Source organism: Hyperolius riggenbachi, chromosome 10 (genome assembly GCF_040937935.1).
Source record: "Hyperolius riggenbachi isolate aHypRig1 chromosome 10, aHypRig1.pri, whole genome shotgun sequence".
In the NCBI taxonomy this organism is placed as follows: domain Eukaryota; kingdom Metazoa; phylum Chordata; class Amphibia; order Anura; family Hyperoliidae; genus Hyperolius; species Hyperolius riggenbachi.
In genome coordinates this window covers 254,975,051-255,119,229 of record NC_090655.1, presented here as the reverse complement: position 1 = coordinate 255,119,229, position 144,179 = coordinate 254,975,051, and the positions used below count along the sequence as shown (strand labels likewise).

The 144,179-nt window shown below is 46.0% G+C and overlaps 1 protein-coding gene across 1 annotated transcript; it reads left to right on the top strand.

Moving 5' to 3' along the window:
- Positions 1 to 41,156: 41,156 nt before the first annotated feature.
- On the top strand, positions 41,157 to 141,860 carry LOC137535288 (zinc finger protein 420-like). Its single transcript, XM_068257110.1, has 7 exons — positions 41,157 to 41,233; positions 43,187 to 43,306; positions 57,001 to 57,135; positions 57,221 to 57,344; positions 59,146 to 59,243; positions 101,979 to 102,936; positions 139,279 to 141,860. Exons 1-7 carry the CDS (start codon positions 41,219 to 41,221, stop codon positions 141,069 to 141,071), a joined length of 3,243 nt encoding a protein of 1,080 aa, XP_068113211.1. The 5' UTR covers positions 41,157 to 41,218; the 3' UTR covers positions 141,072 to 141,860.
- Positions 141,861 to 144,179: the final 2,319 nt, after the last annotated feature.

The window sequence follows — 144,179 nt, the reverse complement described above, 5'->3', positions numbered from 1 at the left end:
ATATTACGCAAACAAGCATACTTATTAGTGAGGGACAACTCGGGACTAGCCTCCCTGCCACTTTTTCCCCTACCCCTTCTAACTGTGACCCAACTAGCGGCTGCCTCTGCCTCTTGGTCCGGCTGTACTCCACCCTCCTCATTTTCAACGGTTCCATCCAGTGTCTGGATCGTGAGATCCAAGCTCTTCTCCATGTTGTGTATGCGTCTCAGTGTTGCGAGATGCTTATTTAGCTCTGCGACTTCCGCCTCTAACTGAGCAACACGCACACACCCAGGGCAACAGTAATCACCCTTAATCCGCTGATCAAGGCATGCATACATGTATGACTTCAGATTCTCTGCATGACTTACACCGGACAGCATACAAGTGATTGATTGTGGACAATGAAAACACAAGTCTGAGTGTTCCAAACACTTTATTGAAACAAATGTCTTCACACATTAGACACATTAACCCCCGGTGGTATGATTATTTCCGGATTTAGGGTCTTTTTAAAATATTTCAGACCCTAAAATCAGGAAAAAAATCATGCTGCCAGAATGCCTGCAGCAGCCCCTGCTCTCACTCACCTATCTGGGCTGCAGCGCTGCAATTTTACCTCCGTCCTCTGTGTGGCGCTGTAACTCCATGGTGAGATTGATGACGGCGATTTCACCAGAGTGATTCAGAGCCCCGTAGGACAGGAAGGAGACTGGCTACTGATGTCTGGATCCCCCCCGGGCAGTGAGTAAAAATGCCTGCTGCACGCTATACTCTGCATAGAGCTCCTGGCAGCTAGCCCGAGTGTAGCTCAAAATTACCGCCAGGGAGGTTAAAGTGGGATGAAACTCCATATTAACTGAAAAACAAAAAGCACCCAATGAGAATGACTTATTTAGTGTACCAATCCTGTTGTGTTTAGTGTTCACTGTCACATTTAGGAGAAATGTGATATGAGAAAAAGGAAATAATAACTCTGCTGGTTTCCATCTTTACTGTTTCCCTGAGATGCCAAAAGTGACGTCACTTCTGCTTTTTTCTTCTTTTTTTAACCCAGCTCAGTGTTCATTTGCCTTTCCTACTGCCACAGCTTACTGTCTCTCCCACAGCAAGCATCACCTAGACAACAGGCTTACATGGCTGTGTATACCAGCGGTTCTCAAACCTCTCTGGGTGAGGGGACCCTGATGCCATTTTTACAAGGCACCCCTCGAAAAAAAAAAATCACAATATTGTTATGACCTGACAGTAGTTAGTACTTGTACTGTTATAGGTTACAGCGCCTCGAAACTTACATTGTGAGCTCCTCTGAGGATATTCAGTGACATGACTATGTATTCTGTAAAATGCTCCAGAAGATGTCCGTACTAAAATACACAGTTGTCACCATTAGTGACCTATTACGCAGAACAATCACTGGGAAATAGAGATGGCTCGGACCTCCAATTTTCGGTTCGCGAACCTTGAACGCGAACCTTCCCAAAAAGTTTGGTTTGCGCAAACTTTTTGAACCGCAATAGACTTTAATGGGGAGGCGAACTTTGAAAACTAGAAACATTTATGCTGGCCACAAAAGTGATGGAAAAGATGTTTCAAGGGATCTAACACCTGGAGGGGGGCATGGCGGAGTGGAATACACAGCAGAAGTCCCGCGGAAAAATCCGGATTTGACGCACAGCAGCGGTTTAAGGGCAGAAATCACATTGCATGCTAAATTGGAGGCCTAAAGTGCTTTCAAACATCTTGCATGTGTATACATCAATCAGGGAGTGTAATTAGTGTACTGCTTCACACTGACAGACCAAACTCACTGTGTAACGCACCGCAAACCGCTGTTTGTGTAGTGACAGCCATGCTGGACTGCTGCGCACCATGGCCAGAGTGCAGGCGATACCGGTTTTCAAGGTCATATGGTCGCCGGGCTGAGGTGCTCAATGACAGAACAACAGTGACTGTCCAGCTGATCAAATTTGGTCTGTCCACAATAAAGCAACGACCTTATTAACTTGGGTGTGCCCCCCCCCCCCTCCCCCGAGACACTCATATAGCCGGCGGTCATTGCTTCATTGTGATACGCAAGCCCCTTCACCGTAGCAAGGTAACGATCACGAAGGGGAATTGACACATGTACATGTCTTTTGTTTTGTTGTTGCAGCCGCAGTGCAGTCAGCAAAATTAGGCAGGCATGTACACGCACCAGTTTTTCCCCAGGACTTTTGGCATCTTATCCCACTCCGCCATGCCCCCCTCCAGGTGTTAGACCCCTTGAAACATCTTTTCCATCACTTTTGTGGCCAGCATAAATGTTTCTAGTTTTCAAAGTGCGCCTCCCTATTGAAGTCGATTGCGGTTTGCGAAACTTCACGCGAATCGAACGTTTGTCGAAGGTTCGCGAACCTAAAATTGGAGGTTCGGGCCATCTCTAGCTGCTAGCAGCGACCTTAAAAATTCAGAAATCTGCCTGGAGTCCTGGACCCTGTTGGTGGTGGCGGAGAAGGCAGTCAAGCGGCCTGCGGGCAGAGATGCTGTGTGGGGAGCAACTTAGTCTTGGGGCAGGCAGTCAGAGATGCTGTGTGTGAGGACTCTTTCGGACAGGCCTGACCATGCTTTGCAGACCACGTGGTCAGATGGACCCTTGACCCAACGATGTGTGCCAGAGATGACACCACTTGCCTTTCAACATCACGGTACAGTTTGGGTATCGCCTTTTTTGAGAATTAATTGTGGCCTGGTATCTTCCACTGCGGTGTGTGGCTTCGCTGAGAGAACAGCCGGGTGCTCACTGCTCACCAAAACGAGCCGGGTGGAGCACCTGGCTAAAAGAGCCTGGGGAGAGCACTGCTCATGGGGAAGGAACTGCCCAGACAGAGCAGAAAAAATATCATTCAAATAAAAAACTAGCACAGTAATGTTTAACAATTTATTTTTTTTAATACATTTTGTATTTCTTAGTACAGTACTTATAAACGTAAAAAGTGTAGCAATTAGTCAACCTTTGTAGATGGTCAGGGCTGAGGTTTGCTCTGTTCTTTACACATATGTAGTAAGTGGAAATGCCACATCCTTGCCTGAGATGGTGTCAGAGCAGAAACATTATCATTGAAACTAGAATTATTTCACTTTTTATTTTTTTTATAAATAAATTTGTATCTCTTACTTTGTTATAGATAACAAATCCATCCATAACCATAAATAACTTTCCCTGAAACTTATCAAAGCCGATACTACACTTGATCTAAGCCAAAAAAGCCGAGAAGCGTTCCATTGCTTGCAAGTCTCCACTGCGGGGCTCTGCATTGGATTTGGGTGACACCACCCCCACCACGAGTGGCAAGCAGGCCTGCTGCTGCCAGCCGGACACCTGACTTTGTTTACTTTCTTGTAAATTATCAATTTAAAGTATTTTATTACCTTGAAAATTTTTATTTTTTATAACTAAATTTGTATTTCTAAAGGTGGCCACTAACTGTCCAATGTCTAGTGAAAAATCGTTCGAGCGATCAGAAATTCTGATCGGACGAAAAATCGTTCACTACGCCATCAACTAACCAATCATTGCTTCCTATCTATCACAACCACCAAGAAAATCCAAATTTTCGTTCGACGAAAATTCATTCGGGCGACATTTTTTTCACTCGTTCATAATCGATTGTGTCCACCAATGGAGATTATTTACAACCAATCCGATCAGAATTTCTGATCGCTCAAACGATTTTTCGCTAGAAATTGGACCGTTAGTGGCCAGCTTTACTCTGCAACTGATCAATTTTAGGAATGCAATGTGATTTCTGCCCTTTAGGGATTGTAACCCTTTATAGTCACGTGGAGTGGATACACAGTGCTTCCTACAGTCCATGTACGCATGGAATCGTCACAGAGCACATTTACTCCATAGGATTCTGGTAATTATATTTTCCTATGGAAACATTTTTCTTCACCATATTCAAGATTCAAGAACTTTATTTCATTGTGTAACACAACGAAATTACTTTTCATGACAACCCCACGGTGCATATAGGGAACATAGTGACCGTAACAAACGTAGAAAGAGAAGAAATTTTACAAGTATGCCAGGTATTACAGATATTTAAACAATTTGCACACAGTGTTAATTATTTCAGAGAGGATTCAGAGTTTATCAAGTTTATGGCGGATGGGAAAAAGCTGTTTTTCAGTCTGTTTGTGTGTGTGTGTGGATTGATCTAAAACGTTTACCTGATGGAAGGAGCTCAAACAAGGAATTTCCAGGGTGAGTGTTGTCCTTGATAATGTTTTTGGCCCTTCTCACGCTGCGAGTATTATACAAGAGTTCCAGTGATGGTAGTTATGTGCTGGCAATGGCTTCTGCTGTTTTAACAACTCGCTGCAGGGCTTCTCTAATAGCCTTGGTGCAGCTGTTGTACCAGGCCATCATGCAATTAGTCAGAACACTTTCTATAGTGCATCTGTAGAAATTAACCAGCAGCTTCTGTGAGAGGTTAGCGCTCCTTAGTTTTCTCAAAAAGAAGAGGCGTTGTTCTGCTTTGCCAGTTAGAGCTAAAGCATTGTCAGCCCAGAGAAGAAAGAACTTGTAAAAACAAAACAGAGGACACCGAGAGCCCAATAGTGCAATATTGTCTGGTAAGCTCAATATATAAAATAATGTCAAAGGTTCTTATACTCACAAAGGTGGGTTACCATCAGGCAACCACTTGACAGGCAGGTGGGGAGTATTAGTACCTGACCCCACTCAGGTATAAAAGTCGCTCTCTGTAGATAGAAAAATGGGGAAAGAACCCCTCCACCAGGGGTGGACTTAATAGTGCTGTAATATGTACGAACAGAGGCGCCAAGCAGAGTAAAACAATGTTCTAAAAACGATAAAAAGAGGGAAGTCGAGGTGGACTTACCTCCCTCTGGTAGTGGACATATACTCAAATGCAGAGTAAAAATATATATACAATTTATTCACCACTCCATAAAATCGCAACGCGTTTCGCGGTCAACAGTCCCGATTCATCAGGCAGTATAGGAGCATAAAAAACTGGTTCAGGTCCATAAAGCGTGTGAGCGCCTCTGTCTCTGTCTTCACAGAGGCGCTCACACGCTTTATGGACCTGAACCAGTTTTTTATGCTCCTATACTGCCTGATGAAGCGGGACTGTTGACCGCGAAACGCGTTGCGATTTTATGGAGTGGTGAATAAATTGTATATATATTTTTACTCTGCATTTGAGTATATGTCCACTACCAGAGGGAGGTAAGTCCACCTCGACTTCCCTCTTTTTATCGTTTTTAGAACATTGTTTTACTCTGCTTGGTGCCTCTGTTCGTACATATTACAGCATTGTCAGCCCAGGACAGGTTCTCTGCGATGGCGACTCCCAAAAATCTGAAGCTGGAAACTCTCTCCACAGCCTCTGCATTGATCATTAGTGGTAGGTGAGTGGTCTTTTTGGTGGTCCCAAAGTCCAGAATAATTTCCTTGATCTTCTTTGTATTTAATAACAGTGTCACGCTGGTGTGTGACGAGATACGTACAGATAATACACAATTATAGTATCGTCTAGGTTGGTCAAACTTGTGCACAAGTATATGTCGAGGTACAGAGTCATTAAACAAAATCGTAGTCAAATTCAAGCAGGGTCATACACGTGTATCAGATGTCAGTCGTATTGCAAGGATCAGACAGTAACAGAGTCAGGAACAGGCCGAGTCGGTAACGTAAATCAGATGGCTAAGGTACAGAAGGATCTGACTAAAGCAGGGTCAAAGGCAGACAAAGGTCGGTACACAGATAAATATATTACGAATGAATTACAATATTATATTATAATAATAATCAAATACGAAAATAACAAATGACTGACTAACTGGAGTACATATATATTGTACGTCTACACAATATATAAATGTAGCTCAGAGAAGCTAGGCCAAGAACCAGTGAACTGATTAGTATCAAGGCCAGTGAGCAACTGAAGGTTTCGGCCTTAAACACAGATTGCAATTCCCCTGAAACCACTCCCACAGTGATGTCACATTAGTCGGCTGTGAACTCCCGCTGCTTGCCCGGGCCATGCCGGAGACGCCGCGTCTCCGAACACTCATTACTAGGTTTATCAGGAAATTTCAGATGAAAGTCGCGGACTAATAAATTAGCATGGACTTGACGGGCTGGAACCCACCATCTCTCCTCAGGACCATATCCCTTCCAGTCCACCAAATACTGTAGAGAGTCACGAACCTTTCTAGAATCTAAAATTTTCTCAACTTCGTATTCAGTTTCTCCATCGACCTCAAATGGAGGAGGAGGAGGAGTGGAAGGTAAAATAGTGTTAGCAGCTGGTTTCAGGAGAGACACATGGAAGGACTTGACTCCTTTAATAGACTGAGGGAGTGTCACCCTATAATAAACTACATCATTGATCTTCTCCTGAATGGGGTAGGGACCAATAAACCTAGGACTCAGCTTAGCAGAAGGCTGGGGTAAAGGAATATTGCAGGTAGACACCCATACCATATACCCTGGGGAAGAATCAGAATCAGAATATATTTCGCCAAGTACAACGGTGGATTGTACCCGGAATTGGTTTTGGCGCATACAGGGTCGTTGATGAAAACAAGGAAAGAGCACGATTAAGCATGGTACATACATAGACATGGGACAAGCATACATAGGACAACATTACAGCTTGTGCGTACAGTTGAGCGGAGTGTCATATACAGTTAAGCATGGTACATACGTATAAACAATAAAAGCAAAATAAAAAGCAAAAACAGAGAACATTACAGCATACACGTACAGTTAACGTAATACAAACAAAGCAAAAACATACACTGATAGCAGGAACAGAAAAGAGTGGGACTGGAGGAGCAGCCTGAGAGCTGATCTGAGCGCTGCCATTTTCGGCACTGGACGCTACACAGCGACACGCTCCCAACAAGACAGGTGCTCCGATTGTCCACGAAAAGTAGAGAGGAAACTGAGGGGAATTATGATAGAGGCGGACAGCAGAGTGTCCTGGTAAAGAGTGGAGAGGGATAGCTACAGAGAAAAAGAGGAAAGAAGGAGAGAGAGCTAAAGCTGCAGATTGAACAGATTAAAACACCTCTGGTACAGTCCGACAATCAGTCACCGTGTGCTTGAGCCATGCTTAAGCAAAGACCTGGCTTGCTGCTCAACCAAGGTCCAGAGTCCATATGCTGGTGGTTGCAGGCAGAGGGGGCCCAGTGGTGAGGAAGAGGCAGGGCAAATCAATGCAGTGCCTGGGCATGTGATGGTTGCTCCACATGGATGCGGCAGCTGCTCAGCTGATCAGGCCCAGGCTGGTCAGGGCAGCAGCTATGTGCCCCCTGGATTGGTGTGGTCTCCCCTGCAGTTTGAACAGATGGGGAGGCATCCTGAAAGTGCCCGAGGTGGCTTCCAGGCGGCGGTGGTGAATGGCAGGGCGAAGCAGGGCAGTGCCTTGGCCCCTGGTACTCCACGTGGGTGGCGGTGGCCGCTTCAGCTGATAGGCCCTGTGGTGTCCTGGCAGTCGCGTGACTGCGTGCTCAGAGGGAGCAGTTCACCGACGGGGATGCGGCTCTGGTGTGTGGCTGCGGGGCTGCAGCAGCTGATGGGCTCACAGTGAGCAAAGGGGACAATGGAGGGGGACGGGGACGGCCCCCCCCCCCCCTGACGGCAGCCAATACACTGGCTGTCCCCGCAATCTACGGTGCACCCGGAGAGGGGGCACCCCTCATGCGGCGTCCTGGTTTCCTGGCAACCGGTGAGGCGGCCCGACTCATCTGCCTGCCCGGAATGCCGAAATCGGGCTGGTGGAGACACAGCGCGTCCTCCTCACTAACGGGTCCCGGCGGACGGAGGAATGGTCCATGTGCTAGAGAGCACACACCTGGGTCAGTTCCTCGGTGGCCCGAACAGCCGATGCCAGCCATGCTGTGCTCGTCTGTGACCTCTGCATCTCCCCCAGGTGGATGGAGGATGTCGGTGAGAGCAGGAGGGAAGAATTTAAAGGGAAAAAAAGAAAGAAGACCGGAGCCCTGTGGCCGTGGCGTCCGCACTCGGCGCCATCTTGGATTCAAATCAAACTCGGGTAAGCGTTGGGCATCAGCATAGTCTGTCTGACGGGACACGGCATTCTTCAGATTTTGCTGTACCTAAGGCCAAATTTGCTGAATATGAGAGCTCCAATCCTCTAGAGCTGGAAAAGAGGAAGGAGAGGATGGAAAACGAGTAAATTTTGGGTTCTGACCTGTCATTATCCAAAATGGTGATAATTTGGTAGAAGTGTTGGGTAAATTATTAAAGGCAAATTCAGCAAAAGGCAAGTAATCTAACCATGTTTCCTGACAGTCTGAGACAAAACATCGTAGGTACTGCACAATATTTTCAGGGATACCATGCAATTGGAATACATGTATAATGAACAACTTGGCCAATTCCTGAGCTGAAGGTAGTCCGGGAAGTGGCACAAAGTGTGCCATCTTACTGAAGCGGTCTACAATGACCCAAATTACTCTTTTTGTGTCCAGAGGGAGGCAAATCCACCACAAAATCTATAGACAAGTGAGACCAGGGTCTAGAAGGAGCAGGCAGAGGCATAAGATATCAATAAATAAGAGAGCGATGGTGCCTCATAAATTGGTTAATATACCCTGCACAATATAGGGTGGGGCCAACCTAAACATTGAAGATGAATTAATTGTAGCAAAAATCAAAGGTCATCAGGCCACCATAATTATACCAATATCAAAAATGCGTTTATTACAATATATAAATTCATACAAAGCACAATCCCCTAGATATAGCCCATTGATAAGTAAGGATCCCTCCCCATATTAAAAACCAGAGAACCATGCGGAGCATAGGTTATGCATGAGTTGTGCAGTGCCTGCAACCTAGATAGTACATCAATCACTGGCCTAGGCCTATACGACTATATATACCACCACAGTCGCCTGCGCATACATCCACCTTTCATTCTGCCACAAAGTCTCAAATTATATTTTCGGGGCCCCCCCTCTCTCTCCCTTTACGTGAGGATAAGGATATCCATATGCAGATAACAAGTTCCAGTTATAACAGCCAAAGGCTTCCAGATATCTTGTCACATCATTGCCTTAAGCATAGTATGTTTAAGCAATTATGGATGGGTCTCACCCGTGGAGAAGTCCCCTCTGTGTAACAAACAGTGCCGCTCACTCCTCAAGAATGTTGTGGCGATCCGGAGGCCATGCGCATGGTGGTCCCGGTGTCCCTGCAGGCTGCCGGTATAGATGTTTCCACCTCGTGTTATTTCCAAACACGCTAGATACGCTGGTCCTGTGTACGGGGTTGATGCGGCCGCCGGAGGCGACGTCACTATGCACGCAACCACTCAGCCAACCAGAACTCCGCCCACCGACACGTTTCACGCCCACATAGGGCGTTTCATCAGGGTGTGGCCTATACGGCCATTGCAGTCTCTTAAGAGCAATCCCATAGCCCCTCCTGCTATGTAACCACGGTAACCAGTAAACTTTCACCTGTTGATTTGCACAGAGGCTATATTGGGTCATAAATATAAAGAAAACAATGTCAATTGTTCCACGCATCGCTTCCAAATGGATTTATAAGTTCTCTCAGGTAGATACCATCGCTGCTATATACATATTTCAACAAATAGTCCAAACAGACCAAAAGTCCAGTACTTCTTGTGGGGTGAGTAAGGCACCGTAGAAAAATCCAATTCTTCCTGTGGCATAATATAAATCATGCACTGCGGTACCATTCATACTGCATGCATTACCCTCATAGTACAAATGAAATATAGCATACAGGGGGTATATTTAGATTTACTAATTTAGGAACTATCTATATCTATTATGTTTTAGGAATGGAGAGAGGTCTAGCTCAGCATTGAGACCAAAGGGGGCAACTGTACCTAGCTTAAAAATCCACATTGCCTCCTTACAATAAAGAACCTCATCAAAATCCCCCCTCCTCCCAGAAATTTTGAGACCATACAGCCCCTTTACTAAGGTCCCTTTTAAAGAGTTGTTATGATATTCCCTATAGTGTTCATATATTATGCCTGTAGCTTTGCCTCCTGTTATTTTTCCAAAATGCTCTAATACTCGATCTTTCAAACTTCTTTTTGTTTTTCCCACGTACATGAGTTTACATGGACATTGAATTGAGTATATTACTCTATTGGTCTCACAATTGATAAAGGACCTAATAGTAAATTCATCCCTTCCATCACTACTATAAAAGACATTAGTGCGTTCAACATAGGGGCATAATTTACATTTGGAGCATTTATACATTCCGACTGGTCTCCTACGGTCCAACCAAGTTGAGGGATTCCTCTGAATCTCACTATGTACCAAGAAGTCCCTCAAGTTGGGTGCCCTTCTGGCAGTAATAAGAGGACATGGCCCTACAATTTTAGCAACCTCCTGGTCAGCAGTCAAGATAGGCCAAGATTTAGTAAGTAACTCCCTCAGGTCATCCCAATGGGATCCGAAACCGGTTATGAGCCGCGTATGTCCCTCCCCCTCCGCACTTCGCGGCACCCCCCCGGGGGCCAACAATTCCTGTCGGTCCTTATCCCATGCCTTTTTAAGCGCCTTGCGCAATACTGAGTGTGAGTACCCTCTGTCCCGGTATCGCTGGTACATCAGACGGGACTCCTTTTTGAAGTCTTCGTCTCTACCACAGTTCCTACGTAGACGGAGGAACTGACCATAAGGGATACCTCTTTTCGGGGATACCGGATGGTGGCTTGCGGCATGTAGAAGTGTGTTGCCTGCCGTAGGTTTGTGAAAAGACGTGGTCACAACCGCATCACCTTCCACTCTCAACATGAGATCCAGGAAGGAAATTTCCATACCAGAGGTATATGTTAGTTTGATATTCCTGTTGTTCTGATTTAGCTTGGCCACGAATTCACCAAGTTGCACAGCTGTTCCTGTCCATGCCATCAAGACATCATCCAGGTATTAGAGGCATAAGATAACCTCGAGGGGCACACCAAGAGGCTTTGCTTCTTGCACAAGTTGTACATGCTGCCACAAAAGCCTTACAATCCTTTCTGAGAGAAGGCCACCACACATGTCCAGAAAACAGCTCCAAAGATTTATTCTCACCTGGATGACCTGCCAGTTTGCTATCATGAAATAGCTGTAAGACCTGAAGACGAAGCTGTAGGGCAAAGTACTCTACCCCAGGCGGTTTATCAATAGGAGTATCAACTTGATATGACTGTAGTAATGCATGAACGTCAGGAAATTCATTGGTCTGAAGTGCAGCGATTACTCGGCTAGGATGTAAGATATTTTCAGGTGGAGTGGGTGAAAAGCAGTTGGTTTCACAGTTCCTGGATAAGGCATCAGCCTTTACATTCTTAGAGCCTGGCTTGTATGTAATTATGAAACTGAAATGTGAAAAGAACATAGTCCATTGTGCCTGCCTGGGATTCAATCTCTTAGCTTGCTCTATATATTCCAGGTTCTTATGGTCAGTATACACGGTAATACGATGTAATGCTCCCTCCAACTAGTGCCTCCACTCTTCGAATGCCATTTTTACTGCTAACAGTTCCCGGTTACCTATATCATAATTTCTCTCGGCTGCAGAGAACTTTTTAGAGAGAAACACACATGGATGTAGGCGCTCAGGCTGACCAGAAAATTGAGATAAGACTGCTCCTACTCCTACCTCAGACGCATCGACTTGAACAATAAACGGTAAAGTGACATCAGGGTGAATCAGAATGGGGGCTGAACAGAATGCATTTTTAATTCAGAGAAGGCCTCACAAGCTTTAATAGGCCAGTTTACAGGATCAGCGTCTTTTTTCGTCAAGTCGGTAATGGGTGCTACCAGTGTGGAAAAATATTTTATGAACTTGCGATAATAGTTAACAAACCCCAAAAATCGCTGAATAGCTTTTAACCCCTTAGGCTGAGGCCACTCAAGCACTGCAGAAAGTTTCTTAGGGTCCATGGGAAGACCTGAGTCACAGATTATGTAGCCGAGAAACGGAACCTGCGTCACCTCAGACAAACATTTCTCTAATTTTGCAAATAGAGAATTCTCTCTCAATTCCTGTAATATGTATCTCACGTGTTCACAATGTTCCGGTAATGAGCCAGAATAAATAAGGATGTCATCCAAGTAAATGACCACAAATTTACCTAAAACATCCCTAAAAACATTGTTTACAAAGTCCTGGAAGACGGCCGGGGCATTACACAGACTGAAAGGCATAACAAGATATTCGTAGTGCCCATCTTGAGTATTAAAGGCCATCTTCCATTCATCTCCCTGACGAATACGTATTAAATTGTAGGCCCCCCGTAAGTCTAGTTTAGAAAAGATCTTGGCCCCCGAGACTTGAGAAAAAAAGGTCATCAATCAAAGGCAATGGGTAACAATTTTTTACTGTCATTTTATTAAGACCCCGATAATCAATACAAGGACGAAGACCCCTGTCTTTTTTTTTCCACAAAAAAGAAACCTGCCCCTGCAGGAGATATAGACGGTCTGATAAAGCCTTTTTCAAAATTTCCCTAAATATACTCTTTCATGACCAGTTTCTCGGGACCAGTTAAATTGTATAATTGACTCCTGGGAGGCATAGTACCAGGCAACAATTCTATCGGACAGTCATACGGCCTGTGTGGAGGTAATTTATCTGCAGACTGTGCGGAGAATACATCAGAAAATGCAGTGTAAGGTGATGGGACCTCGTTACACTTTATCTGTAGACTTGATAGCAATAGTCCCTTGACACAATTCTCTTGACAGTGAAATGACCACGAGGTGAGCTGTCCAGAATCCCCCTTAATCCCAGGGTTGTAGAGCTGTAGCCATGGCAACCCCAGAACCAAGGGAATGGAGGGCATTCTTAGAACAAAAAACTGAATTTATTCAAAATGCATAGCACCTATCTGCAGTGAGACTTCCGGAGTAATAGCAACAGTTTTTTTGGCCTGTAAGGGAGTATCATCAATAGCTGTGACAAACATTTTGTTCTGCAAGGGTTTAACCGGAATACCAAGCTCAGTGGCGAAAACTGAATCAATAAAGTTACCTGCAGCACTGGACTCTAAAAAAGCCTGACAATGTAGAGACCTATCGTTCCATGTTATTATGGTAGCAGGTACCTGTAATTTTCTACTCTTGAGGGAAGAAGACTGACGACCCAAGTGAAGTCCCCTTTCTTCACTTAAGTGCTGGAGTTTTCCAGAAGCCTCTTTGCAGAACAAGTATGAACAAAATGCCCCTTTTCCCCACAGTACATACAAAGACCCTCTTTCTTCCTTATAAGTTTCTCTGCAGGAGAAATCGCTACAGAGGAAGCACTAGACTGTTTACTGGTGGTGGTCACAGTATTACAAGTCTTCCCCTGACGTCTGTATCTCAAACGTCTGTCAACTCTTATGGCCATGGATATAGCATCCTCTAAAGATTTGGTTCAGGATGACTCACCAACATGTCATTTACTGAGTCAGACAAGCCAAATATAAATTGATCCATAAGGGCTGTACCACCCCAGTTAACAGAGACAGACACCTTCCTGAACTCTGCCGCATAATCTTCCACAGTATGTTGGCCCTGCCTGAGATCTCTCAATTTGCGAGTGGCTGTGGCTGTAATATCAGGGTCTGCATATATTATGGCCATAGCCTTGAAAAAAATATCAATTGATGATAATGCCTCATGCCCAGGTTCCAGGCCATAGGCCCATGTCTGAGAGTCACCCCGTAACAAAGTTTTAACAAGAGAAATCTTCTGAGATTCAGTCCCAGACAAGCTAGCCCGTACTTCAAAATAAGACATACAACGATTTTGAAAGTTATGAAAATCTGAACGTAGACCTGAAAACTTTTCTGGTAACGGCATTTTAGGTTCAGTAACAGTTATGTTAGGAGCAATAGGAGCCGGCTGCGTGTTATTTGCATTGACAGAGGCACTTAACTGAGCAACGGAGTTGGTTAACTTAGTCAACTGAATTTGCTGAGTTGCCACCTCCTCAGTGAGTTGATTGATGGCTCCTGCTAATGAGACAATCTGCCTTTGCAGCTCTTCCATTTTAGTATGGGCCTTGATAATGTCACGCTGGTGTGTGACGAGATACGTACAGATAATACACACTAATAATATCATCTAGGTTGGTCAACAGGGATGCTCGGGTAGTACTTTTTAAAGCCCAAATGGATTCGGATCCGGGTACCCAGATATCTGGATCCGATTCGGATATCCGGACCTGACCTTTCGGATATCCGCGTGAACGCGGATATACCCGACTGCATTATCCGCGGATACCCGACCTATTCGGGTATCTGGATAGAAAAACCGGAAGTGCCCTTTAAATAGCTTTAAAAAGGGTTTTTAGGGTAAATGATGCATGTAGCATCATGTTTTTTTTAAAGGGAAACACTAATTTATTATGTGGTGGACATAAAATTAAAAACAAAAAGCCTGTAAATTATTAACATCAGGATAGGTTCCAGACCACGGTCGATGGTCGTGCACCCCACATTGTGTCCAAAGTCCAATCGCACAACTGGGACATGACAGTTTTCAGCCCAGACACCTCCAAAAAATGACACCGCAATTGTGTTTTGGGTTGAATATAGGTGGTGGTATCATCAGCAGTGGCCTGTGGCACCGTGGCGGTGGGAGCCAGCACCAGCTTGCTTCAGCCTCTTGAACTCCTCATGCTCAACAACATGTTTTTTGGCCAGATGGGTGATGAAGCTGGAGGTGCCATACTTGTAGGGGTCACAACCTCTGCTCATCTGTAGTTTGCACACATTGCATATGGCAATGATGTCACCAGATGATGTGGGGTACTTTTACTTTAATAAAATCGGTGTTGGACTTTAAATCAAATCAGCATGGAGTGACAGGCCGCAGAGTAGAGGACAGACAGTGCACACTACCTGTCTAACTGTCACACTGACAATGCTCAGCACAGCAGCACTGCAGTAATCTGTAGTAAGCTAACACAGTACTACTCTCTAACAACTAACTGCAGTACTAACTATATAATACAATAACACAGTAATTCTATTCCCCAACCTATACTGTCCTGCTGGCCTGCACAGCACACACAGACACAGACAGGACCTAAATGAGTGAATGAAAACAAACAATTACAAGCTATCTAGCTAAAAAAACAATAGAACAATAGTGTAGTGAAGGTGTTTAGCACTCAAAGCTTTAGGTTTATCACTGTATACAGGCAGCACTTGCTAAGCCAACAGCACTGGAGCAAGTCTGTCAGTGACCAGCCAGCCACACATGCAAGGACGATCTGTCTCATCTTGCCAGCCCTCCTTATTATACAGGGGGGCTGGCCAGGGTTCCCTTCTGTGATTGGGTGCTAGGGCTTAGTCTGGGAGCCCTCTGATTGGCTCAATGAGGTCAGGGGGTGGGCTGGCCAGAGTTCCCCTCTGTGATTGGTTGCTAGGGCTTCTGCTGGGAGCCCTCTGATTGGCTCAATGACATCATCTCCTTAGTTACAGTACCCGGGCGGATATCCGCCGGATATCCGCGGGTATCCGGATTATGTGGCCAGATATCCGCATAGAGCTATCCGGATTTGGGCCCAGGTATCCGGAATCCGGATCCGACCAGATAGCGGAAAAATGGTCGGATACTCGGGTTACCCGGGTATCTGGGATCTGGATGAGCATCCCTGTCAATGGTCAAACTTGTGCACAAGAATATGTCGAGGTACAGGGAGTCGTTAAACAAAATCATAGTCAAATTCAAGCAGGGTCATACACGTGTATCAGATGTCAGTCATATTGCAAGAAACAGACAGTAACAGAGTCAGGAACAGGCCGAGTCGGTAACGTAAATCAGATGGCTAAGGTACAGAAGGATCAGACTAGAGCGGGGTCAAAGGCAGGCAAACATCGGTACACAGATAAATATACAATTGATGTTAAGTTCAATAATATCAGGAGGATATTACGAATGAATTACAATAGTAATAATAATCAAATACGAAAATAACAAACAACTGACTAATGGAGTACATATATATTGTGCGTCTACACAATATATAAATGTAGCTCAGAGAAGCTAGCTAGGCCAAGAACCAGTGAACTGATTAGTATCAAGGCCAGTGAGCAACTGAAGGTTCCGGACTTAAAAACAGATTGAAATTCCCCTGAAACCACTCCCACAGTGATGTCACATTAGTGATATCACTGCTGATGTCACTAGATCCTCCTCCTAAACCTATAAGGCTTATCAGTGTCCGCATGGACGCGTTTGGTCGCACTGCGCGCGCCGGAACTCACCGCCGGAGGGAAGCTGGGGAGCCCGCTAGAAGAAGTCGGCAGCGAAGTCCCGCCGCTCGCCCGGACCATGCCGGAGACGCCATGGGACCTGCCACTGGAAGGTAAGAATGTTACAAACAGATTGTTAATGTTGCACCATGCAGTCAGGTTCCTAACTTCTTCTCTGTATGCTGCTTCCTCATTGTCTGATATAAGCCAAATGACAGTCGCATCATCTGCAAACTTAACAATCATGTTTGAGGTATGGATAGGCTGGCAGTCAAGGGTGAAAAGTGCATAGAGGAGAGGGCTTAATACGCAGCCCTGTGGCACGCCGGTGCTCAGGGTAAGGGTGGAGGATATCTGTTGGTATGTTAATTTATTCACCATATTGGTTACTTTTTGTACTTGGTCTGGATTATTTCACAAAGGAGGTTCGTGCAGTGCATGATGTTTATACTGTGCTTTATATTATCTATGTTGGTCAGCTGTTTCTATACTGCCCTGACTACAGGGGTCCAACCTTGGGTGAGGACCTTACTGTATACAGTGTAAAGGTCCATGATGCCCTCATTTGGTCCTATGGACCTTGCCTACTTGCTGACACCGATACACTGTGGTACTTTTATATATAGGTACCCTTCTGGCCTTTCATATTAGGTGGTTCACTTTTGGGATTTGAGCTTTTATGCACTTTTGTTTATTATGGTATTGACCTCTACTGTAAAGGTGTCTTGGGTCACTTGGGTTTATACTGGTGTAACTATTGTAGCGGTTTCCCCTAGCAACGGGGATGGGAAAGTTCATAGACGAGACAGCAGGCTTCCAATTTTGTAAAAGTCAGGCTCCTGCCTGGTTTATTTTTGAAAATAAACAGTTGCCAGAAAATACAAACAGCAAAACAAAAACCTTGCTCGGCTGAGCAACTACCTGTCTCACTTTTAGTCCCTAACTGACTACACATAAACAGGGTTTCAATAAGACAGTCCAGCAAATGGCAACTTACATTTAGACATGCAAAGATTAGTTTTTCCTCCATGCGTGAGAGCTCTGTTCCCTCCAGAGTTTAGGAACCAAGTGAGCTCCTTCCTGGTCAGCCTGGCTGACTTTTATACAGCACCTGTGCTCCACCCTGCACAGGTGTAAAACCCGGGCTGGGCCAGATGGCCAGGGAACCCACCCACTCTCCCCTGGCCAACTCCAGGACCCTAAACCGGTTCTTGAAAGAGCCTATTTTACTCATGCAGTTTTTTTTTTTTTTTCCTGGAGCTTTATCTAACCCAATACCTCAAACGAGGTGGCACATATATTCCATCCACAACCTTCTCTTGCAGGGCAACTGACACCCTATCACATATCCCCCCCCTCTGTTCGAACCCGTGGGGTCGGACACTGTTTGCGACCATACAGTGTGTCCTTGATAAGGCATCCGCATTACCTTGCAATTTCCCTGCACGATGTTCAATGATGAAAGTGAAATTCTGAAGGGATAGGAACCATCTGGTAACCCTAGCATTTCTTTCTTTGGCCTGGGACATCCAGGTCAGGGGTGAGTGATCAGTGATGAGCCTGAACTTCCGCCCTAACAGATAGTATCGTAGAGATTCCAGTGCCCATTTAATCGCCAAACACTCTCGCTCCACGATGCTATAGTTCTTCTCAGCAGGTGTCAACTTTCGGCTCAAATAAACCACTGGGTGCTCCTCACCTCTGACCAACTGTGACAGGACCGCCCCCAAGCCCACACTTGAAGCATCCGTTTGCACTATAAACTGGCTTTTAAAATTTGGGGCGATTAACACCGGTTGATTACAAAGAGCTAATTTCAGCTCTTGAAATGCTCTTTCCGCTTCAGGATTCCATTTCCCCATTACTGACTCCTTCCCTTTTGTTAAGTCTGTTAATGGGGCTGCTGTAGTGGCAAAATTCGGGATAAACTTCCGATAGTACCCTATCATGCCAAGAAACGTCCTCACCTGTTTTTTTGTGGTTGGCCTAGGCCAGTCTTTGATAGCTTCCACTTTGTTTAGCTGTGGCTTTATGAGACCCCGCCCAATTATGTGTCCAAGGTAACGGGCCTCCTCTAATCCTATCGTGCATTTCTTTGGGTTGGCGGTTAACCCTGCCTGTCTTATTGAATTTACCACCGCCTGAAGTTTATGGAGATGACTTTCCCAGTCCATGCTAAACACGACCACATCATCCAAATATGCTGCTGCAAAATGCTGATGTGGGCGCAATATCTTATCCATCATACGCTGAAATGTTGCAGGGGCTCCCTGCAATCCAAAGGGCATGCGTATATACTGGAATAGGCCATAAGGGGTGGAGAACGCAGTCTTCTCTCTAGCATTATTTGTTAACGGGACCTGCCAGTAACCCCTAGTAAGATCCAGAGTTGTAATATATCTTGCTGGTCCTAATCTCTCAGTCAGCTCATCAATTCTCGGCATCGGGTAGGCATCGAATTTTGACACTGCATTTAACTTACGGAAATCATTACAAAATCTCAGGGACCCATCTGGTTTTGGGACTAAAACAATGGGGCTACTCCACTCACTCGTAGACCTTTCAATGACTCCCAATTCTAGCATTTTTTCAACCTCTTTTTTTACAGCCTGCCTGCGAGCTTCTGGAATTCTATAGGGCTTTAGGCGGACGCGAACTTTGTCATCCGTAATAATGTCATGTTTGATAATGGAGGTACAACCTGGTAACTCTGAAAACACATCGGCATTCCTTTGTAAAAATTCTCTGACCTCCTGCTTTTGGACGCTGGACAGTGAATCTGCAATTTTTACCTCTCGCACCCCCTCCTGGATGGTGGAATGCACCTGCACAGTGGCTGACATAACCTCTCTATCTTTCCACGGCTTTATCAGATTGACATGGTAAATTTGCTCTTTCTTTCGTTTATCTGGCTGGTAAACTTTATAGTTAACTTCACTCACTTTCTCGCCAATTTCATACGGCCCCTGCCACTTTGCCAAGAATTTGCTTTCCACAGTGGGAATCAAGACCAACACACGATCCCCAGGGTTGAAAGACCTCACCTTGGCTGATCGGTTGTAAACCCGACTTTGGGCTTCTTGTGCTCGTTGCATGTGTTCCCGAACGACTGGCATAACAGCAGAGATCCTATCTTGCATGCTAGATACGTGTTCAATTACGCTCTTGTGGGGAGTGGATTCTTGTTCCCACGATTCTTTCGCAATGTCAAGAAGTCCCCGAGGACGTCTCCCGTACACTAGTTCAAACAGAGAAAACCCCGTAGAGGACTGGGGAACTTCTCTAACCGCAAACATGAGATATGGTAGAAGACAGTCCCAATCTCTACCATCTTTTTCTACAACTTTCTTTAACATCCCTTTTAGAGTCTTGTTAAATCGCTCCACCAGCCCATCGGTCTGTGGATGGTAGACCGATGTGCGGAGCTGCTTTATTCCCAGAAGTCTGCACAACTCCTTCATGATTTTTGACATAAAGGGGGTTCCCTGATCCGTGAGGATCTCCTTTGGTATACCAGTGCGGGAGAACACATGCATTAACTCTTTTGCAATGGTCTTAGAGGCCATGTTTCTTAACGGTATTGCCTCAGGGTAGCGTGTAGCGTAATCTAAGATCACAAGAATGTATTGGTGACCCCTGGCTGACTTACCAAGGGGCCCAACCAGATCCATTGCCATCCGCTCAAAAGGTATATCAATAATAGGCAAGGGAACCAGGGGGCCTCGGAAGTGAGCCATCGGGGCCGTCAATTGGCAGTCTGGGCAAGATTCACAAAATCTCTTTACATCGGCAAAGACACCTGGCCAATAGAACCTCTGTAAGACCCGTTGCTGAGTCTTCTCGGCCCCGAGGTGACCCCCCAGGACATGCTTATGGGCTAGGTCTAACACCGTTTTGCGAAAGGGTTGGGGCACTACCAACTGCTCGACCAGGCTTTCTCTCTCCTGGTTCATTCGGTACAATAGGTCATTTACCACCACAAAATGAGGAAATGCATTTTCCGTCTCAGACCCCTGAGGTGTACCATCAATCATAATGACATTTTCCCAGGCCCTAGTCAGGGTGGGATCCCTCAGCTGGGCTGTCCCAAAGTTATCTCTGGAGACCTCCAAATCCCGCATCGCAGGCTCTATGGAAGGCTCCAGAGGAACTTCGGGTTCACCTGCAAACACAGTCAAGGGAGAAATATCAGCTTCATTGCCATTGGCACCCAGATTACTCAAAATCTCCCTGGGTACCCCATTTTCAGGGGTACAGTTCTCTGAGTCCTTGTTAGGAGATGAAGTTCGGGGTTCTTTACCCCTCCATAATTCCCAGAAATGTGGAAAGTCTCTTCCCAGAATTACGCTATGCAACAGCACTGAGGACACACCCACCTCATGGCAAACAGTTCCACAATCAGTTTCAAAAGTCACAAAAGCAGTGGGATAACTTTTAGAGTCACCATGTATGCAAATGACCCCAATGCGGGGTTCATTAAGCTGATCAGAGTTCACCAGTTTAGCATGCACTAGAGTCACTAAACTGCCTGAATCTAGCAACGCATGAACAAATCTTCCATTAATTTTCACAACTGACATGTGTAAGTCAGTATCAACAGTACATACCGGCCGGGCGAAGAGGGACATCTTTCGAGCGTAGTCACACTCCATAGCCTCCGCAGGTAAGGGACACCGAGCCGCAATATGACCCCATTCATTGCATCTCCAACACTGTATGAGGTTGCGTACTCCCGAGGGAAAGTTTGTACTGCCTTTAATTTCATCTTTGGGTTTCTCACCATACTTTCTGTCACCTCCGGGTTCCCGGGGAGCAGCCCTCCTTCCACCAGCTAGGTGAGGGACTCGCCTCTGCAGGGTAGCCTCCTTTGCTGGAGACCAGGCTAGGAAATCCTCCGCAGCAATGAAGCGCTCAATCATCTCGACCAGGTCGTTGGCTGACGTTGGATCGGCATGGCTCACCCACTTACGCAGTTTAGGAGGCAGAGATCTGAGGAACTGATCCATAGTGACCCTCTCCACGATCTGGGCAGGTGTAAGGGTCTCGGGCTGTAACCACTTTTTCACCAGATAAACCAGGTCATGCATCTGTGATCGTGGTGACACTTCAGGGCGGTAAGTCCACTTATGCACATGCTGGGCCCGTACAGCGGGAGTGACGCCCAGTCGGCGAAGTATCTCTGCTTTTAGTTTCTCATAACTTTTAGCATCCTCTGGGGCCAAGTCAAAGTATGCTTTCTGAGAGTCCCCACTTAGGAAAGGCGCCATCAGTCCGGCCCACTCAGCTGTAGGCCAGGCCTCCCTCTCTGCAGTCCGTTCAAAGGTATGGAGGAAGGCCTCCACATCATCGTGTGGTGTCATCTTTTGAAGAAAGTGGCTGGCTCGAATGGATCCCGTGTTGCTGCGAGAATCCGGGTTCCCCTCCCTGGTGCGTTGTGCCAACTGCTGCACCACCTCTGTAAGGGTTTTACGATCCTCTTCCACAGCTGTGGCCACGTCAGATAGTTGTGCGGCCAACAGTCGGTTAGCCTCTTGCTGGGCTTCATTAGCCTGTTGCTGTGCTGCGACCGACTGCAACAACTGGGCGTTGGTCTCTCTCTGGCCTGCATTAGCCTGTTGCTGTGCTGCGTTAGCGATCAACAGTTGTTTGAGAACGTCCTCCATGTCTGAGGATCAAAAATTTTTCAGCCTCCTCTTAAGTTTGAAAATTGGAGCCTTTCCCCTTTAAGACTTGGCTGCAGTACTTGCTGTCTCGCTTGCCTGCATCCTCCACCAATTGTAGCGGTTTCCCCTAGCAACGGGGATGGGAAAGTTCATAGACGAGACAGCAGGCTTCCAATTTTGTAAAAGTCAGGCTCCTGCCTGGTTTATTTTTGAAAATAAACAGTTGCCAGAAAATACAAACAGCAAAACAAAAACCTTGCTCGGCTGAGCAACTACCTGTCTCACTTTTAGTCCCTAACTGACTACACATAAACAGGGTTTCAATAAGACAGTCCAGCAAATGGCAACTTACATTTAGACATGCAAAGATTAGTTTTTCCTCCATGCGTGAGAGCTCTGTTCCCTCCAGAGTTTAGGAACCAAGTGAGCTCCTTCCTGGTCAGCCTGGCTGACTTTTATACAGCACCTGTGCTCCACCCTGCACAGGTGTAAAACCCGGGCTGGGCCAGATGGCCAGGGAACCCACCCACTCTCCCCTGGCCAACTCCAGGACCCTAAACCGGCTCTTGAAAGAGCCTATTTTACTCATGCAGTTTTTTTTTTTTTTTCCCTGGAGCTTTATCTAACCCAATACCTCAAACGAGGTGGCACATATATTCCATCCACAACCTTCTCTTGCAAGGCAACTGACACCCTATCACACTATGCATGGGCAGTGGTATACTATCCCTATACACATAAGTTTGTGTGATATTCTGGTTGATTTTTCTTCATATATTTATACTTTTACACATTGCGGCTGATTTTGTCTGTGGCCTACAGTTGGTAAGATAAATATTTATATTTAAATCTGCACTGGCCATTTATCCTGACATGCGCATAGGTCTCTAATGGTATGTATATGACTCATATGGTCTATAATGTATGTTTTTTAACAGATGTTTGTATATGGTGTGCCTCTGAGTAAGTGGCTTTTGGCTGTGGAACATGTGACATGCAGTCTTTTTATGTGAATTGGAACTCTGAATCTGTATCCATACATCTTGTCTGCAATTTGAAGATACTGTGAACAAAGAATAAATAGAGAATATTGGTTCATAGAAAACTCCATCATTTGCCATTTTGTTGAAATTGTCTACTTCCGCGCACGCCGTCGTCTCACTTCCACAGCCAGGAGCATTCAGCACCTGTGCAGTACTACTGCACAGGTGTAGAACGCTTCCAGCCATGGGAACGCACGCAGCCGCACTGTGCATGCGCTGACTGGCCGAATTTACAGGAGCCCTTACAGAGGATCCAGAAGATGGAGGATGGCGGCAAGGGAGCGATCAGCACAAGGAGGCTGGAGGAAGCTCCAGGTATGTATACATCTTTTTCTGTCCCCGTCTCAGGTACACTTGAAGCAAGCTATCTAGTAGGGGACATGTCACAGCTGCCATAAGAGCTCAGGCTTGGAAATTATTGGGTGAGAGGTTGTATATACCCCACAGCTCAGGAAGCAGGTCTTACAGTAGCTGAGGCTCTTGCTATTTTTCAATACTATAACTGGTTACCATGGCTTTGCCTCCATTAAATAACAGATCTTATGGTGCTATCACAAAGCTCTGCATGAGCTATCCCCTCCATACATTTCCTTATTAATTTCCAGATATCATCCCTCCCATAACCTCCACTCCTCCCAAGAGACCCTCTTGTTGTCCAGCTTGGTCACCTCCTCTCATTCTCGCATCCAGGACTTCTCACGCGTCACCTCTACTTTGGAACTCTTTCCCACAGCATGTACATCATGCTCCAAGCTTGGAAATTTAGAAACGTTCCCTCAAGGCACACTTATTAAGACAAGCTTTTCATTTACTATAGCTATTTTCAAGCTTACTGCCTCATCTGCTAACCCTTTGCCTACTTCCCCAGTGTCTCCACCCCACTACCCTCTAGATTGTAAGCTTGCAAGGGCAGAGACCTCATTCAAATAATACCATGTAGGCTGTACAGATCCTGTTGTTGCTTCACCATCCCTAAGTCAGCCATCGCTTGATCACAGGACATTGCTGTATGGCTGGTAAGCGTTCAGACAAGTGTCCAGCAAAACCTGCTTTGGTTGACGAAATGCCTACTAAGCGTGAAATGTGTAGCTGGGAGGAGCTTTGCACGATCTGCATGCTGTTATGTGGTGAGTTACATCACGCTATCCCTGCGGTCCACATCTCAGGCGGCTGGGGAAAAAAAACATGTTAGCTCAGCCTCACGTCTCCTCTCGCATTGGAGAGCTGGAACCAAGCGGGTTTGGATGCACACTTGTCTGAATGCTCACCAGCCATACAGCAATGTCCTGTTATCAAGTGGTGGCTGACTCAGGGGCAGTGAAGCAACAACAGGCTCTGTACAGACTACATGGTATGATCTGAATGAGCGCATTGACTATGAATTGCAATGTACAGTATGGTTCAGTCTATGGCACATGATGCAGTATAAGGGGAACTGCTGCTTAGCTGGATAAAGTCCCTATTGATGGACATAGCATGTTTTGCCAGTCTGCTTCTTGGCTTTGCACATCAAATGTCGTCTGTCATCAAATTTCAACACAGTACTGTGGCCCTATAGAGCTGTACAGCATTAGCATCTCTGCTTTGCAGAAACTTTCCAGTGACCGGTCACTATCTTTTGTATGACTGTGGGAGTGAGTGGAATGAGCCGGCTGTTATGTGCAATATAAGCTCTGCTTTTTTGCTTGTATGTTTTTAATTGGTTTTAGTCACTCTATTGTGTATCAATGAAGATAATGAGTTCATTACCCTTTATACCAGTTGTGCAATTGCATATTTTTCTTGGATTAGTAAATCGGTTGTGTATGTGCACAAATGTGATGATTAAATATAGAGAGTGCTGAGTATATCTTCCCAGCGCATGTAACAAACTCATTTGTGATGATACCACTTGCAGTTATTTCTGCATGTAGTTCTGTTGCATTGTAAATCTCACCTGCTCCAGCTGCACCGCCTCCTGGTCTCCTCCGTAGGTGTAGTTACTGGGAGAACTATAATAACTTGTGATAATGAGGGCATTTAGTGGCCCTAGACTGAGGCATTGGATGCCCCCCAGGCTTCATTGCATTTGTGGAATGATGGATAGAGGGAGCAGGAGCTCATTTTTTGCTGACACTCCCAGGCTGCCATTGTGTATGGTTGGTGTGAATATTGGCAGAGCCTTCTCCGGGCGCATCAATAGGACACACATTCATTCATGATATATAAAGTCAGATACACTTAAATATTACAGGTAAACAACCTCAGGTTAATTGTAACGATTAGGTGTTGCAACTCAGATGTCTGATTATTGTGTGATCTGCAGAATCACCAATAATACAGACTCTATACCTGATTATGTGGTGATCTGCAGTATCACCAATAATGCAAGTATAGAATGCAGATATATAAAGGTGTATGGTGTTTGGTGCACAGTAGAATAAATAGATAGATCTCACCAGAGGAGCTGGCGAGCACTATCCGCCACAACAAGGCTAGGCCTCACCAGAGGAGCTGGTGGGCACTATCTGTAATAAACGCTAGACCTCACCAGAGGAGCTGGTGGGTACTTTCAGAAGAGCACCTCACCAGTGGCGAGGGCCCACTGGTGAGTAGAGAGGTCAGACCAGAGGCGGCCTTTGGGGGTGGCAAGTGGGGCGATCGCCCCAGGCCCCGCATGTCATGCCCGCCATCCAATGCTCATTTTGGTGGTGGTGAAGGAAAGGTCTACAGAAGTCTAGCTGTTTGTGTTCTGAGCAGTGTGTCATTTACAAATACTCAGATTTTCCTATTTTGTTTTACACACCTTATATTTTGCACCAACCCCCCTTTTTTTGCTCAGGTTTTCATCTTCAGCATGCTTTACTGTACTATGCCGTTTGCATTTTTGTAATTAATTTTTGCACTGACCTGAAGCTTGCCAAATGTCAGATTAAGGTAATGTGCTAGAGCCTCAGCCTGAGGGCCCCAGGGGCATTTAGGTCAGTCAAGCATGGACTGGAGCTAGAGGGGGCTCATGCTGGAGATTCCAGACTGGCTGGGGATTGGTGCTAGGTCTCATGGGGAGCTAGGGATAGGTAGAGGCTGGCTGGGGAGCTAGGGATAGGTACAGTTTGATTACATTAAATATTTTAATTGTTCCTATATAGGTTGGCTTAGGGGCCTTTAACAAGTTTTTAAACAATAATAAGGTATACTGCTTTAGAGGTGGACAAGCCCGTGACTGTGGCGGTACGGTACATGGCCTTCACTTATGGCTCTAGGCCCTGCATATGACACTCTCCCCAGGCCCCGCATACTCTAAGGCCGCCTCTGGGTCAGACAGGCAAGGTTCGGCAACTGAGAGGCAGATACAGTACAGAATCGTTAGGCAGAAGAATAGTAGATAGTCAGGCAGGGGTTCAGCAACAAGATCAGGTGGGCAGAAGTACAGAAACGATAAGCAATAGCAAGGTCAGAGTATAGCCAGAATCATACACAGGTAATCAATAATACAATATAATAATAGTCCTAGTCTTGTGTGAAATCCCTGGTTTCCTCCCAGATCAAAGCACACCGGATACTAGTCTAAGGTCTGAGCGCTAACACGAGTGTATTCGCAACAGCAGACAAGTTGCCAATGATCAGTGAAGGCTTAAGAAGCCGAGGAGAGCTCACAGCCGCGCCCCCCATCAATCAGCCAATCCGAGCGGCGAGTCACCACTGACGTCAGCTGACCGGCAGGTCAGCTGACGCGCCTTCTTCCAGCATAAAGGTCCTGTCTCCGCGCGCGCGATACAGCGACCCTATGAGCAAGAGACAGTACCATTCCCGGTGTGCTAGACGCCGACGGAACAGATGAGGCCTGTGAACAGGGAACAAAGGCGGCTGCGGGTATACCCTGCATGTCCGCAGCCACCATATTTGCAGATGTTACGGTACTCCCCCCCCCCCCCCCCTCTAGGGGTGGACTCCAGACACGATTCATCTTGAGTGTCAAGACACCAATCATGGGACTTCTCCCCCAGTTTATCTGCCCCGGCGAACTCAGGGAGGGAGGGAGAGGGATGTCCCTGAACAAGTGAACCAAAACAAAGGATAGAGGAAGATCTGTACTCTCTTGACCTAGCTGGCAGAGCCCAAATTATATCCCCTGGAATGAACTGCCATTCCTCAGACTGTCTTTTGTTGTCTAATAAAGAAGAACTTATCAGTGAAGTCTGTTCAACCCGAAAATCAACAGCTGCAAGAACAATTTTTTCGGGAAGAATGCCAACTGGAGTGGCAGGCTGCACTGACTCAGGCTCAAAGCATCTAGACAATGCGTCTGCTTTCGTGTTTTTGCTACCTGGCCTGTAGGTAATAATAAACCTGAAACGCGTGAAAAAAACCGACCACCGAGCCTGTCTAGGGGTAAGACGTTTGGCACTCTCAATATACTCTAAGTTTTTATGGTCCATATATACCGTTATAGTGTGCTCAACCCCCTCCAGCCAATGTCGCCATTCCTCAAATGCGAGCTTAATGGCTAATAACTCGCGATTCCCAATGTCATAATTTTTCTCAGCGGGGGAGAATTTCCTAGAAAAGTAAGCGCACGGATGCAACCTACCTTGCAGGCCAGAATGCTGGGATAACACAGCCCCTACTCCAATCTCTGAAGCATCCACTTCAACAATACAGGGAAGGGACACATCCACATGTCTCAAGATGGGGGCAGCACAAAACAACTGCTTGAGAGATGAGAAGGTGGCTTGTGCCTCTGACAACCAGTTGTAAGTGTCTGCCCCCCTCTTGGTAAGTTCCGTAAGAGGTGAGACTACAGAAGAAAAGCCTTTTATAAATCTCCTGTAGTAATTGGCGAAGCCAAGAAATCGCTGGAGTGCCTTCAACCCCACAGGCTGAGGCCACTCCAGTACAGCAGATACCTTCTTGGGGTCCATGGATAGACCTGCAGTGGAGATCACATACCCCAAGAAAGGAATCTCCGAAACCTCAAAGAGGCATTTTTCTATCTTGGCGTACAAGGAGTTCTGCCATAACTTCCTCAAGACATATCTAACATGCTTTCTGTGTTCGGCCAAAGTAGGGGAAAAAATGAGGATATCATCCAAATGAGGATGAATTTTCCCAAAACCTCTCTGAACACCTTATTAATCAGCTCTTGGAAGACGGCGGGTGCATTGCACAACCCGAAGGGCATAACGAGGTACTCGTAATGCCCGTCGGGCGTGTTAAACGCCATCTTCCACTCGTCACACTCCCTTATACGGATCAGGTTGTATGCCCCCCTGAGATCAAGTTTGCTAAACACACCAGTCTCAGTAACCTGAGAGAATAAATCGTCGATCAGGGGTAGAGGATAACGATTTTTTACTGTAATCTTATTCAAACCCCTATAATCGATACACGGCCTGAGGCCACTGTCCTTTTTTTTTACAAAGAAGAAACCTGCCCCGGCCGGGGACCTAGAAGGGTGGATGAAACCTTTGGCCAAATTGTCAGTGATATATTCCTGCATAGCAAGCTTTTCAGGCCCAGACAAATTATACAGATGGCCCCTAGGGGGCATCCAACCTGATCTTAAATCTATGGGGCAATCAAAGCTTCGATGGGGTGCAAGCTTGTCTGCAGCCCGGGGACAGAATACATCTGCGAAATCAGAATACTGACTAGGCAAACCCTCCACCTGGACTTCCGTGGCGCATACCGTGACTTTCCCCAAACAATGTTGCTGACAAAAAGAGGACCAACTTAGTAATTGTCTGGAACTCCAGTCAATCCGAGGGGAAAGCTTCTGAAGCCAGGGCATACCAAGGATCACCGAGGAGGTTGCCATTTTGAGAACAAGAAACTGTATTTGTTCTCAATGGAGAACCCCAATCTGACATAACAATACAGGAGTCTGCGAGAGGGATCGTTTTCCCTGTAGTGGTGAGTTATCCACTGCAGTAAGAACGAACTGATGTCCCAATGACTGGAGAGGAAGGCCGAGCTGAACTGCAAAATCATAATCCATAAAGTTTGCTGCTGAACCCGAGTCTATGAATGCCTGTGTATCCTGGACCTGATCTCCCCAGGTAATAGTGCATGGAAGGAGTAATCAACTATCTCCTATCGGGACAGCTGAGTCGCCCACCGTGGTACCACCCACCACAAGAGAGCGATATAAAATGTCTGTCTCCTTGAGACAATCTTGAACCATATGATCTGTCTCAGGCGTCGGGGAACAGGATCTCAAACAAGATCTCCCATCTCCCTCAGATTCGGGAAACTCGAAGTAATCGCTTTGTCCCGAGTCATCCTGAGAAAGCGAAGGAACCACCCCAGCTTTCCTAATGATCTTAGCCCGAGTCCGTCTTCAATGTCGAACTCGGCGGTCGATCTTAATTGCCAAAGATATCGCCTCGTCAAGGGACCTAGGTTCAGGGTGACCTAACAACAAATCGGCCACAGCGTCAGACAATTCCCATAAAAAACAATCAAGTAAAGCATGCTGCCCCCATCTGGTCGTCACTGCCCACCTTCTAAACTCTGCTGTGTACATCTCTACAGTGTTATGACTCTGTCTGAGGGTCTTAAGCTTCCTCTCTGACGTTATTGCTAAATCGGGATCATCGTATATAACTGCCATAGCCTCATGGTTATCTGGGAGAGAATAGGCCCATGACTGTGAGTCTCCTGATAATAAAGTCTTTATTAAAACGACCCTCTGGCTTTCAGACCCTGATGCCGTAGGACATAATTCAAAATATGAAAGGCATCGATTTTTAAAATTCCGAAAATCGGCCCTATGCCCAGAAAACCTTTCTGGAAGAGGTAGTCTGGGTTCTAGAACAAGAGGGGATGACACTGGTGTAGCATGTGTTGGAATGTTTTGTAGGGCCTCAGATAGTTGGTAAATCTGAGTCTGTTGAGTGCTAACTGTGAGAGACAGTTGATCAACAGCCGTAATCAATACGTCTTCCACATGACTAGCCAATGTATCCATGGTTTTATCTGGTCTGCTGTTCTGTAACGATTGGGTGTTGCAACTCAGACGTCTGATTATTGTGTGATCTGCAGAATTACCAATAATACAGACTCTATACCTGATTATTGTAACAGTTGGGTGCTGCAACTCAGATGTCTGATTATTTGGTGATCTGCAGAATCACCAATAATACCAGTATAGCTTCAAGGATGATAGGATGATATGAGTGTAATGCTTGGTGCAACCGTAACTTATAATAATAGTAGTAAGGCCTCACCAGAGGGGCTGGTAAGGCATTATCAGTAAACCAACTGTACAGCTTTGAACAGACCTTCCCAGAGGACTGGAGAAGGTACCAACAGAGAGAATACAGAAATAGTACTGCAGGGCTCTGCCAGGGGAGCTGGCAAGAGACAAGTAGCAATCAGACAGATAATAACACAGACCTTTTCTAGAGGGCCTGGAAGGTCTACTAGGAGAATAATGAATAAAGAACGAGTGCTCATCAGTGGAGCTGATGAGCCTCAGAAACCAATCAGGCTAGGCCCCTTCAGAGGTGCTGGCTGGCACTAGCTGAAACTAATAAAGGCTAGGCCCCTTCAGAGGTGCTGGCTGGCACTAGCTGAAACTAATAAAGGCTAGGCCCCTTCACAGGTGCTGGCTGGCACTAGCTACAAGGCACTACTAAATACGGCCAGACCTCTGAGGGTTCTGGAACGTACTAACAGATACGGTACTGTATAGTTTGGCTAGACCTTCCCAGAGAAGCTGGCAAGGTACTATAATAGAGAACAGTAACTAATAATTTGGCAAGACCTCACCAGAGGGGCTGATGAGGTCCTATCAGTACGTACAGAAGTACAAGCCCCAGCAAGCTGGGGGATGCAGATACTGAGGAGATAGAATCTCCAGAGGAGTGGGTGATTAAGAGTGTACTGCAGCCTAGAGGACACCTGAGGAGCAGGTGCCACAAACAATACTGCATTTACTGATCACCTGAAGAACAGGCGATTAAGGCAGTACTGCAGCCTAGAGGACACCTGAGGAGCAGGTGCCACAAACAATACTGTATTTACTGATCAACTGAAGAGCAGGCGATTAAGGCTGTACTGCAGCCTAGAGGACACCTGAGGAGCAGGTGCCACAAACAATACTGCATTTACTGATCAACTGAAGAGCAGACGATTAATGCTGTACTGCAGCCTAGCAGAACAACTCCACCAGAGGAGCTGGTGAAGCTAACACCTCACCAGTGGCGAGTAGAATGGTCAGGCGTGCAAGGGTTGGCAGCAGAGAGGACAGTATCAGAGCAGAATAGTAAGGCAGAAGAGTAATCGGTAATCAGGCAGAGGTTCAGCAACTTTAAGGCAGATAGACAGAAGTACAGAATCAGTAAGCGAGATCAGAGTCAGAGTTTAGCCAGAGTCATACACAGGTAATCAACAACAATAGTAATAATATAATAGTCTAGGTGTGAAGTCCTTGGTTTCAACACCTGGGATCTAGCCTAAGGTCTGAGCGCTAACACAATATGTTGTCACGACAGCAGACAGTGTTTAAATGAAGCCCGGAGGCTTAAGAAGCAGAGGAGACCTCACTGGCACGCCCCCTGCAGCCAACCAATTCGGGGCGCCGTGGGTCTCCTCTGACGTCAGCTGACCAGTAGGTCAGCTGACGAACCTCTTCCTCGCATAAAGGTCCTGTCTGTGCGCGCGCGCACGACAGCGACCTTGTGGAAAAAAGAGAGCCCCGTCCTCAGCGTCCTAGACGCCAGAGGGACGGGCAGGGAAGCAGAGTCAGCCGCGGCGGCGGTGCTGTCCGCCGCGGCTGTACTTGTTACAATTATGTGGTGATCTGCAGTATCACCAATAATGCAAGTATAGAATGCAGATATATAAAGGTGTATGGTGTTTGGTGCACAGTAGAATAAATAGATAGATCTCACCAGAGGAGCTGGCGAGCACTATCCGCCACAACAAGGCTAGGCCTCACCAGAGGAGCTGGTGGGCACTATCTGTAATAAACGCTAGACCTCACCAGAGGAGCTGGTGGGTACTTGGTGAGTAGAGAGGTCAGACAGGCAAGGTTCGGCAACTGAGAGGCAGATACAGTACAGAATCGTTAGGCAGAAGAATAGTAGATAGTCAGGCAGGGGTTCAGCAACAAGATCAGATGGGCAGAAGTACAGAAACGATAAGCAATAGCAAGGTCAGAGTATAGCCAGAATCATACACAGGTAATCAGTAATACAATATATTAATAGTCCTAGTTTTGTGTGAAATCCCTGGTTTCCTCCCAGATACACCGGATACTAGTCTAAGGTCTGAGCGCTAACACGAGTGTATTCGCAACAGCAGACAAGTTGCAAATGATCAGTGAAGGCTTAAGAAGCCGAGGAGAGCTCACAGCCGCGCGTGAGTCACCTTTGACGTCAGCCGACCGGCAGGTCAGCTGACACACCTTCTTCCAGCATAAACGCCCTGTCTCCGCACGCGCCCGCGCGATACAGCGACCCTATGAGCACGAGACAATACCGTTCCCGGCGTGCTAGATGCCGACGGAACGGATGAGGCCTGTGAGCAGGGAACAAAGGCGGTTGCGGGTATACACTGCGTGTCCGCAGCCGCCATATTTGCAGATGTTACATTAATATAGATTACAGACCAGGTAATAGTTTCTATTATACTAGATACTAGATAATAGGTTGGCCCTGTCTTAGGCCTTGCTGGTGGATAATATAAGGCACTGTGATAAATGGCGGTTGCGACCATGCTAATGCATTTATGAGTTCAGATCTAGACCTATGACTGTTATGACTTATAGGGCTCACAAAGCGGTGCTAACCCAGTTAGAGACTTTAGGTAGAGTGACCAGACGTCCCGGATTGCCCGGGACACGTCCCGGATTCGGGGTCCGCTGTCCCAGGCTTAATGAGGTCCCGGGAAACGTCCCGCTTTCAGCAGCGGGACGTCCCGGCCTCGGGACTCTGGCCACTCTCTCCTCAATGAACTGGCAGCGGCGTCTATAGACGCCGTGCCACTTCATTGCCTGCAGCCCCGCTCCAGCCTCCTCTTCCGGTGTCTGTTTCCGACACTGGCAGGCGAGCAGGGCTACGGCAAGATGGCTGCCGAAGCCCTGTACTGGAGACCTATTTGTGTCTCTAGTACAGGGCTTCGGGCGCCATCTTGCCGTAGCCCTGCTCTGCCAGGCTGTCAGCGCGGGAGAGAAGAGCAGGAGGAACAAGACGGTCCCGGGACGGAGCAGCGCGCCAGAGGCCGGACACTTCTGCCAGGTGAGTAAATGCTTTCTTTTCCAGGTGAAATGTTTGCCCGCATTGTTTCTTTTCTAGCGAAATGTTTGCCCGCATTGCGTTTCTTTTCTAGCGAAATGTTTGCCCGCATTGTTTCTTTTCTAGCGAAATGTTTGCCCGCATTGTTTCTTTTCTAGCGAAATGTTTGCCCGCATTGTTTCTTTTCTGGTGAAATGTTTGCCCGCATTGTTTCTTTTCTAGCGAAATGTTTGCCCGCATTGCGTTTCTTTTCTAGCGAAATGTTTGCCCGCATTGTTTCTTTTCTAGCGAAATGTTTGCCCGCATTGTTTCTTTTCTGGTGAAATGTTTGCCCGCATTGTTTCTTTTCTAGCGAAATGTTTGCCCGCAGTGCGTTTCTTTTCTGGTGAAATGTTTGCCCGCATTGTTTCTTTTCTAGCGAAATGTTTGCCCGCAGTGCGTTTCTTTTCTGGTGAAATGTTTGCCCGCATTGCGTTTATTTTGTACCGACATGTTGCCCGCATTGCGTTTATTTTGTACTGACATGTTGCCCGCATTGCGGTTATTTTGTACTGACATGTTGCCTATTGCGTTTATTTTCTGGTGTCCGGGGTAACTGTTACTACATTTATTATTTAATGGTCATAGATGGCTATGTTTGCTGCTTTGTGGTTACGGTATACTATTAGCATCACACAGTTTCTGCACACCCATGATGCAAAGTCTCGTTTGTCCACATCATGGCGTAAACACTGCTTTCTTATGCCTCGCTGTTACATCATTACGTTAGCTCCGCCCATACAATGTCATGGCCACGCCCATTTTTTTCGGCGCGGCAACCCCCCCAGTCTTCGCCGCTGCGCGCTCAGTCCTCCCCACTTTTTGACGCCACGCCCCCCTCCCCGTCCCAGGTTGGACCCACAAAAATATGGTCACTCTACTTTAGGCATGATAACCATTGCACCACGCTGGTGAAAAGCCAGTTTAGTTTAGGCGTGATAAGTTTAGGCGTGATAAGTTTAGATAAGTTTAGTTCGCTTGCAAAGTCCCGCACGCAAAGCAGCGCCATTAAACTTTATGCGAAGAGCACCAGACTTTGCTAGCGCAAAATTTTTGATCAGCTGTGCACTGCGGTGCTAATCCAGTTGGTGCTTAAACTTATCACGCCTAAACTTATCACGCCTAAACTTATCATGCCTAAACTTATCACACCTAAACTTATCATACCTAAACTTATCATGCCTAAACTGAGTTTAGGCATGATAAAGGGCTTTTCACCAGCGTGCTAACTGTTAGCACCGCTTTGTGAATCAGGCCCATAGTGTCACTGTGACTTAAAGTTTATAGTATTTTATATTCTCTTTGCTGTTCCTTTATACCTATGGCATTAATGATATTTGCCCAGTAGGGGTCACTATAAGCTATGAAGCTTCTTCCAGCCCCCTGAAGTCCTCCTGGCCCCTCGCCGTCATCCCACACTCCGTCGTTCCTCTGGTGTCCCCTCCAATGCTGGATGTGCAGCCCTGTGCCGCGTGTGTCCTCTATCACGTTCCTGTGGTGGGGAGTGTAAGCAAAAATTGCTATTGTGAATGCACAAGAGTGTGAAAGAGGAAGCGCACGGTTCATGCCATGCATGCGCAGTGGCTGTTAGTTGAAGTATATAGTATATTGTGTTTCCCCAGCTGTGTGCATCCTCAATCGCACTGCCACCAGGGCCGGTCCTGGACTTTCTGCTGCCTGAGGCAAAAATCGTGAAGGCGCCCCCCCCTCCGGCCGACCGCCGCCGCGCCCCCCCCCCCCCCCCCAGCATAAAAATACAAAAATACGGGGACTGCAGCACAAGTAACTATTTTTGATTGGTGTATTTCATTTTTGTGGACTAAGCACAGCTATTACTGTATATATAAATGATTTATGATGACCATTTCATGAAAAATAGAACATTTTATCATATTGTCTATTTTAATTACAGTTTAAATTCATTAGGAGTGGGAGTCAGAGTATTTTTTCCCGACTCCAGGTACCCAAAATTGCTCCAACTCCAACTCCACAGCCCTGATGAAATTACTCACATTAAAGGGGAACTGAAGAGAGAGGTATATGGAGGCTGTCATGTTTATTTCCTTTTAGACAATACCAGTTGCCTGGCAGCCCTGCTGATCCTCTGCCTCTAATACTATTAGCCATAGCCCCTGAACAAGCATGCAGCAGATCAGGTGTTTCAGTGATTCAGACTTATAAGTCTGATCTGACAAGACTAGCTGCATGCTTGTTTCTGGTTTTAATCAGATACTACTGCAGAGAAATAGACCAGCAGGGCTGCCAGGCAACTGGTATTGATTAAAAGGAAATAAACATGACAGCCTCCATATACCTCTCTCTTCAGTTCCCCTTTAAGGACCATTTCATTTAGTAATTCTGCACACAAGTGAAATGCTGTCATCTGGCATGGCATTAACCCCTGCAGAGTGACAAAGGCCTATGTTGCAGAAATTGTAGGCCCTACTCTGTTTGGGGTTCAATGTGGATGTACCATCCTGCGGTTCCCTTCACACTGGATCTGCTGGTGTGTGTCTCTGCCTCCATGCTCTGCTTGTTCTCCCTCCTGTCTATCTTAGCGGAATTAAGCCTGATACATACTTTCAATTATGATTGACCAATTTTACCACCTGCCTCCATGTAGTATAAGGGATACCTACATAATCTGCTCATAGTCTTCAATATCTGTTGCCCCTCATACTACATGCAGGTGGTAAAATTGGTCAGTGATTGGCCAATCATAATTGAAAGTGTGTACCAGGCTTTATGACACTAAACCCCTAATCTAAGTAGGTGCTATGTAAGCATAAGTGCAGTCGCAGGTAGCAACCTGTGCTAAGATGAGCTGGTGCGGTGAAAATGCTGCTGCAAGATCGCTGCAAAAGTGTCAGTGCATGGAATAAAGTGCAGAAGTGAAAGTGTAGAAATCCTTACCCATGTGTAAGTCAGGAGGGCAGGAGACAGCCAAATCAAAGCCCAAAAAATAAATAACAGCAACAGGATGATATATACTCCCCTGCAATGCAGGGCCCAGCCTGTATATGCAGCCTGGCAGGGGCGTAACTAGAACTCTCTGGGCCCCCCTGCAAAACATATTTGATACAGAGAGGGATAGAAAGCTACATGGGGGGAGAAGATGTGACAGAGAGGGAGAGACAGTGACATTGTGAGTAGTGAGCAAGAATGAGCGTTTAAATTTGGAACAGCATTCCTAATGCTTTGGATCAGATTCTGAATCATTCATTACTTATTTGGATCACAGCAGGGATTGTTAACTCACCCTCATTGCTCCTTCTGCCTGCTGCGCACCACATTGCGTTCCAGCTCTCTGACACTTCCTTCTTTTGGCTGGGATGGAGGAAGAATCCGGGAGCTGCCTGGAACTCAACGCAGGGCACAGCGGGCAGAGGCAGCAAAATGGGTGAGTTAAAACCCTCTGCTGCTGTCCGAATATGTAAAGATTCAGATTCTAAGCATTCAGAACGCTGTACGCTTATAATCATTCCCAGTAGTAACAGAAAAGGGGGGGGGGGGGGGACAGCCATGGGGATGTACCAAACTCATAGACAAACACATGGTAAGGGGGAAAGGCACAGAGAAACATACAGACACACGTAAAAGGATTAAGAGATACACGTGAAAGAGAAAAACATACAGAGTTGTCAGCTTTGTGGAAGGAGAGACAGAACTCACAGGCAAGTTGCAGGAAGCTACATAGCTCAACTACACCGAGAGTTAACTTTACTTATACCATATATTCCCTTCCTGCTGGTGGGGGGAGGAGAGAGGGCCTGCAGTCTGGCCAGCTTAATTACCTGCTTCCTGGGAATGAAGTGTGGAGCACACAGCGGCAGCACAGAAGTTATGGTCAAGAAAGGTCAGAGGTGAGCTGAGTGATCAGCACTGATCACTCATTGGCATACTCACAGCTCACAGCTCTCCCGGGACTTCTCTCCTCGCTCTGCTGCTAGCTGCCGAAGCACACAGTGCAGCTGATTTCCAGAGACCTGCGTCATCTTGCTCTGCCTGCAATCACCGGTAGATGCTGAGCAGCAGCAGGAATTCCCCACACATCGGCACTGCACACCAAGGTCGCCGGCAGTAGGTAGACAGCGGAGGCAGAGCTCGGAGTCCAGCATGGTGAGTGGGCCGCGGGCGGCAGGTCATGTGGCAGGGCTGACTCCCACTTCCAGTCCTGTATTCTGCCTGGCGCCCACCATCAAGCAGGCAGGGGCAGCGACAGCGTGCAGCCTCACAGTCACAGAAGCCTGCTAGTAGGCGGCAGAGGCAGAGCTCGGAGCCCGGCATGGTGGGTGGGCCGCGGGCAGCACGTCATGTGGCAGGGCTGGCGTGCACTGTGCACCGGGTCAGTCAGTCACTCACGATTGATGAGTCTTTGGCGCAGACTTCACTGCAGTCAGAGTCTGCAGCCAAATTGAGGCCATCAAGCGGGCCGGGTAACCAGCACACACTCCATTCTGAGCAGTCTCTCCAGAAGGCGGCAAACCAGGCCAGTCAATTCCTCTTTATGGCTCCTGGTGCCGCCCCTCCACTTCCTGCCGCCTGAGGAACCCGCCTCACCCCGCCTCATGAGCGGGCCGGCCCTGACTGCCACAGCCAGGAGCGTTCTGTGCAGGCAATGGTAGAAATTTTTGCTTACTGCACAAGTGCAGAGTGCTCCCAACCACAGGAGCATGATAGAGGATGCACGCAGCTTGTGGCCGCACATCCAGCATTGAAGGGGTACACAGGAGGAACAGCGGAGTGCAGGATGACTGCGAAAGACTATAAAGACTTCAGGGGGATGGAAGGAGCTTAAGGTAAGTAATTGGGCAACAGTAAAGGGAATATAAAAATACTATATACTTTGCAGTGGCACTATGAGTGATTACGGAGGGGGGCAGCAGAGGAATGGCTGAGCATGAGATGACGGTGAGGAAGCAAGAGGACTTCAGGGGGTGAAAGTCCCAGGTAAGTAAATGGGCGTTTTGTTTTATTTTAGGTTCACTTTAAGTGTAAGTGTACATTTATATTCTGTTTCAAGGGTGTTTATTAATATAAAAACTCAAGAACAGGAATATTTCACTTCATAGAAAATTTCCCCACGCAGGAGGAGTGGCTTAAAGCAAACCTGTACTGAGTAAAATTATTTAAAATAAACACATGAAGAAACTTCAAATGAACATTACATAGTTACCTCGCCATCAGTTCCTCTCAGAAGCTCACCATTTTCTTCTAACAATGATCCCTTCCAGTTCTGACAACATTTTGTCAGAACTGAAATATATCAGTTGCTGTCAGTTATATATCAGTTGCTGTCAGTTTCAGTTGAGAGTAAAAATTGATGTGTCCATGCTTCCCTATGGCTCAAGTGGGCGATGTTACAGTTTAACAGTGTGCTGACCAGAAAGCTGTTATGGTGTAATGGCCATTTTCAAAATGGAGGACAGAGAATTCCATTGGTCACAGTGGACAAACAGGACGCAGGAGAGGAGAAAGAGATTGAGGAGTAGACTACACAGGAGGTAAGTATGACCTGTGTATGGTTATTTTGACTTTTAATTTTCAGATCGGGTTTTCTTTAAGGAACATCATCAATGGAACAAAAAGTATGAAACACTCCAGAAACATGATAATAGAACACATTTTGAATTTTATGAATTTAAAGGTGTGTGTGTGGGGGGGGGGGGGGGGGGGGAGAGATGAGGTAGGGAGGGGGAAAATTATGGAAGGATACAGGAATGTGAGACCCAGGAGTGCAATGCACAACATGCCAATGGGTCTCAGGTAAAGGAAGAGGGGAAGGGATGGGGGTGGAAGGTTTTCCCAAATATATATAAGCAGGTATACAATTTACCCAAAAATAAAGATGTGAGGTAGCAGGGTCCCAGATAGTCCAGACAGCTCCTGCTTCCATGTTGTGCCAGAGGTAATCTATTTAAAAGGAGTGGAGGACATAATTTAAGCCATTGTTGTCCTGCCATTCAATCCAGTCGTTACATGTTTTAAAAAAGTTTGGCATTTTATCCTGAATTTTGGCAATAATATGCTCAGAGAGCATGGTTGAATTGAGATCCAAAAATACACAATCAGAGGATAAAGTGGCGGACTTCCATCTAGAAGCTAAGTGACATTTCCCAAGTGCAAATGTATATTGAAACAATCTATGCATGGGATGTTTAAACTTTGAGGGTTTGTTACCAAACAAGACGACTGTTGGGTCTATAGGGATTGAGACTTTAGTAATAAGGCATAACTTAGTCCAGATGTCATTCCAAAATGATTGAGCTATTGGACAAGTCCACCATGTGTGCCAGAGATCCCCCCTGATCTTGCAGCCCCTAAAACAAAGGGCTGAAACTGACCTATCAAAATCATGAATTCTGGCTGGGGTCATATAATATCTATGGAGGAGCTTAAGTGAGTATTCAATAGATGAGTAGTATGAGCTGTTTTTCAGCAGAGAGGTACAGCAATGTGTCCATCTGCTGGCAGATAATTCCATATTCATATCAGTTTCCTATTTACATTGAAAATTAAATTTTATATCTGGAGGAACCTGTGTAAAAGTATCATATAAATCCGAGATCAGACCCCTCTCAAGTGCAGAGTCTTTGCATCTGACCTCGAAAGCCAGGTACGAGGTAACGGAATTAGTTGGGTTCAGTGATCTGAGAAATTTAAAGGCTTGTTGTGAGACTCTATAAATTTCACTTGGAGGGGGGTGATGTTCAGTCAAAAATTGGCGGATAGGGATTAATTTGTATGCACTTATGAAAATACCCATCCTCGTAAGACCCTTATCAATCCACCATTTGAACAGGTTTATTTGATGACCAGGCGGGAAATCCGGATTACCAAGTATTTCTGTCAAGTGGGTGACAGGTGATTGTAAACCATAAAGGAATCTGGCTTTTTGCCAAATAGTGAGAGAGTGAGCAGTGATAGGTGAGGATTTTTTAATAGATGGGAGTGCAATTTTTCGAGCCCACATTACTCCGGGCAGGGTAAGAGTTCCCCTCTTACCCTGCCCGGAGTAATGTGATTGCCCATCAACTGTGATTCTAATTGAACCCAGAGAGGTGTATGGGATTTCGCATTTATTGCGGCTAACTCGGCAATCTGTGCTGCTTTGTAGTAGGTGGGCAGGTTAAGTCCTCCCAGATGCTTTTTCCTGGAAAGGGCGACTATTTATTTTGGCTCTGCGGTTTTGCCAGACAATTTATGTATTTTGGTTTGGAGATCCTTGAATGCTTTAAGTTTGATTGGAAGAGGGTCCTGAAAAGGTATAATATCCTTGGCAAGAGGGTCCTTTTGATAGAGTTCACCCTTCCTAGCAAAGACAAAGGATAAGAGGACCAAGTTTGGACATCATTAGTCAATTTATGAGTTCTGGGTCACCATGAGCTTGCTGGTTAGTCTGTACCTCTCGGTTTACAAGCCCTACTCCATAGAGCCAAATTAATCCATGCCATGCACTGATGAGGATCAAACAATCCGAAACAGTCTGTATGCATGTTGGATTATTATGGCTCTGTACAATTTAACAAGCTGACACATCATTGCATTCCAGCGGTTCTGGAGGTGTGTTTAGCTTCTAAGGGTACAATGGTTAATTTGCATATATTCAGCAGTGGTGCTCTGGGAGACATCTCAAGCTCACTCCAACCTGAATTATCGCAAATTCTTTCTGTTTTAGGAAAGCAATTTTTTGTTTTTCTTAACATCTTAGTAAGGGGGCTTTTAGGACCATTGTAGTCCCTTACACACTCCAATGAGTTCTGGGTCACCATGAGCTTGCTGGTTAGTCTATTAGTCAATTTATGATAGATTCTGAGTGCAGGTGATTCCAAAAAGAGAGGATGCAGTTAGCCTATTTACCACAAGATGGCGATCTCCCCTCTTCTAGGTGGAACGCATAGTAAGGAAGAAATTAAACAAAAGATAGGAAATGATGTAACAAAGACAGGAAGTGATATCACAGCAGGAGGAGAAGTAGCAGGAAAAGGAGAGGAGATATGTCGTTGGAAGAGGTAATTGTGTGATTGTTGTTATATATTGAGCAGAGCAGAGGTCGGGGTGGGCATACTTTGTTACAGAGGAGGTCACAGTACACCTGTCACTATACTGATCATCCCCCTTGAACTAACTGCCATATAAGAGACTTTTATATAACTGCTGTAACGTGGTCCCCCTACATGTGCCATACATTATGGTTGGAATCTTGGTGCTGGTCTATTTTAGGGGACTCAGCAGGAAACCTCATAGGGAAATTCTGCTAACGTGATTGGGTGGACGGCATCTTCTCAAACTGCTAGATTTCAGATAGACTGTAGCAAACACACTATTCGGCCAATCACAACGCTTCCTGCTGTAGATGGTGCTGTAATTAGAGAACCGTTCCCTATGAGGTTTCCTGCTGGGTCCCCTAAATTAGACTAGTGGTGCCCGTTCCCCCTGTGTCCCCAGCATTGCCATTATCCTCCAGTATGCAATGCCCCCCACCCCAGTAATGCCATTTATTTCCTAGTATAGCCATGTCCCCCATGTGTCCCCAGCATTGCCATTATGCCCCAGTATGTAATGCCCCCCAACCCTAGTAATTATTATTATTTAGTATTGATGTAGCGCCAACATCTTCCACAGTGCTGTACAGAGTATATTGTCTAGTCCAGTGGTCCTCAAACTACGGCCCGAATACGGCCCCCAAGGCTTTTTCACTGGCCCCTAAAGACACAATGTATACCTTATAGATGTGGCCTATTGCACCTGTAATCATCGGCCCCCCACATATAGAATAACAGTGCTGGCACCACCCATCCCCATACTGTAGAAGCCAGCAGGCAGTCATCCGCTGGCTCCCAATCCAATTCTGCATCAGGTGACACTGCTGCCCAACTAGACGTCAGTTTTTCACCCGGGTATGCTTCACTGTCTGGTGCACAAAGACGTTCCTTCAGGCGTCACATGACTGAATGGCTGCTGCTGGGAGTTCTCCAGGCATGATTGGGGGCAGAATCAATACCTAGATTCAATGTAATGTTTTTCAACATCATTTTATGTATGTTCTGCCCCCCCCCCCCCCCCAGCAGCCTGAAGTATACTGACCCGGCCCATGACCGAAAAAGTTTGGGAACCCCTGGTCTAGTCACTTAACAGTCCCTCGGAGGTGCTCTTTATCTAATCCCTACCATAGTCATATGTCTATGTATGTATCATATAGTGTATGTCTAGGGCCAATATAGGGGGAAGCCAATTAACTTATCTGTATGTTTTTGGTATGTGGGAGGAAACTGGAGTGCCCAGAGGAAACCCACACAGACAGGGGAGAACATACAAACTCCTTGCAGATGTTGCCCAGGCTGGGTTTAGAACCTGGGACCCATCACTGCAAGGGAAGAGTGCTAACCACTACGCCACTGTCCTGCCCACAGTAATGCCATTACATCCCCAGTATAGCCATATCCCCCTGTGCCCCCCCCCCCCCAGCATTGCCATTATACTTCAATATGTATTGCCCCCTCTCCATCCATTTCTTTCCCAGTATAGCCATGTCCACCCCCAGTACTTCTTTCTTCCCCCGCCTCCATAATACGAGGTAAGAGTTACATTGCTTTATAGCTAGCTGTCACAGTGGGCTCCAGTCCTCTGCTCCTATTATCCTCCCTGCCTCTTCTCTCTTCATATCCTTATCCATCTACCACTACCAGCACTGCTGTAACATCACAGGAATGGTAACAGTGGGAGGTGGATGTGAGGAGAGAGGTCCAGCCGAGAGGAGGCAGAGGGAGGACAGGACTGCAGCACGCTGTGAGTATAGGGCACAGGTAGCTATAAACCAACTTATTATGCTTTCCTTTAATACTCTGCATGGCCCTACCACCCACAAGTGACAGCAATGGGGGTGCTGGGGGATCTTGTATTGGTAGTTTTACCACTGACAACTATACAGCCTAGATTATCCTTTCCTTATGATCTATCAAAAGGCAGCAGCATCCTGTATGGATCACATGACCACATCACTGAGGATGGATGAGGACCAGAGTTACATGACTGAGTGGATATTCAGCCTCACCCTGGAGATCATCTATCTGCTGACTGGAGAGGTGAGGAGGATTCTGGATGTCTCTTATCTCTATTAATAAAACACACAGCCTGTTCTGGGCCAAAGCAGGGAATGCATTAGCCCCGAGGGTGCACCCATGACCCCTCCCTTTGAGAGACACCCTTGCCTGGCTGGTACAGAGTCGAGAGTAGAGCTTGTAGTGTTGCTCCTCATCCCACTGGGAGCTCTGCGATGTCACAGGCTTGCAGCAGCTTCTCTCTTTCTCCCTTTTTTGGCGTCTCTCATTAGTTTCATCACTAGAGGGAGACAAGGAGATGCTGTGAGCCTGACACAGCTGAGTTCCCGGTGCAGTGATGTAAGTAGACAGCATTAGAGGCTCTGCTCACAACTCTGCATGCTGGGAGGGCCTGCTCAGTTTAAGGGGTGGCCTAATACTTTGGCTGATCTGGCTACCTAAACTAGGGAGGGAGGCTACCATATACTGGGCACAGTTTAGGGGACACTGAAAATCTGGTGCACGCTATGGAGACACTGGTAAGCTGGAAGACACCATGGGAATGCTGGGACACACTATAAGGAGGCTGGGAAGCTGGGACACACTATAAGGCGGCTGGGAATCTTGAAATGCACTATGGGGCCACTGGGAAGCTGGGACACTATGAGAGACACTGGGAAGCTGGGACACACTATGAGGGGCACTGGGATGCTGGGGTACACTATGAGGGGCACTGGGAAGCTGGGACGCACTATGAGGACACTGGGAAGCTGGGGCACACTATGAGGACACTGGGAAGCTGGGGCACACTATGATGGGCACTAGGAAGCTGGGACACACTATGAGGGGCACTGGGAAGCTGGGACACACGATGAGGGGCACTGGGAAGCTGGGAAACACTATGAGGGGCACTGGGAAGCTGGGGCACACTATGAGGACACTGGGAAGCTGGGACACACTATGAGGGGCACTGGGAAGCTAAGGCACACTATGAGAGGCACTGGAAATCTGAGACACAACTATGAGGGGCACTGGGAAGCTAAGGCACATTATGGGGACACTGGGAAGCTGGGGCACACTATGAGGGGCACTGGGAAGCTGCAGCACACTATGAGGGGCACTGGGAAACTAAGGCACATTATGGGGACGCTGAGGCACTCTGTGAGGGATACTGGGAAGCTGGGGCACACTATGAGGGACGCTGGGAAACACTATGAAGGGCACTGGGAAGCTGTGGTGTACTTTGAGGGGCACTGGAAGGTGGGACATACTGTGAGGGCACAGTGAAACTGGGTTGCACTATGGGAACACTGGGAAGCTGGGGCACATTATGAGGACACTGGGAAGCTGAGGCACGCTAGGAGGGGCACTGGGAAGCTAGGACACACTATGAGGACACTGGGAAGCTGGGACACACTATGAGGGGCACTGGGAAGCTGGGGCACACTGAGGGACACTGGGAAGCTGGGTTGCACTATGAGGGGCACTGGGAAGTTGGGGAGCACTATGAGGGGCATTGGGAAGCTGGGGCACACTATGAGGACACTGGGAAGCTGGGGCACACTATGAGGACACTGGGAAGCTGGGGCACACTATGAGGACACTGGGAAGCTGGGGCACACTATGAGGGGCACTGGGAAGCTGGGACACACTATGAGGGGCACTGAGAAGCTGGGGCACACTATGAGGGACACTGGGAAGCTGGGGCGCACTATGAGGGACACTGGGAAGCTGGGGCACACTATGAGGGGCACTAGGAAGCTGGGACACACTGAGGGACACTGGGAAGCTGGGGCACACTATGAGGGGCACTGGGAAGTTGGGGCACACTGTGGGGACACTGGGGAGCACTATGAGGGACATTGGGAAGCTGGGGAGCACTATGAGGGGCATTGTGAAGCTGGGTTGCACTATGAGGGGCACTGGAAAGTTGGGGCACACTGTGGGGACACTGGGGAGCACTATGAGGGACATTGGGAAGCTGGGGCACACTATGAGGGACACTGTGAAGCTGGGTTGCACTATGAGGGACACTGGGAAGCTGGGGCACACTATGAGGGGCACTGGGAAGCTGGGGCACACTATGAGGGACACTGGGAAGCTGGGGCATACTATGAGGGGCACTGGGAAGCTGGGGCACACTATGAGGGGCACTGGGAAGCTGGGGCACACTATGAGGGGCACTGGGAAGCTGGGGCACACTATGAGGACACTGGGAAGCTGGGGCACACTATGAGGACACTGGGAAGCTGGGGCACACTATAAGGGGCACTGGAAGGTGGGACATACTGTGAGGGCACAGTGAAACTGGGTTGCACTATGGGAACACTGGGAAGCTGGGGCACACTATGAGGGACACTGGGAAGCTGGGGCACACTATGAGGGACACTGGGAAGCTGGGGCACACTATGAGGGACACTGGGAAGCTGGGGCACACTATGAGGGACACTGGGAAGCTGGGGCACACTATGAGACACACTGGGAAGCTGGGGCACACTATGAGGGACACTGGGAAGCTGGGGCACACTATGAGGGACACTGGGAAGCTGGGGCACACTATGAGGGACACTGGGAAGCTGGGGCACACTATGAGGGGCACTGGGAAGCTGGGACACACTATGAGGACACTGGGAAGCTGGGGCACACTATGAGGACACTGGGAAGCTGGGGCACACTGAGGGGCACTGAGATGCTGGGGCACACTATGAGGGACACTGGGAAGCTGGGTTGCACTATGAGGGGCACTGGGAAGTTGGGGCACACTGTGGGGACACTGGGGAGCACTATGAGGGACACTGGGAAGCTGGGGAGCACTATGAGGGACACTGGGAAGCTGGGGAGCACTATGAGGGGCATTGGGAAGCTGGGGTGCACTATGAGGGGCACTGGGAAGCTGGGGCACACTATGAGGACACTGGGAAGCTGGGGCACACTATGAGGACACTGGGAAGCTGGGGCACACTGAGGGGCACTGAGATGCTGGGGCACACTATGAGGGACACTGGGAAGCTGGGTTGCACTATGAGGGGCACTGGGAAGTTGGGGCACACTGTGGGGACACTGGGGAGCACTATGAGGGACACTGGGAAGCTGGGGAGCACTATGAGGGACACTGGGAAGCTGGGGAGCACTATGAGGGGCATTGGGAAGCTGGGGTGCACTATGAGGGGCACTGGGAAGCTGGGGCACACTATGAGGGACACTGGGAAGCTGGGGAGCACTATGAGGGACACTGGGAAGCTGGGGAGCACTATGAGGGACACTGGGAAGCTGGGGAGCACTATGAGGGGCATTGGGAAGCTGGGGAGCACTATGAGGGGCACTGGGAAGCTGGGGTGCACTATGAGGGAGACTGGGAAGCTGGGGTACACTATGAGGGGCACTGGGAAGCTGGGGCACACTATGAGGGACACTGGGAAGCTGGGGAGCACTATGAGGGACACTGGGGAGCTCTATGAGGGGCATTGGGAAGCTGGGGAGCACTATGAGGGGCACTGGGAAGCTGGGGTGCACTATGAGGGGCACTGGGATGCTGGGACGCACTATGAGGGACACTGGGAAGCTGGGGCACACTATGAGGGACACTGGGAAGCTGGGGCACACTATGAGGGGCACTGGGAAGCTGGGTTGCACTATGAGGGGCACGGGGAAGCTGAAGCACACTGTGGGAACACTGGGAAGCTGGGGGGCACTATGAGGGACACTGGAAAGTTGGGGCACACTATTAAGGGCACTGGGAAGCTGGGGCACACTATGAGGGCACTGAGAAGTTGGGGCACACTGTGGGGACACTGGGAAGCTGGGGGGCACTATGGGAATACTGGGAAGTTAAGACCCACTATGGGGACACTGGGATAGGCCTGAACGATAAATCGTTTCGGTATCGAAATCGCGATCACGGAAACAGCGATTCCACGATCATCATAGCGGCGAATTTGTCCCCCTCTGCAGGCAGCCCCCTCTCCCGCTGTGCACAGCTCGCCGCTCCGTGCAGCGGCGGCTCAGCCGGTGTTACTCGCAGGTCCCTTTCGGCGATGGAGGCGGCTCACTCTCTCCCAACTTCCGTTCCTGCAGCCTATGAGATGATCGGGCAGCAGACTCCGCCAACAGTCTCTCGCTCTTGCGGCGGCTCACTCCTCCCAGCGTCTCCATGTCATTGGCTTGGCGGATGGCAGACTCCGCCCACAGGCTCTCAATCACGCGTAGCTCAGCCTCCCGAGTCCACATCGCTAGCTGGCCTGGCAGCCTGTCAATCAACTTTTTTGCACTGCTTCCACTTCCTGTGCACAGCGTGTCAGCGTGATAATGCTGATGACTGTGCTGTGACTGACTGTGGCAACCTAGTATTCTGCACGGCTGTTTGCAGTGGGGTACTGTGAATGTGAAATTGAGGCAATCTATTCTGCATAGCTGTTTGCTGCAGTCGGGCACAGTAAATTTGTGCAAAGGCATAATTGTGTTTGCAGGAAAGGCTAGGCTTAAAGGAGAACTGTAGTGAGAGGTATATGGAGGCTGCCATATTTATTTCCTTTTAAGCAATACCAGTTGCCTGGCTATTCAGCTAATCCTCTGCCTCTAATACTTTCAGCCATAGGCCCTGAACAAGCATGCAGCAGATCAGGTGTTTCTGACAAATTTAGACAGATATGACAAGATTAGCTGCATGCTTGTTTCTGGTGTGATTCAGACACTTCTTTAGGCAAATAGACCATCAGGGCTGCCAGGCAACTGGTATTGCTTAAAAGGAAATAAATATGGCAGCCTCCATATCCCTCTCACTACAGTTCTCCTTTAATAAACTGGCCAAAGCAAAGCTTGATTGACAGGCCTGCAGAGACTCTCATAAAGCAAAGGAAGGACTCTGCTCACACACAAACTGATCCTAGCTGTGAAATTACAAGCTGTTTGAAGAAAATCGTAAATCGAATCGAAATCTCAATTTCTGACAGAAATTGTGTGATTCACTCTTCCTAAAATCGTTCATGTCTACACTGGGACACAGTTTAGGGGACACTGGGAAGCTCAGATACACTATGGGGGACATTAGAAAGCTGGGACACACTATTAGGAGGCTGGGACACAGTATGGGGACACTAGAATGCTGGGACACACTATTAGGAGGCTGGGACACAGTATGGGGACACTAGAATGCTGGGACACACTATTAGGAGGCTGGGACACAGTATGGGGACACTAGAATGCTGGGACACACTATTAGGAGGCTGGGAGACAGTATGGGGACACTAGAATGCTGGGACACACTATTAGGAGGCTGGGACACAGTATGGGGACACTAGAATGCTGGGACACACTATTAGGAGGCTGGGACACAGTATGGGGACACTAGAATGCTGGGACACACTATTAGGAGGCTGGGACACAGTATGGGGACACTAGAATGCTGGGACACACTATTAGGAGGCTGGGAGACAGTATGGGGACACTAGAATGCTGGGACACACTATTAGGAGGCTGGGACACAGTATGGGGACACTAGAATGCTGGGACACACTATTAGGAGGCTGGGACACAGTATGGGGACACTAGAATGCTGGGACACACTATTAGGAGGCTGGGACACAGTATGGGGACACTAGAATGCTGGGACACACTATTAGGAGGCTGGGAGACAGTATGGGGACACTAGAATGCTGGGACACACTATTAGGAGGCTGGGGCACAGTATGGGGACACTAGAATGCTGCTGGGGTGGATTTAAGTCCTGGAAGGTGGGGGTTGGTGATATTAATCTCCAATGTGTAAATGTTCTCTAATACACAGAAAAAGCCCCCCTTGCTGCTGCTTCCTTCAGCTGATCTGATTATCTAACTTTGGTAGGTGCTGCCTAACACAGGGGGCACATCTGGCTAGTTAAACTGAACAGGGGCAAGAGGGGCCCTGCCATATGCTGGGGGGCTTCATCTGGCTAACTTGTGGAGGGTGGCTACCTGGTACTGGGGGGCTGATCAGGCTATCTAACTTGGGGAGGGGGGGGATGCCTAATACTGGGGCTGATCTGGTAATCCAAATACAAAAATGTTTATTGGCAGGACCAAATACACTTAGCATGGCCAAAGGAAAACAATAACATTAGCATGGGAGGGGTGTTGTGGTATTAAGGGAAGGGTATAGGGGTTTGGGGTATACAGTCCATAAGGGTGTGGAGAATATCAGGGACAGTATAGGGGGTTAGGATATATAGCCTATAGGGGTAAGGAGGTAATAGGAGGCAATATAAGGAGTATACTGTCTGTGGGGTATCATGTTCCTCACAGTGGGTGGCAGGTAGCGACATATTGGGCCACTATTTGCACAGTTGTTTCCTCTTCCCCAGTTGGATGTAGATGTTCCTCATCTGAGGAGGTGAAATCCAGGATGTGGGTGGAGAGTCTCTGGAAGTGGGCGGTCCTCACAGGTGCATATTTGCTGCAGGGTAGCAGGAAGTGGTCCTCATCCTCCAGGGCCCCCTGGTCACACTGCCTGCACAGTCTCTCCTCCCGAGGCTTCCATATCTGTCTGTGCCACCCTGTCTCTATCTCCAGGCTGTGGGTGCTCAGACGGTACAAGCTCAGGATCTGTCTGTCTTTGGGGTGGTGTAGCCTCTCTCATTGTGTACTCCCTCTGCAGTGATTGGTAGACAAAGAGTTTCTAGGAGTTCTTTGTCACTCCTCCATTCCTCCAGATATTGCACCTTGTAGCTTTCTATAGTCCCTTTTATTTGGACTTTTGTCAGACTGTGTTGGTGGTTTTGGCTGGGCTGATGCTTTGCAGTGTTGCCAACTCATCCCTTTAATTACTGACACATCTAAGTTATACAGGTTCTGGGGCTACTTACACATAATCAGTGCCTTAACTGCATCTACCTAGCCACGAAACCTGTATAATTCATATGTGTCAGTAATTAAAGGGATGAGTTGGCAACACTGATGCTTTGCTTCAGAGCGCATGGTATGGTCTTGGCCCTCTGGCTCAGCGAGGCAAGGGTGAGTGCCAGGGCTGCTGCTCTGCATGTGCGCCCAGATGAGAGCGCCCTCTGCTGCATAGTCAGCCACAGTGGGAATCTGCCTAGCTCTGCCTGGCAGGCTGAGTTCGAAGTGCAAGGATGGACTTGGAGAAGATACTTTGAGAACTCTAGATGGAAGACTTCTGTTGGGCTGGAGTCCCATTTTGATTGGTCAGGGTAGGTGACCGGCCCCCATACCTCACTGCCATAGAGCAATAGAGCGTCTGCTACGATTTTCTAGGTCATCGACTTTGCTTTTAAGTGCTCCTATTTGCTCACTGTTGCTCTGAAGTATTTCCTCAAAACCCCCCGCCCACTCTTCAAATTTTTTTGTGTCTGACTCTACCTCTTCAACCCTTGCAGTAAGGTCTTGTATTGCATCTTTTATAGGCTTAATCTCTGCAATTATTTCCTTCATATAGTCTTTTAAGGAGGTCTGTATATTTAAGACAAAGTCTGAAAGCATTTTAGACCTCATTTCTTCCATTGAGGGACGCAAACTGATTAGATCACTTTAACTGCCTGTTCTGTATCTTCCAGTTACAGCAGAGAACCCCAGTTCTGTTAAAGTTTTGCTTCCAGTGGTTTTATTCCTGTATCTGGTATGGTTTGCCATTGTTTACAATGATCTCGCAGTATATGTATTAAACCAATAATACCAATCAGCGTCATAATATGCACACAGCAGAGGCAACACCTGACCACCACTTATGATAGTTATCAAGGAAAAAAAAAAAAAAGAGTATGTAATGCAATATTAAGTGATAAGCAACAGGTGGTAATGGCAAAACCAGAGTAAAATAACGCACAAGTAGCAAACTAGCAGTGTCTCAAAATATCTCAACAATCGGTATATCAGTTCGCCAGTATATGTTGGTAAACACTATCTTACTCAGAAGTCACACCAGGTATTTCAGGTGGTCACTTAACACAGCTAACGACCTGATAAGGCTCGTACACCCGTCTGACGGAAGGCAACGACGGGTCCATCGGCACCTCCCGCTGGGCGGGTTTTCAGCAGACAGTACAGCGTGTGTACAGTCTGTCGCCGGACTGATAAGGCTGTTTATGAACGATCTGCTGGGTGGATCGCTCAGAAACAGCCTTATCAGTCCTCCGACAGACTGTACACACGATGTACTGTCTGCTGAAAACCTGCCCAGCGGGAGGTGCCGACGGACCCGTCGTTGCCTTCCGTCAGACGTGTGTACGAGCCTATAGTCTAAGCGGGAGGCGATACGTTTTTGGCAAACAAAATTTCATATAACAGATTTTCAGAACATACAGCAGATATTGTAACGAGTTATCAAAAAGATGTTTGAAAGAAATGCGAGAACAGGGACAGCCAAAGACACAGTTTGGAAGGTGGACGTGAGGAGCCAGCATGAAGAGTTAGAGACACACTAAGAACCCGCTATGCAGAATATGCATCAAACATGATTATACATGCAAATTATACATGAATGGGGAGCAGGCAGATCAAATCGATCAGGTGGAATCTTATACACAAGGGTCGTACACTTAGGCAGGGAACACACTTGTCTTTTAGTTTTCTGCGCCCATTTTTCTGCATACTTTTTCTGCACACCAGTTGTGTTTCTATGCAGGAAAACGCATGCGTTTTTTCACAGCAGCTGATGTAATTTATAGAGAAAACTGACAAAATGTGCAGAGTCATCATGTAGAATGTCAGTTTTTTTTCTGCATGCCACGGAATATCTTGGCGCTTTATAAATCAATAATAATAATTAAGTGTGAACTAGTCCATTGATTAACCTGTGTTCTCAGTTTTTCTGTGCAGAAAACAGTCAAGTGTGTTCCCTGCCTTAACCTCTCCCTACCTAAACAGCGGACGCCGCTCCGCATCATTACACTCTGCTGAACGGATTGCCCAAGTTACCCAGCTCACCTGGCCAGCATTACAGATCCACCCAGCCAAACACAGCAAAGATGCCTCTCAGCACCTCCAACACCTCTTCATGGGCACCCCTTAATCTCCCAGGGGCCGCACGGCACAAACACACAGTGTCCGCAGCGCCAGGCGTTGTTCAGAGCACCCCTCAAACACACCCCACAGCACTCCCCAGTAGCCCTGAACGATTTTAGGGAAATATTGAATTGCACGATTTCTGTCATTGGATTCACGATTTTCAATACGCAATGATGGATCAGCACACTGTTGGTGAGTATGAGTTCCCCCAGTATAGGTAGCCACGTATAAGTGCCCCCAGTATAGTTTAGCCAGCTATAGGTGCCACAGGACAGGTTAGCCAGTGTATAGGCGCCACAGGATAGGTTAGCCAGTGTATAGGTGCCACAGGATAGGTTAGCCAGTGTATAGGTGCCACAGGACAGGTTAGCCAGTGTATAGGCGCCACAGGACAGGTTAGCCAGTGTATAGGTGCCACAGGATAGGTTAGCCAGTGTATAGGTGCCACAGGATATGTTAGCCAGTGTATAGGTGCCACAGGACAGGTTAGCCAGTGTATAGGTGCCACAGGACAGGTTAGCCAGTGTATAGGCGCCACATGATAGGTTAGTCAGTCTATAGGTGCCACAGGATAGGTTAGCCAGTGTATAGGTGCCACAGGATAGGTTAGCCAGTGTATAGGTGCCACGGAATAGGGTAGCCAGTGTATAGGTGCCACAGGACAGTTTAACCAGTGTATAGGTGCCACAGTATAGGTTAGCCAGTGTATAGGCACCACAGTATAGGTTAGCCAGTGTATAGGTGCCACAGGACAGGTTAGCCAGTGTATAGGTGCCACAGTACAGGTTAGCCAGTGTATAGGTGCCACAGGATAGGTTAGCCAGTGTATAGGTGCCACAGGATAGGTTAGCCAGTGTATAGGTGCCACAGGACATGTTAGCCAGTGTATAGGTGCCACAGGATAGGTTAGCCAATTTATAGGTGCCACAGGACAGGTTATCCATTGTATAGGTTCCACAGTTCATGTTAGCCAGTGTATAGGTGCCGCCGTCTCCAGATCCCCCACGCCGCTGCTGTTACCTGCTCCGCTCCCTTCCCCCTCCTCCACTCGCGCCCCCCCCCCAAGTAAATTCCCTTTACATTCCGCCTCACTGCATCATATTGCTGTGCGGTGACCCGCAGGGAAGAGGCAACAAGTGTTGCCTAGTAACGGAGGCCACCAGGAAGTAATGTCACGTTTCCTGGTACAGGGCCCAAACACTTGTCACCTCTTCCCTGCGGCTCACTGCACAGCAATTCAATGCGGTGAGCCCGAATGTAATTGGAACTTACTGGAGGAGGGGGCCGCAAGCAGAGGAGGGGGAAGGGAGCAGAGTAGACCATGTACCTGCAGCAGCGGCGAAAATTGATGCTTTGACGATCCCAAGATCGTCATTCCCCTGATCACGATTTTCGGTTTTAAACTGAAAATTGTTCAGCCCTACTCCCTGCAGCATACTTCACACCAGACTGTCGCCAGTATAGCAGACCGGAGCAAATCAGATGAGCAACACAGATGGTTTCAATGGGAACCGCTGTCCCAGCACAAAACAGTAATCAGCAGCAGATAGGAGTGGGTAGGTGAGGGGAGACAAGGGGGGGGGGGTGGGGCACGACAGGGGACAATACACAAGGATCAGAGACTGGCACAAACAATACAAACCGCTCGCCACCACCGCTATGATACTACTCGCTGCAGCCACTACAGACAGGAACTTTCAGAAAAGTCTGAGCGGCAGAGAGAGGGCGGGGCGGGATTAGCGGTGCAGATATGTGAAGGCACAGCGTGGAGTTCGGTTCAGGCCGACGAGTCTCAGTCTCAACGAGTCTCAGCTTGACCTGATCATCCAGCACTTCCGTGTTCTGTGATCATCCAGCACTTCCGTGCTCTGTGATCATCCAGCACTTCCGTGCTCTGTGATCATCCAGCACTTCCGTGTTCTGTGATCATCCAGCACTTCCGTGTTCTGTGATCATCCAGCACTTCCGTGTTCTGTGATCATCCAGCACTTCCGTGTTCTGTGATCATCCAGCACTTCCGTGTTCTGTGATCATCCAGCACTTCCGTGTTCTGTGATCATCCAGCACGTCCGTGTTCTGCACTACCATGGTGCTGAGTAGGCTGTGCCGGTCGAGCAGGCTATGTAATCATATATGGGCTGAGCGGTGGATCGGAGGACCTTCCCTGTGCTTCTCCCAAGCTCTGGAGCTACACAGTACTCACACAGTACAGCAGACTAGACACACCTACATCCTACTCCTACTGTGTGATTTGAGCACATTTTCCTCAGTGTGCTCCTGATACAGATTCCTCTGTAGTTAGTCAGATCATATTGGTCCCCATTCTTGTTGATGGGTTTTATGAGGCCCTCGCTCCAGGCCTGGGGAAAGCAGCCGCACTCAGGATGAGGCTGAATAGTCTTGTGAGTGCCTCATGTATGTCTGGGGGGCTGTATTTCATCATCTCTGGCAGGATGCCATCAGTACCACTGGCCTTCTTACATTTTATCAGCTTTATTCTTTCTCTTATTTCCTGCACCGTGATTGGTGTATCCAGAGGGTTTTGGAAGTCCTTGATTGTCTCCTCATGTCCTCCAGTTTTGGGGCTGTTTGTTTCTGTTCCAGGGTTTGGGCATTTTTCTGGGATGTCTTTGTAGAGGTCCTTGAAGTAGCGGAGCCAGGTGTGGCCATTTTGGATATGAAGAGGGCTTTTCTTGGGCTTTTTGCCGATATGGTTCCAGGTCTCCCAGAATGAGTTGTCCTGGAGGGAGTCCTCCAGCTGCTGGAAGAAAACAGCCACATCTCCCACAAACTCCATCTCGGGGTGTCTTTGTGTTGCCTCCTTAGGTGGGCATGGGCTTCCCTTACGTCTTGGTTGTTGGGGTCTCTGTACTTTTTCTTACAGGCTGCCCTTAGAGAATTAAGGAGAGCTTTGCATTCACTGTCAAAACAATTTTGGGACTGTTTATTGTGGGTCTCTTGATGTTGGTCTGCTTGAGGCCAGCTAGTCCTGCCATAGTATATAAGATGTTACTGAAGTCCTTCACTGCATGGCTGACACCATGTTGGTTTGGTTCATATGGGTTGGTATGAAAAATTGCCAGCAGTTCTTGGATTTTGGCTGTGTTGGTCATGTTGGTGTATTTTGTGACAGACTGTTTTGTCCATTTGAAGGATGGTGGCAGCTTGAAGAGACTGGTCTGGCCAGGTTGCTGTGTGGTTGGCTTATTAGTGTATTTCAGGTACAGCAGTATTTGGTTGTGGTCTGACAGGGGTAACTAAGAAGGCATTGATGTTTATGGGGTGTGTGTCTGTAAAGGCATAGTCCACCACACTGCTGCCCATGTGGGAGTTCATAGTAATTCTCCCAAGAGAGTCACCCCTAGTTCACCCATTCATTATGTATAGGCCAAGTCTCCGACATAGGTTCAGAGTGGGTTTTCCCACTTTAGTTTATTGTCTTGTCATAGCTGTTTCTTGGTGTCTGCATAGGTTCCTGGTAATGACCCTCTCCTCCAAGTATGTGTGTGTTTCCCTCAATGGTCAGGTAGTCCTTCTTTATGCCTGTTCTAGCATTGAGGTCTCCATAGATGAGCATCCTGCCCTGAAACTGGAAGTGGCTGGCTAGCTAAACTGGAGAGGGGACTACCTAATACTTGGTGCTGATCTGGTTATCTAACATTGGGAAGGGAGCTGCTTAATACTGTGGGCTTATCTGGCTTTCTAAACTGGGCAGGGAACTACCTAATACTGGGAGGCTGATCTGGCTATCTATATTGGGGATGGGGGGGCTACCTAATACTGCAGACATATTTGGCTAGCGAAACTTGGATGGGGGCTAACTAATACTGAGGGGGCTGATCTGGCTATCTAACTTGGCTAGGACGGTGCCTAATAGTGGGGGCTCTTAGCTATCTAACTCTTATAGCTATCTAACTTGGGGGAGGGGGGCAGCCTAAGGCACATCTGGCTAGTTTAACTGGGAAAGGGGTTACCATATACTGCGGGCCGATCTGGCATTCTAACTTTGGGAGGGGCCTACCTAATACTGGGGGACATTTGGCTAGCTAATCGGAGGAGGGGACTGCTATATACTGGGGAGGTAATCTGGCTGTCTAACTTGGGGAGGGGCAATGTCTTATACTGGGGGCTTCCCTGGCTAACTAGAGTAGTAGGGGTGTCTCAGCACCCTAGAGGAAAAGACACGGGAGACAAAAACGAGAGCCCAATAGTGCAATATGTTTCCATATACGAGATACCAACAGGTAAGGTAATTGTACTCCTCACAAAGGTGGTTTGCAGAGGGGCAACCAACCACAGGAAGCAGGTGGAGACAACACACCTGACTCCACTCGGGGTGGTCCAGCCGGACCTGGGTGTGGTCACTCTTGGTAAAAGTGACAGATTATCACTATGGTTTAAACCATGTGTGCTCTGTCTACACCCCTCCAACAGGGTATGTTGGGGGGGTACGTAAAGCACAATTTGGGTAAAGAGGCGCCCAAGTATGAATACATTTGGATTAAAAACAAGATTAAATCGAAAAAGAGGCTCCCTTTGCTGATCGGCTATTTGCAATTGGCACTGTTATTGGCCTGAGGAAGCGGGCTTAGAATCACTAAACGCGTTGCCTGCGCTAAATAAATAACTGGAGGTCTCTCCACCTCTAGTGCTGGGGAACCTTGTCCCGGCCCTGCACACAGCTGACTGGAGAGGTGAGGATGATTTTGGGAGATCATGTGACTTTATTGTTGGTCTTTTATACAGAGTTTTCCTCCAGTGAAGTCTGGTGATCATGTGACCATCACTGTGCCCCCACCTCAACCCCTGATATCTGATGGACACAACAAGCAGAAGATTCTGGAAATCACCAGGAAGATGATGGAGCTGCTGACAGGAGAGGTGAGCAGTGCTGGGAATTATGGGATATTATCCTGTAACAGCAAGGGGTGTGTCTGGCTGTTAACTGTATTATTGTGTGTGTCAGGTTCCTAAAAGGGGTCAGGATGTCACTGTCTGTTTCTCTTTGGAGGAGTGTCAGTATATAGAAAGACACAAGGACCTCTACAAGGACACCATGATGGAGAATCAGCTGCCCCTCACATCTCCAGGTAAGAGGAGACTTTCATGTCTTATAAAGAAGAGTGCAGACCTACATCCCCTCCATCATTTCATAAACATATGGAGACAATGCACAGGTGAAAGTCCATTTATTTCAGTAATTTAACTTGGGTTAAACTAATCTAGGAAATAGAAACCTTTGCAGGTGTTTTGGATTAGTTTGGATTAATTAGCTGATTAGAGTTTGACACTCTGAGCCTAGGATATTGAATATTTTCTCAATATACGAATGGTCTGAGATTTTGATTTTAACCACTTCCCAACTGAGGGGCTTTACCCCCTGACCACCAGAGCAATTTTCACCTTTCAGCGCTCCTTCCATTCATTCGTCTATAATTTTATCATTACTTATCGCAATGAAATAAACTATATCTTGTTTTTTTCGCCACCAATTAGGATTTCTTTAGGTGGGACATTATGCCAAGAATAATTTTATTCTAAATGTGTTTTAATGGGAAAAAAAGATAAAATGTGGGAAAAAATTTATTATTTTTCAGTTTTCGGCCTTTATAGTTTTTAAATAATGCATGCTACTGTAATTAAAACCCATTAAATGTATATGCCTATTTATCCCGGTTATAAAACCGTTTAAATTATGTCCCTATCACAATGTTTGCCGCCAATATTTTAGTTGGAAATAAAGGTGCATTTTTTTCAGTTTTGCGTCCATCCCTAATTACAAGCCCATAGTTTATAAAGTAACAGTGTTATACCCTCTTGACATAAATATTTAAAAAGTTCAGTCCCTAAGGTAACTATTTATGTTTTTTTTTTATTGTAAATTTTTTATTTTTTTTTTAATTACCAAAAAAAAAAAAAATTGGGGAGTGTGGGAGGTAAGGAGTTATTTTTTTGTGTAAAACAAGTTTATTTGTGTGTAAAAAATGGTTAGGGTGTAGTTTTACTATTACAAGATGGCAACATTACCAATTTGTTTCATGCGACCTGCAAGCGTCCTTCCGGACGCTTGCAGGAAGTAGAAAGAGGCTGGGACTTTGTTATTTTTTCACAATGATCGCGCTGCTCAGCCGAGCGGCAGCAGATCATTGCGGGGCTTAGATCAACGAACGGGAATGGATTTTCCCGTTCGTTGATCTCTGGGCGAGCGGGCGGCGGCGTGTTTACTAGCGGCGGGCGGTGTGTTTACGAGCGGGAGCGCGGACAGCGGCGGGAATGCGCAAAGTACGGATTTCTCCGTCCCTGGGGGTGAAAGGATGGAAAAAGGGGCGGAGAAATCCGTACGCGCGGGGGTAAAGTGGTTAAAGAGGCTCAGAAATGAGTCTCACCGCAGTTTTTTACTTACCCGGGGCTTCCTCCAGCCCCATAAGCACAGAAGCGGACCTCACTGTTATCCTGCGATCTCCAGTTCAGCCGCGGTGAGCCCCAGTAACGGGCGCAGTCGAAGCCAGTCAAGGTTGCATGCACGGACCTCCTGCACATGCGCAGTAGACCCGGACTGACATCACTGAGTTACCGGGGCTCACCGCGGCTGAACGGGAGATGGCAGGAGGGGCGCATCTGTGCTTATGGGGCTGGAGGAAGCCCCGGGTAAGTAAACAAACTGCGGTGAGACCCATCTCTGACTCTCTTTAAGGATTTTCATAAACTGTAAGCCATAATCATCAAAATTATAACAAATAAAGGCTTGAGATATATTGCTTTGCATGTAGTGAGTCTATTGCATATATTAGTTTCACATTTTAAGTTGAAGTACTAATATAAATGGAGTTTTGCACAAAATTCTAATTTTTTAAGTTTCAGCTGTATTCAGTCAGTGTTTGTTTCCTTCAGATGGATCCAGTAACAGAAACCCACCAGAGAGATGTACAGGTCCTCTTTATTCCCAGGATTGTCAACAGGAAGATCACACCATCCCCCACCATTATCAGGTAGGTGGGGCTGAGGGTCCCCAGAAACACCAAACCAGAGGCGTTGCTAGGATCCTAAGAGATCCGGGGCACTTTTGGGCGTTCCAGATGAAAAATGGGTGTGGCCATGCACCAGAATGTAGGTGTGGTCATGGGTAGAACCAAATTTACATGAACTTAACAGCGGTCTAAGTAGGCCTGCCAGCAAAATGTTGGATGAAGTCCCCTCTCCATTAACACAAAAAAAGCAGCATATCACTTCAGTAGGCAGTGTCACTTAAAGGGAACCTTAACTGAGGGGGGAGGAGGAGTTTAAATTACCTGGGGCTTCTACCTGACCCCTGCAGACCTCCTGTGCCCGCACCGGGAGAAACTGATCCTCCGGTCCCCCATAGTGAGCCAGTTTTGTTTCCGGTGACTGGCCAATAGCCGGACCAGTGTGCCTCCACGGCTCTGGCTGCGCTTGTCCTTCATCACGCTCCCGTCGCCTTCCTGTGCATGTGCAGTACGGTGATGGCAACGAAACTAGCTCACTGCGGGGGACCGGTTTGTCCCCAATGCGGGCACAGGATGCCTGCAGGGGGGTGGTAAAAGCCCCAGGTAAGTTAAACTCTTCCCCCCCCCCCCCCCCCCTCAGTTAAGGGTCCCTTTAAACTTAATTAGGCAGAGTTACCTGGCTTCTGTGCTGGCTGGTCTGGCTTTCTGTTGCTGGCGAGCTCCTCTGCTGCCAGTTCCCCCATAGCATTCCCTGACCTTCTAGTGGACCCCCTCCCATGCTCCCATGGGCCTCCCATTGAGGCACCACAACTCCCAGCATGCCCCCATAGAAGAACCTCAGCTCCCTGCAAGCCCCATAGAGGCATGACAGCACCCAAAATGCCCACATAGAGGCAACCAGTACCTCCCCCATTGCTGTGTGTTGTGGTGCCATGCTGGGTGCTATGGGGCACGCTAGGTGCTGTAATGCCATGCTGGGTGCTGTGGTGCCTCTTTGAGGCATGCTAGGTACTGTGTGGAGCCATGCTGGGTCCTATGGGGCACGCTAGGGGCTGTAATGCCATGCTGGGTGCTGTGGTGCCTCTGTGGGGCATGCTAGGTACTGTGTGGTGCCATGCCGGGTGCTGTATTGCCATGCTGGGTGCTGTGGTGCCTCTGTGGGGCTTGCTAGGTACTGTGTGGTGCCATGCTGGGTGCTGTGGTGCCTCTATTGTGCCTGAGGGACCGTCAGGGCACCCCAGAATAGATCCGGGGCACGTGCCACTGATCTTTGGGGCTAGCAACGCCCCTGCTCCAAACCATGAAACATTCTTTCTTCCTGTATGTTGTTTTCTGTGTTCACATTTTACATTATCTCTCATTTTGTGCACTTAGGGTGGAGAACTTATACATGGAAGTGCTGTGGTTAAAGAGGAAGAAGAAGAGACATATGTGAGGAGTTATCAGCAGTCTGTGGAGGAGGGTGACATGATGAGGACAAGTAAAGAGGAAGAAGAGACATATGTGAGGAGTGATCAGCAGTGTGTGGAGGAGGGTGACATGATGAGGACAAGTAAAGAGGAAGAAGAGGAGACATATGTGAGGAGTTATCAGCAGTCTGTGGAGGAGGGTGACATGATGAGGACAAGTAAAGAGGAAGAAGAGACATATGTGAGGAGTGATCAGCAGTGTGTGGAGGAGGGTGACATGATGAGGACAAGTAAAGAGGAAGAAGAGGAGACATATGTGAGGAGTGATCAGCAGTCTATGGAGGAGGGTTACATGATGAGGACAAGTAAAGAGGAAGAGGAGACATATGTGAGGAGTGATCAGCAGTCTATGGAGGAGAGTGACATGATGAGGACAAGTAAAGAGGAGGACACTGTTACAGAGGGCAGAACAGGTGAGTAATCAGCAGTAAATATAGAGTAAGGTGTATTTGTATGGCTGGTATGACTGTCACTGCTCACAGACTGGTGATATTAGGGGTTATGCTATGTGCTCATGTTAGTTATAGATGGCAAAAATCTATCATTTGTGAATATATATGGTGACAGCTTGCTAACAACATCAGTACAGACACCCCGAGGAAGAGAAAGGTCTCTTTATTCTCTCACACTGCGCTGCCCTGTTTTTCTCTGAGACTTTGGCAGTGGCCTTTTGCTAGTGTAAGCAGCGCTGATTGAACTAATAAAGTGTTACATTTCTGCTAATATAGTTCCGTAGCTGATGCCCATATGTCATTGTTCTGCCCCCTTAGTGTGATCCCTGGTTGCTTAGCAACCAAGGACACTATAGGGAATTGCCTGCATCTCAGTTCTTCCTGTGTGTCTGACACAGTTGAGAAGCACAGCCTTAGGCCCAGAGGTGGAGTACTGTGATGTCAGTTACCTGTGAGTATGCAGCACTGGGTTTAAATACCCAGAATTACGGCTGTACCGCGACCCAGCCTAGGAAGAAGCGGCAGCCAGTGTGAAATGGCTGTCAGGATTTAGTTCCCTGCACCCACTTTCTGACTCCTCCCATCAACTTGGTATGTCAGGCTTGCTTTAGTGCCCTGCACCCACTTTCTGACTCCTCCCATCACCTTGGTATGTCAGGCTTGCTTTAGTGCTCTGCACCCACTGCCTGACTCCTCTCATCACTTCAGTATGTCAGGCTTGCTTTAGTGCCCTGCACACACTGCCTGACTCCTCCATCACCCTTGTATGTCAGGCTTGCTTTAGTGCCATGCACCCACTGCCTGACTCCTCTCATCACTTCAGTATGTCAGGCTTGCTTTAGTGCCCTGCACACACTGCCTGACTCCTCCATCACCCTTGTATGTCAGGCTTGCTTTAGTGCCATGCACCCACTGCCTGACTCCTCTCATCACCTCAGTATCTCAGGCTTGTTTTAGTGCCCTGCACCCACTGCCTGACTCCTCCACCACCTCGGTAGGTCAAGCTTGCTTTAGTGCCCTGCACCCACTGCCTGACTCCTCCCATCACCTTGGTATGTCAGGCTTGCTTTAGTGCTCTGCACCCACTGCCTGACTCCTCCCACCACCTCGGTATGTCAGGCTTGCTTTAGTGCCCTGCACCCACTGCCTGACTCCTCCCATCACCTCAGTATGTCAGGCTAGCTTTAGTGCCCTGCACCCACTGCCTGACTCCTCCCATCACCTCGGTATGTCAGGCTTGCTTTAGTACCCTGCACCCACTGCCTGACTCCTCCCATCACCTCAGTATGTCAGGCTTTGCCTTCACATTTCAAAGCAACATATTCAACATCAGCAGTGCCAGGTGTTTTTTTTTATCTCTTTCTGTGGCTATGGCGGATCATGGAGTCGGCTGAAAAGCGCTTGTTCCTGGCCAGGAGCGTTTCTATAATCCAGCATTTATAATTGCTCTGCTAATCGGACACTGGGGCGGAGACGGAATCGGTAAGACTCAGCTCTCACAAAGCCTGCAGCCGCCAAATGGACCTGTCAGTGGATTCTGTGCTAAGCATGTGCTGACTAATGATGGCTTGCAGTTCTCAGCAAACATTTTCCATTGGTTTTTACCGCAAATCTTAAGTGAAGTTTGTGTTCGCCCTTTACTTTAACATGGAGCCATATTTTGACCCTTTACCCTCAAGTCAGGAGAGGCAGGACAGCCAATTAAGCACACAGGCCACACACCTATAAAAGAAACAAACCTGGCAGCCATGTTACAGTCAGACTGCAGTCAGTGTAGGGAGAGCTGTGCTGCTGATTGAGGAACAGAGAGATAACTTGCTGACACTGTTCTGTGTTATTCAGTGCTGTGTAGCTGCTTCCATAGGTGTTCTGCTCCTTGCAGTTCACCAACTAGGGACTCCAAAAGTCCTTTTGAGAGATAATCCTGCTGTTATTTTTTGTTGTTGTTGTTTGTGGTGTGTAGCTTATATACACCACCTGTTTAGTGTAATGTAGTGTGTGGCTGCATCACTGTTACAGCTGTCACTGTGATAAAATAAAGTGATTGAGTGACCGTATTGTACTGAAAAAATTATGTGTCACCTGAGATTGTCACAGAAAGGGCTCAATTCACTAAAGTGTGATAACTGTTATCACGCGAGCTGCCACACGCAAAGGTTTGTGCGCGAACAGCGGTACTTCGCGTGATAAGCGAAGGTTTGCATGCGATAAGGTGATCGCATGCAAACCTTCGCTTATCATGTGAAATAACTCATACCATGGCACGCGGCAGCGCGCGTGATAACTGCTGTGATAGCAGTTATTACACTTTAGAAAAAAAGTCTGGCACTGTTACTTTTAATGATCCGAAGGAACAAGCAGTGTGGTGAATGCACAGCAAAGGAATGAACGACTACAATGAGCGATCATGAGAAGTACTTATCCCATCTGGGCGGTTCTGTGTGCGGGGGGGGGCTGATTGTCAAGGGGCAGGACTTGAACTGCTGCACTGGAAACTGTGTTTTTGAGCAAAACGCACTTAATGGCTGCCCCCAGCACCACTCATTGTGCAACTTTTGACCTCAGAAGAAGCTAGGCGTCACCTTGTGGACTGGTGATAGGCTGTCACTCACTGGCGCCCCCTGTCTACACCCCCTCAGCACACAGAACCACCCAGATGAGATAAGTACTTGTCATCATTGCTCATGATTGCTCGTTCCTTCAGATCATTAAAAGGGACAGTGCCAGATTTTTCCTCTACTTTGTTTGTTCATTTGGACTGTTCTCTGTTGTCTTGAGCACGTCGCCAGGTCCTGTAGCATATGCAGCATTGTGTCACTTGATTAACCAATATGTCCCGTATCCAAGTGCCTACCAGTTCTTCTCTACACCCAGTGTTAGGCCCACACTGCACAAGCAGCATGTTTTGTGACCGCAGTGTACTTTAAGAATTAAGCAGGTATTTGCCAAATATTTAAAGCCTCTACTACAGTGGCTGCAAATAACAATTTTAGGCAGGCAAACACAGCGGCCATTCTAAAAAAAACTTAATTTTAAAAATATACACCCGAAATGCAGTTTTAAAAAAAGCCTCTGTGTAAAATACATATTTTGAGGAATGCTGTGCCACTGCCCGGGTTTATGGACAGTTTTGACACCTTTTTACAGCACTTGTTGCTGAAAACATGACCTGAAGGTTTTTGAAGTTAAAATTTCGCAAACGCTGGTTTGTGAACATTTGCGGAAACATTTGTGAATAGTCCCCAAACATTCATTCACGATGTTTGTCCACCACTAGTTTGGAGATGTATGCTGTGCCCATTGCAGTGACAGAAATCAGACGTGACATAGGCAGCCATGACAATGATGGAACGTCACAGCACATGTTACATCACATCCGCTGTGACTGTCCTCCTGTTACTCCAGGTCACATTTACAGATTGCCCAGCAAGCTCAGGGTGAAGCAGAACTCCTAGGAGTGTGTAAGGGGCTAAAAAGGCCCAAAAAGCCCTCTCACTAAAATGCTATGCTAAACAGAAATGTACCTTCTCAAAACAGAAGATATTTGTAATTATTCAGGTTGGATTGAGCTTTTGAGCTATCCCACAATGCACCACTGCTGAAAATAATCTGTGTTGTCCCTGAAAGCTGAAACAAGCTGACACATCACTGCATTCCAGCGGTTCTGGAGGTGTGCTTAGCTTTCATGGTCAACAAAGGGACAATTTGCATGTTCAGCAGTGATGCATTGTGGGAGACATCATACTCTGACACTAACATGAAAAATCGTAAAAGCCTTCTGTTTTGAGAAGGCAAATTTATGATCCAGGTCAAATGTGAACCAGCCTAAGAGCTTCTTATGGCAGAACCTGTGTCACATGATGACAAAAAATGTTTTCTTTGAAGAAGAGCTGTCAACAATACTATCTCAGAAAAAAAACCCAATGCATATATAAGTAGATAAATACTTGCTCTACTTACATAAGATATGTATTGCACTGTCCACATTTTGATTGTAGTGATTTGTCTATAGAAAAAAATCCTTCTTGGGATTCTCCATTTTAACTGTGTCTATCTTGAAGCCAATCCTGATGTCATTTCCTCCCTTACTCTCCTCTGCCTCATTGCGTATGCATTGCCCGCCCTACTCCCAGTCTTCAGTCACCCCCACCCAGCTCTGCAATAGAAAGTGCATTGTCTCAGCATGAGAAATATTGAACAATCGAATAGGAATAGAGGTGTGACAGGGGAAAACAGAAGGGAAAGAGGCTTCAGCCAATCAGACTGCATTAGTCAAGTCTGAGAGGAAAGTAAAGAAGCAAAAAAAGACAACCCAGCATGCCCTGCAACTTCCTTTGTGCGACAATGTACTAAATAAGAGTCAGGTAAACTGGGGAATGAACAATTATCTACAAGAAAAGTAATAGTGATTTTTACCTTTTGGATTGCCTGGTTCAGAATCAGAATCCTCTTTATTTTGCCAAGTACGCCAGATAACGTACCCGGAATTGTATGTGGTATTGGCAGAGACATGACATGACAAGGCATAGTGAACATGAGACTAAATGAGAATATACATGGTACAAAAAAATAGATACAATTCTGTACAATATGCAATGCAAGACATACAATATACAGATCCGTGAGTCAATTTTGGGTGTAGGGAGAGGTCTGCGTATGAGTTCATGGTTCTGAGTGGGCAACAGATACAGTGTTGTGATGCATGATACAGTTCATGGTTCTGAGTGGGCAACAGATACATTCTGTGACGCATGTTACAGTTCATGGTTCAGAATGGGCAACAGATACAGACCAGGTGCCGGTTGAGGATTTGCTTCCCATGGGCTAGAGTGTTGCAGCCTGGCAGGAGTTAGAGTTCAGTAGGAGGACTCCTACTGAACTTGCGCCTGCTGGTCCTGGAGGCAATTTCTCTGAACAAGCGCCCTAACAGGAGGAGCTCAAAGAAGCGATTGCCTGGATAGGAGATGTCGAGAGAGATCCCTTTGGCCCTTTTCCCCAGTCTGGCGGTGTGGAGGAGATAAAGAGGTGGCAAGGGCAAACCTGTGGTCTTTTCCGCAGCATTAATTATTCTCTGGAGTTTGTATTTGTCACCAGCCGTTGCCCCTGCATACCAGACGATGATGGAGGAGCAGAGGATGGATTCTACGGTGGCAGTGTACAAGCTGATGAGCAGCTTCTTTGGGATACCAAATTTTTTCAGGTGTTGCAAAAAGAATAACCTCTGCTGTGCCTTCTTTTGAATATTGATAGTGTTCTCCCCCATGTAAGATCGCTAGTAAGAGTTGTGCCCAGGAACCGAGCACTCGGCACCCTGGAGACTGCGGTCTCCCCAATTAGGACTGGGTAGAGGGTGGGGGAGTGTCTCCTGAAGTCTACGATCAGTTCTACAGTCTTTGCCATGTTAAGGATGAGGTTATTTCCCCTGCACCAGTTGCAGATCCTCTCAGTTTCGCTGCAGTAGGCAAGCTCTCCATTGCCGCTGATAAGGCCGATGATTGTTGTGTCATCCGAGAATGTGATGACCTTACCAGAGTCAGAGGTTGAGGTACAGTTGTTGGTGTACAGGGAGAACAGGAGCGGGCAGTACACACCCTTGCAGAGCTCCCATGTTGGTGGTTCTCTCGCTGGAGAAGCAGTTGCCGAGCTTCAGCCTCTGCGTTCTGTTTGAGAGGAAGTCCCTGACCCACCTGCAGAGGGAGATGTCAACTCCTAATTGCACGAGATTGTCCAGCAGGATGTCTGGACAGATGGTATTGAAAGCATAACAGAAGTCCAGGAACCGGATCCTAGTGTAATAGTCAGGCCTGTCTAGGTGTTCCGTGATGTATGCTAGGCTCACGTTAATGGCGTCCTCGACTGACCGGTTTGCCCTGTATGCAAATTAATGAGGATCAAGGACAGTATCTGTGGACTGCTTCAGGAGGGCCCGGATCAGGCGCTCAAAGACCTTCATGATGGTTGAGGTTAGAGCTACTGGTTAGCATCCTTGTTACTTGTTAACCAGATAAAAATAAGAATAGATTTTGATTTTATGCCCGACAGTTACACTTTAAAGAGGATACAAAGCCCGACATTCACAAGCATGTAAAAGGGTGTCACACAGGTACAGAGGAGAGGTTTGTTACAAAGGTGGAGGGGGTTTCCCAAGTTTTGCAGGGGGAGGTCCAGTGATTTCTAGTGACACCCTTTCCCCTCCCCCACTGATCTCCTGTCCAATAGGAGCTGCAGTGTGCAGCAGTTTGGTTCCTTATTAGACAGACGGATGGGAGGAGAGATATGGCTATACTGGATATCCAGGAATATATACTGTATGTGTGTATTTTTATAGCTACAGAAGTATTAGTGGTTTGGGATCTCCATGAAGTAAACAGATAATTCCTCTACCTCGCAGCTCCTATAATTTATGTTGTGTAATGTCACAATATCTTTAATTGCTCAAATTAGAACAAGATTTTGCACAATGGTAATAAGAATGTGTAAGTGACACCACATTGCTCTACAAACATAACACAGATTTCTTGCTATAAGTACATATAGGTCTGTTGTCACAGGAGTAACACATTGCTTCCATTGTCTCACCAATCTGTACAATCTACTGCTTGTCAGTGTGTGGCCAATGCTTTATGTGTAGGGAGGTCAATGAGATGCAAATAACTCTGTACTTGTATGCAAATGTCATGCAAATTGTATGCAGCTAATCACATTTCCCAGGTAATTCATTTCATTGTCCAGATTCCAAGATACAGAAAATTTGCACGCAAAACAAAGTTATTGTCATGTGATTGGCCGGCTGTAATGAGCACAACCTTCTTCAGTTCTCTGTCAGGCTGATAACTACCGATGGTCAGTGGCATGCCAATAACTCTGAGATGGTAAAAATGATATGCTAATTATATGCTAATGCAAATTTTATGCAAGTTACACAGATGCTGCATCTGGCCCATTTCCAATCTTTGCATCATTTTGGAATTAGCAGCAGCTCACTGACCCTCCCTAATGATAATTGTTCCTCCCCTCAGAATTCTCTAACTGAAAGTGATGATGTTTCTCTATTTGCAGGGCGGAGTCCCGGCATCAGGAACTTCTCAGAGACTCGTCTCTCTGTATCCACAGACTGTACAACGGATGATGATGTCACTGGACAAGGGTCTCCTGCAGATATCCTGGTTACCCCAAATATTCCCCCAGACTCCCCTCACCTGTCTAACCCTGAAGGACCCCATACTCAGAACAGCTCTCCCCCTGCTGGAGGGTCTTATTCCTGTTTCACATGTGGAAAAGGTTTTGTAAGGAAATCACATCTTGTCATTCATGAGAGATCTCACACTGGTGAGAAGCCCTATTCATGTGCTGAGTGTGGGAAATGTTTTGGGCGGAAAGAAAGCTTTGTAACACATGAGAGATGTCACACTGGCAAGAAGTCCTATTCATGTGCTGAGTGTGGGAAATGTTTTGGACAGAAAGGAAACCTTGTCAGACATGAGAGATCTCACACTGGTGAGAATCCCTATTCATGTGCTGAGTGTGGGAAATGTTTTGGGTGGAAAGGACACCTTTTAATACATGAGAGATCCCACACAGGTGAGAAGCCGTTTTCATGTGCTGAGTGTGGGAAATGTTTTGGACAGAAAGCAAACCTTGTCAGACATGAGAAATCTCACAAATCTCACACTGGTGAGAAGCCCTATTCATGTGCTGAGTGTGGGAAATGTTTTGGGCAGAAAGGACACCTTGTCATACATGAGAGATCTCACACTGGTGAGAAGCCCTATTCATGTGCTGAGTGTGGGAAATGTTTTGGAGAGAAAGGAAGCCTTGTCAAACACGAGAGATCTCACACTGGCGAGAAGCCCTATTCATGTGCTGAGTGTGGGAAATGTTTTGGAGAGAAAGGAAACCTTGTCAGACATGAGAGATCTCACACTGGTGAGAAGCCCTATTCATGTGCTGAGTGTGGGAAATGTTTTGGAGAGAAAGGAAGCCTTGTCAAACACGAGAGATCTCACACTGGCGAGAAGCCCTATTCATGTGCTGAGTGTGGGAAACGTTTTGGACAGAAAGGAAGCCTTATCAAACATGAGAGAACTCACACTGGTGAGAAGCCCTATTCATGTGCTGAGTGTGGGAAATGTTTTGGGCAGAAAGGAAACCTCATCATACATGAGAGAACTCACACTGGTGGAAAACCCTATTAACCCCCTTGGCGTAATGATTCTTTACGGATTTTAGGGTCTAGAAGTGGTGCAATTTTTTTGCACCCTTTCAGACCCTAAAACCTGGAAAAAATCATGCTGCAAGGGAGATCTGCAGCAGTTACAGTAATCGCTCACCTCTCTGGCGCTGCAGTTAGACCTCCATCCTCCGGGAGGCGCTGCAACTCTAAAGTGAAATTGCCGGCTGTCGCCATGACGACAGCCATTGATCTCACCAGCAGGAAGCAAAGCCCCGGAGAGGAGGAAGAAGAATGCCGGCCGACGTCGGGATCCCCGGGAGGTATGTAGAAACGCTCCCGCTGCACGCATTGCTCTGCATTCAGCCTCCGGCGGGTACCCCGAGCAGAGGTCGGGATTACCGCTCTTAGCTGCGGTTTCCTCCCCGACCCTAGCTCGGGATTACCGCTAAGGAGGTTAATGTGCTCAGTGTGGGAAACGTCTTGAGTGTAAATCACTGCTTGTCAGACATTTGTGTTGAGTGTAGAAAGTGATTTGGCCATTAGTGTTCTTTTCCAGTGTTTCTTTTACTTCTTGCAAAGCGCACATAGCAGCATTCTTACACTGAATCCTGAGGACTCTTTCATGCTGCTCAGTGCATTGGATTGTTGCTGCTCTTTGACTGTCTATATCAGACTTCTTCATTTCCTCCAGCAGTTGCAGCATTTGCAGGCGTTTGTAAGCGTTGGTCCCTAGCGTAGGTCAGGCATCTTACAGGTTGTGGCATTGGCTGGTTGAACGCTCTGCTACCATATACTGTGTGTTTGTGGCAATTTTTTCAATCTATGTGTTCTATGGCAAATGTCAGACATCCTGCACAGTGTTGGGCTGCAAGCACATCCCCCACCTGTGTGCTCCTCCTGTTCCTCCTTGCACAAAGGTGGAGGTAGTGGTCCTGGTGCTGGGTTGTTGCCCTCCTACAGCCTCCTCCACATCTCCTGATATACTGGCCTGTCTCCTGGTAGCACATCCATGCTCTGGACACAATGCTGACAGACACAGCAAACCTTCTTGCCACAGCTCACATTGATGTGCCATCCTGTATGAGCTGCACTACCTGAGCCACTTGTGTGGGCTGTAGACTCCGTCTCATGCTACCACTAGAGTGAAAGCACCTCCAGCATTCAGAGGTGACCAAAACATCAGCCAGAAAGCCTAGGAACTGAGAAGTGGTGTGTGGTCACCACCTGCAGAACCGCTCCTTTATTGGGGATGTCTGGCTAATTGCCTATAATTTCCACCTGTTGTCTATTCCATTTGCACAAAGTCATGTGGAATTTGCAATCAGTGCTGCTGCCTAAGTGGACAGTATGATTACACAGAAGTGTGATTGGCTTGGAGTTACGCCGGGTCAGGAACCTGTTTGGCTGAGAGAGCCATAAACGCTGCATATTTTAAAATAAATGTAATTCCATAAAAGCCATACAATATGTTTCAAACTGACACAGTGCGCATGCGCAGCAGAGGGCTCCCTACCCCTCTTTTAAGCATTTGTTTTATTTATTTTGAGCAGTGTACCTCCATCTTCCCTTACTGAACAATTACATTCTCGGCTACCCATCATGTTTCTCAGAGCTGTGTGTGTTGTCTGATGCTCTCCAGCTTGGCCCTGCTGTCAGTTTTGGTTTCTTTACAAGCTTAATATTTCTAATGACTCCATTTACAACACAGGGAATTCCCACAGTGTTTGATCCTATCACATTCCCTTTGCTTTGTGTTCCCATCACTGGAGGGCAGTGACCGGGTGTGCAAGAGGAGTGAATGGGAGGGTGATAGGAGAGAACATTAATGTCTGAAATGAGTGTAATTATTCATAGTATCATTTATAAAGGAGTGATGATGGAGAATAGGGGGACTCAAGGATCAGCCGCTGAGATAAGTGGCTGCATGTTTAACATTTTACACAAGCTCAGCTGCTGCCAGTCCTGATGATCTTTCTGGCTGCAGGACTGTCTGCCGGTCATTTTCACGCAGGGTGAGCTGAATGACGGCTCACCCTGCTGCACAAATTCGGTGGGGGGGGGGGGGGGGGAGATGTTCTATACTATTCCCCCTCCAAGTCGCAGCAACTCGCAGGGAGATGTAATTTGGATTCCGGCAGTTGTGCGCGGGGGACTATAGCATTACTGCTGTAGCCACGCCAAGCTGTGGCCTGTGCTCGTGAATCACAGACCTGGAACAAGCATGTAGATAATCTTCTTGTAGATTTATAGGCTAAAAATAATCTGAATGCTTGCTCCGGGTCTGCAACAAAAACTGTTAGCAGTAGAGGATAAGCAGGACAGCCAGGCAACTGGTATTGTTAAAAAGGAAATATTAGGTGGCGGAGCTAAGATGGTGACAGAGTAGGTTGCACACAGCAGGAGCTCCGGGCATACCACCACCAGCGTTACCCACTGTCTGCTGCAGAGTCACTCTCTGGTACTCCAGAGGAAGCGCAGCACACCAGGGATGATGACCACCACCACCCGCTCTAATAAAAACAAAGGAGGGACGGTAACGTCCTCCCTCGGGTGCTTCATGCAGCTCCAGCAAGATGGCTCCGGCCCCCCACACTGCACACAATCTCTCCAGCATGGCCTGTGGCTGCAGAGGGAAGAGAGCCCACCTTCTCCCGAGCGGACCCCCCACAGAGAGGGACAGGATGGTCCCCAGCAGCCTGAGAGCCCTGTACACAGACACACAGGAGCTCAGTCTGGTAAGCAGCTACATGTGGCAGAGATCCACCATCTACCTACCCACACTGCAGCTGAGCTCTCTCCCCCTGGGCAATGCTAACAGCCAGAGTCTATCAGCCCCCCTGCACACAGTACTGATTGGGGACGTGAGGGAGAAACAGAGACTGAAGGGACAATAAAAGATATGCATGCTCAGGTAATGTCTGCTATCACTGACACACGCACACAGCAGTCACAGCTATCATTGAAGAAGTGAAGGTGGATGTGGGCTTCTCAGACAAGCTATGCAATAGCTGAGGGGGGTACATCTGAATTGGAAGTGCGGGGATCAGAGCTTGAGGACACGCCCCCCTCTAGCCAGAGACCTGCAATCTGTTATAGAGCAGTCAGTGACTAATCACAAGTCTGATGATATAGAGAACTGACTCAGGCATAACAACTTGTGATTCATTGGGTTACCGGAGGGCACTGAGGCTACTAAACCTGAAGATTTTATTGGCCTGGCTAATACAACAGTTTGGGACTGATCAGTTGTACAAAACCTTTGCAGTTGAAGGAGCACATAGGGTGCCGCCCAGACGCCCACAGCCTGGTGCTCTGCCTCCTGCATTTCTAGTGCAGATTGTAAACAGTAGAGATGGAGATGCTATACTGCTCATGGTGCGCATCAAAGGTGGTCTAATGGTGGAGAATACCAGAGGGATGATCTCTCCTGATTACTCCATTCACTTTCAGAGGAAACGGGCCTCTTTAACTGAAATTAAGCAGCGCTTGAAGGGAGGGAATATTCCCCATTCCATGCAGTGCCCGGCTAAGCTATGTATTGTAGGAGGTGACCAAACTCTATTTTTTCAAGACCCCAAGGAAGTGGTGCACTGGTTAGATAGTAGATCCCCCGTAGCTGAATATTACATCTATACTCATCTTTGTGATGTCGCTGTGTTTGATTTTGCTATGTGTAATCCTTATCTATATCGCTTGTATGTTTACTTTACAGATACCTATGCAATTGTTATACTGATGGGGTAGAAAGTGATATACTGGCTAGGCAGCAGGCCTCACCATAACTGAATTGTACCCCTACATTCATTTTTATAATTAATATTAATTACATTATAATATATAATTAACATCTTTACATTAATCAACTCATTTGTGTTCCAATACCACTTATATGCAGATGATACACATCTGTACCTCTCGCTCTCGGCTCCAGACCGTAACTCCCTCCTCACACGTCTTCCTGACTGCTTGTCTGCTATATCCTCCTTCATGTCCTCTTGCTTCATAAGACTTAATATGAGTAAAACAGAACTAATCATTTTTCCACCGTCTCTGTCACCACTCTGCCTGAAATAACAATAAATGTTAATAACACTCCCATAACTTCAATTCCCAAAGCACTCTGCTTAGAGGTAATATTATTCTCCTCTATCTATTTTATTCCTCACAGTCACTCCCTAACCAGCTCCTGTCATTTCCAACTCAAAACATATCACACATCCGACCTTCTCTCACTCAAGACACAACTAAAATGTTAATACACGCTCTTATAATATCTTGCCTGGACTATTGTAACGTACTACTTTGTGGGCCACCAACTAACAGGCTGGCACCGCTCCAATCTGTACTGACCTCAACTCGTCTCATTCATCTTTCTCCCCGCTCTTCCTCTGCTGCTGCTCTCTGTCAAGCTCATTATTGGCTACCAGAGGATCCAGATTAAACTCTTATGCCCGGTACACACAATGAGATTTTTTTTTGCGGATTTACTTCCAGATCAATTATTTCCAACATGTTTGATCTGATTTCCAGTCAATTTTCTGATCAGTTTTTTATGTTCACTTCTATGGAAAATTGATTATAAAGTAAATCTGCCGGAAAATCTCATTGTGTGTACCAGGCATTAGCCCTAACCTACAAAGCTCTCCACTGTACATCACCTCACTAGTTTCCAGATACCAACCCAACCGTAATCTCAGACCTGTACATGACCTGCTGTTGTCCTCCTCTAGAATTACCTCCTTACATTCACATATACAAGATTTTACACACGCTTCACCCCTCCTCTGGGAAGTCCTCCCACAACAATTTCTGTCATTCTCCCACCTTTGTTACCTTTTAACGCTCTCTAAAAACTCACTTGTTCCGACAAGCATACGCTCTACCTTAGGCCACGTCCCCTTTGTCCTAAAGCCAATTTGCACTCCTACTAGATATCCTAAAACACACTGCCTCTAGGTATGTATATTGTACACTACCCCACCTCTTGTTTCTCCCCAGTCCTTTACATTATAAGCTCACAAGGGCAGGGCTCTCTCCCCCTTTCTTGTCTTCGAATTAATTATACATTTTATTTGTTGTGTTACTTTTGTCACTGTGATTACCAATTCTGTATTTTGTATATTTGTGTATTCCATTTGTCTATATTATTATTATGTACCCCATGTTTGTTTCTTACTTTGTACAGCGCCATGGAATATGTTGGCACTTTATAAATCAATAAATAATGCTACTACATTTGATTCAGATATGCATCATTTCTGTTTGTACTGCTTGTAAGTTCAGTTTCTAGATACCTATGCAGCAGTTATATCTATGACGTTTTCTAGAGCAATGTTTATATGAGAGACTACGGTCATTTCTTAACAGTTAGGCTCTGCGGCACACACACCCTGCAATGTGCTGAACCCGGATCTACTTGTCTGCTTGGTCTCCATAACAGTAATCGGCTAATGCTGATCTCTTCTCATATTATTTATATTTGGGATATAAGCCTCAATGCTTTATTTAAAGGTTCTTGTTTAGCATTGTGGGTATGGGTTAAAGGTTTGTTAAAGTGGGATAAAACTCTGACATAACATTCAAATGTGTTTTGTTACTTTTTATTACCTATACAGTTAACACATTTGATTTTGTGCATAATTATCAACAAGGTCCCGAAGTACAGTTTATCTGCTCTGAAAGCTGCCATTGCATTTTATTGCATAGTGTTTTTTTATTATATATTAAAATCAAAAGACAATGTTATCACATCTTTGGATGCGGATCACAAGCAGAAGGAACTTTCCACTGCATTACAAAGTGCTGAAACTCGTTGAATGCTGTTCTGCTACATTTTTGTCCTTTTTGTGATAGTAGGTTTAGTGGTTTCTACACAAACCACTGAGGCACACTATACATGGGGTATCATTAAATGACTGAGGGTGTTTGGTCTGTGTGGCACTACACACTGAGGATTCTCCTATGGTTATTATAGTGATATACAGCTTACCACCTGCTTCCCTAGATAGACTTAGATGTACTGTGCTGTTGGACTTTCCGGGCTATCATGTTGTCTGCATGGGACATTTCATCATGGTTATGGACCTCCAGTGGGATAAATTCTCTGAGGGAGCTGCAGGCCACAGCGCCCACCACACTGACAGAGGCTTTATGGGTAGATGCCTGGAGGCATTTCCATCCCGACGAACGCCAATTTACCTGTCATACTATACAATGACAGGCGCTGTCTGGAATAGACTCTGCCTTCACTAGCCCATTACTGATCCCCTCTATATGAGATGTCAGTCATCTTTCCCGATCTATATCTGATCATACCCCGGTACTATTACTGTGCTCCTTGTAAAATATACACCCTAATCCCATCTGGAGGTGACACCCCTTCTGGGTACCACAGACTGTATTTATAGCAACAAAGAACCTTTTGGATTTAAATAAGGGCCTCACAAGATCCAAAAATACAAAACCCCGCCGCTACACGGAACGCATGATTCAGGTCTCGCCCACCACCAGCAGCATACGAGCGTTCGATCCCCGCCGCTACACGGAATGCATGATTCTAGGCGGGTGGATCGCGCTCAGCACCGGCAGCCACACATGCCAAGTAGCCGTCCAAGCACTGTAGACGGGAGCAGCAATAAACGCCTGCAACTACGCCAGCTACCGCGGACCGCAGAGTGTCGGGGACCTGCGAGTTCCAGCGGTTCCAAGAGGTATGCGACTAGCTGACTCTACAGGAATACAAGTAAGCCATAAAGCCATATGAAATCATGATATGAACTACTAATAGTGCACTATTAAGCCTCTGGAAGAGACTCTTACCGTAATAACGGAAGCTGTGTTCTAGCAAGCTGGAACCGTTTGAGATCTACTTTGTTTTGGTCCTTTATTGTCTCCCTCTTTATGCAAAAGCAGTGAACTGACACATCAACCTATTCCCATATCGGGAGGAAAAATCACCAGAGCAAGTTGCTTCATGCATGTGCTTTTTGCTTTAAAGGGACAGTGCAAGTAAATCATATGTGTAATATAGTGGCCACTATTATATACAGAGCTGAATGATGAATATGGCATGAGAGGTGTGCATGGTGTGATATGCGAGGGGTGGATGAGAGACTCCGGAGATTCTCAGTTTTTAAGTTATTTTAATGTATGATGATTGCTGTGAATTTGGTCTACAATAAAGGTTTTGTATTTTTGGATCTTGTGAGGCCCTTATTTAAATCCAAAAGGTTCTTTGCTGCTATAAATTCTGTGGTCAGGTTTTAGGGCCCCATAAGCTGAGAAATAAAGGAGAAGTGATATTGCTCCCCTAGTAATTTCTGTTCAGCTGAGATCCTACATTTGAGGACTGCCCCCCCCCCCCCCCTTTTTGTTTGTTAATTACCACAGACTGTATAACATGGTGATGGAAGAATTTTTTTCCACTAATGCAGATGAAACGAGTAAACATAATAGGTGGGATGCTTTTAACCAGCTGAGCGGTCTGGACGAGCTCAGCTCGTCCAACACCGCCAGCGGCTGCCGCTCAGGCCCTGCTGGGCCGATTTTAATGAAATAAAAAGCAGCACACGCAGCCGGCACTTTGCCAGCCGCGTGTGCTGCCTGATCGCCGCCGCTCTGCGGCGATTCGCCGCGAGCAGCGGCGAAAGAGGGTCCCCCCAGCCGCCTGAGCCCAGCGTAGCCGGAACAAAAAGTTCCGGCCAGCGCTAAGGGCTGGATCGGAGGCGGCTGACGTCAGGACGTCGGCTGACGTCGATGACGTCACTCCGCTCGTCGCTATGGCGACGATATAAGCAAAACAAGGAAGGCCGCTCATTGCGGCCTTCCTTGTTTATTCTGGGCGCCGGAGGCGATCGGAAGATCGCCTCCGGAGCGCCCTCTAGTGGGCTTTCATGCAGCCAACTTTCAGTTGGCTGCATGAAATAGTTTTTTTTTTATTTAAAAAAAACCCTCCCGCAGCCACCCTGGCGATTTAATCAGAACGCCAGGGTGGTTAAAGTGACAGGGATGCCTCCTTTCACCATATCTCTTCTCTATGGTCATTGAAGTCCTTGCCATGAGGTCAAATACTCTAATACAAGCCTGAGAGCGGGTCTAGTAATAGACACATTAGCATTGTACGCCGATATGTGATATTATATTTGCAAGATACTGATCACTCCAAAGTACTTTGTGATAACTCTTCCAGCATACAGCAGGGATTCCCTCAGCAATGTGCTGGATCACCCCAAGTGTCCCCACGGTGCCTGAGTGGCTGCTGCAGGTTAACAAGGTGCTTCTGTTTATTAAAGAGGAACTAAACTCAGAATATGAAAACAGAGCATTGCAATCCATGTTAAAAATTGTAGGCAAAAACAGTACAATATATGTACAAAAATATGTGAATAAACTATAATATACAATTATATTGATAAGCCACACCCTCTGTGACTTACTCTGCCATGGCAAGGCTCCCAGAGATCAATGGAAGACTTTCTCCTGCTTATGCAAATCCCCTGCAGCTTTGGTTGTTGACACAGTGAGTCATCAGGAGGAGCTGTGAAAGGAGAATCCTGACAGCCAGCTTAGGGACTGTAGAAACTTAACTTTGTTGTAAGGCAATGGGAAACACTCAGCTAGCTGATAAAAATGCAATTAGAGGGCAGCATGATGCAGAGCTGTGCATGGAGGGTCCATGGGTAAAAATCTGTCTGGTCTCTCCCCATTGTTATAATGACTGTATGTTTGGATAGGGTGTTAAACAAATTGAAAAGTTTTTGACAGTCCCTAGACTCCAGGAGGGCTGCTTTCTGACTTGTATGAGACTGGCACGGACAGAAGTCACATTACAGGCAAGTAGCCTCTGTGTGATGTGGGTCTGCAATACAGATAAGATCTCTGCTCCATCTCAGGCTATTCTCAATTTCTCCCTATACCTCTTCTTTCTGGACTAGTGCATGCCAAAATCACAATAGCAATCGCTAACAATTTGTGAGTGCGATTTTGTGACGCGATTTTTAGAGCTATTATTGAATGAATCACTCCAACAAATGCTAAATGCAGTGTGTTTGCGTTTTTGAAAAAAATCACTACGCTGCTGTGAGAACACAGTCATAGGGTAACCTTAGCCAAGCGCTTTTCAAATCACTGTTGATTTGAAAAACGCTCAGAAGTACTCTTGGTTTAAAAATGTCTCTAGGTCTGTTTTTCGCCGCGCGTGTCCGCCGCTTGCTTACACGGCCGCCCGCTCACCCGCCGCACATCCGGCCGTCCGCTCACACGCCGCCCGCTCGGCTGCCTGGCCCCGTCCTCCTGTGTGTTAGAGGCTGGGTCCGTGCTGTGCACATGCGCAGTAGCAAAAAACACGGACCCAGCTACACTGAGACAACTGTCCCTGCTGTACGCAGGGACAGTTGTCTATTATTATATAGGATTTATATAGCGCCATCTTTCGCAGTGCTGTGCAGAGCATATTGTCTTGTCACTTAACTATCTTTCTCTAGCCGTCATACGGGACACTGGAGATGTGGCTCCGCCCATCCAATTAGTGGAAACCACCTGAAAGAGTAAAAAGAGTATTAATAGCCCCCACCCTCCCCTGGCTCCTCAGTTTAATTTGGTTTCCGTCCCGGAAACACCGAAGAGGAGTAGCTCCCTTAATTTTTATTATTTTTTAGCTTCACTAGGTGGTGAGGCCAAGAGAAGACCGGGTGGCTTGGGTGATCGTTGTGAACGCTAAGTGGCGTCTCTTTATGCACCCGGTTTTCTGCCGAACGCGGTGTTCGGCTGTCGATCCCTCTGCCCTCCGTATGCATTTGTGCGGGCAAGGATCGTGGGACTCTCCCCCAGCTGCTTGGCATGGCAGCACTGCGCATGCATGAAATCCCTGGGCCACAAGCGATGGTTGGGAAGCTGGCGCTGGTGGGGGAGTCTAATATAGGAGAACTAGGCAGCATAAGAAATGGAACTGCTCCTGTTGTTCTCCCCCATGCTGGAAAGATGGGATCACAGGCAAGAGGCTTCCCAGTCTGTTCCAGCAGCAAAGGTGACTGCATTGACCATACTGGAGAGATGGGATCACAGGCAAGAGGCTTCCCAGTCTGTTCCAGCAGCAAAGGTGACTGCATTGACCATACTGGAGAGATGGGATCACAGGCAAGAGGCTTCCCAGTCTGTTCCAGCAGCAAAGGTGACTGCATTGACCATACTGGAGAGATGGGATCACAGGCAAGAGGCTTCCCAGTCTGTTCCAGCAGCAAAGGTGACTGCATTGACCATACTGGAGAGATGGGATCACAGGCAAGAGGCTTCCCAGTCTGTCCAGCAGCAGAGGTGAGTGCATTGACCATGCTGGAGAGATGGGATATCAGGCAAGAGGCTTCCCAGTCTGTCCAGCAGCAGAGGTGAGTGCATTGACCATGCTGGAGAGATGGGATATCAGGCATGAGGCTTCCTAGTCTGTTCCAGCAGATGAGGTGTGTGCACTGATAGTGTTTTTTTGCAGGGATATACACTCATATTATGCAGTTTAGAGTGTGATTTCACCTGTGTTTTATCCTTTCCCGCTATCTATATCATAGCAAGCTGAAAGTAAAAGCGGGGGAGGTATAGGATAATGTGTGGAGAAGCCAAGAACTAAAAAGGTTGCTATTGCAACATTAAGCTTCCCCAGTATTATAACGAGATAATTTGTCAAGCCTGCACTAGATCTATGAGAGCTGTAGTGATTGACAATTTATACAAAGAGGTAATGGAGTCTTTCAGGGTAAGGAAAGCCCTGAGCAGTCTTAAGGAGTCATTTGTTTCCTATGCTAGATGCAGAAACTAACATTTTGCAGGGATGTGCACTCATATGTTTAAGATTAGAGAGTTTTTCCCTGTATCTATTTTTTTCTTTTCTCCTATCCTCTGTGTCCATGTGATCTAGCTGTGAATGTTAAGCAGCAGGTGGGGTGAAGGTGAATTGTTGCCATTGCAGCAATTGGCTTCCCCAATATTAGAACATGATGATTTGTCAAACCTGCACTGAAGCGATGGTGATTGACAATTAAGGGGTAATGGAAACTTTCAAGAAATGAATCTCTGGTTAGTTTTCAGGGAGTCCCTTGTTTCGAATTTGACTTCGAATCTGTTTCGATTACGACTTTCAGTCGGTTTCGATTATGACTTCAAGTCTTTCGCAGTATGTTGCGATTATGACTGTCTGTTGCGATTATGACTTTGTCTGTTGCGATTATGACTTTGTCTGTTGCGATTATGACTTCGAGTCTTTCGATTATGACTTCGAGTCTTTCGATTATGACTTCGAGTCTTTCGATTATGACTTCGAGTCTGTTTCGATTATGACTTCGAGTCTGTTTCGATTTTGACTTCGAGTCTGTTTCGATTTTGACTTCGAGTCTGTTGATTATGACTTCCAGTCTTTCGATTATGACTTCCAGTCTTTCGATTATGACTTCGAGTCTTTCGATTATGACTTCGAGTCTTTCGATTATGACTTCGAGTCTTTCGATTATGACTTCGAGTCTTTCGATTATGACTTCGAGTCTTTCGATTATGACTTCGATTCTTTCGATTTTGACTTCGAGTCTTTCGATTATGACTTTGAGTCTGTTGATTATGACTTCGAGTCTTTCGATTATGACTTCGAGTCTTTCGATTATGACTTCGAGTCTTTCGATTATGACTTCGAGTCTGTTTCGATTATGACTTCGAGTCTTTCGATTTTGACTTCGAGTCTTTCGATTTTGACTTCGAGTCTTTCGATTTTGACTTCGATTCTTTCGATTTTGACTTCGAGTCTTTCGATTATGACTTTGAGTCTGTTGATTATGACTTCGAGTCTTTCGATTATGACTTCGAGTCTTTCGATTATGACTTCGAGTCTTTCGATTATGACTTCGAGTCTTTCGATTATGACTTCGAGTCTTTCGATTATGACTTTGAGTCTTTCGATTTTGACTTCGAGTCTTTCGATTTTGACTTCGAGTCTTTCGATTATGACTTCGAGTCTTTCGATTATGACTTCGAGTCTTTCGATTATGACTTCGAGTCTTTCGATTATGACTTCGAGTCTTCGATTATGACTTCGAGTCTTTCGATTATGACTTCGAGTCTTTCGATTATGACTTCGAGTCTTTCGATTATGACTTTCAGTCTTTCGATTTTGACTTTCAGTCTTTCGATTTTGACTTTCAGTCTTTCGATTTTGACTTTCAGTCCTTCGATTTTGACTTCGAGTCTGCTTCGATTTTGACTTCGAGTCTGCTTCGATTTTGACTTTCAGTCTTTCGATTTTGATTTCGAGTCTGTTTCGGTTTTGACTTCGAGTCTGTTTCGATTTTGACTTTCAGTCTTTCGATTTTGACTTCGAGTCTGTTTCGATTTTGACTTTCAGTCTTTCGATTATGACTTTCAGTCTTTCGATTATGACTTTCAGTCTTTCGGTTATGACTTTCAGTCTTTCGGTTATGACTTTCAGTCTTTCGGTTATGACTTTCAGTCTTTCGGTTATGACTTCGAGTCTTTCGATTTTGACTTTGAGTCTTTCGATTTTGACTTCGAGTCTTTCGATTATGACTTCGAGTCTTTCGATTTTGACTTCGAGTCTTTCGATTTTGACTTCGAGTCTTTCGATTATGACTTCGAGTCTTTCGATTATGACTTCGAGTCTTTCGATTATGACTTCGAGTCTTTCGATTATGACTTCGAGTCTTTCGATTATGACTTCGAGTCTGTTTCGATTATGACTTCGAGTCTGTTTCGATTTTGACTTCGAGTCTTTCGATTTTGACTTCGAGTCTTTCGATTTTGACTTCGAGTCTTTCGATTATGACTTCGAGTCTTTCGATTTTGACTTCGAGTCTTTCGATTTTGACTTCGAGTCTTTCGATTAGGACTTCGAGTCTTTCGATTAGGACTTCGAGTCTTTCGATTAGGACTTCGAGTCTTTCGATTAGGACTTCGAGTCTTTCGATTAGGACTTCGAGTCTTTCGATTAGGACTTCGAGTCTTTCGATTAGGACTTCGAGTCTTTCGATTAGGACTTCGAGTCTTTCGATTAGGACTTCGAGTCTTTCGATTTGGACTTTGAGTCTCTTTCGATTTTGACTTTCAGTCTTTCGATTTTGACTTTCAGTCTTGCGATTTTGACTTTCAGTCTTGCGATTATGACTTTCAGTCTTTCGATTTTGACTTTCAGTCTTGCGATTATGACTTTCAGTCTTGCGATTATGACTTTCAGTCTTGCGATTATGACTTTCTTTCGGTTTTGACTTTGTCTGTTTTTGATTTTGACTTCGAGCCTCTTTCGAATTGGTCTGCAAACCTGTTTCGAATTGGTCTGATATACAGGCCGGCACTTTACCTATGCTGGCTGTGGAGATTGAAAATTTTGTATAGAGGATATAAGTGGATGCAGAGCAGAGGGTTTCGAGATGCTGGAATCTTAGAAATGTATGCAGTAAGATTATAATGGATATTGACAATCCTGCTCTGAGGGCCAGTGCGGTTGTGTGGCAGAATTGTTCTGCATGGGAATTTACTGCCCATACGGTTCTGTGGACCTATGCATAGTACGGTGTCGTTTTGGCAGAGTAGTGCTCCAGGGTTGTGGCCCTCCCTAGTTATGTCTTTTCAGACTACTTGTTTATCTCTCCAGTGTCCCGTATGACGGCTAGAGAATGTTACAGTTAGACTTACCGGTAACTGTATTTCTAGACGTCATACGGGACACCGACCCACCTCTATTCCTGTCGCACTCTCTTACGGCTATTGGATTGGGGGTTTATGGGTTACACTTCTTTTGAGGTGTCTTTTATTTCCTCTCCTCTTCTCTGTGTTTTAGTTGGAAGTTACTTTCATTACACTGAGGAGCCAGGGGAGGGTGGGGGCTATTAATACTCTTTTTACTCTTTCAGGTGGTTTCCACTAATTGGATGGGCGGAGCCACATCTCCAGTGTCCCGTATGACGTCTAGAAATACAGTTACCGGTAAGTCTAACTGTAACATTTTCCTTCTCTTTCAGCTTTTCTCTCCTCACCATTTCTCCCCTTCTCTGCATAAGGGCTCAGACACACTATAAGCGATTTTTACTGAGCGATTTTACCGCGATCGCGATTTTAATGTAAGTCTGGCTAAAAAGTGCTCATAAAAGCGCTTATAGTGCTTCACAGTGTAAAAAGGACTGAACAAGTTTTTCTCTGAAAAAACATGAATACATATATATGCTTCACTGTGTTAATGTTTCACTCTATATAAAACTAAACAAATGTCCATTAAAAACATATAACAGTCCTTCTTACACTGTGAAGCACCAAACCTCTCTTAGTGTGTATGTGAACTGATAACGAGAGGGGGACATTGGGCTTGATTCACAAAGCCGTGCTAAACAGTTAGCACGTGAAGTGCCGCGATTGCGGACATTTGCGCGCGATAACGCGGACTTGTCCACGTTATCACAAGCAAATGTCTGCGAATGCACGATCGCAACACTTTGCGCGCGCAAAAGTCCATGAGCGGCACTTCACGTGCTAACTGTTTAGCACGGCTTTGTGAATCAAGCCCAATGTGTATCTAAAAGGGTTGCTTTTTGGCAAAAAAAAGTTTTTCCTGAAATTAGCAAGAGTGACGTAATATCAGTGAAGCGCTTCACAGTGTAAAAAGGACTGAACAAGTTTTTCCCAGAAAAAACATGACTATTCATATATATGCTTTACTGTTAATGCTTCACTCTATAAAAAACTAAACAAATATCGAATAAAAAAATATAACAGTCCTTTTTACACTGTGAAGCGCCAAACCTCTATTAGTGTGTATGTGAACTGATAGCGAGAGGGGGAGATTGTGGGTTGCTTTTTGGCAAAAAAAAATTTTTCCTGAAATTAACAAGAGTGAAGTAATATCAGTGAAGCATATGTGTGCCTATCATATTTTTTAGTGGACATTTGGTCAGTTTTATAAAGAGTGAAGCATTAACAGTGAAGCATATATATTTATGATTTTTGGGAAAAACCTGTTCAATCTTTTTTACACTGAAGTGCCAAACCTCTCTTAGTGTGTATGAGAGCTGGGATGATCTCCGACCTGAATCATAAGTAATCACAGGTGGTGACATAAGAGGGGGGATTCCCTCTGTCAAGCTACCTACAGGGGAGGACAAGGGCGGCTGGATGATGTAAGAGGGGATTCCCCCTGCGTAACACCTACAAGGAGGAGAAGGGGGGCGGGGGTGTTTGACATAAGAGCGGATTCCCTCTGCAGTGTTACCCCCCTACCTCTGCCGGACAGGATACGAAAGGGGAGAGATGCATGACTACAGGACATGATATGGGATCTGGCACAAAATGAATGGGGAGAACTGCAGGGAGAGCTGCAGGACTTGAACTTTGTGCAGCAGTCCTAGCTGTTGAAATGACTGAGATAATCACATCTGAGATTGACATTGACCTTAAAAAGGCTGAATTCTACACAGACAGCAAAGTAGTCTTAGGCTACATCTACAACGAGTCCAGACGATTCTATGTTTATGTCAACAACAGGGTGCTGCAGATTAGGAAATCCACCAGTACAGAACAGTGGCATTATGTGTCCACTGACAATAATCCTACAGACCACGCTACAAGAGCTGTTGCAGCAAGTCATCTCAAGAATACAACTTGCTTTACAGATCCTGTGTAATTCCACTCCAGCTGTTCACCAGAACAACATGTTTGAACTAGTGGATGAAGATTCAGACACTGAGATCCATCCACAAGTGTTTGCACTTCACACAGTGACATTCTTCAAGTCACTTGGATGTCATCGCTTCAAGAGATTCTCTACCTGGAAATCACTTGTAATAGCCATTACTTGTCTAGCTCACATAGCTCAATCCTTTCAAGGAACCAATTCTAAGGATGCTAAGAAGTGCAAAGGTTGGCACCACTGTCAAGAGGTATACACCATAGCAGAACTCCAGCACCCCAAGAATTCATAATTCACATTATACAGCAGGAAATCTACACCAAAGAGATTGACTGTATCACTAACAGCAAGTCTATCCCTCTCTTTAAAGAAGCTTGACCCATTCCTTGACAAGTATGGTCTACTGAGAGTAGGAGGTCGTCTTAAGCAAGCAAGTCTACAGCCTGATGAAAGAAATCCTCTGATAATTCCTGGTCATCATCATGTTACAAGATTGATTGTACAACACTAATACATCCAAGTCAAGCACCAAGGAAGACTGTTTACAGAAGGAGCTTTACATACTGCTGGATTGTGGCTAATTGAAGCGAAGAGATGTGTGAGTAGCGTCATCTTCAGTTGCGTCACATGCCGTAAACTTTGTGGTATGCTTCAAACACAGCAGATGGCTAATCTGTCTACTGATAGACTCAGTATGGATCCTCCTTTTACCAACATTGGACTTGATGTATTTGGGCCTTGGTCCGTCACAGGCAGCACGTCAAACTAGAGGAGGTCAAGCGAACAGTAAACGCTGGGCAGTCATATTCACCTGTATGACCATCAGAACTGTTCACATTAAAGTCATTGAATCTATGGATACTTCAAGCTTTATCAACGCCCTTAGATGTTTTATTGCAATCAGAGGTCCTGTGAAGCACATTCGATCTGACAGAGGCACCAATTTCATTGGAGCTGCTAAAGAACTACAGATCTCTTCCAATATTGATGCCAAGATTGTGGAAAGATACCTGAGTGATCAGGACTGCACTTGGACTTTCAACCCACCTCACTCCTCTCACATGGGTGGAGCATGGGAGAGGATGATCGGCATAGCCCGCAGAATCTTGGATTCCATCTTTCTACAAGTAGGAACTGCAAGAATTACTCATGAGAGCCTGGTAACCTTCATGGCTGAAGTCACAGCTATCATCAATGCTAGACCTCTGACTCCAGTTCTTAGGGATCCAGAAGAACCATTTCTTCTCACTCCTGCAACCCTCCTTACCCAAAAGACTGGGAAAGTGAGTCCTCCTCCTGGTGAGTTCAGCACTAAAGACATGTACAAGCGTCAATGGAAACAAGTGCAGTGCATTGCTGACACATTTTGGGACAGATGGAAGAAACAGTATATCTCTACTTTGCAACCACGGAACATGTGGCAGACAGTCAGGCCCAAACTGAAACCTGGAGATGTTGTTCTTCTAAAAGACTGCCAATTGCAGAGAAATGAGTGGCCTCTAGGACTTGTCACCAAGACGTTTCCAAGTGAGGATGGAAATGTCCGCAAAGTAGAAGTAAAGGTCTGCAGATAGCAGGAGACCAAATTGTTTCTCAGACCAGTGTGTGAACTCATTCTCCTGTTATCCCCTACTGAATGATAGTGGTATCTGTTGATACCAAACGGGGAGTGTCATGTCTTGCAGACATCTTTCAGTGAAATGTGTGCTTATCCATACAGGATTTATCCTGTGTTAGAATGAGGTAGGACAGCGCCACCTATTGACCACTGTTTTACATTGTTCTCAGTTAAGTTCAGCCTTCCTGTTACTCCTCCTCCTCTGTGACCTCATGTATTAGACAAGAATCTGGTCTAGAAGCTGCCATCCTTCACATGCTCTCTGCTGAAAAATCTTATCCGTGCTTCCACCAAAGGCTTCATAGCCGGTAAGGCATTCTTTCTAGTTGTTTTTTATGACTCTGCATGATTATTACTAGCTGCATTATCTGTATTTCTATGTAGGCAGCTAGTTAGTTGTTTTCTGTATAGTGAGGCCTAGTCAACTATCCATGCAGCCATGTTGCTGTGTGCAACTGTGCACTAGTCTATCTACTGTATGTTGATATGTGATATGTTTATATGCAGTTCATGTACTTATTGCATCCTTTCTGTTATTTGTTCACAGTTTCACACCAACTTACTTCAGCTCATTAAAGCTACAGATCATTACCTAGTCTCAATTTATTGAGTAGTAGGAGGGTGTTTTTCTGCCTGCTAAGCTCCATACACGCCCCAGGGTTACACGTGGTAGTGAGGACAGGACAGGAGGTCATAGTACACCTGTCATTATCCTGACCATCCCCTTTGGAGTAATTGCCAAAATAGTTCACCTGCAGCCCCTGGAGGACTCTTCTCTTTGTCTATCCTCTCTCTCTCCTTCTCTCTATCCATTCTATATACAGTGGCTTGCAAAAGTATTCAGCCCCCTTGAAGTTTTCCACATTTTGTCATATTACTGCCACAAACTTGAATCAATTTTATTGGAATTCCACATGAAAGACCAATACAAAGTGCCGTACACGTGAGAAGTGGAACGAAAATCATACATGATTCCAAACATTTTTTACAAATCAATAACTGTAAAGTGGGGTGTGCATAATTATTTGGCCCCCTTTGGTCTGAGTGCAGTCAGTTGCCCATAGATATTGCCTGATGAGTGCTAATGATTAAATGGAGTGCACCTGTGTGTAATCTAATGTCAGTACAAATACAGCTGCTCTGTGACGGCCTCAGAGGTTGTCTAAGAGAATCTTAGGAGCAACAACACCATGAAGTCCAAAGAACACTCCAGACAGGTCAGGGATAAAGTTATTGAGAAATTTAAAGCAGGCTTAGGCTACAAAAAGATTTCCAAAGCCTTGAACATCCCACGGAGCACTGTTCAAGCGATCATTCAGAAATGGAAGAAGTATGGCACAACTGTAAACCTACCAAGACAAGGCTGGCCACCTAAACTCACAGGCCGAACAAGGAGAGCGCTGATCAAACATGCAGTCAAGAGGCCCATGGTGACTCTGGACGAGCTGCAGAGATCTACAGCTCAGGTGGGGGAATCTGTCCATAGGACAACTATTAGTCGTGCACTGCACAAAGTTGGCCTTTATGGAAGAATGGCAAGAAGAAAGCCACTGTTAACAGAAAAGCATAAGAAGTCCCATTTTCAGTTTGCCACAAGCCATGTGGGGGACACAGCAAACATGTGGAAGAAGGTGCTCTGGTCAGATGAGACCAAAATAGAACGTTTTGCCCAAAATGTAAAAAGCTATGTGTGGCGAAAAACTAACACTGCACATCACTCAGAACGCACCATCTCCGCTGTCAAATATGGTGGTGGCAGCAGCATACTCGGGGGGTGCATCTCTTCAGCAGGGACAGGGAAGCTGGTCAGAGTTGATGGGAAGATGGATGGAGCCAGATACAGGTCAATTTTGGAAGAAAACCTCTTGGAGTTTGCAAAAGACTTGAGACTGGGGTGGAGGTTCACCTTCCATCAGGACAACAACCCTAAACATAAAGCCAGAGCAACAATGGAATGGTTTAAAACAAAACATATCCATGTGTTAGAATGGCCCAGTCAAAGTCCAGATCTAAATCCAATCGAGAATCGGTGGCAAGATCTAAAAACTGCTGTTCACAAACGCTGTCCATCTAATCTGACTGAGGTGGAGCTGTTTTGCAAAGAAGAATGGGCAAGAATTTCAGTCTCTAGATGTGCAAAGCTGGAAGAAACATACCCTAATAGACTGGCAGCTGTAATTGCAGCAAAAGGTGGTTCTACAAAGTATTGACTCGGGGGGCTGAATAATTACGCACACCCCACTTTGTAGTTATTGATTTGTATAAAATGTTTCGAATCATGTATGATTTTCGCTCCACGTGTACATCACTTTGTATTGGTCTTTCACGTGGAATTTCAATAAAATTGATTCATGTTTGTGGCAGAATATGACAAAATGTGGAAAACTTCAAGGGGGCCGAATACTTTTGCAAGCCACTGTATATAATGACTACTTATGTATATTATACTGTACCTGACTGTATGTGAATGTACCATCACCGGCCCCTAATGTGCCAAAAACAATTTTTGGTACAACCCTTGTTGTACTCTGCTTCTAATACTTTTAGCAACAGACCCTGAACAAGCATGCAGCAGATCAGGTGTTTCTGTTATTATTGTCAGATCTGACAAGATTAGCTGCATGCTTGTTTCATGTGTTTTTCAGACACTACTGCAGCCAAATAGATCAAAAGGACTGCCAGGCAACTGGTATTGTTTAACAGAAAATAAATATGGGAGCCTCCATATCACTACAGTTGTCCTTTAACATGTGGTCCCCCTACACGTGTCATAGATTATGGTTGGCACCTCGGTCCTAGTCTACTTTAGGGAACTCAGCAGGAAACCTCATAGGGAAATTCTGCTAACATGATTGGGTGGACAGCACCTTCTCAAACTGCTAGATTTCAGATAGACTGTAGTAAGCTACACCCACACTATTCAGCCAATCACAACGCTTCCTCCTGTAGAGAGTGCTGTTCTATGAGGTTTCCTGCTAGGCTCCCTAAATTAAACTAGCGCTGCCAGTTCTCTGTGTCTCCCAGCATTGCCATTATCCTCCTGTATGTAATGTACCCCACCCCAGTATAGCCATGTCCTCCCTGGGTCCCCCAGCATTGCCATTATCCTCCAGTATGTAATGTACCCCACCCCAGTATAGCCATGTCCTCGTGTCCCCCAGCATCGCCATTATCCTCCTGTATGTAATGTACCCCACCCCAGTATAGCCATGCCCTCCCTGTGTCCCCCAGCATTGCCATTGTCCTTCTGTATGTAATGTACCCCACCCCAGTATAGCCATGTCCTCCCTGTGTCCCCCAGCATTGCCATTATCCTCCTGTATGTAATGTACCCCACCCCAGTATAGCCATGTCCTCCCTGTATCCCCCAGCATTGCCATTATCCTCCACTTTGTAATGTACCCCACCCCAGTAAAGCCATGTCCTCACTGTGTCCCCCAGTATTACCATTATCCTCCAGCATGTAATGTCTCCCACCCCAGTATAGCCATGTCCTTCCTGTGCCCCCAGCATTGCCATTATCCTCCTGTATGTAATGTACCCCACCCCAGTATAGCCATGTCCTCCCTGTGTCCCCCAGCATTGCCATTATCCCCCTGTATGTAATGTACCCCACCCCCAGTATAGCCATGGGGTCTGATCTGGTTAATTAAACTGGGGAGGGGACTACCTAATATGGGGGCTGATCTGGTTATCTAACATGGGGAGGCTGCCTAATATGAAGGGGGGGGGGGGTCATCTGGTTATCTAACTTGGGGAGGGGAGCTGCCATATACTGGGAGCTGGTCTGGGTATCTAAACTGGGTGTACTTAAAGGATATACTAGGCAAGTTTCATAATCTATTTTTACTTACCTGTGGCTTTCCTCCAGTCCCTAGCAGTCATTTCGGTCCCTTGCCGCAGCTTCGGTCCTCCTCGGTATCCCGCTGGCCGTTTGTAAAGATCCCTGACTGCACAGGCATCCACGTCATCTGGCATGTACTGCGCCTGTGGAGTAGTACCATGCAGGTGCAGTACATACCCGGTGATGTGGATGTGCAGAAGCGCCAACACATCGGCAGGTCAGCAATCTTTACAGGCAGCCAGTGGGACACCGAGTAGGACCGGAGCAGCAGCAAGGGACCAAAATGACTGCTAGAGGCTGGAGGAAAGCCCCAGGTAAGTAAAAATAGATTAGGAAGGTCGCCTCATATGTCTAATACTGGGGACACATCTGCCTATCTAAACTGGAAAGGGGGCTGACATATACTGGGGGCTGATCTGGCTATCTGAACTGGGTGGTGGAAGCTACCTAATACTGAAGCTCACCTCGTATGGCCTTTCATACTGGGGACACATCTGGCTACCTAAACTGGGGAGGGGAGTGACCTAATACTGAGGGCTGATTGGGCTATCTAAGTTGGGGAGGGGGCTATCTAATACTGAGGGCTGATTGGGCTATCTAACTTGGGGAGGGGAAAACTTAATATCTGGCTATCCAAATCCAAAACAAGCTTTATTGGCATGAACAAATACATTTAGCATTTCCAAAGCAAAACAATAGCATTAGCATAGGAGGGGGGGGTGGTTGTGGGATGATAGGGATGAATATTGGGGTCGGGGTACACAATCCATAAGGATGTGGAGGATATACAGGGCAATATAGGGGCCTGGCATATATAATCCATAGGGGTGAGGAGGGTATAGGGTGCAGTATAAGGGGTTTACATTCTGTGGGGTATCATGTTCCTCTCAGTAGGTGGCAGGTAGCGGCATATTGGGCTGCTATTTGCACGGTTGTTTCGTCTTCCCCAATTGGATGTAGGTTTTCCTCTCTTCATCTGAGGAGGTAAAATCCAGGATGTGGGTGGAGAGTCTCTGGAAGTGGGCAGTCCTCACAGGTGTGTATTTGCTGCAGGGTAGCAGGAAGTGGTCCTCATCCTCCAGGAAACCCTGGTCACAATGCCTGCACAGTCTCTCCTCCCGGGGCTTCCATGTCTTCCTGTGCCGCCCTGTCTCTACCTCCAAGCTGTGGATGCTCAGACGGTGCAAGCTCAGGGTCTGTCTGTCTTTGGAGTGGTGCAGTGGCCCCAACCGTCCCGTTTTCATCGGGATGGTCCCTATTTGGGGGGCCCCTCCCGCCATCCCGCGCTACCCCCCCCCCCCTTGTGTCCCGGGCCGCTGGGCAAGGGGGGGGAAACCTGATCGAGGCACCAGCCGCAGGGGATCCCGTATGCTATTTGGGATGGGTGGCCACTATTTCTCCCTCCCTCTTAATGTGCCCCCCCAGTGTCCCCCCTGCAGAGATAAATGCGCAGCAGCGGAGCGGGCTGTCATTAATCTTACCATTGCCTCTCCGACTACCGGCATCTGGCTCTTCTAGGCTTCCGGCTTCCTGTGACGTCACAGGAAGCCGGAAGCCGAGAAGACCAGATGAGGTCCCGGTAGTCGGAGAGGCAATGGTAAGATTAATGACAGCCCGCTCCGCTGCTGCACATTTATCTCTGCAGGGGGGACACTGGGGGGGGGGGGGGCACATTAGGAGGGAGGGAGAAATAGTGGCCACCCATCCCAAATAGCATACGGGATCCCCTGCGGCTGGTGCCTCGATCAGGTTTTTCTCTCCCCTCCTCCCCACCCACGGGCACCCACACGCGCCCCCTCCTCCTTTCGGGAGTAAAATTAATTAATAATAAAATACATTTTTTTTTAATAGTGGGCGTGACTAGGGGGTGTTGGGGGGTGTGGTTAGGGGGTGTGGCCTGTGTCTCATTTTGTGAAGTTAAAATGTTGGGAGGTATGGTGGTGTAGCCTCTCTAGATACGGGGCCATTGTGTACTCCCTCTGCTGTGATTGGTAGACAGGGAGTTTCTGGGAGTTCTTTATGTCACTCCTCCATTCCTCCAGGTATTGCACCTTGTAGTTTTCTATAGTCCCTTTTACTTAGGCTTTTGTCAGACTGTGTTGGTGGTTCTGGCTGGGTTGGCTGCTGATGCTTTGCTTCAGAGCACATGGTTTGGCCTAGGCCCTGTGGCTCAGTGAGGCTTTAACTACTTCCCGACCGCCGTATAGACAAATGGCGGCCGGGAAGCAGACGCCGCAAGGACCGCCGTATTGACAAATGGCGGCGGTCCTTGTTTGGGCATGGGCGGAGCGATCGCGTCATCTGTGACGCGATCCTCCGCCTCCGCCTGTCGCCGCTCACTCGCCGCAACATCCCGCCGGCCATACGGAAGCGCCGGCGGGATGTTAACCCGACGATCGCCGCATACAAAGTGTATAATACACTTTGTAATGTTTACAAAGTGTATTATACAGGCTGCCTCCTGCCCTGGTGGTCCCAGTGTCCGAGGGACCACCAGGGCAGGCTGCAGCCACCCTAGTCTGCACCAAGCACACTGATTTTCTCCCCCCCCCCGCCCCAGATCGCCCACAGCACCCATCAGACCCCCCCCTGCCCACCCCCCAGACCCCTGTTTGCACCCAATCACCCCCCTAATCACCCATCAATCACTCCCTGTCACTATCTGTCAACGCTATTTTTTTTATACCCCCCCCTGCCCCCTGCTCCCTCCTGATCACCCCCCCACCCCCCAGATTCTCCCCAGACCCCCCCCAGACCCCCCCATGCACTGTATGCATCTATCCCCCCTGATCACCTGTCAATCACCTGTCAATCACCCGTCAATCACCCATCAATCACCCCCTGTCACTGCCACCCATCAATCAGCCCCTAACCTGCCCCTTGCGGGCAATCTGATCACCCCCCCACACCAATAGATCGCCCGCAGATCCGACATCAGATCACCTCCCAAATCCATTGTTTACATCTATTCTCTCCTCTAAACACACACTAATTACCCATCAATCACCCATCAATCACCCCCTATCACCACCTGTCACTTTTACCTATCAGATCAGACCCTAATCTGCCCCTTGCGGGCACCCAATCACCCGCCCACACGCTCAGATTGCCCTCAGACCCCCCCTTATCAATTCACCAGTGCATTCATTACATCTGTTCTTCCCTGTAATAACCCACTGATCACCTGTCAATCACCTATCACCCATCAATCACCCCCTGTCACTGCCACCCATCAATCAGCCCCTAACCTGCCCCTTGCGGGCAATCTGATCACCCACCCACACCATTAGATCGCCCGCAAACCCGCCGTCAGATTACCTCCCAAATCTATTCTTTACATCTGTTATCTTCTCTAAACACCCACTAATTACCCATCAATCACCCCCTATCACTGTTACCTATCAGATCAGACCCTAATCTGCCCCTTGCGGCCACCCAATCACCCGCCTACACGCTCAGATTACCCTCAGACCCCCCCCCCCTTACCAATTCGCCAGGGCATTATTTACATCTATCCTTCCCTGTAATAACCCACTGATCACCTGTCAATCACCTGCCAATCACCTATCACCCATCAATCACCCCCTGTCACTGCCACCCAACAATCAGCCCCTAACCTGCCCCTTGCGGGCAATCTGATTACCCACCCACACCAATAGATCGCCCGCAGATCCGACATCAGATCACCACCCAAGCGCAGCGTTTACTCTCCTCTAAACACCCACTAATTACCCATCAATCACCCATCAATCACCCCCTATCACCACCTGTCACTGTTACCCATCAGATCAGACCCTAATCTGCCCCTTGCGGGCACCCAATCACCCGCCTACACGCTCAGATTACCCTCAGACCCCCCCTTATCAATTCGCCAGTGCAATATTTACATCTGTTCTCCCCTGTAATAACCCACTGATTACCTGTCAATCACCTGTCAATCACCTATCAATCACCCATCAATCACCCCCTGTCACTGCCACCCATCAATCACCCCCTGTCACTGCCACCCATCAATCACCCGCTGTCACTGCCACCCATCAATCAGCCCCTAACCTGCCCCTTGCGGGCAATCTGATCACCCACCCACACCAATAGATCGCTCGCAGATCCGACGTCCGATCACCTCCCAAGTGCAGTGTTTACATCTGTTCTCTACCCTAAACACCCACTAATTACCCATCAATCACCCCCTGTCACTGCTACCTATCAGATTAGACCCCTATCTGCCCCTAGGGCACTCAATCACCCGCCCACACCCTCAGAATGCCCTCAGACCCCAGCCCTGATCACCTCGCCAGTGCATTGCTTGCATCTATTCCCCCCTCTAATCACACCTTGAGACACCCATCAATCACCTCCTGTCACCCCCTAGCACACCTACCCATCAGATCAGGCCCTAATTTGCCCCGTGTGGGCTCCTGATCACTCGGCCAAACCCTCAGATCCCCCTCAGACCCCCTTCCGATCACCTCCCCAGTGCATTGATTGCATCTATTTTCCCCTCTAACCACCCCCTGAGAGACCCATCAATCACCTCCTGTCACCCCCTAGCACTCCTATCCATCAGATCAGGCCCAATACAACCTGTCATCTAAAAGGCCACCCTGCTTATGACTGGTTCCACAAAATTCGCCCCCTCATAGACCACCTGTCATCACAATTTGCAGATGCTTATACCCCTGAACAGTCATTTTGAGACATTTGGTTTCCAGACTACTCACGGTTTTGGGCCCGTAAAATGCCAGGGCGGTATAGGAACCCCACAAGTGTCCCCATTTTGGAAAAAAAGACACCCCAAGGTATTCTGTTAGGTGTATGACGAGTTCATAGAAGATTTTATTTTTTGTCAAAAGTTAGCGGAAATTGATTTTTATTGGTTTTTTTCCACAAGGTGTCACTTTCCGCTAACTTTTGACAAAAAAATAAAATCTTCTATGAACTCGTCATACACCTAACAGAATACCTTGGGGTGTCTTCTTTCTAAAATGGGGTCACTTGTGGGGTTCCTATACTGCCCTGGCATTTTAGGGGCCCTAAACCGCGAGGAGTAGTCTAGAAAACAAATGCCTCAAAATGACCTGTGAATAGGACGTTGGGCCCCTTAGCGCACCTAGGCTGCAAAAAAGTGTCACACATGTGGTACCGCCGTACTCAGGAAAAGTAGTATAATGTGTTTTGGGGTGTATTTTTACACATACCCATGCTGGGTGGGAGAAATTTCTATGTAAATGGACAATTGTGTGTAAAAAAAATCAAACAATTGTCATTTACAGAGATATTTCTCCCACTTAGCATGGGTATGTGTAAAAATACACCCCAAAACGCATTATACTACTTCTCCTGAGTACGGCGGTACCACATGTGTGGCACTTTTTTACACCCTAAGTACGCTAAGGGGCCCAAAGTCCAATGAGTACCTTTAGGATTTCACAGGTCATTTTGCGACATTTGGTTTCAAGACTACTCCTCACCATTTAGGGCCCCTAAAATGCCAGGGCAGTATAGGAACCCCACAAATGACCCCATTCTAGAAAGAAGACACCCAAAGGTATTCCGTACGGAGTATGGTGAGTTCATAGAAGATTTTATTTTTTGTCACAAGTTAGCGGAAATGACACTTTGTGAAAAAAAAACTATTAAAATCAATTTCCGCTAACTTGTGACAAAAAAATAAAAACTTCTATGAACTCACCATACTCCTAACGGAATACCTTGGGGTGTCTTCCTTCTAAAATGGGGTCATTAGTGGGGTTCCTATACTGCCCTGGCATTTTAGGGGCCCTAAACCACGAGGAGTAGTCTTGAAACAAAAATGACCTGTGAAATCCTAAAGGTACTCATTGGACTTTGGGCCCCTTAGTGCAGTTAGGGTGCAAAAAAGTGCCACACATGTGGTATCGCCGTACTCGGGAGAAGTAGTATAATGTGTTTTGGGGTGTATTTTTACACATACCCATGCTGGGTGGGAGAAATACCTCTGTAAATGACAATCTTTTGATTTTTTTTTACACACAATTGTCCATTTACAGAGGTATTTCTCCCACCCAGCATGGGTATGTGTAAAAATACACCCAAAAACACATTTTACTACTTCTCCCGAGTATGGCGATACCACATGTGTGGCACTTTTTTGCACCCTAACTGCGCTAAAGGGCCCAAAGTCCAATGAGTACCTTTAGGATTTCACAGGTCATTTTGAGAAATTTCGTTTCAAGACTACTCCTCACGGTTTAGGGCCCCTAAAATGCCAGGGCAGTATAGGAACCCCACAAACGACCCCATTTTAGAAAGAAGACACCCCAAGGTATTCCGTTAGTAGTATGGCGAGTTCATAGAAGATTTTATTTTTTGTCACAAGTTAGCGGAAATTGATTTTAATTGTGTTTTTTCACAAAGTGTCATTTTCCGCTAACTTTTGACAAAAAATAAAATCTTCTATGAACTCACCATACTCCTAACGGAATACCTTGGGGTGTCTTCTTTCTAAAATAGGGTCATTTGTGGGGTTCCTATACTGCCCTGGCATTTTAGGGGCCCTAAACCATGAGGAGTAGTCTTGAAACGAAATTTCTCAAAATGACCTGTGAAATCCTAAAGGTACTCATTGGACTTTGGACCCTTTAGCGCAGTTAGGGTGCAAAAAAGTGCCACACATGTGGTATCGCCGTACTCAGGAGAAGTAGTATAATGTGTTTTGTGGTGTATTTTTACACATACCCATGCTGAGTGGGAGAAAGATCTCTGTAAATGGACAATTGTGTGTAAAAAAAATTAACAAATTGTCATTTACAGAGATATTTCTCCCACCCAGCATGGGTATGTGTAAAAATACACCCCAAAACACATTATACTACTTCTCCTGAGTACGGCAATACCACATGTGTGGCACTTTTTTGCAGCCTAACTGCGCTAAGGGGTCCAAAGTCCAATGAGCACCTTTAGGCTTTACAGGGGTGCTTACAATTTAGCACCCCCCAAAATGTCAGGACAGTAAACACACCCCACAAATGACCCCATTTTGGAAAGTAGACCCTTCAAGGTATTCAGAGAGGGGCATGGTGAGTCCGTGGCAATTTCATTTTTTTATGTCGCAAGTTAGAAGAAATGGAACCTTTTTTATTTTTTTCTTTTTCTCACAAAGTGTCATTTTCCGCTTACTTGTGACAAAAAATAATATCTTCTATGAACTCACTATGCCTCTCAGTGAATACTTTGGGATGTCTTCTTTCCAAAATGGGGTCATTTGGGGGGTATTTATACTATCCTGGAATTCTAGCCCCTCATGAAACATGACAGGGGGTCAGAAAAGTCAGAGATGCTTGAAAATGGGAAAATTCACTTTTTGCACCATAGTTTGTAAACGCTATAACTTTTACCCAAACCAATAAATATACACTGAATGGGTTTTTTTTTATCAAAAACATGTTTGTCCACATTTTTCGCGCTGCATGTATACAGAAATTTTACTTTATTTGAAAAATGTCAGCACAGAAAGTTAAAAAAATCATTTTTTTGCCAAAATTCATGTCTTTTTTGATGAATATAATAAAAAGTAAAAATCGCAGGAGCAATCAAATAGCACCAAAAGAAAGCTTTATTAGTGACAAGAAAAGGAGCCAAAATTCATTTACGTGGTAGGTTGTATGAGCGAGCAATAAACCGTGAAAGCTGCAGTGGTCTGAGTGGAAAAAAAGTGGCCGGTCCTTAAGGGGTAGAAAGCCCTAGGTCCTCAAGTGGTTAAGGTGGTAAGTGCTGGGGCTTCTGTCCCTAGGATGAGAGCATCCTCTGCTGGATAGTCAGCCATAGTGGGAATCTGCCTGACAAGCTTTGAAGTGAAGAGTATGAAGTGCTGCAATGGGCCTGGAGAAGATAATTGCAGAACTGTAGATGGAAGACTTCTGTTGGGCTGGAGTACCATTTTGATTGGTCAGGGTAGATGATTGTGCCCCATACCTCACTGCCATAGAGCAGGATTGGGGTGATGATTTTATTGGAATATTGTTACCCAGACTCTCACCGGTGGTTTAAGAGTTGCCTACTGATGCATAAAAGGTTCTGCAGGTTTTTTTCTTTCAGGGCCTCTACTGCTGGCCTAAAGCTCCCTGATTAATCTTCAGACCAGGTAGGTGTAACTGTTGTTGGTCACCAGTGGAAAGCCATTTAATGTAAATGAGGAGGTGGGAGGTTTTATTTAGATTCTTCCTGTGGAACACCATCACTTTTGTCATCTTTTTAGATTGATGGGAAGTGCCCATGTGGTGCAGAAACTCTCCAGTACTGCTAGGCTATCCTATAGGCCTCTCTCTGTTGGGAAGAGCAGCAGGCGGTCATCTGCATACAGCAGGAACTACACCTCGCGGTCATGCTGGATGAGGCCTGGTGCTGGGGAGGACTCCAGGGCTACAGCCAGTTGGTTAATGGATGTTAAAGAGTGTTGTGCTCAGACTGCAGCCCTGCCTGACTCCTCGGCCCTGCTGGAAGAACACTATTCTCTTACTCTTCACTTTCACAATGCATTGGTTCTGGTATCCGAACTCTTGATGACATCATAGGTTCTTCCTCATATTCTAGGAGTTTTAGGAAAAGTCCTGGGTGCCACACCGAGTCAAATGCCTTTTTAATCTTGCCTATAAATCTATGGCACACAAGCATAGTGTGCGCTCTTAAGTTATGCGCACTGCTGTTTACTGCCGCGATATGTGTTCATAGCATGACCGCGGTACTCCACTAGCGCGGCCGCTATTACGTTAATTAACATCTTGATTGGTGTAGCTAGAGGGTTCTGGAAGTCCTTGATTGTCTCCTCCATGTCCTTCAGTTTTGTGGCTGTTTGTTTCTGTTTCAGGGTTTGGGCATTTTCTGGGATGTATTTGAAGAGGTCCCTGAAGTAGTAAAGCCAGATGTGGCCATTTTGGATATTGACCTCTCTGGTGTTAAGCCCTTAATGGTGACAGGCAGGAAAAATAAGATCAAAGCGGTATGCCCATCACCATTATGTACATGCTGCCTAGGATTTTTTCTGAGCTATAGGTGTCCCCAGTATAGGTTAGCAAGGTATAGGTACCTCCGTAGTAATTAGCCAGCAATAGGCAACTTAGTATATGTGTCCCCCACCCTCTGATTCCCCCCTGATCCCCAGCGGTGTTACTTATTGTGCCTCTCTCCAGGGATCGCAGCACCCATCCCTCATGATGCCGGGTCCCAATCCTCTGCACAGAGAAGACCTGTGCTGTGCGGAGGGGTGCTGCGATTGCTGGAGAGAGGCACAGTAAGTGCCGGGGATCGGGGGATGGAGGACACATATACTAAGGTACCTATTGATGGCTAAGTACTATGGAGGCACCTATACCTTGCTAACCTATACTAGGGGACATTTAAACCTGGCTACCTATACTGGGCACAGCTGTACCTGGCTTCCTATATTGGGGAACACCTAAACCTTTCTACCTATACTGGTCACAGCTGTACCTGGCTTCCTATACCAGGAAACACCTAAACCTGGCTACCTATACTAGACACACCTGTACATGGCTTCCTGTACTGGGGATGCCAGAGTCACACAGTATCATCAACATCTGCCGGCAAACTATTTTTTTGGTTTGTATTGAATTCAAATAACCTACGAGGGATTCTGAAGACAGATGGGCACTGAGCAGTGGGTGACACAGGACAGGTAACGTATAAATGCACACATGGAGGGTACCTTTATACACTGGGGGGCAGCGGTGAGGAGGCGGGCTCCCCCAATTCCCAAGAGATATCTTGCTGAAATCAATTGGGAATTGGCCTGCGGTGTATGGGCAGCCGATAGACCTTTCTCTAATCAGATCTGATCAGAGAGAGATTTGTCTCCTGGTTGAACCTGCCTATCATCGCTAGATGTATGGCCACCTTTATATTTGTATTAGTGCAGGCTGAGAAGCTGCAGCTCAGAAGTGTAAGTGATCAGAGGTTTATTTTGCGGAGGAATTCTGTGTCTACATCTGCTACCTACAGGGAGGCGGGGCACAACTGGAGCAGGAGCACTTTGGACTCTGCCTCTTGTCCCGGCCCTGCATACAGCTAACTGGAGAGGTGAGGAGGATTTTAGGAGGTCATGTGACATTATTGTTGGTCTTTCTATACAGAGTTTTCCTCCAGTAAAGTCTGGTGATCATGTGACCATCACTGTGCCCCCACTCCACTCCTAGTCATCTGAGAGACACAACAAGCAGATGATTCTGGAAATCACCAGGAAGATGATGGAGCTGCTGACAGGAGTGGTGAGTGGTGTTGGGAATTATGGGATATTATCCAGTAACAGCAAGGGGTGTGTCTGGGTGGTGACTGTTTCATTGTGTGTGTCAGGTTCCTAAAAGGTGTGAGGAAGTCACGGTTTGTTCCTCCATTGAGGAGCGTCAGTATATAGAAGGGCATAAGGACCTTTACAAGGACATCATGATGGAGAATCAGCCGCCCCTCATATCACCGGGTAAGAGACTTCCATGTCCTGTAAAGAAGAGTGCAGACCTAGATCCCCCCATCATCTGATAAAAACATGGAGACAATGGGCTTGATTCACAAAGCCGTGCTAACTGTTAGCACGCTGGTGAAAAGCCCATTATCACGCCTAAACTCAGTTTAGGCGTGATAAAATAAACTCGCGCGCAAAGTTTTGCGCGTAAACTTTTACGCGCATAAAAGTTTACGTGCGTAAAGTTTACGCGCGCAACGCCATTAACCACTTCTCAACCACAGGGTTTTTCACCTAAAAACCACAGCAATTTTCACATTTAAGGGAGGCAAGGGTTAATGGGCTTGATGGGGGTATAATTTATTTTAAAAAAAACCTCACTGATGCTGATCACTCACTAATGCTGTGTTAGTTATCTGAGATCCTCTCACGAGTGATCTCAGTAACTGTAACAGCATAGTGACTGATACAATGTTTACATACATTCTGCATGAATGAGCACTGTCATTGGCTTTGTGAACACATGTGCACATCAGCCAATCACGGACCAGCGGGTGCCCGACGTGTATGCACTTCCGCGTGCATGCGGATGCGATCGCGCACAGCAGGAAAATAAACAGGAGTTGCCTATCTACGCCCCTGTGACTCAGGTGAATTTTAAAGGGGCGTAGATTAGCGTGGCAGAGGTTGTTAAGTGATTAAACCCTATGCGACGTTTCACGCGCACCGAACTAAACTTTACGCGCAGGTTTTTCCCTCAAAGCGGTGCTAACCTACTTAGTGCAATGCTTATCACGCCCAATAGGCGTGCTAAGTAGGTTAGCACCGCTTTGTGAATCAAGCCAATTGTATTCAATCACTGTGTATGTTTAATACAGATGGATCCAGTAACAGAAACCCAACAGAGAGATGTACAGGTCCTCTGTATTCCCAGGATTGCCAACAGGAAGATCCCTCCATCCCCCATCATTATCAGGTCGGTGGGGCTGAGGGTTCCCAGAGACTCCAAACCATGACACATTCTTTCCTCCTGTGTATGCTGTTATCTGAGTTTACACTTTATATTCTCTCACTTTGTGCACTTAGGGTGGAGAACTTGTACATGGAAGTGCTGTGGTTAAAGAGGAAGAAAAGCCATATGTGAGGAGTGATCAGCAGTCTATGGAGGAAGGTGACATGATGAAGACCATTAAAGAGGAAGAAGAAGAGACAAATGTGAGGAGTGATCAGCAGTCTATGGAGGAGGGTGACATGATGAGGACAAGTAAAGAGGAAGAAGAAGAGACGTATGTGAGGAGTGATCAGCAGTCTATGGAGGAGGGTGACATGATGAGGACAAGTAAAGAGGAAGAAGAAGAGACGTATGTGAAGAGTGATCAGCAGTCTATAGAGGAGGGTGACATGATGAGGACAAGTAAAGAGGAAGAAGAAGAGACGTATGTGAGGAGAGATCCGCAGTCTATGGAGGAGGGTGACATGATGAGGACAAGTAAAGAGGAAGAAGAGACATATGTGAGGAGTGATCAGCAGTCTATGGAGGAGGGTGACATGATGAGGACAAGTAAAGAGGAAGAAGAAGAGACGTATGCGAGGAGTGATCAGCAGTCTATGGAGGAGGGTGACATGATGAGGACAAGTAAAGAGGAAGAAGAAGAGACGTATGTGAAGAGTGATCAGCAGTCTATAGAGGAGGGTGACATGATGAGGACAAGTAAAGAGGAAGAAGAAGAGACGTATGTGAGGAGAGATCCGCAGTCTATAGAGGAGGGTGACATGATGAGGACAAGTAAAGAGGAAGAAGAGACATATGTGAGGAGTGATCAGCAGTCTATGGAGGAGGGTGACATGATGAGGACAAGTAAAGAGGAAGAAGAAGAGACGTATGCGAGGAGTGATCAGCAGTCTATGGAGGAGGGTGACATGATGAGGACAAGTAAAGAGGAAGAAGAAGAGACATATGCGAGGAGTGATCAGCAGTCTATGGAGGAGGGTGACATGATGAGGACAAGTAAAGAGGAGGACACTGTTACAGAGGGCAGAACAGGTGAGTAATCAGCAGAATATGTAGGATAATGTGTATTTGTATGGCTGGTATGACTGTCACTGCTCACAGACTGGCCATGTTAGGAGTTATGCTATGTGCTCATGTTAGATTTTTACCATCTATAACTATTATTCATGGGCAGCACGATGGCGTAGTGGTTAGCACTCTTGCCTTGTATCGCAGGGTCCCCGGTTCGAATCCCAGCCTTCTGCAAGGAGTTTGTATCTTCTCTCCGTGTCTGCGTGGGTTGCCTCTGGGCACTCTGGTTTCCTCCCACATCCCCAAAACATACAGATAAGTTACTTGGCTTCCCCCTAAATTGTCCTTAGACTATGATAAATGCACTACACGATAGATAGATACATAGACATATGACTATGGTAGGGATTAGATTGTGAGCCCCTCTGAGGGATAGTAGGTGACAAGACAATATACTCTGTACAGCGCTGCGTAATATGTTGGCGCTATATAAATAAATAAATAAAATGATAGTATGTAGCAACAGCTTACTAACAATAATGATTGCAGTATTTGTATAGCGCCTTTTTCCTGTCGGACTCAGAGCTCTTGCGAGGCAGACACTAGAGCGCACTCAGTAAGCAGCAACAGTGTTAAGGAGGCTTGCCCAAGAAACTCCTTACTGAATAGGTAGAGCCTCTGACAATAATAGCAGTACAGACACCCTGAGGAAGAGAATGGTCTCTTTATTCTCTCACACTGGGCTGCCCTCTTCTCCTCTGAGACTTTAGCAGTGGGCGCTTGCTAGTATCAGCAGCGCTTATTAACCTAATAAAGTTTAAGACCCCCCCCCTGATAAAGGACTTATTGGTGCTTCAGACAGTAACCCCGCCCAAAACTCCCTTTTCTTTTTCTGAAAGCTGCAGAATGAAGTGTGAGGGAAGGCCGGATGATGGAAGAGGTAATTATGGGCCTCCAGTAAGTGAGTCTCTTGAGCAAAGAGAACATAAGCTTTTGCCTGTACAGCTTCCCTCCGGAGTACGTACCTTTTGAAGGGAGTATTAAAGTGGATCCGAGGTGAACTTTTACACATTGCATAATTGTGTTTCTTTCCTATTGTTTATAGGGCATTCCTCAAGCCAATAACTTTTTGTTTTTGTTTTAATACTCTAATTCCCTATAAACTAAAAAAGTCACGCCCACAGGTTTTCAGAGAGCCTTGGCAGTAGCAAGGGCTCATGGGAGCTCAGTCTGGGCAGGAGGAGGGGGAGGTGTTACTAGCCATTGATTTCAGAGGCAGAGGGGAGGAGGGAGGAGGAGAGGGGATTAGGCTGATGGCTCAAGATACAGATAAGCCTGCCTCTGTGTAATGTTTACAAACAACATAGCCGCTGTCATTGTATCACAGGAATAAATAATCATATTCTATTAAAACTGTTGCTGTGTAAACCATCAAGACAAATTACTTGTTATAGTTAGTTTTTAATCTCGGATCCGCTTTAAGGCCCTTTGCATTTATCAGAATCTATATTTTGACAAGCACGACATGGTCATGCCCAAAATTGGGCTTGGCAGGTACGGAATTCAAGTACAGGATAGGACATGCAAAATACATCGGGGACAGAACACCATTTCACATGCAGAGAAATAACATAGATCCTGAAAAAAATATCAGTTAACAAAAACACATCAAAAGGCATAATTCACCAAGAACTTGATCATTAGACATAGGAACTGGAGTGCCACTACCGTGTTTCCCCTAAAGTAAGACATCCCCTGAGAATAAGCCCTAGCAGGAATTTCAAGAATGCTTGAAATGTAAGACATCCCCCGAATTTAAGCCCTAGCAACAGCCCACATGACACCAGCAAGTCATGCTGAATACAAAGCCTGGATACAGGAGAGCAGCAGTATAATGTGAGTTCTACACAGTCCTATATATGTGTCAGGCAATTTGTGTTTTTGTTGGAGCCAGCCCTTCTGATCTGTTGTGATGAGCATCAGCAGCACTTCACGTGTTCACCTCTTCCCAGGACACACACACAGCTTATCCTATCCTAGCTCTGGGGAGCCTGACAGAGTTCTCTGCCTGCAAGAAATAGACTCTTAAGGTGCATACCCACGCACTACAAAAGGAAATGACGGGTCTGCCGGACCCTCCCACTGGGCGGTCTTTAGCCGACAGTATGAGCGTGTGTACGCACTGTCGGCGGACTGATAAGGCTGTTTCTGAACGATCCGCTGAGCGGATCATTCAGAAGCAGCCTTATCAGTCAGCCGACAGCGCGTACACACGCGCATACTGTCGGCTAAAGACCGCCCAGTGGGAGGGTCCAACGGACCCGTCGTTGCATTTAGTAGTGTGTGCGTACGCACCTTATCTCACATGATCGTCAGAATCAATCTTGTAAGTGAGAACCAATATCTGCAAACCATGCAAACCAGAAGCTCTGTGTATGTTGGCACGTGTTTCAGCATGGCATACACTATGTACATTTTGTATAGGAATACTACCAGTGTTTGCCCAAAAATAAGACAACCTCTGAAAATCAGCCCTAGCACATCTTTTAGATTTATAAGACAGTGTCTTATTTTCGGGAAAAAAACGGTATGTACACTGTGCATAATTGAAGCATGATATTGTTTGACCTAAAGTGGGGGGAGTGCATGGAGTGAGTTCAGAATGTTGACAGCTGTTGAGGGGAAGAAGCTGTTCACGTGTCTTGAGGTCCTGGTGGAGATGGACAGATACCGCTGACCCGAAGGGAATTGGCCGAAGAAGTGGTGGCCCATGGTGTGAGGGATCACTGGCAATCCTCGAAGCTCTGGAATGCAGCCTGGAGTGGAAGAGGTGGTCCAGGGTGGGAAGTGGTCTCCCGATGATCCTCTCCACTGATCTGATGACCCTCTGTAGTTTGTGTCTGTCGTTGGCGGTGGAGCCGGCAAACCAGAGCAGGATGGAAGAGCAGATGACAGATTCAGTTGTGGTGGAGTAGAAGCTCGTCAGAAGTTTTGGGGCCGTACCAAACTTCTTCAGTTGGCGGAGTAAGAATAACCTCTGCTGGGTTTTCCTTTATGTGGAGGCGATGTTATCTTCCATCCCAGGCAGCCTGTGCAAGCGCACTGTGCAAGCAGCAAATTTTGTGACCGCAGTGTACATTAAAGGGAACCTGGGACGATAAACGTCTCAGGTTCCATACTTACATGAGACTTCCTTAAGCCCCCTTAAAGCCGCTCGGCCCACGCCGTCTCCCCAGGGGGCTCCTGTCTCTTCTAAATCAGCCCGAAAACCTAGGCGTATCGCACTTCATCGCGTATGCACTGCCCAACCAGGCGCACACCCCCATCGTGCTCACATCCCCGGAGCATTCTGCGCCTGCGCAAGTGAAGAATGCTCCCAGACACAGGAGCGAGACAGAGAGAGCACCAGGCCTGGCCATGCATGCGCGATGAAGCGTGACTCGCCCAGGCTTTCCGGCTGAATTGCAAGAGACAGTAGCCACCCGAAGAGACGGCGTGGGACGAGCGGCCTTAAGGGGGCTTAAAATGTACCTGAGGCGATATGTGACATGATGAGATAAACATGTCTATGTACAGCACAAAACATATTAACCACCCTAGCATTCAATTAAATGCGCCAGGGTGGATGTGCAGCACTATTTTTTTCTATCATGTAGCTAGCCTAGCGCTAGCTACATGATTCCCCCCTCCCTGCAGCATCCGCCCAGCCCCTCCGATCGCCGCAGGTGCGTCTTCCCATAAGGAAATCCCTTTTTGAATGGGATTTCCTTTAGGGCTTCCCCTGTCGCCATGGCGACGATCGTGATGACGTCGGGAGTCCCGATCCACCCCTCAGCGCTGCCTGGCACTGATTGGACAGGCTACGCACAGGGTCCCGGGGGGGGCCCTCTAATGCGGCGGGTAGTGGCGCATTGGCGGCGGGCGGCAGCAATCAAGGTAGACACGCAGCTAGCAAAGTGCTAGCTGCATGTATTAAAAAAAAAATGAAAATCGGCCCACCAGGGCCTGAGCAGCGCCCTCCGGCGGTAATGGACGAGCTGAGCTCATCATTACCGCCAAGGAGGTTAATAACCAAGCTGTTTTACTTGTTTTATTTTGCTGTCTGAAAGCGTTAATTTCTAGGCATGGAAGTGACAGCATCTCTCTTGTCGGTACCTTGTCAGGAATATAGTAGACATCACTGATAAGCAAATTGCAGCCATAAAAGTTTTCCTGGCAGAATACAACTTTGGAGGGCAAGGAGAGATAAGATACATGAACTATTGACCTTTATCTAACTCTGGGACATTTAATAGGCTGCCACTGATTAGAGACAGTAAAACATTCAACCTACTTTGTAAATGTTTAAATATAAAAGAAAACTATGAGATAACTAAAAAAGTCATTTTTAGCAGTAGGAGGATAAATATAATTGTTTATCTCATCAGTTTATTTTTATCTCGGGTTCACTTTAAGGAAGCCCCATGTAGGGGCGTGGCCAAGATGGCGAACGGCTAACAGCTTAAACACAGAGCTCCGCCATCCAGCAGTGAGAAAACCCTGGTTATCCTGCGCTGTTCCAGCCTAAAACTTAAGGTGCTTGCTCTCTGAAGATTCTGCACCACCCTGAATAAAGCTGGAGGAAAACGAACCGGTTCCGCAGTCGGAAGGTGAGGTATACCCTCCCCAGCCCCCGGATAGAGCTGAAGCGGTGGGCCCGGTGAGGTTGCAGAGAACGTCTGAGCGGTACTCCCCTTACGAAGCCGGCACGATGTCCCAGCGCGGTAACCGCGCAAATAAAGATAAAGACAAAGGGAAAGCAGAGAGAGCCTCCTCCCCGGAGCGCCCAGGCACTTCAATGGCGCCTCCGACATCAGTCAGTAAACCCCCGAAGGCTTCTGCAGAGACACTGGAGATAGACCACGAGGCAGAGCAAAATGGCGACCACCCGGCTCCACCTAACCCATTTGAAATCCTGGACGCCATTAAGCACTGCCAGGCCACCCTTACCCTAAAGATGGATGCATATGAGGCAGGTATGGGTCTACTACGTCAGGATGTGTCGGTACTGAGGGAGCGCACGGGCGCAATGGAACGCCGAGTATCTGACTTGGAGGATGTACAGCAGTCACATGTTCGCGCCATCCCAAGAATGGAGAAGAGGCTTGATACTCTAGAGGCAAGAGCTATAGACGCGGAGAACCGCAACAGGCGGAATAACCTGAGGCTGCTGGGCTTACCGGAAGGAATGGAAGGGGAGAATACTCCAAACTTTGTGGAAGCCTTACTCCGCAGGCTGCTACCGGAGGATACGTTCTCGAAATACTTTCTTATTGAAAGAGCCCATAGGATGCCTGCGAAGAGAGGCCCTCCTGGGGCCCCCCCGAGGCCGCTGATTTTCAAGCTTCTAAATTACCAGGACAGAGATTCCATCCTAGCGGCGGCCCGGAAGGCAGGTGACCTACACTTTGAAAATGTTAGGCTGATGTTGTTTGCTGACTTCACTGCGGAAACTCAAAAGCTGCGCAAGTCCTTCACCACGGTTAAACTTAAGCTGCGTGAACGGAAAATAGTCTACGCCATGATGTTTCCAGCTAAGTTAAGAATACAAGATGGTGAGTCAGTGTTGTTTTTTGATAAGCCGGAGGACGCTATGTCCTGGATTGAAGCCCTTCCTAAGCAGAACTCTTCATTCAGAGAGTAGACAAGTACATTACTTATCCCACATACTTCTACATGTATGCTGATACCCTGATTCATGCTAATGAACGGGACCCCCTACCCCCGTGTTTTTTTTTTTTTTTTGGACCTGGCCGCTCCGCTAACTTAGCCTGAATAAAGACAAGTACTCTGAACTTGATAAGGCAGACGCCCTCCTCACATGTTTAATAACTTTGTAAAGAGGGGGAACGGTACGGTACTCTTTGATACCATTATAACCACCCGTGCTGGAACGAACTGGCAGTGACGCCCCCTCCCCTTTCGAGGAGACTGTAACGCCATGCGGGTTTCATCTGCATATTATCCTGGCTCATTAGAGTGGTCCGCTTTCTGGCCATATGGTACTGCAGGGCTAAGAAACTTGAAAGCATGTAAAACTTTATTAAAAAGCAGCACGAAGACTGTCCTCTAGGCAATTAACTGTACTCTGTTGAATTTTTTTTTTGGGCAAATGGTCATGTGGTAGCTGTGTTTTTAGTACGAGACATGATGCTGTATGTTACTTAAAGTGTATGCGGGAGATACTGCGGAGATAGGCTGGGGCGAACATAACCTGGGGTGGGGGGCGCACTTAACAACAACAGTGGTAAAATAACTCTGTATACAGTAGGTGGTGGGTATTGGCTATCTGTGGTATAAAAGTTGTTCTGGGATTGTTGAACAACATGTGCGACCATAAGAACGACCGGCGGTGGCTGGAGTATGCAGATCCCCCTTCACAAGGTTAAATGCTATGTAGAATGTAAATTCTTTTGCTGTTCTCTAGATATCCTTATTAAAACAACAAATTTCCTGAAGTGCACCCTGCTTATAACCAACATAGAGGTGGTGCTGTGGTCCTTATGCCACTAGAGGTCAGTAGTACACCAATTAACTTTTATTCCCTGGAAAACAACTATGTGAATCTACTCAGCCCTACAAAAGGCTGCTAACCCCCTGGGGGAAAGTTATTAAATCCTGGCAAGATACAGTACATTGGGGATCTCCCAATACGTAGATGGGTCGCGCAGGTTGTGAAGATCTCAGGGTAACTCAGCACTTTTAGAAGATATGCACAGTGTTAAATGTTGGAAACAGTTTAGCAATGCATAAAGACCCCTGGCGCTAGCTGGGAGATGCTGGATGGCGGCCTACCTGTTAAGCCCGCCCTCAACTAACTTCTTTTCCTTTGTTTGTGTTTGTTTGGTGGGGTTAGTTTGTAGTTCATTTTATACAGGCAGCCCTTGTACTGGCTGGATGGTGTAGGGTAGTGATTAGGATCGGTGTTCTTGGTCATCCCCTCCATCATTGTTTGGGAATAAAGCTGCGGTCTTCTTGTGTTGTTTTAGTTTTAGTACTGCAGCAGGGTACTTAACTGATTTATTTTTTCTTTTTGCTTTTTCTTTCTTTTCTCCTCATTTTGTTAGTTGTCTCACCATAGACATAAATGTTAGTTAGATACGCATGATGTTGGTCGCATTGCAAGTCGTTTGTCTGTGCTCCCTGGATTCTTCCGGGCCCGCTCCCTTCTCTGGCACCGATATTATTACTACTCCAAAACACAAATGGAGACCCCCCTGAAAATTATATCGTGGAATGTGAGAGGATTAAGATCTCCCTTCAAAAGATCTCTCATGTTCCAGTACATAAATAAATATAAACCCCACATCTTAGTATTACAAGAGACTCATATGGATGGGACATCTACTAAATCACTTAACAGGCCATGGATTGGTAGGGCCTTCCACTCCACATTTTCCTCCTTTTCTAGGGGCGTATCTATTTTTATCAACAAAAATATTGTACATAAGGTGTTGAGCTCATATATTGATCCAGACGGAAGATTTATAATAATCCAAATAAGTATTCATGGCACGGTCTTTTGTATCATTGGTGTTTATGCACCTCCTCCGCTGCAAAAGTCACTGTTGACTACCCTGACGTCCGCCCTCCAAAGATACCTCCCAGCTAAGTTAATAATCATAGGTGACTTTAATGACATCCTTATGGCAGGTAAAGACTCTTCAAACCCAACTAGACCTCACAATTCTGACCTGCTAAACTGGGCAGATGCTCTAGCTCTGACTGAAATATGGAGGTGGAAGAACTCCAGTGTAACAACATATTCACACTTTTCCTCAGTACATCGCACAGCCTCGAGAATTGACCTTGCGTTTGCAAACGCAGACTTTCTCACCAGTGTCTCTGGAGCTGCATACCTTCCCAGTGGTCTTTCAGATCATGCTCCATTAGAGATTACATGTTACGCTGCTACCCCCCGTAATAAGGTGGTCTGGAGGTTGGACCCTAAATGGGTGAACGATAAAGAGATAGGGGAAAAGATCTCTGTAGCCATCCAACAATATTGGGACATAAATCTCCAGTCAGCAAACGATCAAACTTTGTGGGACGCATTTAAAGCAACTGTAAGAGGGGACTACATTAGCCAAATATCCGCAAAACGGAAAAACTTTGAAAGTGATCTGAAAACACTCCAAGACACTGCTGAGAGCGCTGCTCAAGCTCATGCTGATTCCCCTACTGAAGACACATTTAATGACCTTATGCAGGCACGTAGACTTATCAACCTACACATGACGGATGTCACCAAGATATCATTGACGGAATGGAGGCAGGTGACGTTTGAGCGAGGAGATAAAAACGGGAAGCTCCTAGCTAACCTAGCCAAAAATCCTAGTGCCCAAACAAATATTCCTGAAATACGCACTCCGACAGGAATAATTACAGCATGTCCTACTCTGATAACTAAAACCTTTCAGGAATATTACCAAAACCTATATAAATCTACATGCAATATCCCATCACCGCATCACTCCCATTTACTAAATAGTTTGAGTATGCCTTCCCTATCAGAAGATACCTCCAAAGAAATCGGGGCTGATATTACGGAAGATGAAATCATAGATTCCATTGCATCCTTCCCCCCTCAGAAGTCGCCTGGGCCTGATGGTTTACCCATCGAGTTCTATAAAAGACACTCCCGTATAATAGCCCCCTATCTCAAAAATGTTCTAAATAACTGTCTTACAAAGGGCGAACTCCCCCCTTCCTTTTACCAGGCTCATATCATTTTAATACCAAAACCAGATAAAGATCCTTTAGATTGTCAGTCCTATAGGCCGATTTCCCTACTAAATAATGACTTGAAAATATTAACCAAGATCCTAACCAAAAGGATAAACAAACATATAACAGAAATCGTTAATCCTGATCAAACAGGTTTTATGCCTCATAAAACTACGGATATAAACCTTAGGAGGATTTTTACCCACATACAATCCCCGGCTGACAGCCCTAGAGCACTGGCCTTTGTTGACATCCAGCGAGCCTTTGACTCGGTGGAATGGCCATACCTTTGGGATACTTTGGCTAAACTGGGCTTTGGTGCCAGGACAATCTCATGGCTACAAACCATATACAAAACCCCCACCTCACAAATAAAAATCGGCACACAGCTTTCTGAAAGGGTCATGCTCCTACGGGGTACCAGGCAGGGATGCCCTCTCTCTCCGGCATTGTTTGCTATGGCGATGGAACCAATTGCCACGGCACTTAGGCAGAGTTCCGACCTTCAAGGCTTCTTTATAGGTGGGCTGGAGGAGAGGGTATCCCTGTATGCAGATGACTTGGTAATATATTTAGCTAACCCAGAAACATCCATCTCAGGAGCTATGAAAATTCTTAATGATTTTGCTCCATACACAGGTTTAGAAGTGAACCAATCCAAATCCAAGTTACTAATGCTGAATTCCACACTTACAACTAATGTACCAATGGAAATAGTAGCCAAAACCAAATACCTTGGTATCCTTATCTCCAAAGACCCCAAGGATTTCATAGCAGATAACGTAATCCCACTGGTCCAACACACTAAACAAAAGCTGGCAGCCTGGCAATGTCTTCCTCTGTCACTTATTGGCAGAATAAATTTAATCAAGATGAAGATCCTCCCTAAGTATCTTTATGTATTCCGTAACAGCCCAATGTGGATCCCTAAAGAAATATTCAGACAACTAACATCCAACCTCCTCAGTTTTATTTGGTATAACAAAACCCCTAAAATTAGCCTAAAAAAGTTACAGCGCCCATGGATGGAAGGGGGACTGGCCTTTCCAGATTTTTTTAAATACTTCCTGGCCAGCCAGTTGGTGACAGCCAATTGGTGGATCTCACAAGACCCTACTAATGCGGCGGTGGTACTGGATGCAGCCCTTCTAGGCTCTTTCGAGGCTCTTAAACAAATCCTATATAGAGGTACCACAGCCCCATACCCACTGACAGATAACATGAAAACCGTCATTAAAGCATGGGACTTAGTACATAAATGGTGTCGACCCCCTGACAATAAGTTCTCTCCACACACTCCCTTGTGGAACAACCCTAGACTGCCACATTTCTACTCTATCCCTGACCCAATAGTCTGGATAAGCAAAGGAGTTTCACACCTAGAACACATAATACTGGCTGGGGACCTCAAGCAATTTGATGTTTTGAAGGAGAATTTTTCTCTTACAAACACACACTTTTTTAGGTTCCTTCAGCTGCGTCATGCGTTTGATGCCCAATTTGGGAAAAACCCAGTTAGAATAGCCACCACGGACGTGGAAGACATAATCCTAAATGTGAATCTCAAAAAAGCCCTTTCTGCACTGTATCAATGCATTATACTGCTGACTGAACCACACCTAACGGTATTCAAACAGACATGGGAGGGCCTGATACCATCTATAGATGATGAAGAGTGGGAGGATATTTGGGTTAAACCATTTAACTACTTAAAGCGGAATATAACCCTGCATTTCAACTTTGCTCTAAAACATTATTTACAGTATATTATATGCAACCAGCATTTTTTTTTTTACTAGACCAGCATTGGAAGGGTTACACAGGGCTTTAAAGTCCCTAGAGATTTCTGCAACCGAATCCGAACTTGAGTTAGATACTTTTTGTTTACAAATATGTGTTTATTATGACTCATCTCTCTCACTGAGAAGGAGCTTGGAGGACAGCCAAAGAGATGTATCTATTGATAAACAGTTACACACTAACTAAATAGAATGTAACCATCTGAATGTCTGCACGGAACTTAAAACCTCTGTGTTTAACCCTTCCAATGCTGGTCTAGTAAAAAAAAAAATGCTTTTTGCATATAATATGCTGTAAATAATGTTTTAGAGCAAAGTTGAAATGCAGGGTTATATTCCGCTTTAATAGCAACCAGAGACAGGTTAATCCAATTCAAGATTTTACACAGGGCATATCTAACTCCCTCAAAACTATCCAGGTTCAATTCCTCCAACCCGGTACACTGCTGGAGGTGCAACGCTGCAGACGCAGATATAGATCACATGTTCTGGCACTGCCCAGTGATATCCCCCTGTTGGAAAGCCATTTGCGACTACACATCTAAGATTACCAAAATCCACACCCCAACTGAGCCGTTTTATTGTATATTAGGAGATACCACCAAACTGGCTCCTTCCCGAGCGCAGAGAACGTTAGTTGGGTTGCTACTGTATTACTACAGGAAGGCAATAGTATTAAACTGGAAAAATCCTGCTCCACCTTCAATACAAAACTGGAAGCAACTAGTTAACGATTCCCTACACCTTTATAAAGCTGCGTATGCGGCTAGAGGGTGCCCTCAGAAATTTGACAAAATTTGGAAGCCATGGACCAGCAATAAGAGCACTGTTTTGTAAACTTATATTATCCCTTAGTTAAGAGTGGAGTACCATACGGGGTGGCAACATTGATATAGATGTTATGCTGTAAAGTACTATCTGAAAGCTACTTTATAAGTATTCCAATATTAACATATGAAGCTGAGGTATTGGGGATGGCAGGGGTGGGAGGGGGGGGGGGGTTCTGGGTGAGTATGGACGGCTGCAAGTGCATTCATGTGTATGTTTATGTTATTTCTGTTGTACCTGACACCCACCTGCGTGTGAGGGTCAGGGGTGTAACTGTTTCGTTGTAATGTTTAAAAAGCTAAATAAAAAGAAACTTTAAAAAAAAAAAGGAAGCCCCATGTAAGTTTGGTACCCAAGACACTTCTCGTCTCAGGTACACTATAAAGTAGGCAGGTATAGACCAAATACTTAAAGCCTCTGCTACGGTGGCTGCAAATAATTTTTAGTCAAGCACACAGTGGCCATTCTAAAAAATGTCTTAACTGCTACCCGACCGCGTCACGCCGATGGGAGTGGCCGCGGCAGTAGCCCCAGAGTACTGGGGCTTCGTTTTGCAGGAGATGCGTGTGCAGGCTGCGCACGCATCTCCTGCTTGGTAGGCGGAGTGGAGCTCCGCCTTCAGTCACCCAGCGCCGCTCGCCACTCAGAGACTGTTAGACGGCGAAACCACCGTCTAATTAGCATGTACAGCGCTGCTATCTACAGACACAGCTGTCCCCTCCAGAGGCTCAGGGGTGATCAGCTGTCATAGGCTGAAGCCTGTGACAGCTGATCACGGGGGAGGGAGGGGGTTGGAATATATAAATATTTTAAAAAAAAACAGGAAAATGTATTAAAAAATAGAGAGCTCTGTTGGTGGGGAGAAAAGGGGGGGGGGAATCGCTTGTGTGCTGTGTTGTGCAGCCCCACAGCTTTGCCTTAAAGCTGCAGTGGCCTATTTTACAAAAAAATAACCTAATCTTTGGGGGGGGGGGGGAGGGGTTGGTAAAGCCTGTGGTCCTGCAGTGGTTAAAAATCTAGAAATCAAATGCACTTTTTTATGTTTACATTTTTTTTAAAAGCCTCTGTGTAAAATACATATTTGGAGGAAAATTTTTGCTATTGATCCCCCTCTGCCAGGCCAATGCTGGGGTTTTTGGACAGTTTTGAAATCTTTTAAAAAAAAATTGATGCTGTGTAACATCTGCAGGAATGGTGGCTGGGGACACGCAGGGTGTACCCGCAGCCGCCTTTATTCCCTCTTCCCAGACCTCATCCGTTCCGTCAGCGTCTAGCACCCCGGGAACGGCATTATCATCTGCTCATAGGGTCGTTGTGCTGTCACAACAGCCTCTTTTAATGTTATTTAACGTTATTTATATTCTTTGTAATAGTATATTCCAGTCCCCCTGCAAGATTTAGTTATTTAGCATTTCCCAACTGTAACTCCCTGCTCAACAGCCTTGTCTAGATGTTTCTGCAACAGTTGAGTTCAGTTAGTGAGGAGATCCTGCTGTGCTTGTAGTCGCATCATATTTTTACCTATGAATATGCTCTAAAAAACATCTTTGTATGCTTTCAACGCAAGTAAAGATACTACAGATTATACTTGGAGTCATTATTTCATCGAGTAAACTGCCTGTGGAGGTTTCTAAATCAGTGTGGAGTCATACTGCTATACAGACTGGGTCTTCTGGAGTATGCCTCACACATAAAGCGGGAATTCGAAACAGAACAGTAAAAATATGATATCTGCAAGAAGGTAATGGGATTTCCTGTCATCTCATCAGTAAAGGACTGATCTGCAATACGATAAAGGATTACTTAGCTACACCTCAAACACAAATCTACAAAGAGTAAATAGACGTTCAGCAAAAAAGTACAAGAATTGCCTGTCTGCCTTCCTACAGTGAATACAGTGAGTACAGACTGCTTCAGAAATTGTACATTTCTTCTGTTTGGGACTATCGCTATTAAGTTTAAAAAAAAAAAAAAAAAAAAAAAAATCACCCAGTGATAAGATTCATAAGCATCATATCTGCAACCATAGAGCATGTCTATTTCTATGCATTCTATTAACATGGAAGATGAATTAATGCTCGGTCAAGATGATTCAGATAAACATGTTGTATTACCTGAGAGACCAAGGCGGTCAATACATCTTTCGGTACTTGTGTATTATCCCGTCTAGCCGGACAGCTCGTCCGTTAGACAGGCTTAAAAAGTGTGCACTCTGTTTCTTTAGCAGCTGATTCGTCACAAATCAGCTACTCTGGTACACTGTGCAGCGAGAAAAGCTGTGCAGAACATCCATTACACACAAGTGATGAAAATATCCATCCACCGCTCCTTGCCGTTCGGGTTCCCCTGCTTTTTTTTGCCTGTCACCGGCTCACCGTGCTAACAGAATCTCAGATGTCCCACCCCCTCTCCTCGTTTTCAAACATCCCCCGGCAGAGCAGATTAGCAAAGTAATCGTTACCCGTAGCGTAGCGTGTCCTTCCCTTTTTCTGCACATACAGGCTCCATTTAGCAGAGTGTACGGCGGAAGCTTTCACTCACTGCTCCTCGCCGTTAGGGTTCCCCTGCTTGCCGGTGTAGTGAAAAATGTTGCTACCCATATGCCCTCCAGTGGCGAGGCGCCACTGCATAGCGTCATAGATGTGAGCCGGTGACAGGCAAGCAGGGGAACCCAAACGGCGAGTGAAAGCTTCCGCCGTACACTCTGCTAATAGAGCATGTATGTGCAGGAGGGGGACGGACATGCTGCTGGTAACGACTACTTTGCTACTCTGCTCTGCGGGGGGATGTTTGAAAACTCGGGGGGACGAGGAGAGGGGGCGGGACATCTAACACATCAGCTCACTGAGCTGATTTTCTGTTAGCACGGTGAGGCGGTGACAGGCAAAAAAAGCAGGGGAACCCGAACGGCGAGGAGCGGTGGATGGATATTTTCATCACTTGTGTCTAATGGATGGTACACTGTGCAGCGAGAAAAGCTGTGCAGAACAGAGTAGCTGATTTGTGACGAATCAGCTGCTAAAGAAACAGAGTGCACACTTTTTAAGCCTGTCTAACGGACGAGCTGTCCGGCTAGACGGGATAATACACAAGTACCCATCTTTCTCTAAAGGCAAGAGAGAGGTATGAAGCAGAAAGTGAAGGAATGTTCCATAGTCTGTCTGAATTGTGGATAAAAACGCTGCAACACATATCTGATATTGAGAAGACTGGCAGTAATGGAGAGCAATTAAACAATGCACTTACAAGACTTAAGAAGACATATGAAAATTACAGGAAACTCTCTGAAAAATATTCTTCCTTTCTATCGCAAGTTAGTACAGAACAAGCGTCAAAAGAGTTGGATGACTTTACCACCGCTGATCAACAGAGACATGTTGCGTTTATGGAAGCGAAGTTACAGTTAGAGAGTAGGATAGCAAATTTGATCGAAACTACATCCTGTACCTCTATTTCTTCTAGACACTCAAAAAAACTGTCAGTGCAAGCAACCTCTCACAGATTTACTAGATCAAGCAAATCGCTGCAGTCACTCTCCCAGAGGTCAGCATTAAGCATTCAGTTAGTCAAAGCCCGTGCAGAAGCAGAGGCTGCAAAAGCACAATCTTATTGCTTTGAACAAGAATCGACTCTTAAAGCGGACGCAGCACGCAAACAGGCGGAAGCAGCACGCAAACAGGCAGAAGCAACACGTGTGCAGGCAGAAGCACAGGCAGAAGCAACACGTGTGCAGGCAGAAGCAACACGTGTGCAGGCAGAGACAGAGGCCCAGTTAGAACTTCTGCAAAAGAAAAGAGAAGAAGCGGCAGCTCTAGCAAGGTTAAAGGTCTTCGAACAAGCTGTGGAAGAGGAAGAAGGAATTAATTACCCTAGCCTAAAGTCTGCTGACGATCCTGCTAAACGAACTTTGCAATTTGTTCTGAACCAGAACAATGGATATACTCCCCTACTTACAGCTGAAGTCTCTGCACCTACCTGTTCAGCAAGTAAACAGCCAGAATGCATATCGTTAAAACATGAATCTCAGTTTAACACTGTACCTTTGAAGGATTCTGCTATGCTGTCCAACACTACAAGTCCAAGAGAACAAATCTATACACCTTGTCAGACCTCAGCAAGATATAATCACAAAGAAATATCACAACCAATTGGAACAAATCCTATGAATCTCATAACACAGTCTTTTTCAAGCTCCCATGCTCCAAACATCACACAGATCAAACCCTCGCCTGGAGTAAACGCATCTGCATCTCCATTCTCTACATCACCACTGGAACAGCACAAGCCACATACTGTCTGCAGTGGTGACGCATTTCCACGTACAAAAATAAAATCAGAAAAGTCTGAAATTGAAGAAGTTGGCAAGTATATGATTCGCCGAGAGCTTCTTAACTCTGGACTAACGAAATTTGATGATCAACCAGAAAACTACAGAGGTTGGCGAGCTACATTCAAGACTATAATCCAGAACCTGGAGATTGAACCTATAGGAGAACTTGATCTACTTATCAAATGGTTGGGACCGCAGTCATCAGAACAAGTTAAAAGACTGAAATCTGTTCATTGCGATGATCCAGCAACGGGTCTTAACATAGTTTGGGAGAGATTAGAGAGAGTTTATGGATGTTCTGAAGCTATTGAGCTTGCTTTATTCAAGAGACTTCGAAACTTCCCAAAACTGTCTAACAAGGACAACCACAAGTTTCAAGAATTAAGCGACCTTCTTCTTGAAGTAGAAAGAGCCAAGGCAGACCCACACCTTCCAGGTCTTGTCTACTTGGATACAGCTCATGGTGTAAACCCAATTGTACAGAAGTTGCCACCGAATATTCAGAGTGAATGGGCAAAGAAAGGATCTAAATATAAACAGGACTATAAAGTATCCTTTCCACCTTTTTCTTTTTTCTCCAAATTCATTAGAGACATAGCTACTGTAAAGAATGACCCAAGCTTTTTATTTTTTGATACTACAGTTCTTCCTTCAACATCTTTAAATTGCGATACTCAAGGCAAGTTTAAGGACTCACGGAACTCTATCTATGTTAAGAAGACTGGAATCTTCTCAAGTTCTCAAGACTCTGATTTTAAACCACAGCAAGTCAAGGAAAATGATCCTAGGTATCAATGTCCTATTCATAACAAGCCACACCCTCTTAGAAATTGTCGTGTGTTTAAACAAATGCCCTTTGAAGAGCGCAAATCTTTCCTCAGAGAACACGATATTTGTTATAGATGTTGTGCATCTACAGACCACTTTGCTAAAGACTGTAAAGTTCCTGTCAAATGTTTTGACTGCAACAGTGATAAACACATAACGGCTTATCATCCTAGTTCTCCCAAAGAAGTGCTTCAAACTGCTCAAGCCTCAAAGACCACACCAAGTTATGGCGGGGAGAGTACTGAGGAAATGACAGCATCTGTATCCACAAAATGTATTGAGGTATGTGAAGAAGGATTCCACAGAAAGTCATGCAGTAAAATATGTCTGGTCAAGGTATATCCAGAAGGACGACCACAGAGCGCAGTGAAGATGTATGCTATCCTTGATGACCAGAGCAACCGTTCATTAGCAAGTCCAGAATTCTTCAACGTGTTCAATATTCAAGGAGAAACCTGGCCCTATACTTTACAAACTTGCTCAGGCCTGGTTAAGGTATCTGGAAGAAGAGCACATGGTTTTGTGGTAGCATCTGAGTATGGAAACACAGAATTTCCACTTCCAACACTTATCGAATGTGATCAGTTGCCAAACAATCGAGAAGAGATCCCTACACCAGAAGCGGCTCTTTATCATCCTCATATGAAACACATAGCCAGTTACATTCCACCGCTTGATGATGATGCAAAGATTCTCCTTCTTTTAGGCAGAGATATCCCAAGAGTCCATAAGGTGCGACAACAATGCAATGGACCAAATGATGCCCCTTATGCACAGAAATTAGATTTTGGATGGGTCATAATAGGAGATGTTTGCTTAAATACATTTCAAGAGTCTTATGATGTGTTCTCATGCAAGACCAACATCAGAGAATCTGAATGCACCTTTCATTCACTTAAACATCCTTTTAACTTTCAAGTTCAGGAGAGTTTCAGTTTAAAGACTTCATGCGATCTACAAAAGCAAATCAGTTGTAAGAACAGTTCTCATCAAGACTTTGGTGACACTATATTCCAAATAACTCGTGATGACAATAAGACAGTTCCTTCCATTGAGGATAAAGAGTTCATAAACATCTTGAATAATGAATTCTTCAAGGATGAAACTAACAGTTGGGTAGCTCCTTTACCGTTCCATTCACCAAGAATTAGACTTCCAAATAACAAGAAACAAGTTATTTCTAGGCTAACTTCACTTAAAAAAATTCTGAAGAACAAACCCGATATGAATGATCACTTTATAAAGACAATCACTAGCGATGATGGAAAGGTTTGCAAGGTGAAAGTGAAGACAGCAAGAAATCGTAGTGTTAAGACTTTGTTTAGACCCATCACGGAGACAGTCTTACTCTTGCCTTCAAATGAAGATGTCTTATCTACTCGATCCAAGGGAACAGCCTGATATGCCTTCGAGTCTACTGAGTTACATCCTTTCTCCAGTGATGGAAGATTCTTCAAAGATCTGCATTCAAGAATTAATGTTTATGTTTTATGTTTTCTCTCTTCTCTACAAGTCTTAATTATACTTATAGTTTTCAATGTTAAATTGTATTATATATAGTGGTATCTACCGATACCAAGCGGGGAGTGTGCTGTCACAACAGCCTCTTTTAATGTTATTTAACGTTATTTATATTCTTTGTAATAGTATATTCCAGTCCCCCTGCAAGATTTAGTTATTTAGCATTTCCCAACTGTAACTCCCTGCTCAACAGCCTTGTCTAGATGTTTCTGCAACAGTTGAGTTCAGTTAGTGAGGAGATCCTGCTGTGCTTGTAGTCGCATCATATTTTTACCTATGAATATGCTCTAAAAAACATCTTTGTATGCTTTCAACGCAAGTAAAGATACTACAGATTATACTTGGAGTCATTATTTCATCGAGTAAACTGCCTGTGGAGGTTTCTAAATCAGTGTGGAGTCATACTGCTATACAGACTGGGTCTTCTGGAGTATGCCTCACACATAAAGCGGGAATTCGAAACAGAACAGTCGTTGTCTCGCGCGGGCGCGCGGAGACAGGACCTTTTATGCTGGGAGAAGGCGCGTCAGCTGACCTGCCGGTCGGCTGACGTCAGAGGTGACTCTCGCCGCTCGGATTGGCTGTTCTGAGATGGGCGCGGCTGAGAGTCTCCCTCTGCGAATGGAGAACGAAGGCTTATGAAGCAGAGGGAGACTCTCAGCCGCGCCCATCTCAGAACAGCCAATCCGAGCGGCGAGAGTCACCTCTGACGTCAGCCGACCGGCAGGTCAGCTGACGCGCCTTCTCCCAGCATAAAGGTCCTGTCTCCGCGCGCCCGCGCGAGACAGCGACCCTATGTGCAGATGACAATACGGTTCCCGGCGTGCTAGATGCCGACGGAACGGATGAGGTCTGGGAAGAGGGAATAAAGGCGGCTGCGGGTACACCCTGCGTGTCCCCAGCCGCCATTCCTGCAGATGTTACACAGCATCAATTTTTTTTTAAAAGATTTCAAAACTGTCCAAAAACCCCAGCATTGGCCTGGCAGAGGGGGATCAATAGCAAAAATTTTCCTCCAAATATGTATTTTACACAGAGGCTTTTTAAAAAAATGTAAACATAAAAAAGTGCATTTGATTTCTAGATTTTTAACCACTGCAGGACCACAGGCTTTACTCAGCTGCGTAAGTCTCGACCGGATTATGCCCCTGCCTGAGGGTCTTTAATTTCCTTTCTGCAGTCATTGCCAAATCGGGATCATCGTATATAACTGCCATCGCTTTAAAGAAATCATTAACTGAGGCCAAAGCCTCATGCCCCTGGGGGAGACTGTAGGCCCAAGACTGCAAATCACCAGATAATAATGTCTTAATAAATGTCACTCTTTGACCTTCTGATCCTGATGAGACTGGCCGTAGCTCGAAATATAATAAACAACGGTGTTTATAATTTCAAAAATCGGATTGGTGCCCCGAGAATTTTTCAGGAGGGGGCACCCTAGGTTCAATCGCACGAGGGGATGACACTTGTGCATTAGGGTCTATGAGACGGTTAACTGACTCAACTAGCTGATCTATCTGAGTCTGCTGTGCGTTAACCGTCTTGATGAGCTCATTAAGAGTGGTGGCCAATACATCGACCCGGTTGCACAGAGTCTACATATTTTTTCTGGTTTGCTGTTCTGTAACGATTGGGTGATGCAACTCAGACGTCTGATTATTGGGTGATCTGCAGTATCACCAATAATGCAGACACTATACCTGATTATGTGGTGATCTGCAGAATCACCAATAATGCAAGTATAGCTCACAAAGGGACTGTGTGATAGTGATTGGTGCAACAGTAAGTAATAGAAAGATAGACCCTCCCAGAGGAGCTGGGAGGTCTAGCAACACTGTACTTTAATAGTTTGACTGAACCTTACCAGAGGGGCTGGTAAGGTACTATCAGTACAGGTAATGGCTGTGATATGCAAGACCTTACCAAGACAAGACAAGACAAATAACATTTATATTGCGCTTTTCTCCTTGCGGACTCAAAGCGCCAGAGCAGAGCAGCAGCCACTAGGGCGCGCTCTATTGGCAGTAGCAGTGTTAGGGAGACTTGCCAAAGGTCTCCTACTGAATTAGTGCTGGCTTACTGAACAGGCAGAGCCGAGATTCGAACCCTGGTCGCCTGTGTCAGAGGCAGATCCCTTAACCATTACACCATCAGCCAACTGCTGGTAAGGTACTGTCAGAAAAAGTGCCTGTATTATTTGACGAAACCTTACCAGTGGAGCTGGTAAGGAACTACAGTGCACATAGAATAATAAGTAGGTTCAAGGGCTTACCAGAGGAGCTGTCAAGATCCTATAAGTAAATAATAAATGCTCACCAGAGGAGCTGGTGGGCACTAACAGAGAATAACGCTAGCCCTCACCAGAGGAGCAGGTGGGTACTAGCTGCAACTGAACTGAATAGTTTGGCAAAACCTTACCAGAGGAGCTGATAAGGTACTATCAGTAATAAGTGACTGTATAGTTTGACAAGACCTTACCAGAGGAGCTGGTAAGGTACTATCAGTAACTAGTGTCACCTCACCAGAGGAGCTGGTGGGTAATAATACAACACCTCACCAGTGGCAAGGGCCCACTGGTGAGTGGAGAGGTCAGACAGGCAAGGTTCGGCAACAGAGAGGCGATATCAGTACAGAAACGATAGGCAGGAGAATAGTAGGTAATCAGGCAGAGGTTCAGCAACAAGGGTCAGATAGGCAGAAGTACAGAATCAGTAAGCAATTGCGAGGTCAGAGTATAGCCAGAAGCATACACAGGTAATCAAATAATAACAATATACAATAGTCCTAGTCTTGTGTGAAATTCCTGGTTTCCTCCCAGATCAAAGCACACCGGATACTAGTCTAAGGTCTGAGCGCTAACACAAAGTATTCACGACAGCAGACAGTTTGCGAATGGAGAACGAAGGCTTATGAAGCAAACTGTCTGCTGTCGTGAATACTTTGTGTTAGCGCTCAGACCTTAGACTAGAATCCGGTGTGCTTTGATCTGGGAGGAAACCAGGAATTTCACACAAGACTAGGACTATTGTATATTGTTATTATTTGATTACCTGTGTATGCTTCTGGCTATACTCTGACCTCGCAATTGCTTACTGATTCTGTACTTCTGCCTATCTGACCCTTGTTGCTGAACCTCTGCCTGATTACCTACTATTCTCCTGCCTATCGTTTCTGTACTGATATCGCCTCTCTGTTGCCGAACCTTGCCTGTCTGACCTCTCCACTCACCAGTGGGCCCTTGCCACTGGTGAGGTGTTGTATTATTACCCACCAGCTCCTCTGGTGAGGTGACACTAGTTACTGATAGTACCTTACCAGCTCCTCTGGTAAGGTCTTGTCAAACTATACAGTCACTTATTACTGATAGTACCTTATCAGCTCCTCTGGTAAGGTTTTGCCAAACTATTCAGTTCAGTTGCAGCTAGTACCCACCTGCTCCTCTGGTGAGGGCTAGCGTTATTCTCTGTTAGTGCCCACCAGCTCCTCTGGTGAGCATTCATTATTTACTTATAGGATCTTGACAGCTCCTCTGGTAAGCCCTTGAACCTACTTATTATTCTATGTGCACTGTAGTTCCTTACCAGCTCCACTGGTAAGGTTTCGTCAAATAATACAGGCACTTTTTCTGACAGTACCTTACCAGCTCCTCTGGTAAGGTCTTGCATATCTCAGCCATTACCTGTACTGATAGTACCTTACCAGCCCCTCTGGTAAGGTTCAGTCAAACTATTAAAGTACAGTGTTGCTAGACCTCCCAGCTCCTCTGGGAGGGTCTATCTTTCTATTACTTACTGTTGCACCAATCACTATCACACAGTCCCTTTGTGAGCTATACTTGCATTATTGGTGATTCTGCAGATCACCACATAATCAGGTATAGTGTCTGCATTATTGGTGATACTGCAGATCACCCAATAATCAGACGTCTGAGGTGCATCACCCAATCGTTACAGAACAGCAAACCAGAAAAAATATGTAGACTCTGTGCAACCGGGTCGATGTATTGGCCACCACTCTTAATGAGCTCATCAAGACGGTTAACGCACAGCAGACTCAGATAGATCAGCTAGTTGAGTCAGTTAACCGTCTCATAGACCCTAATGCACAAGTGTCATCCCCTCGTGCGATTGAACCTAGGGTGCCCCCTCCTGAAAAATTCTCGGGGCACCAATCCGATTTTCGAAATTATAAACACCGTTGTTTATTATATTTCGAGCTACGGCCAGTCTCATCAGGATCAGAAGGTCAAAGAGTGACATTTATTAAGACATTATTATCTGGTGATTGGCAGTCTTGGGCCTACAGTCTCCCCCAGGGGCATGAGGCTTTGGCCTCAGTTGATGATTTCTTTAAAGCGATGGCAGTTATATACGATGATCCCGATTTGGCAATGACCGCAGAAAGGAAATTAAAGACCCTCAGGCAGGGGCATAATCCGGTCGAGACTTACGCAGCTGAGTTTCGGAGATGGGCATTGTCAGCCAGGTGGGGGCAGTATGCACTTCTAGATTGCTTTTTATCGGGGTTATTTGATGCAGTAGCCGATTTAATGTTGGGACACCCCGAACCTAAGTCAGTGGATGAAGCCATTTCACTGGCTATTAAGATTGACAGGCGAGTTAGCTACCAGAGACAGACTCGGGGTAAAGTTCTAGGCAGATTTGCTTCCAGTACTTTCACGGCTCCTGTGCCGTCCTCTCCACCTCGTGATGAGCCAATGCAGATAGGGCAAGCCAAACTCACGGATGTTGAGAAAAACAGTAGACATAAGGAGAATTTATGTTTGTATTGTGCTGAGAAAGGGCACATGGTGTCTACCTGTCCCAAGAAGGCAGAAAACTCTATCGCCTAGGAGTAGCTGGAGGTACTACCCTAGGCAATCCAGTATTACCTCTAACCAATAAACGTCGATTGCTCCCATGTTCCATTACCTGGGAGGGGCAGGTTCACTCCTTTATAGACTCTGGTTCGGCTGTTAATGTTATGGCTTATGATTTTGCTGTTAAGTTTGGTTTTCCTTTGACTCCTGTGGGACGACAGGTTCGGATTACAGCAGTGGATGATTCCCCATTGCCCATTAAACAGTCCATTACCCAGACACCTGTATTATCATGTCAATTATGGGTCCTACATAAGGAACTAATTCAGTTTCTGGTCCTTAAGATGTCCACCTCCACTGTCATTTTGGGTATGCCGTGGCTTATAAAACATTCTCCTCAGATTGACTGGAGTTCCATGCAGTTGTTAAGCTGGTCTCCGTATTGTCATCATCATTGTTTGGAGAAAATTAACATAGCCGCTACCGAAGTTCAAGTGGAGGGGACCGATGAGCCGTCCTCTGAACACCCTGAGATAGATACCTGGGAGGAATGGGTATCTATGTTAAGCCCATTCCAGCAGGAGGTACCTGAAGGGAAACCAGAGTGGTTCTGTTTGTACCTCTACAGTTCAGATTAAAAATTCTAAATGTTTTCCCTGCAGACTGATAAGGCTGTTTCTGAACGATCCGCTCAGTCTGACAGACCCGTCGTTCTCTTTAGTAGTGCGTGTGTACACACCTTTAGAAGCTTCCCTGCAAGCAGAGCTGGCTGCATCCGAACTTGTAGATAAGGTTATCTTGTGTTTAATTGTATCAAGTGAGAAATGTAAACAAAGCCTTCTCTCACACTGCTGGGTCTCCTAAAGACAGTGAGACAATCAGAAAGCATTTATGCTTAAGTTAGACGATGAATAAAGCAGTTATGGATGAAATGCAAAGTAAGCTCTCAGAGTAAAATAAGTGTACTTTAGGAACGTATAATTTCTAAATGAATAATAACACTTATGCACAAAAGCAAATATGCTAACCGTATGGCATATAAGAAGTAGGAAAACATGTTTTCATTGAATATTATGTCAGGGTGTTATACTGCTTTAATATAGCTTTACAATTCCTAAGCTTTGGCAGTGATGAAATGCATTTTAGGTCACATAATTTAAAACAAGATTGTAATATGCAAATTAGAGTGGCAATGCGCCTCTGTCTGATTCTAAGACCTGTAAATAAAAATGATTAACACAGGCTATTCTGGCTAATAACAACACTTCTCGGTAGCGAATCTTCAGAAAGCGCGGATGCGTTCTGGTTGGCTGAAACAGGTTGTAGCTGGGCAACAAATGACTTAAGGGGCCATATGCAATTGCTTTTTCTCATGAGTTTTCTCCTAGGTGATATTTTAACAACTTGTCATAAGATGCCTTTTAAGCCACCAGCAAGCAAGAAAATACTCAAAATACATTTGATAGTACTTTTTCACCAACATTTCGGTACATTTGCAATAGTAAAATGCTGAAAAGTAGGTTTAAAGAGAAGCTGAAAATTATCTCCTAGGAAATAACTCAGGTGTAAAAGACAATTGCATATGGCCCAAGGTCTTTTATTTTAAATGCACTATACAATAATTAATATACACAGAAAATAATTCAAAGTAACAATTATAGAGACAAAAGTAGCTCAATGTAAAAATAAAAAAAGGGGAAAGAAACAAGCGAAATGGTATACTTAGAGTTCATGTGGAAATATCCTTTTGTGAAAGAAAAAGTCCATGATTTCAGAGTCAGGGGACTCAGTGTTAAAGTCCAAACAAGATGGATGCCAGCCTGTCCTCAAGCTGGCAATATATAATCCGGATGATGTTCAAGGTGGAGGACCCGGTACTTGGGTGCTCTGCTCTGGTTATACTCCTGGCACAGTAAGGAGGAGTGAGGGCAGGGACCACACACCCCTTGGAACCTAAGATGAGCCACCCCCCTTCTCATGGAGAAATAAAACCATATCTAAACTATAAATGGGCTCTATCTCCCAGAACCGTACAGGTCAAGGCAGATTTAATAACATTTTCAGGTCAGTCAGGATTTATCCAGAACAATGATACCAAACACGAGGGGTGGGGCCCCTGTGGTATCAGCGGATTACTTTGGACCTGTCTTACTTACGGTCCATGAGTTGGATTGTTCTGGAATCTTCTCAGTACCAGTGCCAGGTATGGTTCAACACACTCTGTGAGTTTGAAGGGCCTGGCCGCTTTGCAACACAGGAAATATGAAAAATATACCAGTTTATGGATTATCTTATAAATAACAGTTCACTAGGAGTTTATAGTTCCCAGCTGGAGAGATTTGTGTTCCTTTGAACGCCTCAGCTCAGGGCCTACATGACAATTCCTGCTGGGGATGGTGCCGCTTCGGCTGCACCAGGACTCACTTTATGAGGTTCTGTCATCTCAGAAGTGTGGAGACCTTATATATGGGGGCCCTTAACTCAGCTGGGTGCCTGGGGAACTTCTCTGAACTATGGGAAGGTTCCTTAATGACTCTAGCCATTTGGTGTGAGAGAAACAACGTTGTCTTTAAAGGGGCACTGTGGCGAAAAATTGTAAAATGTATAATATGTGCAAACATATACAACTAAGAAGTACGTTTTTTTACAGAGTAAAATGAGTCATGAATTACTTTTCTCCTATGTTGCGGTCATTTACAGTAGGTAGTAGAAATCTGACAGAAGCGACAGGTTTTGGACTAGTTCATCTCTTCATAGGGAATTCTCAGGGATTTATTGATTTTCAAAAGCACTTAGTGAATGGCAGTTGCTCCATCCAACTGCCAAAAAACTGTGTAGCGAGCAGGCAGTGTTCTCCCCAGGATCAAACAGGTGGGCGGGTCGACCGGATGAAATCAATTACCGGCTGGTTCCCAGCTGTCATCACCAGTGCCCGGATGTCAGGACGCGCCGGGCTCTCACACAAAAAAAAAAAAAACAAGCAGCGCTGTCCTGAATCTGCAGCGCTGTCCTTAATCCGCACCGCTCTATGCATGATATCTCGCTTCCCGGTGAACTTGTGCACTGATTGGCTCAGCGGCAGTAAGAGGCGGGGAGATAGTACGAGGCTAAGCCGACATCCCACAGGCGCGCATTACAGGCTGTCTGTCTGGGACACTGATTAAGCAGTAAGTAAGCGCTGGGGCAGCTGACTGCACATGGTTGCGGCTGACTTCAAACTTAATGTTATTTGATATTGCTGCACGATATTACCGGCAGGGGGTGTCAGTCCGTAGTACTGAAGACAGTGTGCAAGGGCTTATATATTGCGACTGAATTCAAACTTAATGTTATTTGATATTGCTGCACGATATTACCAGCGGGGGGGGGGGGGGGGGGAGTGTCAGTTTGTGGTATTGAAGACAGTGTGCAGGGGTTTATATATTGCAAACTTGATGTTATTTGATATGCTGCACAATATTACCGGGGGGAGGGGGGGTCAGTCTGTGTTATTGAAGACAGTGTGCAGGGGTTTATATATTGCAAACTTAATGTTATTTGATATGCTGCACAATATTACCGGGGGAGGGGTCAGTCCATGTTATTGAAGACAGTGTGCAGGGGCTATATATGATCATCATCCCCAGCCCCCGAAGGAAATATCATGCATATTAAATAACAATAAGTCAATGGAAGGAGGGGGAAAATACAATGATCTAAAAAAAAAAAAAAAAACTACTAAAAAATACTGTGAATGGTAAATGTAAAATACATGAAACAAAGTACAAGTACATGAAACCTGAAGGACAAGGGGTTGATTCATCAAAGGATATAGCGAGAGCAACCTCCTGTAGCTCGCGCTAATAAATCAACGCAACTAAATTTTGTTTCCCCGCACGCTAGTGGCAATGTAGTGTGCGTGCGTAACTAAGCAACAGCCTCAGCTTACAAAAGCCGTGCGGTAGTGATGTATTGCTACGGCGATACTGCACTAGCTCGGCCATTACTAAGTTAAAGTGGACCCAAATTAAAAATACAAGATTTCAGAAATAAAATCTATTTTCTAAATTATAATGATAAATTGCAGCCTTTTTTCAGCTGCATAATGACAAATATAAAATATTTTACATTTATTGGAGGAACCCCTCCCTTCCTTTCATATTGATGGAATTTTTCCAGCAAACTGGTGGAGGAGATAAAAAATAAAAACAAAACACAGGCTGCTACTGATGATGTCACAGGGGAGGTGATCTCAGCTTGTGTGAGATTTCACATAGACGATGCCCCTGTGAGGGAGGGTAGCTGATGACAAACACACCCATGATCTAAAACCTCCTACTGAGCTCAGAAGTAATGGCTGCCACCTGTATAACCCTAGTTATGAAAAGAAAAGGGGGAAAAGCATGCACTGAAATGCTCATAGGCTTAAAGGAGTGTTTATTTATCCTTGTATGTGTCAGAGTGGTGCAACTAAATATTTTGAATTAAAAAAAAATGTTTGATTTGGGTCCGCTTTAACTAACATCACTACTGTGCAGTTTTTGTAAGCACCGGCCATTGTTTAGTTATGCACGCTACACTGACACTAGAGTGCGTAGTGAGCAGGGAAACAAATGAAGTTGCGCTGATTTATTAGCGCGACCAACAGGAGGTTGCTTGTGCTCTTTCCACACCACCAAATTTCCCTGTGCTGCGCCGCCCCACCCGGCTACTTTTTCATCCCACCCGGCTGGAAAATAATCCTGGGGAGAACACTGGAGCAGGGAAACCTGGCCAGCATCATTGTTTAAATCCTTTTTAGGGAATATCTTTATAAAGAATAAAAGCCTTGCTGTGAATCCCCTATGAAGAGATGGTCTAGTCCAAAACCTGTCGGTTCTGTCAGATTTCTACTACCTACTGTAAGTGACAGCAGTGTAAGAGAAGTCATTTATGGCTCATTTTACTCTGGAAAATATGTACTTCTTATTTGTCTATTTTTGCACATATTTTACATTTTACAATTTTTCGCCATAGTGTCCCTTTTAAAAGAAATGTCATTCTGATCGGTGTAATGAACTGCGCAATCTAATCGGGAAGCGATCAGAAAACCGACTGCGCGGATCTTCCCGAATTTGCCTGCGCTTCTCACGGATGGCCGTGACACACCTGTGTTTTTATGCACCCCAGAGATATATTTTATCTAAACTTAGGATATAGCTGTAGAGTAGCTGTTAAAGGGAACCTAAAGCAAGAGGGATATAGAGGCTGCCATATTTATTTTATTTTAAACAATTCATATTGCCTGGCTGTGCTGCTGATCCTCTGCCTTTAATACTTTTAGCCATAAACCCTGAAGAATCATGCAGATCAGATGCTCTGACTGAAGTCTGACTGAATTATCTCCATGCTTGTTTCAGGTGTGTGATTCAGACTCTGCGGCAACCATAGTGATCAGCAGGATAGCCAGGTAACTGGTATTGCTTAAAAGAAAATAAATATGGAAGCCCTACTTTAGGTTCCCTCTAAATAGAAATCAAAGATAGTGCTTGGTAGTAGGACTTGTAAAGGGTGCTGACAGGAACAAAGAACATTGATCGAGCCCTATTGCCCAATCTAACTGTGGGTACATCTAGTGGCCACTAACAATACAATTTGATGAACGATTGTTTACAATCGATTATTCTTATAAATGATTGGAAATAACTGCATGGGACCACTAACGGGCTAAAATCTCCTAACCAATCTGACCAGATTGACGGGATTAATCCAAAACTCACCACCCTATGGAAACCCATATAAGTACACAGAAGTGGAGCCGGCAGAGCAGAGAAGTTTTATATCTCCCTGGTGGTAATGATGAGCCTGACTCATCCAGCTAAAACATTATGAGAACAGTGAGGACAAGTCAGGCTCATCCTTACCACTCGGGAGATTTCAAACGTCTCTGCTGCACTGTTTTTACTTATATGGGCTTCCCTAGGGCATCTCGATGGCTGTCTGTACACTGTAGGTAGTGATCTCTGCTACCCTCTGTGTGCCAACAGCCATCCAGCCACCCTAGGGAAGCCAATATAGACTGGCAGAGCAGAAAAGTTGCAGCGGCCCCCAGATTCCCCCTTTCTCCATCCCGGCTGAGATCCCCAGTGCTGTGATGCATGTGTAAGTATTACCATGCTTCTCTCCAGCACCTATCACACCACCTCCGCCATATACAGCTCTGGTCTTCTCTGCCCACAGTACCGGGATGTGGCTTGATGATGTCATCAAGCTGAGTCCTGATGCTCCAGACAGTAGACCGGAACTGTACATGGCGGAGATGGTACGATCAGCTAATAAACATGCCTCACAGTGCCAGGGATCTCTGTGGGAGGAGCACCTACCGTATACTGGAGGCACCTGTACCTAGCTAACCTATATTGGGGCACCTATAGCTGGGGCACCTATAGCTGGCTAACCTATTCTGGGTGCACCTGTACAGTCCTGGCCAAAAGGTTTGAGACTGTCAAAAATAATAGTTTTCACAAAGTTTGCTGCTTTTAGATCTATGTCTCAGTTGTTTATGTGATGTACTGAAATATACTTATTAGCACTTCATACGTTTCAAAGGCTTTTATTGACAATTACATGAGATTTTTGCAAAGAGTCAGTATTTGCAATGTTGGCTCTTCTGTTTCAGGACCTCTGCAATTCGACTGGGCATGCTCTCATACAACGTCTGGGCCAAATCCTGACTGATAGCAACCCATTCTTTCATAATAACTTCTTTGAGTTTCTCAGAATTAATGGTTTTTGTTTGTCCACCCGCCTCTTGAGGAATGACCACAAGTTCTCAATGGGATTAAAATCTGGGGAGTTTCCAGGCCATGGACCCAAAATTTCAATGTTTTGATCACTGAGCCACTTAGTTATCACTTTTGCCTTATGACACGGTGCTCCATTGTGCTGAAAAATGCATTGTTCTTCATTGTTCTTCACCAAACTGTTGTTGGATTGTTGGAAGAGGTTGCTGTTGGAGGGTGTTTTGGTATCATTCTTTATTCATGTCTGTGTTTTGGCAAAATTGTGAGTGAGTCCACTCCCTTGGATGAGAAGCAACCCCACACATGAAGGGTCTCAGGATGCTTTACTGTTGGCATGACACAGGACTGATGGTAGCACTTACCTTTTCTTCTCCTGACAAGCCTTTTTCCAGATGCCCCAAACAATTGGAAAGGGGCTTCATCGGAGAATATTACTTTGCCCCAGTCCTCAGCAGTCCATTCACCATACTTTCTGCAGAAGATCAATCTGTCCCTCATGTTTTTTTGGTAGAGAAGTGGCTTTTTTGCTGCCCTTCTTGACACCAGGTCATCTTCCAAAAGTCTTCGCCTCACTGTGCATGCAGATGCGCTCACACCTGCCTGCTGCCATTCCTGAGCAACCTCTGCACTGGTTGCACTCTGATCCCGCAGCTGAATCCTCTTTAGAAGACGATCCTGGCGCTTGCTAGACTTTCTTGGACACCCTGAAGCCTTCTTAAAGAGAACCTGTACTCTAAAATTCTTACAATAAAAAGCATACCATTCTATTCATTATGTTCTCCTGGGCCCCTCTTTGCGGTTTCTGCCACTCCTTGCTGCAATCCTGGCTTGTAATTGCCAGTTTTAGGTAGTGTTTACAAACAAAAGACATGGCTGCTAATCAGCATTTGATAGGCTGAGAGAAGCTCAGTCTGTTACTCATACAGAGCCTGGAGGGGGCTTGGAGAGGGTGTGTATAACTTCTACCTATCACAGCAGAGCAGCACATTCCTGCCTGAGCCAACAAAGCCGGCAAAGGAAAGAATATTAGATTATATAACAGAGATAATACAGCCACTGTGCAACTAGGAAAGGCTGCAGTAAGACAGACCACATTAGAACAGGTATAGGAACTTATAGGATAGAAGAAATAAGGCTGAAAATTTTGTTACAGAGTCTCTTTAACAAGCATTGAACCTCTTTCCTTGAAGTTCTTGATGATCCTATAAATTGTTGATTTAGCCTGTGAAGGCATTTTATACAACGCAATGATGGCTGCACGCGTTTCTTTGCTGGTCACCATGGTTAACAATGGAAGATCAATGATTTCAAGCATCACCCTCCTTTTAACCCAATCAGCCTGACATAATTATCTCCAGCCTTGTGCTCATCAACATTCTCACCTGAGTTAACAAGACGATTACTGAAATGGTCTCAGCAGGGCCTTTAAAGAGACACTTTAACATCAAAAACATCCCCTGGGGGGTACTCACCTCGGGTGGGGGAAGCCTCGGGATCCTAATGAGGCTTCCCACGCCGTCCTCCGTCCCACGGTAGTCTCGCTGCAGCCCTCCGAACAGCCGGCGACAGACCCGACTGTCAATTCAATATTTACCTTTGCTGGCTCCAGCGGGGGCGCTGTGGCTGCTTTCGGCTCAGAAGTAGACGGAAATACCCGATCTCCGTCGGGTCCGCTCTACTGCGCAGGCGCTGGAGACTTGTGCCTGCACAGTAGAGCAGACCCGACGGCGATCGGGTATTTCCACCTACTTTGGAGCCGACATCCATCAGAGCGCCTGCGCAGGAGGCGGGAAGGTAAATATTGACGTCATCTTGTACGGAGCGCTGCAGCGAGACCCCTGAGGGACGGAGGACGGCGTGGGATGCCTCATTAGGATCCTGAGGCTTCCCCCACCCAACGTGAGTACCCCCCAGGGGACGATTTGACGTTACAGATTCTCTTAAATGACAGCAATGAAATGCAGTGGAAAGGGTTTTTGGGGGGATTTAGTTAATATTCATGGCAAAGGACTATCCAATTCAACTGAACACTATTCATAACATTCTGGATTATATGCAAGTTGCTATTATAAAAACTTAAGCACCAACTTTTCTAATTTCCAATATTTTTGACAGTCTCAAAACTTTTGTCTAGGTCTGTAGCTGGCTAACCTATTGTGGGGCACATATAGCTGGCTAACCTATACTGGGCACCTGTCCCTGGCTAAACTATTATATTTTGATTTGATTCACAATTCCCTTCAAATCAAGCTTTGTTCCCCCTCTGTGCCTCTCTGTCCCCCTGTTTCTCTTTGTGCACCCTATGTCTCTCTCTGTGTCCTCTTTCTTTGTGTCCCCTCTGGGTCTCTCTCGCTCTGTGCCCCCCTCCACCCCCCCCCCTTACATGGAAGTATGGCAGCACAATCTCATGCTCTCCTGATCTACCTGCAGTGCAGAGGGCGGCATCTGGCAGTGGCTATCAGATGTTCCTGCTTGTGAGTGGAGCCCCAGAGAGGATCGGCTGCAGAAGGGAGATGGATTAGTGTAGAAAAGTGTAATGTAGCTGGAGTGGCAGCAAGGGTCAGTGAAGTGTAATGTATCAGGGGGGGGGGGGGGTTTAGTTTAGTGTAGTGAAGTGTAATGTATCTGGGGGGAGAAGCTGAGGTTAGTGTACTGTAGTGTAGTGTTGGTGTGAGGAGCAGCAGCAGACGTTAGTGTGGGTAGAGTAGCTTAGAGACATCCTGGTGTAAAAAGGGCTACAAGACGCCCCTGACCCATAGACACACCTAGGTTTAGTATATATTTTTTCCCCTCTAAACTTAAGTGCGTCTTATATGGTAAGTACAAAAAATGCTGGAAAATTATTTTAAAATTAATTGAATCACTTTTTGCAAAGAAATCTCTGGGAAATTGAACACCAGGGAGGTTAAAGGGGTTTGAAAGCCTGGCATTCTCAAAGGAAGCATTAAAGGGGCTTTCACACAGTTACAGAGAAGGCACTGAAAGGAGCAGTTAAAGTTGCGGTCAAAAATGGGCACAATTGTTACTTGCCGTAATATAGACAGCTGTTACACTATTTAGTGGGCGGCTGCAATTAAATTGAAATCTATTGTATTAATGTTGGCCGTTACACTACTACTTAGCAGGCGGCTCCGATTAAGTTGAAATTTATTGTATTAATGTTAGCAGGGATGGGTGGGTGTTCAGGTTAGGCACCACCAGGGGAGTCTTAGGGTTAGGCACCACCAGGGGATTCTTGGGGTTAGGCACCACTAGCTGGTCTTAGGGTTGGGCAACACTAGAGGTGTATTAGGGTTAGGCACCACCAGGGGGGTCTTAGGTTTAGGTACCACTAGGGGGTCTTAGGTTTAGGTACCACCGGGGGGTCTTATGTTTAGATGTCACCGGGGGGGGGGGGTCTTGAGGTTAGGTACCACCAGTGGAGGGAATTGTGTGAGAGTAGGCGAGATTAGGTTATAGTTAGTTAGGTTGTACATTATTGCTAAATTTACCGATAATTTAATACCACAATTAAATTATTTACAGTTTTTGTTATCATTATTATTTAATGTTGCACTTAAATTGTTATATACCGTTATAGTTAGTGATATTATTTAACATCGCACCGAAATTAGCTCACAACTTTTTTGAATGTATGCGCACTGAAATAAGTGCATGCGTGCGTGCGTGTGTGTGTCAGAGGAGGCACTGAAAGAGGAAGCACATGGACGTTGATAATAAATTAATAAAATAAATATTGGGTAATATCAGTTTGTTAAAAAGGCGGAGGAGGTTTCCCAAGTTTTGCAGAGGGGCCCAATGATTTCTAGTCACACCCTTTCCCCGCCCCCACTGATCTCCTGTCCTATAGGAGCTGCAGTGTGAAGCAGTTTGGTTCCTCATTGGACAGAAAGCTGGGAGGAGAGATATGATTATACTGTGTATATATAGGAGTATATATGTATGTGTTTATATCCAGCTACAGAAGTATTAGTGGCATAAAAGGATAATTTCTCTACATCGCAGCTCCTAAAATTTAGTGCTGTGTAATATCACAATATATTCATTTGTACGATTGGGGACAAGACTGAGAAAAAGGTACATTACAAGGGGCATATGAGTGACAGGAGGATACAATGGTAATAAGAATGTGTAAGTGACGCCACATTGCTCTACAAACATAACACAGATCTCTTGCTATAAGTACATATAGGTCTGTTGTCACAGGAGGAAAACATTGCTTCCATTGTCTCATCAATCTGTACAATCTACTGCTTGTCAATGTGTGGCCAATGCTTTATGTGTAGGAAGGTAAATGAGATGCAAATAACTCTGAGATGCAAATGTAATGCAAATTGTATGCAGTTAATCACATTTTTTTCAGGAAATTCATTTCACTGTCCGAATTCCAAAATACATAAAATTTGCACACAACGAAAAGTTATTATCGTGTAATTGGCTGCCTGTAATTAGCACACCCTTCTTCATTTCTGTCATACTGATAACTAGCAATGGTCAGTGATATGCCAATAACTCTGAGATGGTGCAAATTATATTCTAATTATATGCAAAGTTACACAGATGCTGCATCTGGCCCATTTCCAATATGAATAATGTAAGCAAATTCACCAAGTTCTTAAAAAGTAGATAAATCAATGTTTTTTATTCTGTTTTCAATGAAACTGTAATCCAATGTTCCTATAAACCGATCACTACTCTTTATTCCATTTTCAATAACAGTTATAGCAGATTGCAGTTTTCAAATAGACATTGAGTCCTTGTTTTACTACTATTATTACTTCTTTGAGCAGGTGCATCTATCTATCTATCTATCTATCTATCTATCTATCTATCTATCTATATATATATACAGTATATATATAATAGGCTAAGTGCCTCAACCTTCAAGCAAGAAGAAGTAGTGCCCTGCCCCCAGGACCTGTCCTAGACTTTTTGCCGGCTAGGCAGAGCGGCGGAGAGGGGGGTCGGACCCCCCTCCCTCACCTGGGTCCCCTATCTGCGCTCCCCCTATAGCTTAACTTCAGCTACAGCTGCCGCTATTACTAAGTGGCAGTGGGCGGGGATGACTCACCTCTTCCGCGTTACAGCGTGCGTTTCACTGTCGTCACTTCCTGCAATGCCTTCCACTTACAATACAGTGGGCAGCACTGCAGGGTCCGACCCCCCCCCTCCCCGCTGCTCTGCCCAACACCCCCTTCCTGCACGCTACCCCCTCTAGCTCAGCGGCCCCCCACCCATGGCTGGGTACGTATAGTATGCCTCGGGTCGGCAAGTAGTTATTATTCAGAAGGGGCCCTTCTGTGGTTGTGAGGAAGGGTGAATGTTTTATTGAAAACAGAATAAAAACATTGACTTACTACTTTTTAGTGCTTTGTGAATTTGTTTACATTATTTGTATTGAAGCGGTATGAATCCCTGACATACTATTCAATAAAAACATGTTTTCCTACTTTTTATATGCCATAAGGTTATCATATTTGCTTTTGTGCATAAGTATTAGTATTCATTTAGAAATTAAATGTTCCCAAAGTACACTTTTTTTGCTTTGAAAGCTGACTTTGTATTTTATTTATAACTACTTTATTCATGCTCTAGTGTAAGAAGAAATGCTTTCTAATTGTCTGACTGTTCAGTAGAGCCTGCAGTGTCAGAGAAGTGTTTATTTACATTCCTCACTTGATACAATTAAACACAAAATAACATTATCGCTAGTTTGGAGGCGTCCAGCTTCGCTGGCAGGGAAGCTTCTAAAGGGGCCCATACACTTAACGATTTTCCCGCTGATATACAGCAGATTCGATCACTGTGATTGAATCTGCTGTGAAATCATTGCGCAAACGCTGACCAAACGATCGATTTCCATCCAAAATCAATTGTTCCCGTCGATCCGTCCGCGTTGAAGACTTCGCTCGATCGCCGGCGGGTTGGGAGTGCGTCAATAGCGGCGTTCTAATGTCCGACGACCGACGCTAGCGGCAATACATTACCTGATCCGGCCTGTGCATATCCCCGCTGTCACCGCTGCTCTTTCTCCGCTGGGCTCCAGAAGGCTTCACTTCTTCCTGTCCCGGCAGGAAGTTGAAACAGTGGAGTGCCCTCTAGAGGAAATACCCTAAAGGAAATACAGTGAAGCTGAAGCCCAGAGAGGAGAAGAAGACAGCTGAGACTGGGGGACTCGCGCCAGGCAGATCAGGTAATATATGAGGGGGAAGGGGGGGGCGGTGGCAGCTTCACAGATGGTGAATCGATTTCATGCTGAAATCGATTCACAATCTGTTTACAGTCAAGGCAGCCATATGATCCCTCCTTGATCAGATTCGATCAGAGAGGGATATAGCTGTTGGTCGATCTGATGGCAAATCGACCAGTGTATGGCTACCTTAAGTCCTGTGTGTAACCCTCTGAATGCTGTTCTAGTAAAAAAAAATGCTGGTTGTATATATAATATGCTGAAAATAATCTATTAGAGCAAAGAAGAAATGCTGGGTTTCATTCCGCTTTAAGTTTTCAGGGTAGGAAGGAGACCTTTTTTCACCATGCTGCGTTATATGATACATCAGCGCCACCTATTGTTCTTAATTGGCCATTTCCAATCTGCATCATCTTTGCATCATTTTGGAGTTATCAGCAGCTCACTGACCATCACTAATGATAATTGTTCCTCCCCTCACAATTCTCTAACAGGAAGTGATGATGTTTCTCTATTTGCAGCGCAGAGTCCCGGCATCAGGAACCTCTCAGAGACCCGTCTCTCTGTATCCACAGACTGTACAACGGATGATGTCACTAGACAAGAGTCTCCTGCAGATATCCTGGTTACCCCAAATATTCCCCCAGACTCCCCTCACCTGTCTAACCCTGAGGGGCCTCATACCCAGCACAGCCCTGCCCCTGCTGGAAGTCTTTATTTGTGTTCCACATGTGGGAAAGGTTTTGTACAGAAATCACATCTTGTCAGTCATGAGAGATGTCACACTGGTGAGAAGCCCTATTCATGTGCTGAGTGTGGGAAATGTTTTGGAGAGAAGGAAAGCCTTGTCACACATGAGAGATTTCACACTGGTGAGAAGCCCTATTCATGTGCTGAGTGTGGGAAATGTTTTGGGTGGAAAGCAAACCTTATCAGTCATGCGGGATGTCACACTGGCGAGAAGCCCTTTTCATGTGTTGAGTGTGGGAAATGGTTTGGGCGGAAAGGAAACCTTTTAATGCATGAGAGATCTCACACTGGTGAGAAGCCCTATTCATGTGCAGAGTGTGGGAAATGTTTTGTTCAAAAATCAGACCTTTTCAAACATGAGAGATCTCACACTGGTGAGAAGCCTTATTCATGTGCTGAGTGTGGGAAATGTTTTGGACATAAAGGAAGCCTTGTCGTACATGAGAGATTGCACACTGGTGAGAAGCCTTATTTATGTGCAGAGTGTGGGAAATGTTTTGTTCAGAAATCAGACCTTGACAAACATAAGAGATTGCACACTGGTGAGAAGCCCTATTTATGTGCAGAGTGTGGGAAATGTTTTGTTCAGAAATCAGACCTTGACAAACATAAGAGATTGCACACTGGTAAGAAGCCCTATTCATGTGCTGAGTGTGGGAAATGTTTTGGGTGGAAAGGACACCTTGTAAGACATAAGAGATCACACACTAGTGAGAAGGCATATGCATGTGCTGAGTGTGGGAAATGTTTTGCATGGAAAGAAAACCTTGTCATACATGAGAGGTCTCACACTGGTGAGAGGCCCTATTCATGTGCTGAGTGTGGGAAATGTTTTAGCCAGAAAGAAAACCTTGTCAGACATGAGAGATCTCACACTGGCGAGAAGCCATATTCATGTGCTGAGTGTGGGAAATGTTTTGGAGATAAAGGAAACCTCATCAAACATGAGAGATCTCACACTGGTGAGAAGCCATATTCATGTGCTGAGTGTGGGAAATGTTTTGGGCAGAAAGTAAACCTTGTCATACATGAGAGATGTCACACTGGTGAGAAGCCCTATTCGTGTGCTGAGTGTGGGAAATGTTTTGGAGACAAAAGAAGCCTTGTCATACATAAGAGGTCTCACACTGGCGAGAAGCCCTATTCATGTGCTGAGTGTGGGAAATGTTTTGGGCGGAAAGGACACCTTGTCATACATGAGAGATCTCACACTGGTGTGAAGCCCTATTCGTGTGCTGAGTGTGGGAAATGTTTTGGAGATAAAAGAAACCTCATCAAACATGAGAGATCTCACACTGGTGAGAAGCCATATTTATGTGCTGAGTGTGGGAAATGTTTTGGGCAGAAAGTAAACCTTGTCATACATGAGAGATCTCATACTGGCGAGAAGCCATATTCATGTGCTGAGTGTGGGAAATGTTTTGGGCAGAAAGTAAACCTTGTCATACATGAGAGATCTCACACTGGCGAGAAGCCATATTCATGTGCTGAGTGTGGGAAATGTTTTGGACAGAAAAGAAGCCTTGTCAGCCATGAGAAATCTCACACTGGTGAGAAGCCCTAATCATGTGCTGAGTGTGGGAAATGCTTTGAGTGTAAACCACTGCTTGTGAGACATGTGTGTTGAGTGTAGGAAATGTTTTCTCCATAAATGTTCTTTTCCAAAGTTTCTTTTAGGCTACTTTCACAGAGGGACGTTGCGGTTTGATGCAACGTTAAAGTCGCACCGCAAATTAACAACGCTACGCGCCCAAAAAGTTGCAACGCAGCGTTACCAATGCATACAGCATATACAGTAGAAAATCAGGGCTGTGGAGTCGGTGCAAAAATCCACCTACTCCGACTCCTCAGTTTAGGATTCCTCCGACTCCTCGACTTCCACTTCTCTAATTTGCATATTACAATCTTGTTGATTGAAAGTATGTAACATGAAATTTGTCTCTTAGCTGCCAACGCTTAGGAATTTTAAAGACAACTGAAGTGAGAAGGAGATGGAGACTGCCATATTTATTCCCTTTAGTCTTAGACTAAAACTAGTCCTTGGTAAGAGTACTTGTAAAAGGTACAGACCGGAACAAAGAACATCTATCAGGCCCTGGGCAATGTAACTGGTGTTACATGTAAGAGTGATGTGCAGGTACTCTGTAAGAGAATGAGGGGATTCTTCCTCTATTACACATTCTTCATGCACAAGCTGAACCAGGTTTATGGGTGATAGACAACTTCTCTGTGTTCAATGTGCACAACATTCTCACTGGATTCCCTGCAGCTCTGTGGAGAGTGCATATGTAGAGTATAGTACTACTGTGTAACAAAGTAAACCTGAGACAAATGAAATTAAAGTTCTATACATACCTCTGGAGCTTCCTCCAGCCCCCTTCAGGCTAATCAGTCCCTCGCTGTCCTCCTCCGCCACCTGGATCTTCTGCTATGAGTCCAGGTACTTGAGCCAGTCTGGCGTAGTGCGCATGCACACACTCCGCCGCTGGGAACATACTACACCACTATTGCGCAGGTGCAGAACGCTCCTGGCTGTGGAAGCGGCATGCGGCCGGACTGCGCTGACTGGTTGAATTACCAGGACTCATAGCAGAAGATCCAGGAGGTGGAGGTGGACAGCGAGGGACTGATTAGCCTGATGGGGGCTGGAAGAAGCCCCAGGTATGTATAAAACTTTTCTTTTCATCCGTCTCAGGTACCCTTTAATTCATATTCACCAAACCAAATTTTAACACCATATCAAATTATTTGATTTCATGAGCAAAGAGAGTGCATACATTTGCATAAATCAGAATCAACGCAGAATTATTTCCATTTCAGTGACCATCTCTATTAGTGACACGGCTACACATCAGGCTTTATAATTACAGCATAGATGTTGTTTCGTATATATAAGAGATTCCTGTGTACACATCATATATACTGTACACAATCAGATATGTGTATCTGACTTTAAAAATACGGGGACTGCTTTATTGAAGCAGCACAAGTAACTAATTTTGATTGGTTTATTTCATTTTTGTGGGCTAAGCACAGCTATTACTGTATGTTTAAATTATTTATGATGACTATTATCTGAGAAATAGAACATTTTATCATATTTTCTATTTTAATTACAATTTAAATTCATTAGGAGTCGGAGTCGGTGCATTTTTTCCCGACTCCGACTCCGACTCCAGGCACCCAAAATTGCCCCGACTCCACAACTCCGACTCCGACACCACAGCCCTGTAGAAAATACAGGCAATAAAAAGTATGTCTCCAAGTCATTACTGAGCATGTGCAAACAGTCTAACGAAGCTAATAATGTGTATAACGCACAGTATGCAGCACTTTCTAATAACGCTACACGTTACACACTAACACAATGTGTGCATTGTGAATGTCACACAGACTTTGCATTGCTGTGCGTTAGTCTGCATTATAATATTTTCCCAGGATGTCTTTAGGACAGCAACCCTGAGACGTGTCTCCCTCCAAATTTAACTGGACAGGAAGCTAGTTAAAAGATGAACATAATCAGTAGGCAAGAAGGGTATATAACTTCAGTACATTCATACTTCTTCAGTTGTTTCCTGTCCAGCAGGACGCTAGGATGAAAAGGGAGAGACCAGCCAACCATGCTAAATTGCAGGAGCAGCGGTGTGTGTAGCCTCGTTCCCACGATGGCTGGGCTGGACCAGCGTGAGGCTGTGCACCCAGCAAAGGTTCCGCCCGATCAGGTGACTGAGGCAGATGACGTCACCATACAGGAAGTATGGTTGGCGTCCTCCTAGAGAGCATGGTGGCCGGCGTTTCTGATCTCCTCTTAGGTATGTGTCGGCTAACTTGTTGTTTTTGCATATGTGTATGCAGGAGGCTAGAGAGGAGATAGAGGGGATGTCGGAAAGGGGCGTTACACTGCCTGGTTCATTTAAGACTCCCACATGGTCAGTTCTAGTTGTAACGCTGACCATGGAGGCTGCTACAGGTCCTTCCTCCCAGGACAATGCGGTGCAAATCCTTCTGGGGTATGTTATCATCTTGTTTATGATGATTGCTTATCTGGCTTTGTGGAGTGATGAGGTTAATGGCTGTTTTTTGTTTTACAGCCTAGGCCTGCTAAAAGTCCTGATAAAACGGACAGATCTGTGAAATTGGACAAGTCTTCTGGACAGTCTAGCACTAAATCTACTCAAAAGTCTGAGCATAAAAGATGTGCCATTTGTCTTTCTCAGATTTCTTCATCCTCCACAAAACTATTATGTAACATTTGTACTGAGAAGGTGGTCAGAGAGGAATCTCCGGGTTATATTTAAGGACCTTATAGATAAAATGCAATCTGAGAGGTCTTCTGCTATTAAAGCTATCCGAGATTCTGCTGTTTCTAATACTCCTGTGTTATCTTCAGCTGAAGGGGAGGCAGGACCTTCGGGTCTAAATACTGTTGATGTAGTGACTGTTGTTCCTTCTGATCAGCCTATAGTATCAAAACGTAAGAGGACTGATGGTGATTCTGATGAATCTGATTTGTCTGAGGGTGAAGTGGAGATTTCATCATTGGAGGAAATTCCTCCTTCAGAGGCTGATACTAAGGAAGAAAAATCACACAAATTAGCTTTTTCTACTGATTTTATGAAGGAATTGTTGCAGGCAATGCATTCAGCTATGGGAATTAAGACAGAGCATAAGA

Excerpts from the sequence above, each read along its gene's own strand:
- LOC137535288 (XM_068257110.1), top strand. Across the intron at positions 59,244-101,978 it reads CCATCCCCCACCATTATCAG|GGTGGAGAACTTGTACATGG; the intron begins GTAGGTGGGGCT and ends TTGTGCACTTAG. Across the intron at positions 102,937-139,278 it reads TGTTACAGAGGGCAGAACAG|CGCAGAGTCCCGGCATCAGG; the intron begins GTGAGTAATCAG and ends CTCTATTTGCAG.